The sequence below is a fragment of the Tachypleus tridentatus genome, chromosome 3, assembly GCF_004210375.1.
Source record: "Tachypleus tridentatus isolate NWPU-2018 chromosome 3, ASM421037v1, whole genome shotgun sequence".
NCBI classification, from domain to species: Eukaryota; Metazoa; Arthropoda; class Merostomata; order Xiphosura; family Limulidae; genus Tachypleus; species Tachypleus tridentatus.
Window position 1 is genome coordinate 2,884,625 of NC_134827.1, and position 144,179 is coordinate 3,028,803.

The 144,179-nt window shown below is 33.5% G+C and overlaps 1 protein-coding gene and 1 pseudogene across 14 annotated transcripts; one reads left to right on the top strand and one right to left on the bottom strand.

Moving 5' to 3' along the window:
• The first annotated feature begins 32,263 nt into the window (after positions 1-32,263).
• Positions 32,264-34,315, top strand: LOC143246217 (5-hydroxytryptamine receptor pseudogene; annotated as a pseudogene).
• Positions 34,316-38,564: 4,249 nt separating this feature from the next.
• On the bottom strand, positions 38,565-121,046 carry LOC143246216 (leucine-rich repeat flightless-interacting protein 2-like). 14 transcript variants are annotated; one of them, XM_076492491.1, is made up of 15 exons: positions 120,885-121,045; positions 119,421-119,468; positions 103,231-103,391; positions 98,131-98,202; positions 62,942-63,028; positions 62,485-62,553; positions 60,419-60,514; positions 57,884-58,054; positions 54,806-54,898; positions 51,890-52,061; positions 48,376-48,425; positions 45,968-46,088; positions 43,200-43,279; positions 42,287-42,391; positions 40,277-41,329 (listed from the first exon to the last, which is right to left on the bottom strand). In XM_076492491.1, exons 3-15 carry the CDS (start codon positions 103,315-103,317, stop codon positions 41,225-41,227), a joined length of 1,308 nt encoding a protein of 435 aa, XP_076348606.1. In that variant the 5' UTR covers positions 103,318-103,391; positions 119,421-119,468; positions 120,885-121,045; the 3' UTR covers positions 40,277-41,224. The 14 variants fall into 14 exon arrangements, with proteins under 14 accessions (XP_076348608.1, XP_076348606.1, XP_076348615.1 ...); XM_076492500.1 differs by lacking the exons at positions 119,421-119,468; positions 120,885-121,045 and adding exons at positions 99,340-99,396; positions 101,753-101,805 and having other exon boundaries at positions 103,231-103,368; XM_076492493.1 differs by lacking the exons at positions 40,277-41,329; positions 119,421-119,468 and adding an exon at positions 38,565-38,994.
• Positions 121,047-144,179: the final 23,133 nt, after the last annotated feature.

The window sequence follows — 144,179 nt, forward strand, 5'->3', positions numbered from 1 at the left end:
TGAAGAACTTAATCTCCTCTCGCAAATTCCAGAATCTCTTCAAAGTAGCAGCTCTACTAAGCCAACGTACAGCAGAGAAGTACAAAACATCTGAATACTCACTGTCCAGCTCATCTAAAAAAAGTTTTAAATTGTCGATGATTTAATCCTCGTGTTCGAATATAATTTACGCATTGGACGACATTTTTCATGACTTCTGCAAAATCCAGAACTTTGGTGCACAAGCTCTCTTGGTGAATAATGCAATGGCTTACAACTACGTCTTGTGCTCCAATTGCAGTTAGAAATTTCTTGGTGAATCCATTTGTCCTACCTGTCATGGAAGGAGCACCATCTGTTGTAACACCACATAATTTATAAGGATTCAGTTCAAACTTTTCTACAACCTTAAGCACTTGTTCACAAATATCCTGTCCTGTGGTTGTGGAGGAAAGGCTTGCCATATCTAAAACTCTTCGAAAACATCAAAGCCTGCAGTAACAGCTCTGATGAAAAGGACAAGTTGGGATGTGTCATTGATATCAGTGCTTTCATCCAAAGCCAGACTGAAAGCTTCACACGAATTCAATCTCTCTTTCAAAGTTTCTTTGATGTCCTCTGAAAGATCTTTTGTCCTGCGTGAGACAGTAAAGCGGGAAAGGCTAGTTTGCTCCACCAAATATTTTTCTCTGGACATGCATATTCTGTGAATATTGTTAAACAATTTTAATAAATTCTCCATCACTGAAAGGCTTTCCTTTTCTGCCATACATTCACAAAGCTTAAAACTCAGTTTTGTCACCAGTTCTGAATTTTTCTTGAAAGTGGTAAAACACCTTGTTGCTTTTCAATGGATGTTTTAAATGTTCAATTTTGTCCTTTCGTGCCTGACCAACAATTTCATCAAACTGGGAGGAGTGCTTAGTTGCGTAATGTCGCTTAATATTGTACTCTTTCATGACTGCAATTGTAGTTTGACAGACGAGGCAGACAACACCTTGATTATGTGGGACAACAAGATATTTTGTGCACCATTCACTGTTGAATAACCTTCCCTCATCATCAATTTTTCGTTTCTTAACTGCTGACATTTTACTAGCCCTGAAATCAAAACAAAAATTATTCTCACGAAAATAGCAAAGTAGAAAAAATATAGAATTTATTTACACATGGAACCTCTTATGGACAGAAACACATGTTTCTAAATTGGCATCCCGATCATAGCCTTCCGGTACTTAAATTAATTGAGAATAGCAAAATACAGTGTGACCTCGCCTATTCGCGGTTCGCCATTCGCGGGTTATGCGCGAACTGCGTTTTGTAGGTCACAGAGACTGAAAGGGCTTTTCGAGGAGATTTCTGTTGTATTTTCTCAATCAAGCCGTTTTATCAATTGTCGTCTTCACCAAACAAGATTGGACTGCTATTGGCTGACTGCCTCAGCTTCCCCAACAACGCAAACGGCAAAGCACAGCCCGGTAACGCACGGTACAATTTAGTGAAATACATAACAGTATGCAATATTGCTACATTATTACTGCATCAATGAGTATAAGTATCATTAGTGTTTGGGAAGCATTTCATATAGTATATAATCGCATACATATACGTTTTAAAACTGCGTCCAATATTCGCGGTTTTCGCTATTCGCGGGAGGGTAAAGAACGTAACCCCGCGAATAACGAGGTCACACTGTACATAGAATCAGATGCATCTGAAAGCAAAAATTTTAATAAATTCAGTAAAGTCACAACAATATGCTAAATAATAATCAATTTACCTTCAATCTCTTGTAGTAACTGTAAAAGGTAATAAAATTTTCACCAATAATGAATGACGGACAGCAGAGGTTAGGGAAAATTGTCGCCAGTGGGCGAAGGCGAGGTTCAGGACATGACGTTGAGTCGTAGACAATAGTGCTAGTGCACGTCACCTATTCATGCCCTAAGGAGGCCGACCAATCGAATTCGGCCTGCTCCTCTCTAGCAAAGATAATTTTAGAAGTTTGTCGAGTCGAAGCCTGGGAATCCCGTAGGATCGATGCTTTTAAAAATATTCCATTTGCGTTGGATTACAGATCAGGCCACATGGTTAGATTACAACAACTAGGGCCACACTAAATGGCTTGGCGGGCCGGGTTGTGGCCCGCGGGCCGCCTGTTGCACACCCCTGTTCTAGAGGGAAGACACCTAGTCATTACTACACACTGCCAACCCTTGGGCTACTCTTTTACCAACATAAGTGGGCTTGACCTTAACATTATAACACCCCCCACGGCTGAAAGGGCAAGCATGTTTAGTGTGACGGGGATTCGAACCCACGACCTTCGAATTACGAGTCGAATGCTTTAACCACTTGGCCATGCCGAGTAATAATGGAAAATAATTGTTCTGTTCTAGTTCTGTTGTAATGTTTGTTATATATGCATATACATATATCTAAGAACTGATGAAGTGTTAAAAATACGGGAAAATAGATATTGTATACGGGGATACCTGTCCCCCTAAACAGAAGTTATGTCAAGTCGTGATTAGTGAAGGATATCTTAGGATATGAAACCAAATGTTGCATGGACCCAACAAATCTTATAGCTAAATTTAATGACGAGCCAGGAAGAGGGAGCAATGTAGGTGTAACAAGTGCAAAATACCGATAAAAATGGAAAACTGCAAATTTTCATATATTTCTCAATGAATTTAACAAATCTGCATACCAATTTTTTGGGAAGATCCACTTAAAGAGGGTGAAGTAGTTACATGGACATAAAACAGACAGTACTACTATATTCATACAGACTAGAAAAACATGTCTCATTTACAATACAGCTTTACATAAACTATGTTATTTTCTAAACGTTTTGAATACATTTTCATTTTAAAATGTTTATAAATGTGTATTTTATATAAGATTAAAGTGAAAGATTATGTTTTAAAGAAATATAAGTTGTCTCGGTAAACGATTAAAATTCATAACTAAGGTTCTATGTTTTTACGTCCATAAAGAGCTTTGCTAAAACCATGAAACAGAGATTCTCTAATGGATAAGTATATGTATATATGTTTTTCAGAAATGGAGGATGTTTTTCCTTTGATTTTTTTATCGAACTTTCTTTCGGCATTATGTAGTTCGTTTTATTTTTCAAGTTTATTTCTTCGGCCTAGTTCAGTTCCAGTCTTTCCAAGAGTTGTTTTCATCATATTCTCTTCAGTTATCTTCAGAATATTTAGAAATACAGAATTCTGAGTAAACCGATTCGTCCAGGAATATGAAAACATCACAATAATACAACTAGTCTTTTAATATACCATCCTTATCTCACATAGAGGGAGTTTTTAGTTGATGCAGTACAGAATTTTTGTATTTGTAGTCTTCTTATAACTAACATGATAAAGGATCAATTGAGGACCTGAAATTTAGTTTAATATTTGTTATATTAAAACTAGTTCAAAAGACTAGATTATTTCGCAAAACGAAAAACAAGGGGGAATACGATTAAGTTTCGATAAAACAGTGATGATTAAACTGCTAGTTTTTATTATATTTATTGTTGGTTTGTTTGTTTTTCAATTTCGCGAAAAGCTACAACAGGGCTCTCTGCGGTAGCCCTCCCTCATTTAGCAGTGTGAGTCTAGAGGAAAGGCAGCTAGTCATCACCACCCACCGCCAACTCTTGGATTACTCTTTTACCAACGAATAGTGGGATTGACCGTCACATTATAACGCCCCCACGGCATGTTTGCTGTGACAGGGATTCGAATTCGCAACCCTCAGATTACGAGCCGAGCACCCCTAATCACCTGGCCATGTCGGGCCAACCAGATTTGAGAGAATTCCTCATCATATTAAAACTAATTCACACTTTTTAAGAAGCTCTCTGAAAGAAAAAGCAAAGTTATAATGCTATAATAACACGAATTATAAGATCTACAAACACGTCAACAAGAGAAATTCCCAATATTTTTTTCTTTAAATTAACCTCTGTCTTTAAAGGAAATCAAAATATTAATAAATTAGTTCTCATATGCATATATAGAATGGTGTGTATGTCTTGTCTTATAGTAAAGCCACATTGGGCTATTTGCGTAGTCCACAGAGAAGAATCGAACTCAGAATTTCAGCCTTGTAAATCCGACGACTTACCGCTGTATACCGCGGGGATGTATAGAATAGTAAAATGGTGTTACGGAAAAGCCTTTCTGTATTTCATCTCTTGATGACGAGAAACCTACTTGAAATAAAAATGTATCTCGGAATGGCTTGTATGGGAATTAATACTTTTATTGATAAGCAGGGAACAACGTTTCGACCTTCCTAGGTCATAATCAGGTTAATAAAGAGAGAGTTTGCAACTAATCGTTGCCGGGCACATGTCTTAAGGACGAAAGTATAACAGGGTATGGGATTGTAGGGGGCGTTGCAGGTGGATGTTAGGTTATTAATTAGTATAGATATAAAGATGTTCCTTTCTATAGGTTTAATTTTGGCTTTAGTTGTTGTGTAAGTAGGGCTTCTTTGATTTTGCGTTTGTTTATATTTATTTCCCTACTTAATATCTGGGTGTTTTCTAGTGTGTAAGTCCGCAGACATACCACTGTGCCACTGTGGGGCGTACAAATGATAATACAATTGATATTGACAGTTATTACAAATGTTAATTAAATATACGAGAGCTTTACAAACTATACCAAGTCTTCTATCTGGGGTAAAACTGAATATTTTATCGATGGTTCAGGTCCACGACAAGCAGATTAATCGTGAATTGATATTATTACACCCAATGCTGTATTTTCTGGGCTGGCCTCTCACCGGTTAAAAAATGACTTTTTCTGACGAAGATATTTAATGTCTTCGTAGAATGAATAACGTTCGAAGTAGCTCACTGAAGTCAAACGGTGTGTAATGTTCGAAATCTATAAATGTTCCTGTTCAAATTCTGTATTTTTTCTCGATTATTAAGTGTTAATCACAGTTATAGCTTCCAAGGCTTGTAGTTTACTAACTGTAGCTGACCAATAATAATCTGTCTCTTGGCGCGTTGGTTTATATAATTTAAGGCGAGATTCTCGAATGTTCCACAATGTTCGAAAACACGTTACCATTTTCGCAAAACAAATATTTTTGCATCTTGCTTTCAAAAATCTTTTACAGATTTAGAAAACAGGCAAAACTTGTGGAATACACATCCGACAATATACGTCACATGCATCAAAATGAAACACACTTAGGTATTAAAATAAACGTATAGCGGTAAAATCGTTAACGCCGTGAAGTAAAGCCTGATAAACGCCTGGTTATTAAATATCCTTTAGTAAAATAGATATCTACAGCTCTCACAAGTTCAGACTGGAATTGCAAACATACACAAAGTATGTGACACACAAAATAACAAAAACTAATGAAACCATTAGATATACAGTGTAAGTCACAAAATAATAAACAAATACAAGAGAAATCTCTATTTCTTCTGTGCTGTTAGTTTAATTATTAATTCTATAAATGTATATATTAAAATGGATTAAACTTACCATTTATAACATTTACTTAAATATGTTAATGTGATAAAGCTGTTAAAAATTTCTTATAAGGAGTGGTTCACTATATAGATCAATATATATAGATTAGCGGCACGTTTATGGATTTATATCTCGAAAATCCAGAGTTGAGGACAAAAGTTGGATAGCTTATTGTGAAACTTTGCGCTAACGCTAAACAATCAACTATAAAAATCAGTCTTGAGTAAATTAATAACATCATTTATGTTAATTAAGAACAATAGGCTTAACAAATAACTTAATACTGCAAATTAATAAACCAGAAAGCTAAAACCTATTGTGGTTAGGTTGCATTGAATCATCTTAATTTAGCTAGTCAATTTAGTAAACTCGGCTGTGGGGTTGAAAGGCCCTCCCTTACGATCCACAGAGGCTCCAATCTACTGATCTTCTATTATCCTAAAGTATTTCGTAGTTACCCAAAGAGTGTTCTGTGCCAAAAAAACAAACCACGTTATTTAAGGCACCCACGCGTGGTACCAAAGTACCATGTTTGGTTTCAATTGCTTATGAGTGAGGTATGAATATAGTTTCAAATATGGTGCGTCGGGATTCATAATGGGTCCAGGAACAGAAACTCAGATTCCGGATTATCGAGCAACGACCCTTAAAGCCTACTCAGTTATGCAAGGGTAACATTTTGTGCACGTGCTAGACCTTTCTTCATATCCTACGAGTGAAAGGTCTACACTATATAGATAAGGATACGTGCTGGGTCATCCCGACTCCACTTAGTAAGTTCCATTTAAGTAGTTCGGGTACAAATAAATAATTCGACCATGACTAACAGTATCGTACGAGATTCGGCTGACAATGGAAAATAATCTTTATACGGGTAGTTATATTTCAGAAGACTATTGAATAGTTATAATCAATAATATTTTAAGAAACAACTATAAAGAAAATTTTAACCCATAATTTTTATGAAACACGTAAATATAGCAATCGTTTTCTGTTTATATCCACACAATCTGAAGACAACTTGAATGGGTAGTGAAATAAACTTTATTGGAAATGTTCAGGTTCCTGCTGATGACAAAAGTTGTTGAAACATTGTAAATTTGTAATAAAGTTGTTTTTTTTTAATAAAATGACCAGCAAAACTGTAATGATGCAATGCAACCTAACCATAATAGGCTATAGGTCTCTGGTAACTGATGATGAAAGAATTTGTAATAGAATTATTCCACTACCCATTTAAGCCGTATTCAGACTTTATCTTGATTCCACACTATTTACTCGTATACAAAACACGTGTTTGAAGACTTCTGCTTGCCTTTACAACAGTACACACTAGACATAGACACTTAAGGAATTGTTTGAATCATGCAAGCTGTTGTATATTAATAGTTTCGTTTTCAGTTTAGTTTTGAATATAAGTATTATTGCATAATAACTATTTTATTTGCTTATCTATTTCAAGTCAAATATGATATAGATAACAATATATACGTTTGATTTAGCTGCTGAAGACATGATTGTAAAGTAATTGAGGAATGTCGTACTTTTTTATAACTCGTTGAAGAAATTACTCGCTTAGGTGTTCTTAAATATCTGAATGTATGCATTTTATGTATATACTTTAGAAATGGTTCCCCAGTTTGAGAACTCCAAAGACGAAAACAATAATTCTTTCAAAGACAAAGGTTTTTTAAAGAAATAACATTTTGGTGTGTGTAATTCATCAGTTCCTAAACCACAAATCTGTATTAATCCAGTAGAAACTCGGATAACTTTCATTCTAAATATTTAAAGTAAATTTAGTTAAGACTGCCATAAAATTAGAATTAAATTCATGCTTGTGCAACTGCTAAATACAGATCTGTGTCTTCGTCTCCAAGTGGATGTCGGTATTTCCTGTATATAATTAAGTCGTCTAGTTGTATTTTGAGGTTAATTAAGTTTATTTAACAGAAAGCTTTAAAATCTCTGGTGAGATGAAATATGAGTTTAATTTAACTCAACTGGGAATAAACAGATTAACAGCGATCACCTACATCCATTTTGTTTCAAACATGAATGGGAAATTATTTTGTCATAATGAGGCTTAAATGAACGTGTAGACAAAGAGTTGGGTAATTGGGTATATAGTAACAGCGAAACAGATTAATTTTATTTAATCAAGTTCTTCAAAGGAAACCGCATATATTTGTACATTATCAAGCAATAGCAATAACAGGTTTATCAAATTTATTTTCTGTACCAAATAATATCAAATGTTATTCGCTTTTATATAATAACCATTCATCCTTTTTACATAGTGAACAATTATATATATATATATTAATCAACTTGAGACCGAATACATTATGATAAATTGTTGTCTTAATTCGTAGGAAGGACGACTAAACAGGCAAATGAATTCATAGATATTCATTTATTTAGGTAAAAACGGACTACATAATATACTTCGATACTCTTAATATCAAAACTGACCATTTTTTAGTTTAATTTCAAAAAATCATAACGCGTGTATGTTATTTTCTCGACTACTAAACTTCTTCTATATGAATAATATCTTACCCATATCTGAAGTTGAGGATGTACAAAGCTCTCTAGCTGTCTTTGTGTACTCACGAATCTATTAAATCTCAGTGATGTCACTGACTCAATATTATTGTAGGAATCGAAAAGTATCGATGCTTATTATGACGGATACGACTTGGAAAGGTACTCCTATGTTGATTCATGTTGTATATGAATTTATTGGTGAACTTCTCCAACAGTTTGGAGTTGGCAGGAGAAAACTTAGCAGGAGAGTCGGTGTGATCCGAAGTTGGGGGGGGGGGGTTATGCATGTGGAGTAGCTTCATAACGAAGGAGTTTAAACATGCTCAAAAGGTCACTCAGTTATGACGACATCCTAAGAATACGTTTTCCAAGCCGCGTAATATGAAACAGGCATAGGATTTTGTTTATTGTTCTGATTGAGATTCTAAAGGCGCCATAATTGAAATCGTGTTCATATCTCAAATCACAAGTCAGCAGGACCAAACAAAGCACATGTGCTTAAACACCAAGAGCGATCCTTAGCGGACCTTTATTCTTGAATGTTTTTTAGCCACTTTTAGTCAGTTCTTCACTCATCATTCTATAACGTTATTATCGAAGTTTTCTTTTCTGGATCTGTAAATAGCATGTTAACGAAATTTGATCGAGCTTCTATATTTTGCTGTACTAACCCAAATTTTCATCTTCGCGAAAACTTGTTTTTGCTTTAGTCCCCGCTGGACAGCAGTAAGTCTTCGGATTTACAACAATAAAATCAGGATTTCCATGTACTGCATTTGAGCTTATCCTCTTTAATTCTTGTAATTTCAAACACTTACTGCTTCCCTTTAATTAACAGAACTCTCTCATTAACAGCCAATTAGTACTTAGCCGAATATTATAAATGTTAAATGTTACTAGTTCGGCCGTTATATGAATTTACGTGAAATATGTTTAATTGTGATTTTTTTTTGTTAAGTATTACCAATTACATACTACTACACTGGAAAAGCGATCGAGGCTGCTTAGCGCTTACTGTATTTGTGTTACTGTGGCTCGAATTTTGTGTTACTGGCCTTCCTTGGAATCCCGGAAGGTTAAGTTTGAAACTATGATCATACCCCCACTCACAATAAAACGAGACGAAATGTGAAATACAGTCTTAGGTACCACAGGTTACTGACCAAACTAAGCTTATCATCGGGTACGTGCCTCTTTGAGGTCATTATAAAAGTAACTAGAAATAATCGAGAAGCTTGACCTATATACTAGTGTAGAAGTAATTGGGGATAATAGCGACGTTTAATCAATACATTAGGGCCTATGTGAATCATAAAGGAGCCTTGGAACCCCGCATCACAGCACGGGTATTTTATGTTAATCACTGTATTGTTTCTCAAAATTTATAAGCAAATTGGAGACATTTTGAGAGTTCAACTCGAACGTGCCACTTAACGTTATGTTTTGTTAGATGAAGCAATCATACGCCATAGAGTTACTGACTGTTGGAGGACAAAGCATTTATTATTCACGATATCCATATGGCGTATTTCTCTGTAACCAGATTCATTAGAAAAGTAACTGATATGCTAGTACAGGCAAGTATCCATTAGAAGACTATAATTATCATAAACTTAGCTGAGTTGATGTAAACTAATGCCTTTAGTGATTTGAAAACATGTTAACAAAGTAGTTGCTCATTACAAAATCGATACCATACGCTACGGGACAGTAGCGCTTAACAACAGCAACGCAAAGTCATACGAAGCTCCCTGAGGAATTAATAACTTTGATAACTTACCTGGACTGATGCAATTTAATGTATTACTGGCGCTTCTTAAACATGAGCCCTCCAGTGGTTCAGCGGCAAGTCTAGTGCTTATAATGTAAAAATAAAAAAATCTGGTTTTGATATCCGTGAGCACAGCTACCATTATGCTTAATAATCAAGAAACAATTTTAAATATCAAATATCAACTGACAAAGAGGTCCATTTTAGGGAAAACCATAGGTTTAAGTTCAATTTCATTTGCTTTGTTTGTTTCTGAGATAGCCGTTTTTAACTCAGCAATGTAAGACTAGAGGGAAGGCAGCTAGTCATTACCACCCACCGCCAGCCCTTGGGCTACTCTTTTACAAACGAATAGTGGGATTCACTGTCACTTATAACGCCTGATTAAATCGCGTTACCGAAAATATACAAACAGTCAGTGACGCCATGATATATGATTTTTTACATGATAGAAAGTGACATTAAGCAGGGCACTTGAAATGAACTGTTGATAATAATTTTTTACGTCTCATGGAATTGCATATTATTGTCCGTGCAAGGAAAAAAATGTATTTCTTATACAGAATTTTAATAGGGTAATAATACTGTGAATGTTTATTTTAAAATTGCGGAAGAGTCCATTGAACAGATGGGAGGGAATTATTATCCAGCCTAACTATGGCGTTTATCCGGCCATCATAATCTTGTACATGACCATATTTCACTTTTGTGTGCTTGTTGGTAAACACAAAGCTACACAATTAGCTCTATGTTCTGCGCTCAACATGGGTAATGAAATTCAGTTTTTAGCTTTATAGGTCCCCAGTCTCAACTGCTGTACCACAGAATTGGTATATTTTGCCCGCAACTATCTTTGGATAGAAAAATCACAACATACAAATAATAAATTATGGCACTCAAAAATTGTATATAAGAAGGTTTGATAAAGTTTTAACATTATATACATAAGGGGAGATTGTAAATGTTCTGAATTATCTGAAATAAACATATATAACGTTTATTTACTTTAATGAATGACTGATTTATGATTAGTTGTTCATTTAACAGTCTGGTAATAACCAGCGGCCAGGTTACATCATAGTTATTTTCTTTATGTTAACGATGTAGCTATTCATTCCAGAGTCATTCACTACACTGTCCCAGCATGACTACGGTGTTCGACCGCAGTTTGCGGGTTCGAATCGCTATCCCACCATACTTGCATACCTTTAGAGCAGTGAGGCCGTTATATTGTTATGGTCAATCCCACTATTAGTCAGTAAAAGAGTAGGCCAAGAAATGGCTCTTTGTGTTAATGACTAGCTGCCTTCCCTCTTTAGTTTTACTGCTAAATTCGGGATGGCTAACGCAGATAACATTTGTTTAATTTTACTTGAAATTCAAAACAAGCCAAACCAATCCATTTGTAACAATAATAAAGGGCAATTAATTTTATTGACTCCATTTATTTGATTCAGTTCAGTTTGTGAGTCAGTTCAAAAGATTCGTTCGTTTGATTCACTGAAACGAAACCGACTGAAGCACCTGGCTACGAGTAGTTATTTGAGTGGAAAATGACTAGATATCACATGCAATTTGTTGGTTTGGTAGTAAATGAAAAAAAGATTGACCAAAGATTACATTTTATTACAAACTCCGGAAGAGACATCAGAACATGAACTACTTAACATGGTTTAACCAAATGTTTAACAACCTTCTTGTATACTTGTCGAAGTACTGTAGAAAACGTAATAGTACCAGTAGTAATAATTGTAATACTTATTATTTTTGCTATTATTGTTTGTTGTTGTTATAAATATGAATATTGTTATGATGTGGATTTTTTGTGTACGTTTTATTTTGAAAATCCACAATGATTATCTTACCGGATTCAAGAATTTATGAATTATTTCATGAACTTGTATCTTTATTGTGGAAACTTCTCTTGTCTTGTAGTTTGTTGATTGAAGAGCCGAGAGAAGAAATTCAGACGGGTTTCTCACTCAGTTCCTGTTATTCATCGTAATGTGTTATGTAAAAAAGAAGGAATCGTTAACGAATGCACAGTTATATGCAACAGTGTTTAATTTGGAACCTTCCTATGAAGTGCTACATGAATAAAGAAAGAATTTCATTATACTTTAAACTTGAAACACCATTCGACTGGTAAGAAAAGTTCTATTGTTGGTCTATAATTGCTAACGTAGTCACACGTTAGGGTAATTCAATAGCGTATTTGAGTGGGCTTCTTTCCTGGGCACACATGCATACACTGCTTTTTATTTTTTAACAACATTACGCAGTATGTTCTCAGTAAAAGGTATCAACTTTTAAATCTTCATTATCAAATTTCTGTTAAAATATTGTTTTGCAGTTAATATTTCTTTGAAAATCTATATATATATGTGTGTGTGTGTGAGAGAGAGAGAATTTTTTTCTCGATATCGTGTAATATTTCTTTAATACCTTCTCTGAAGTCTCTACTTGGCCAGACCACACATGTGCTTATGTTGTTCGAAGTCATACAATATGACTATTTGAATCAGACTCTGCTTATTCTTCCCTGACGTAATTCAGGATACAACATTGAAATTTTTACCACTATGATTACGGGTGTCTGGAGTTTGTAGAGTGCGTATCGTTAGCTTCGTTACGTGTGTTTTTTTTTATTTCGCGCAAAGCTATACAAAGGCTATTTGCACTAATCGTTCCTAATTTAGCAATGTAAGAATTGAGTGAAGGCAGCTAATCATTACCACCCACCGCCTACTCCTGGGCTACTCTTTTACTAACTAATAGTGGTATTGACCTTCACGTTATAACGCCCGAAACGGCTGAAATAACGGGCATGTTTGGTGTGACTGGCATTCGAACCCGCGGCCTTCAAATTATGAGTCGAGCGCTAAGGCCTGGCCGAAATTGTTGCAGCAACCCATGTCTTGTAGCCGTTAGAATGTGTGTATGTACATAGTAACCATCAAATCTTTAAATCTGAGTGTGTAACGCTTATCAACCATTGGTAAGTATGGATTGCATATATGGTGGAAGCATTGGCATATGAATACTAAATGTTTCTTTTACTTTTCATTCTGCAATTTGAGCTATAGTATTAGTAAACGGCTGTCAATATAAGCGATGAACATGTTAACAAGTATTGTTAGTGTATTATTGGTTGTTTTTGAGTATCCAATTGCCTTTTGTACGTAACTGACTGAAATGTAAATTACTTGTTTTTTGGTTACTGCAATTCTACGAGTAGTTATCGGTAATATGTGATATGATGTTATTTATAAATATGATTTACCCTATCTTGCTTATACTGAAACAAAAATATTTTAAGCCTTAGAATATTCAAGATCCAGTTCCCTTTTGTTTGTTTCTAAAAATAACCATACAAAATAAATCGTTTCATGCCAACAGAACATTATTCTATTACAGTGATTTTCAACTTGTGTGCCGCGAGAGATTGGCAGATGTGCCTCGGTGTTTTTCAAACACATTCAACTTTCTTGGTATTTTACAAACAAGTCGAACACATCAGTTAATAAAAGCTACTATAGAGACATTTTGAAACATTCGATGGTTTTCATTGAACTCGAGCACTGAGAGTTCACACTTAAATTTCATTCTCGACTGCAACGGTTCGACTGTTAGTTTAATTGTGGCGCAACAAGCGCTTCGTTCGCCATAAGTAATGCATCAAACAATCAAACTGCTTTCTGGAACACGTTATCATTCTGCGGTAAGCTACAGCTACTACGCTGTAGGTAGGAATTTTATATCAACTGCAGAACTTTATCCATAGAAAAATATTTAAGTAAGTCTGATGTTGCAATACGGTTTTATCGCTTTGGAATCGGAACATTCTCAATTACCATTCTGCCTACTCTGCAATGCAGCTTTATCGAACGAATCGCCTGTTCCTAGCAAACTCAAGAGACACTTGTAAACAAAACATTCAGCTGTGAAGGATAAATTAAAAGAATACGTGACTCAACAACATGAACAATCAAGGAAGCTTGTGAACTACATGAAGCTACCCGAGAAAGGATTGATTGCAAGTTATAAGGTTGCTCAATTGTTGGCAAAACGCAAGAAAGCGCATACGGAGGCCGAATCATTCATTGCGCCAGCGTTAGCAATTATCGTTGAAATTATGCTTGGAATGGATGCCGCCAAAAAGGTTAAGCAAGTTTTACTGTCCAATGACACAATTTTGCGCAGAATTGTAGACTTTTCGTCGCATTTGAAGGATCAAGTTTGTGAACACTTCGAAGCGCCTGAAAATGAATTGTCTCTGCTATGGTCTCTTCAAGTTGATGAATCTACTGACGTTAGTGAAAAAGCTCAAGTTCTGGCTTTTGTTTGATTCATAAAAGATGGAAAAATCGTAAACGAATACTTATTTTGCAAAAATTTGAAAAGTACAGCGAAAGGCCAAGACATTTGCAAGTTGGTGAATGAAAACATTTTGCTCTTCAAAATTACATTGGAATAACTGTGTCAGCGTTTGCACCGATGGCTGTCCTTCAATGCAAGGAAAAAAGAAGGGATTCGTCACTCTGGTGCGCCAACAAAATCTAAACATTAGAATTGTTCATTGCATGATTTACAGAGAGGCGTTCGCCTCCAAATATTTGCCGAAACATTTGCAGTCTGTCATGCCTCAAGTTATTCAAGTGGTGAATTTCTTCAAATCTCGACCACTTCAATCTCGACTTTTCTCTCTTCTCTGCGAGGCGATGGATTCAGACTACAAAAAGCTACTGTGTCACACTGAAGTTCGATGGCTTTCGAAAGGAAAGGTGTTAAAGCGTCTTGTCCAACTAAAAACTGAAGTAATTTCTTTCTTGGAGGTTGAAAAAGCAGGTTTTGAATTTTCTTTTCATGATGAGATTTGGTGGCTGAAGGTTTAGTTTCTCTCCGACTTGTTTGACAAATTAAATTCTTTGAACTTAAGTCTCCAATGACCATCTGAAAACATTATTACTGCAACGTCCAAACTGTAGGCCTTCGATGAAAAGGTGACGCTGTGGAAGAATAAGACCTCGAAAGAAGTCCTTGATTGTTTTCCTTCTGTTAACGAATGTCCGTGAAAGAAGAAAATTGTCCCTCAAATTTTGAACACATTAAGCGACCTACAGTCTGCACTAAAACATTACTTCTCGTCATTTGCTGTCGACTAATATAACTGGGTGACCTATCCATTTGTAATCAACTAGACAACAAAGCTTACAACTGAGGATGAAGAACTGAGGAGGAACTGAGCTCATTTATTTACGAAACGACAAATTTTATCAGTCATTATTTCCCGAAAAGAGCTTGGATGAATTTTGGATCTCTATTAAAAATTCATATCCTACAATTAGTTCAAAAGCAGTTGAAGTTTTGCTTTCATTTGCATCTTCGTGGTTTTGCGAAATTGGATTTTCAGCATTGACTGAAATTAAAGCCAGAAAGAGAGAGAGGCTTCTTACAGTCGATGATAAAATGAGAGCTTGTTTGTCTACGTTAGAGCCTCGCTTGAATTTGATATGCTCTCGGAAGCAGGCACAAGGGTCACATTGAAAACATATATAAAATTAAAAAGTTTTGATTCTTCTGCTATACCACAATGTCGTTAAAAAGCCTTAGAACGACACTTATGGCCAAAGCAAGCGATAGAATTGTCAATGTGCAGATGACATTAATATTGCTTGCTTTGGCCGTGATATTCGTTTTAAGGCTTTTTAAGTTAACTCTTCTGTGTTACGTGTATCTAAACGTGATGCACAATGACATTATTATTGCTTGCTTTGGCCGTGATTTTCGTTCTAAGGCTTTTAACGCTTGCCATATAACGTGTACCTAAAAAAATAGTTAAGGCTTTCCAGGTGTGCCGCGAAATTTTTCAGATTGTCCTAGTGTGTCGCAAGTCAGAAAAGGTTAAGAACCACTGTTCTATTAAGTACATAATTACCTTTATAAACGAGTTCTAGATGTGTTTGTTATTTGTTGTTGTTGTTTTGAAAGGGCTATAATGGGCTATCTGTGTTCTGCCTCCCACTGATATCGAAACACGATTTTTAGCGTTGTAAGTCCGCAAACATATCGCTGTGTCACTGGGAGAGCTTATAATTTAATGGTAACGTATATAATTGATATTATATTTGTAGAAAAACGTGATATATTGTTATTTTACCATACAAAACTCCAACAGTTGTAGATGGTCTCACTACTTTGTAATATGAAACTTTAGAAGCTCTTACAAATACACTGAAACCGGACTAACGTGTGGCTTTGATCAATGTTGAGTAAATGAAAGATTTTGCCACTTCAATTTGAGGTAACGATAAGTTGTCATCTGCATCTTTGTGAGAAACAAAGTATGAAATATTGGAATGATGAAGATGAATTGTTATTCGTGAAAGTATGTTAAAAACTCAATAAATAACAAATATAAGGTTCAAATCAAAATAAAAAATAACATTTGTTTAGGTTATTGTACAATATCGCAGAAAGGCAATTTTTTCGTTCTTGTTGCTTTAAACAGAATACACAACCAGAAGTATATTTATTCTATGTAGTTTTACTTGGATCTTACCCATTTGGTAGTTTGTATTATATTACCATTACATGGAAAGAGAAGACTTTGATTTATTGTACTGGATCAAAATATTCTTTATATGATTGTTTTATTTGGAATTAGCAGACTCGGTGTTGGTAGTTTTAAATATAATAAAAACTAGCAAACTTTGTAGTTTTTTTGTTGTTTTCCATCATATGTTGCAATTTTCAAATAGAATCAACTGCACTTCTTTGGGATTGCACTTTTTAGAAACATATCTGTAATTTGATAATGCAACACAAATTTCTGTCAAAATACAATATTTTAATAAACACTAAAGCATTAGAGACATGTAGAAAGTCAGGTATTTCCTGTATTTTACAAAAACCCTGCATCATTTACAGCAAGCTATATACGTGACATAATGAAACTATTACAGAAAATATTAAACCACCCTTCGCGATAATTCGCTTAATGTGAATAAATGTATGTTTTGTTTGTTTTGGTTTTTGAATTTCGCACAAAGCTATTCGAGGTCTATCTGTGCTAGCCTTCCCTAATTTAGTAGTGTAAGACTAGATGGAAGACAACTAGTCATCAACGCCCACCACCAATTCTTAGCTTATTTTTTGACCAACGAATAATTAGATTGACCGTCACATTATAAATCCCCCACGGCTGAAAGGGCGAGCATGTTTGTTGTGACGGGGATTCGAACCCACGACCTTCAGATTACCAATTTTGCACAGAATCCACATGCAACTTACTGTGGTGTTGTTATACAGAATAAACACAGTCCCGGCATAGCCAAGTGGGTTAAGGCGTTCGACGTTCCGTCGCACCAAATATGCTCGCCCTTTCAGCCGTGGGGGCGTTATAATGTCACCTTCAATCCCACTATTCGTTGGTAAAAGAGTAGTCCAAGAGTTGGCGGTAGGTGGTGAAGACTAGCTCCCTTCCACCTAGTCTTACACTGCTAAATTAGAGACGGTTAACGCAAATAGTCTTCGAGTAGCTTTGCGCGAATTTAAAAAAACAAAAAAAAACGAATAAACAGATTCTGTATTATCATTATATTATAGGGAACCAACAGAGTTTTTATAATTATATCATTATATAGAATCAGCAGACGATTCTTGTATTTTTTTACGAAAGCAACGCACTCTATGATTGTACAGTTACTAGGAGACAGGGCCACATAGAAATATGCCTAATTGTGCTAATTATTTTAGGCGCATTTTAATTTGATGATAAAATTTAACTCTTTTATCTGTTTGTCGATATTCTATCCTGTTGTTGTCACTAGGAGATGTAAATGTGGTTGTTGTTGTTATTTTTAGTTTCACTCAAAACTACTTTTTAAAACATTCAGTATGTTTATTGGATCTCGCGTAAAGATAGTAGTGAGTTATCCGCGCTAATCATCCTAGATAAGGCAGCTAATCATCAACATCCACCACCAACTCTTGGGCTATTCTTTACTAACGAATGGTGGGATTGACCATAAGTTTTAACGCCTCAACGGCTGAAATGGCAAGCATGTTTGATGAAATGAAACTTATAAAAACACAAGAACAATGGCTTCCTTCCAAGATGATGGTATATATATCCAGAGTTTAAGAATAAACTAAATAAATTTGTTACATGGTCGAACAATTTCTGATTTTTTTTAAATAATGGTTTATGTATCATTCAGAACTTCATTCTTGGTTTGTTTTATAGATATAACTACTTTAATTTTGAGTGCATAATCATATTTGTATATATGTTGAGTTTGAAGATTAAACAAATGAAGTTTGACGAATACGTGTTTATTTTGTTCAACGAACTCATTTATTGTGTTATCACAGTATTCGTATTTCATTTGCATTATGTTTTAAATGTTTTACTTAAATGTTCTTTAAAACCTCTGCTGTTTGTTTATTTGTATAAGTTATCTTATTTTTTATGTTTTGGCCACCCAGTGGCACAGCGGTATGTCTGCGGGCGGACGCAGGTAGAAACCTAGCTTCGACACTCGTGGTAGGCTGAGTACAAATAATTCATTCTGTAGCCTTGTTCTCAGTTCTAAACAATCACTCAGTTAATTCATGGTTTAAGGTCGGATATCTTTTATGTGTGTTTTTATGTCCATGGATCTCTTGTATTTGTTTATTGTCTTCTCAGTTTGCAACGTTTTATAATCATGCTTAAAATTTATTTATGAAGTTTCCATTATAAAATACAGAGAATAAAGATATTTTTGCTGTTTATGTTTTCCTCTCTCATCTGATTCACGATGTTTAATTTCTGGTTTATTCTAGGGTTAGTATAAACGCTTAAGCCTAAATTACGGATGCATTCCATAGTTGAAATATTTTTAGGATATTTCTTAGTTCTTAATGTAGAATATAGTTTTCATTAGAAGAATAAATCAAGATTATTATAAACTTTAATGTATTAGTTTGCCAAATTCAGACATTAGAAATCATGACTGCGTATTTACTATAAAATGGGCCCATGTGAACAAGAAATAACGCAACTCTTTTACCATTTCTTAGCTTAATTGCTATATCTCGTCACTTCCAATTCTCTTCCCCTGTCTTACAACAATTTTAGTAGAGCATGAACGCTACTGAAAACCCTCGCAGAGATTTTGCTCATTTTAGCACATCTTTGTGTGTTTTCTGTATTTTCAAAAAATGGAGTAGCGCAATCTCCTCAAAATAACCTCCAAAACGTTTCAGATAAAGTGCATTACAATAGCTTCGAAGAGAAATACCATTTTCAACTGAGATTTCACTCTATCTGTCGGGTTTTTACCAAGAGCAGAGCTGAATATACAATTTGCCATTCATAAATTTAGTCAAATTATGCATCTGCTTAATTTTTGTATATATTAAAATACTTCAGTATCACAATATCAAAATAACAGACTATTCATAATTTTTGAAGATTTGTATATGAATGGCCGAAAATTCTATACTATTGTCAGCCACGTCCGTAGATCAAGTTAACTTTCGACGAAAATTTAGTAGAAATGTATCACAAATCGTGGAGGTAAATGGTAGTTTTGTCTCCAACATGGTAACGTTTGTCTAATTTTCCCTGAGGGGGTCACCTGTTTTATATCCTCCTAATATTATACATAGTGTGTTGTTTGTCAGTCAGTAAATAGACACTAAAATTACGTTACATGAGGTACGCTTAAAACGTTCCAATTTGTACTTTTGTAAGGTCAGTAAAACGTGCTCATTCCATAAATCACGAGAAGAATTATGTAATACGTTGGCTACAACACAACATAACATATGAACTATAAAAGCAAGAAATAGAAATATGTGTTACTTTTAATCTTAATTTTACTTACTCTTGAAACAAAATACTTTCGAGGACTCTGCAGAAGAACATTTAGTGTAACTTATAAGTACGAGAATACGAACCTAAAGTTAGCATTTTATTTGTAATTTCAGTCTTGGATTATAGCCGTTTATTTCGCTTTATATTTCGCGCATAGCTGCACGAGATCTATTTGCACTAGTCGTCCATAATGTAGCAGTGTAAAGAGTTAGGGGTTTGTTTATTTTGAATTTCGCGCAAAGCTACACGAGGGCTATCTGCGATAGCCATTCCTAATTTAGCAGTGTAAGACTAGAGGAAAGGCAGCTAGTCATCACCACCCACCGCCAACTCTTGGGCTACTATTTTACCAATGAGCGGAGGGATTGGCTATCATAGTATAACGCCTCCAAGGCTAAAGAGGCGAGCATGTGACGGGAATTCAAACCCACGACTTTCAGATTACGAGCCAAGCTCCCTAACAACATATTATTATTAAATAAGAGAAGAAAATGCCAATAAATCAATTACTTATCGGGCATTATCATGTTTTAGTTAGGTATAGTGAACACTAAGAACTTCAATAAAGCAATCATGCCGTGGCATAGCTGACTGGTCATGGTTACTGCAGAAAAAAACCTTTAATTTCATGCCTTGGCACACCTTGTTGTAAGTGGTAAACATCAGAAATTTCACTGCCATTATAACACTTTTGCCTTAGCTGTAATGCATGAATTTTACGCTGATAAGTACACCCATGATTTTTTATATTTTTAACATGAAAAATAATATTTTCAGTTTCAATTTTTATCAAACAATGTTAAAACGTATCATTTATTTTATATTAACTTCTGATCAAAACAAGCTTCCTATATAGGTCGTAAGTAAATATATTTACCTAGTAATGTACACAGCTAATTAAATATAACGTTGAAATTATATTACGCTTTTTGTCCACAAAGCCTAGGAAGCTTAGCTTAGTCCTAAATAAGTATACCAAGCTAGTAATGAATAATAATCTCTATAATAAGTTAATAAAGCAAACATTCAATTGGAAATGATACAATAGTAAAACAAGATATATTGAATATTTGAACCTAAACAGTGTGTCCGAACTGTAATAAAAGTTTCACTTGCTCAGGCTGACATTTAAACAAGAACTTACACATTGTAGTAAGAATCATACTTGGCCATGTTTCTGCATATGTAATAGTAATAAACACTTTTAAACATTGACCATATTATTTTCAAATCTACAAATCTATCTATATACATTCTGTATACATGCTCGTCCTTTCAGCCGTGGGGGCGTTATAATGTGACGATCAATCACACTATTCGTTGGTAAAAAGAGTAGCCCAAAAGTTGGCGGTGGGTGGTGATGACTAGCTGTCCCTCTAGTCTTACACTGCTAAATTAGGGACGGCTAGCACAGATAGCCCTCTAGTAGCTTTGTGAGAAATTCAAAAACAAACAAACAAACAAACATACTGTCATTAAAGTTCCTTCGACTATGCAACTATATCTTTCATATTCATTAACTTGAAGTAAAGTAGTATCGATAGAATGGAAGAGGCGAGCAACTTATCATCATATTCTGTAGCTGCAGATTATTCCTACTGATTGTTTGATGCTCAGCATGTATTAGAATAATAGCTTCTTAGCTATCTTACGGCATTTTGTATGTGTTTGCACTTTGCTTATTTTTGGTGAAAGATAGGTTTGGTTGTCTGAATGGTTATATTTGAGCCTTTGACAATGTCCATAGACCTATAATAAGTCAGTACACTGTTTTCTGCGTTGTATATACATACCTACGACACGGCCGCGCCCGCGATAAGACAAATATGAATTTCTCTGTTTCTTACAAATTAATTGATCTGTCACAAGTTCAGCATTTACTTTATCAGTATTATTTCAGACAGGGATAAAAGTATTTTATTCCGGAGATAATTTTTTTGAAAAAGTTGTTAAAAAATAAAAAACATCAATAAACTCGTTTATTGATTTAAAAAGAAACTCTAGATATAATTTTTCATCTTTGCACTTATCACAACCTCTCCGTAGTTAGTCTCAACTGGTTCTTTTATAAAATTATGACGTATTTTCTTTCCTGCAGTACGTGGAAGAAGTTACGATTATTGAACAATGTTGTGCTTCTCCACTAACAGAAACTTTATTCTCAAGACGGCTTGGCAAAACTATCTTTGTTTAACTGAAGATGACTTAAGAAGGTTGAAACGTTGTTCTGTACTTTATTTTAATTAAGGTTTTAATACCAACTGTCTTGAGGATACATTTTTACTTTATGTGGGTTTCTCGTCATCACGAATAACAGAAATTTTATAGGATGTGCTCAACAATCGGAACCATTGGTTGAAGAACAATACTACTGACCTTATTCCTGATCTCTTGTATCTGGTCTATGCTGTCAAAAGTCAAGGTTATTGGAATGCGATACAAAATTGTAGCGAGTAATGCTATGTCTGACTGACCAGTAACTTTCAGTTAAAAACCTTTTATGATTTTGGAGACCAGTCTTACTGTACGGAAGACTTTCTTAGATCTGACTTAATTTCCAACAACATTATCTCAAATTCTGGCCATGATCCTTTGGTATTTTAAATTTAAGCTCAACAGTAATTTTAGTTTAGGACATTATATCAGCAGCACTAAAAGATTTTATATTTGTCACCAATATTTTGTCAATCATTTCACGGGGACGGTACATATATTTTATTAAATATGTCACAATGTATATATATATATATTTAAAGGAGCGCGGAATGTGCTCTCTTGTCCTCTAATCAAAGTATGTTTTTTATTGCTTTCTCATTGCAAATTGATTTTTCTTTCTGCCTCGCATAATCCCTGTAGCATTAACTGCCACCAGCTCACGATATGTAATTGCAAGTACGTTTTTGTCTTTTTTCCGTCACTTTTCTCACAGTTTAGTGTGATGTTTTGGTTTGGGCAAAGAAGTGTACAAATCTTTAACTTCAGCTGATGGATGTGGTTTCTCAATATCACATTTTAACAACATTTTAAGATAATCTGTAAGAACAGATTTAGATATTCAATGACTGGTATAATGTATTAGGTTATCTTGTCAGGAAATATACATACTTTTATATACTCTCTTCATGTTGATACTCCAAGTTGTTTCTTGATCTGTTTCAATCAGGACCCAAATAATAACGTGAACAAGACAGTCCTAACTCTTCTTTTTTTAGATCCTTAAACGTTCTTTCATTGCGTGCATAATTTTCTGCATGCTATAAGAAAAAAAAAAAGAATGTCTGTTGCATCTCTATGTTGCATAAGAGCATCACACTTCTGAATTTTGGTAACCTCACTGAGAATCCCATTGATCTAATGACAAAAACTAAGAACATAGAACCATGGAATCCTCAATATCACAAACCACACACAACATTTTAAGTCATTCTATTTTGTTTTACTTCTAAATCAGAATCTATATCTATGGTCTTTCAATTTGTATCCAGGTCTAAAAAATAGAGAGACAAACCACGAGCAACCACGATTCCGTGTTATTTTTTCATATCTGCTTTTCACTATATTTTCACTGGATTTTTTTTTTGTTCTGTAAAGGGGAAGATAATTTTGTAAAAACAAAATACAGAGTTGAGGAAACTGTTTTCACACTTAATTACTAAAATATCAATGTTCTAACAGGTTCAGAAGAAAATATTTAATGATTTTAAAGTAACGGAGTGGAAGTGCAGTGAATGAAAGAACAAATACAGAGGAACGAAAGGATAGACGCGCGCACTAGGTGATTAATAGACGCTTCCGACAAGTTTTTGACTGTACCATAAGTTTTTAGCTAGATTTATTATGTTTATTCTCCTATATATATGCAATGGAAAACACATGCCATTAAAAATGGCTAAATGGCTTTGTGTTTTAATGAGGTATTGTTACTATGGAAACCTGTCTGCTTTAGCCATGAACCTATAACAAAGAGAGCTCTACCGATATTTTTGCAATGTAACATACATAACTCTATACAAATTACTTTAGTAATTGGCCTCCCAAAGATGGTTGCACGTTTTGCAATTTTAGACATTCCCTCTCTAACCCTGTCTTGTTAACAAGTCAAAATCCTGGAACACAAAGGTATATGGCAAAAAAGTTGTTAATTTGCACTAGGCAATAATATACAAAGTAAAGAAGGTGGAAAAGTGATTTAACCACATCTACACACGTTGCTTCCACAACATCCTTGTTCAACTGTTACATACCTCATCATTATAAAAAAAAAAATGTATTCATGCTGATCCACTTGAAGCCATACCACTCAACCAGCCAGACTCAAGGAGTATGGGTTTCTGTCGAAAATGGCACTGGAAAACTGTTGTTCTCGTACATTAGATAACTTAGGGAAAATATGCAGAAGAAAGGGGTGGGGTTTAGACATGATAGCCTTTCTTCAGTGAAATCTACGCTGACGGGCTATTCTCAAGATTCATGATTGTTACTTAAAACAGCATCAGGCGTAGCGACATGGGCTATAATTTTTTTTTTAATATAACGTACTCAACTTCTTTTTCTACTGCATTAGGACAGTGGTAACTCTACAGATTGGCAGCTCTAAAATCAGGAGCTCGATTTCCCTCCGTAGACACAATAGATAGACCGATGTGGCTTTACTATCAGAAAAACACCTAAACGCAATATTGCACAGATACTTGCTTATTAATTATTCTTGGCAATAGTAATGCACTGAAAGAAAATTAATGAGAAATATAGTTAAGCAATCGTATCGGATCGGAATACGTGGTATAAGCTGTCTAAGTTTAAGCCTTTCGTTCAGACTCTCTTCAAATTTCGTCAATATAATGTTGAAGTGTGTGACATAAGCAAATCGGGTAACAGAGATTATACACGTTTTCGTCCGGTTTTGCTGTATATGAGAGTTTAAGAAAACGCAATGGTTATTCGTAAATGCATGACATCTGAGCTTTCGCTTAACTTAAACTGGTGTTATACTGTCACAGCTCAACGTTAAATCATAATTATTCAAAAGTACAGGGAGTGCAATACAGTCCTGTAGCATAAATATTTATACAGCTATGCATCGATAAGAATTATATGAGATAGTATATAATTTTTAATGAATAATAAAACAACCAAATCCAAATTACGGAACTACTTTTTGGGTTCTTTGTATGATTTCCAGTATATTCATTTTCAGTTTATGTAATTTCTAATACACTTACGTTCTGTTTGCATAGTTTCCAATACATTTATTTCCAGTTTGTATGAGCCTTCCAGTGACATAATTGTATGTTTGAGAACTTATACTGCTAGAAACTGGGTTTCGATACCCGTGGTGGACTTTGCCCAAATAATTCTTTGTGTAGCTTTGTGCTTAATAACAAACAAACAGTAGATTTGTTTTCTGTTTTATGATATCCAGTATATTTAATTTCAGTTTGGGTTATTTCACTAGATTTATTTTTATTTTGCATAATTTCCAATATATCTATTTTTAGTTTATGAGACTTCAAGTATATTCAATTTCAGTTTGGACGATTTACAACATATCTGTTTTATGTCTGTATGATTTGATTTCCAATACATCTATTTTATGTTTATATGATCTCTAATATGTCTACTTACCCTTTGTGTGATTTTCAATATATTTATTTTCTGTTCATAAAATTTTCGATTATCTATTTTTAGATTGTTTGATTTCTGGTGTATTAATTTTCAGTTTATGTTATTTCAGTTTTATCTATTTTAAATTTGTGTAATTTCAACATATCTATTTTCAGTTTGAGTGATTTCCAATAAACTTATTTTCAGTTTGAGAAATTTTCAGTAGATTTATTTTTAGTTTGAATAATTTCCAGTAGACTTCGTTATCGGAAAACGCGGATGACTTCCAGTCTCATCCTGAACATTGGTATTAAAACTCTAATTAACAATATTTGTATGTTACTAGGAAACAAATCATTCTTAGATAACAAGAAGCTTTTAGGCCAAAGCAACTGTTGCACGTTTTTTTTCAAGATATCAAAGAAGGACAACACATATCTGATGTCTGCGATTTATTAGAACTCCTATTCAATGACGTCTGTTCCTGCTGGATAAGAAAACGACGGCATGCGGAGAGTTCGTGAGTTCCTTTTCAAATTTAATAATACATTTCACATTTACAAAGCCAATAATTCATTCTTCACTGTTTTCCTCAGAAATGTTATCATGAAAGCAATCATTATGCCTCCAGTGGCTAAGCGGTATGTCTGAGGATTTACAACGCTAAAATCCGCGTTCGATACCCGTGGTGGGCAGAGCATAGATCGCCCATTGTGTAGCTTTGTGCTTAATTCAACAACAACAAGCAATCATTAATTTGAACAGATATAACTCATAAAACTTATATGATTGGAGAAGAGTAGTGACAATTATAATATACGACATGCACAAGGAGGATGGAAAGCACAAAAGTTATTTTAAAATTAGAAATGCATCAATATATTTCACTAAAGTATAACAAAAACGCTAACAGCCAGGTTCGATATGTTGTTAGTAGACATAGAATAAAAGCTTTCTACTGAAACAGTGAGTACAATGCAATAAGATATACTGTCATTCAAAAGTTTCTATTCGAAACACACAAATATGCCAAATCAATAAATCATTCGAAATTGCTTAACTTGGGAGCTTAATACCCATTTGCAAACTAAGCCTTAACTGTCACTAAAAATCACCAACAGCAAACACAAGCAGTAGCCATTCAAATGGTTTGAAAGCATTAAAAGGGTTGACGAAATCCTAGTAAAATGTTCTGTATGACTTAGATATAAAAAAGCTTTAAATTCGCAGTTTAATTAATTCTCAGAAAAAAAGAAAGAATGAAACAAACGCTTTTGTATACGACGTGTCTCCAACAAAATAACTATTAATGATTTGCAGAATAATTATATTTTTGTTGTTTTTTTATTCATACAGTTTTTGTAAAAACCAAAAATGAAACCAAGAAGGAATTATTAAACTAGTGCACAAATTATGTAAACCATGAGTGAACAGTTATAGCAAGATGTTTCGAAATAAAACTTTGAAGTTATTTTATGAAAACAAAATTCAAATTTCGTTTTGTATAATACCACTATCTGTAGACGGGCATAAAATATAATAAAAAGAAAAACAGACATAACTGAAATGTAATGGATAATTTAACTACATCCTACTTTCAGGAACGCAAGTTCAATAAAAATGCACTATCAAAAGTAACACCAACCAGGCCTTAAAACCTCAGTTCAAGAACTTTGAAGGTAAATAAAATAACAAAATCTTTTTAAAAAATAACTTAAAGAAATAGCCATAATGTTTTATATATTTTTTTGTGATATTTTACTTCGATATTGTCATCCAATATAACGAACGTGTTAACATTGCCCTTTGATTTTTACTAATAATTTGTTATTTCAAACATAATGTATTTGTGATTGATACAAGTTTAATTTTTATTTATATGAAATAGTTCATGTTCATAATCGTATAGAGTATAAATACATTAATACAAAGCAGTATTCACATCAAATCCTAACTGGATAAGAATAACATTATGAGAACATCTTACTTTCTTTATTTTGTACGAAATATTCAGTATCTATTACGTTAAATGTTCCTAAGTGGCTTAGCGATAAAACTGAAGGCTTATAAGTAGGCATCGGTACCAATCCCTGCGGTAAATATAGGAAAGAGAGTCAGCTCATTTAGTATCCCTGGACAACAAAATAAGCAAACCATAACCTTATTACTAAGATATAAGTCAAAAGTGTCATCCGTGTGTGAGCTTTCACTCTTAATCTTTCCTGATCGATCCTAGCTAAACTCTTAGGAACCTCCAAGGAAAGAATTATAGTAGGTACAGTGTTCTGTTTAACATCACCCTACCTCACAGCCACTTATACAGAGATCAAATGTGTCTGTTGTGGGTTGGTTTGTTTTGAATTTCGCGCAAAGCTATATGAGGGCTGTCTGCGCTAGCTGTCCCTCATTTAGCAGTGTAAGGCTAGAGGGAAGGCAGCTCGTCATCATCAATCATCGCCAACTCCTGGGCTACACTTTTACCAACGAATAGTGGGATTGACCGCAACATTATAACGCCCCCACAGCTGAAACGGCGGACATGTTTGATGTGCCGGGGATTCGAACCCGCAACCCTACGATTAGAGTGTTTTCAAAGCAGACTAACTTTAAAGCAAAATTGATTTTTACATTTTAATCTATTTCCTTCGGAAATGCATGCAAAACTATTTAAAACAGTGTGATAAAATGTCAAAGAAAATTTTATATTTTGAAAGAGTCCCCTAGTGTCACAGCGGAATGTCTGCAGATTTACAATGTTAAAAATCAGGTTTCGTTACAGTGATAAGCAGAGCACAGATAGCCCATTGTGTAGCTTTGTGCTTAATTACAAAGAAAGTCTTTTGTTTGTTGTTTTTTTTTAATTTCGCGCAAAGCTACTCAAAGCCATTCCCTAATTTATTAGTGTAAGACTAGAGGAAAGGCAGCTAGTCATCACCACCCACCGCCAACTCTTGGCTACTCTTTGACAAACGAATAGTGGGATTGATCATCACATTATAACGCCCCAACGGCTGAAAGGGCGAGCATGTTTGTTGCGACTGGGTTTCGAACCCGCAACCCTATTATTACGAGTCGAACGCCTTAACAGACTTGGGGATGCCGGGCCAGAAAGTCTTTTGAAATAAGAGTTTTGGATTAATATAATAAATATAAACATGATATGCACATTGTACTAGTTGTTTTTATACAGTTTCGTATAGACGGATAATATTTTTTCAAACACATGGTAAAATTTGAGAGCTTATAAATCTGAAATCTAAGAGTTCAATCCCAGTTGTGAGCAGAGTGCACTAAATGCACATAGCCAATTTTACAACTTTGGCTTAATATCAAAGAAAATTTATCTTGAGACAGATAGCAATTAAAACCAAAAGAATGGCATTTGAATGGTTGTTGCCTCCCACGGGCTCAGCGGTAAGTCTGAAGGCTTATAACGTTATAAATCGGATTTCGATCCCCGTAGTGGAAACAGCACAGACAATTCATTGTATAGTTTTGTGCTTAACAACGACCAAAATGAACAGTAGCTTCCAGGTTACACACCGGCTTTTCTGAAACGAATTTATTTAATGAGATAGCGTAACATTACATATGTACAAAATTGTTTGAGAACACCATATCTAGCTGTGACTAAATTCCAACACCTTTCAGTTAAAACTTTACAGTAGAATGTTTGAACTTTTCTTACAAATGAGTTATCTTAAAATGTTTATATTTAAGTATGTTTATGTCCAAAAGTAAAAAATCTCGAAGTCGAGATTGAAACTTTGTTTCTTTAGTGAGTTTTAACATTTATATAAAACAGTAAATTTTACTTCAAAACTAAACAATATGAATGAAAGATAACTTATTTTTGTTCTCGAATTTCACGCAAAGCTACACGAGAGCTATCTGTGTTAACCGTCCCTAATTTAACAGTGTAAGACTAGAGGGAAGGTTAGTTATCACTTGGACTATTCTTTTATCAACGAATAGTGGGATTGACCGTCAAATTATAGCAATCCCCTGGCTAAAAGAGCGTGCATATTTGAGGCAAAGAAGATTCGTACCTGCGACCCTCAGATTACGAGACGAGCGCCCTAACCACCTGGCCATGTCGGATCTAAAAATAACTCAATAAAAAATTATCTGTCATGCAAGCCATCTGAAGAAGTGAGGTAAGATTTTAAAGACACAGAATCGTGAAATTTCAAAAAATTAAATTATTTATTCCTTCATTTTGTATAGCTCCAGGTAGCAGATCAGTGATAAACTTTATGGGGCTTAAAACGTAAGTATCGCGAGCAGCATATGGCGACAAAACGCAGATTCTGTTTAGTTGGGTTTTTTTTTTGTATTGTTTTTTAAGTGTAAAAATATACAATTATCTATTCCTGCAGTGAGAGGTTTTTACTAGCATCCTATACTTTATAAATAAAAAACAAAATAAAAATTATCAAAAGTTAGAAAAATATTCGAATAACACTGAAGAAGTAACCATCTATAAACTAATTCAGCTTGTGTTATCGTACAGACAACAATCTGCCTTAAAGACCACTTTTTTCCAGAATAATCGTGCAACTTTTCTCTTAAATGTCGATATGTCTTTATCAACTTCTTGTTAAAAGTAACTACGTTATTCACGCGGATTTAGTAAATTCGATAAATAAGATTAATAATACCACTGATTTTAAGCAAATTTAGTTTTAGGTATTAGCATCAACAATAATATATAATATATTGCATTTAAGTGCTATTTATAAAACCATAACATTCAAAAAACGTTTATTTGATCTTTAGAATATCTTAAGAAATTCATTGGGAAACATCCACGACACATTTAGTTCGATAAAGTTGTGTTTAATGATTCTACTTATTTATTGTCAAAGAGCAAATGTTTCGTGCACTTGAGCATCCTTTTAATACAATTAAACATTTCATCTGATAACAAACGCTACGTACAATAAAAGTATAGGAAAACATTTCTCCTATTGTTTGTTTGTCATTAAGCACCAAAGTTACACAATAGACTATTTTCGTTCTGCCAACCACGGGTATCGAAACCCGGTTTTTAGCGTTGGAAGTTCGAAGACATACCGCTGGTCAATTGAGGGAAGCTTTTCCTACTATTAATATTTCTAACAGTAGTATTTGATCCAATACAACAACTGTTGGTAATCACAGGGTTGAAAACCTAAATCAAACTCAAAAGGAATTTAAATAATTAAATACATATATTTTTTATTCAGTTGAATTATAAGAAATGGAATAATCTACAAATTCAACTCATTATTTTAGCGTTAAAACATGGATTTCAACAGCAATCATAAATAATTTGCGTAAAAATCGAAATCAAGATTGGTCATAATAATTTCTTGGGTCAGGTCGAATTCAATATTTTTAAATTGAAAATTTTATCTTTCACTAACTAACAGTTCATTGCTTTTTCTACCATACGTTTGAGAGGAAAGTAGCATAGCATATTAAACCAGCTTAGCGAAGCTAACACTTCTATACGTAAAAGTACATTTTAATACTATTTAAATTATTACCTCATTTATGTCGTACGTAAGGTTAGCTATCATTTTACACTACGCTGCCTTAATTTTTGATCAACACATGTCACGATACATAACATACATAAATAATAAATACACTTATATATTTGTGTTGAAAATGTACTGTAAAGTGAATCACTTCATGAAGTTACTGAAGTATAGAATCAGTCATTTCGCCTTATGATTGATGTTACAATACACGTGTAAAATATTTATTTTTATATGATTTATTATTTTACTGCACAGATATGAAGCTAGTATTACTTTTTAAAATATTTCAGTACTTCTAGAAATAAAACATCTCTAATAAGTCAAAAATGATTTCGAATTCAGTACTATTTATCAGGCAACCAGAATTTTGTATCTGATATATTCCCACATGATATTTAGTATATAAAACAAAACTTTAGTGTTCACGTATATAACAACTTTGCTCGTTAACTATTATTCAGAATTAAATTGTTTTTTACATTTTCATTTGTTTTTATTGTGATAGTTGACTCTCTACCAATTAAATAGTTGATTGTTATATTTTTTACCATATCGTAATGTTTCATCGATTTTACTAGCACCTCATTAAGGTTTACCTTCAGAGTTAGTCAAGTGGTTAGAGCGTTCGCTTCGCAGTTTGAGGATCGCGGATTCGAATCCCCTTAACACCAACCGTGTTCGTCCTTTCAGCCGTGAGAACGTTATAATGTTACAGTCAATCCCACTATTCATCGGTAAAAGATTAGCCCAAGAGTTGGTGGTGACTAGTGATGATCAGCTGCCTTACGTCTGGTATTACACTGCTAAATTGTGAACATATAGCGCAAATAGCCCTCGTGTAGCTTTGCGCGAAATTCTAAACAAACACACAAACCTTCAGAGCTAATTATTACTGATTTACACTAATAGATGGCACAAATGCATAATGATTTATTATTTTTAGATCATTCTATTTACCAATCTCGAAAAACACATATGGAACATTCTTTCAATGCCTGTATAAAGGTGAAAAAAAACCTTAACTCAAGGATTTGTTGTCTTTGTAACTAGCACATTGTTTTCTTATAATGCTTGATTGTTGTGACAACAAGTTGTTCTCTCGTGATTTTTTTATGAAAAGCATTTTTTTTTCATGTTATAGTGTTTTTATTATTTCGGCCTGGCATGGCCGAGCGCGTTAAGGTGTGCGCTTCGTAATCTGAGGGTCGCGGAGTCGCGCCAAACATGCTCGCCTTCCCAGCCGTGGGGGCGTTATAATGTGACGGTCAATCCCACTTTTCGTTGGTAAAAGAGTAGCCCAAGAGTTGGCGGTGGGTGGTGATGACTAGCTGCCTTCCCTCTAGTCTTACACTGCTAAATTAGGGACGGCTAGCACAGATAGCCCTCGAGTAGCTTTGTGCGAAATTCCAAAAACAAACAAAAGTTTTTATTATTACTATAACTACACTGTTGTTACATTATAATGTTTGATTACTATGAAAAATTACTATGCTTGTTAAAATGCTCACTTTCTTGTTACATTATAATACTTGACTGTTACCAAAGGCACATTTTTGTAACATTATAGACCTTGATTTTTATTATAAGCCCACTATCGTCATATTATAATGTTTGCTTGGTAAAATAAACACATTGTGGTCACATTATGAAAAGAACATTCAAACACTTGTATTCCCTTTTCATTTTATCCTGAAGAGTGAAGTATACATCCCTTCAAACAGCTCTTTCAATTAGGCTGTTACCTTTTATACATATATATATGTGTGTAAAATATCTGTTGTATTTCTACTATTTCTAGGTTTACGAACAAGCATGGGTGATCATAGGGAATGGAGTTTTGCCGAACTACAAATGTTTGTAACAGATAACAACCTAGAAGAGACTGAGTACATTCTAAACTTCACAAACTGGACATCAGATGACCTCTGTTGTTGGGATCTAGTTAACTATTCTATAAATAATACTTTAGCAGCGAATTCCAGTAATTATATCGCTTCTGAGATTCCATGGATCGTCTTTGTTTCCATGATCCTCACGGTGTTAATTTTGGCTACTGTTGTTGGCAACATTCTAGTCATCGCAGCCATTTTGATGGAAAAGAACCTTCATACCGTAGGAAATTATCTCGTGCTATCTTTAGCCCTAACCGATCTAACAGTAGCTTGTTTAGTCATGCCTCTAGGTGCCGTGTACGAGGTAAAACAAGAATGGATATTTGGTCTCGTACTGTGCGATGTGTGGACCTCATGTGACGTCTTGTGTTGCACAGCTTCCATACTTCATCTATTAGCCATCGCTGTCGATCGTTACTGGGCTGTAACGAACGTAGATTACGTTCACCAAAGAAGTGTCCGTCATATCGGAATAATGATATTGCTTGTGTGGGGTGTATCGGGTATTGTGTCGCTTGGACCAGTTCTAGGATGGAAAGATCCAAAATACGAGGAACGCGTTGAAATGCACAAAATCTGCTTGGTTAGTCAAGACATAGGCTATCAAGTGTTTGCCACATTCGCATCCTTCTACATTCCTTTAATTTTGGTACTCTTTCTGTACTGGAGAATATACAAAGAAGCTCAGAAGAGAATTCGTCGGAGGAGTGGAACGCTCGGATACCATTCACTCCAAAGACATCATGTTCCACCTCCAATTTATTCTGTGACAGAAATGACAACATTCGTGACTCACTCGTCATGTAATCCAAGCAGTGAGACAACAGTAACATCTAAGAACGGAAATATGGCAGCTTATAATAGTTGTGACAAATATCATACTCGTTCTAAAATAAAAAAGATAAAATGTTCAAGAGATGCAATGGCAGAATCCAATAGGGAAAGTAGAGCAGCAAAAACACTATCAATAATAACTGGTGTTTTTGTTATATGTTGGCTGCCGTTCTTTGTTGTAGTTTTAGTTATGCCTATTTGTAGTAGCTGTAGTCTTCCGACTTATTTGTTCAGTTTGTTTGTATGGCTTGGGTATTCAAATTCAATGTTAAATCCTGTTATCTACACTATATTTAGTCCTGATTTCCGTTATGCCTTCAAACGTATGATGTTTCACTCTAAGAACTGAGTTTTTCTTCACTCGTACATTAAGGTAACTTCGAATTTATCTGTAAAATAATAACGATTTAGCAATTCATTTATGGAACGCACGTCTCGGTAAGAAGTTTTTAATACGTTGAAATGGATAAACTGTGAAGAAAAGTAAAAAAATATAAACAATAAATCACACTTTTAGATCAAAACATTAACACAAAGACATTCGGAAACAAGTTACGATACTTTTATATTACTCTTCAGACCTATGCAGTCTTTTGAGAAATCATTATTCACTATTAGCATATTATAAAAAAAAGGGAACTAATGAAATATGCATCCTTGCTTTTCACCATAACATAAACTTCTAGACCATTATCACTACTATTATAAATAATGTTAACGCCAGTTTAAGACAGAAAACACTTTTCACAAAAGACAATAACCTGCGGACAATCGTAGCGCGCATTCAGTGGCTGCATGCTGTAAAAAATAGATTTTTTTAGCAATTGGATATAATAAAGAAATATACAGGCATCATCGACCAGAACTAAGGAAACAAACGATAGCGAATGAGGAAAGTTGAGGTCCAGTGTACACCTAATTCTCTCAGTTCTCTTGACCAAACAACAACCAGAGAGAAACGTGGCGTAATGTGCATGTGTGTGTATGCCTATAACTATTTTACAGAAATTACCATTCGAGATCTCTTTCCGAGCTTCAATGAGGTTTGTTTGTTTGTTTTGGAATTTCGCACAAAACTACTCGAGGGCTATCTGTGCTAGCCGCCCCTGATTTTGCAGTGTAAGACGAGAGGGAAGGCAGCTAGTCATCACCACCCACCGCCAACTCTTGGGCTACTCTTTTACCAACGAATAGTGGGATTGACCGTTACATTATAACGCCCCCACGGCTGGGAGGGCGAGCATGTTTGGCGCGACTCGGGCGCGAACCCGCGACCCTCAGATTACGAAGCGCACGCGCTAGGCCATGCCAGGCCTTCGATGAGGACATTGCCCCTATTGCAAAAGCAATATGAAAATAGGACTTTTTGTGCCCCCATGTGACACAGCGGTGTGTCTGCGATCTTACAACTCTAGAAACCAGGTTATTATGTAGCTTTTGTTTAATTACAAACAAACAATTATGTTGGAATATTAAGTGTAATTTCAAAAAAAAAATTATGAATACAACATTTTAGAAGTTTTATGTTCGAGCAAAATGCCTTCATTATATTAAATTAGCACTTTTCGTGTTTGAAATTGAAAATTTCCAAACAGGTTAAAACAATTTGAATGCATGGTTAATTACTTTCACAAATGCCGAGTTACAAACGCTCAAAATAAGAGCTCAGATACAATAAAATTGTTTATTATAGCTTTCACACGGTGAAACTTAAAGACAGAGGTTCAGGAAGCTCTCAGTTTTCAAATAATGTATTTTTGATTAAAAAAGTAATTTTCATAAAAATAGTAGGTATACATTTTTGTAAAATGTTTTACACTTTAGAAGGTGATTTGGATGTTTTAAAATGATGTAAGTTGTATATAAAGTTAAAAAGTGGTGAAATTGTCACACGGATAATGTTTGCAAATTATATTTATTTAACTATTTTGAAACTGACTACAAAAACATAACAAAAGTTAAAATGATAAGTTTGGTGTATTATGAAACTACACTGAATATCTTAAAACATGCAAAAATTAATGGACTATATAGAACGAATTACAAAGTTGTAGTACTTTTACACTCACTTTTTGAAAGCAAAGACTAAATCATGATAACAACTCCAAAGATATGATACGGTACAATACTATTATTTCTAAACGATAAATGTAATTAACATTAAAACTGAATGTACAGAGGTGTCAAAATTAATAAAAAAAAAGGATCCGAAACTTTATTACATATATATACTTATAGCCTCTCTCACCCGGAATGGTCAAGTGGTTAGGGCGCTCGACTCGTAATCTGAAAGTGACAGATTCGAATCCCTGTGACATCAAACATGCTCGCCATTTCAGCCGTGGAAGCGTTATGACGTGAGAGTCAATTCCACTATTTGTTGGTTAAAAGTAGCCCAAGAGTTGACGGTGGGTGGTAATGATTAGCTGCCTTTCCTCTAGTCTTTTACTGTGAAATTAGGGACAGATAGCGCAGATAGTCCTGAAGTAGTTTTGCGCAAAATCCAAAATTAACTAAACATACAAATTATTAACTGTATGGTTCAAAGTTTTGTAAATATCATGCTAGTCATCATTCTTTGATCATTGTAGACAATCCCTTATGGTACGGTAGCTGTGGCAAGCGGATAACAATCATTGTTATGGTTAACAGCCTAAACACTCACCTTAGTTTTATAAGTAGTTAGTTACTCTATTTTAATTGCCAGTATCTAGTAACTAGAAAATTTAAACTAGTTAATAATAAGATCTAAGTAATGGTGTAGGCTAATAACAATGAACCCATAATTAAATATAAGTGATAGTACAGGGTAATAACAATGAACCCCTACATTAAGTCTGTTTAATTTGACCGTGTTTTTTTCACAACTCTACTTGACCACTTTATTTCGATCTGATGCACCTAATATTATAGGGCTAAAAGGCTTTCCGCGGTCATACTATCCTGGATTCGACGTGACATAGATTATAAACGATGCATAAAGGTCTCTTATTTTATATTATAGCACACTCTTCGAGCATTATGGTCTAAGCCAATATTTTCTCTGCAGATGTGACTAGAGCATTACTGAGAAAAATAGGACTTTAAATTTCATACTATAGATGTTTGAATAAAGTCAATGACATGTTATTGAACAAATAAAAAATGAAATAATTTTACGCCGTCACCTCAGAAGAGAACCTTTGTGTTACGTGTAAACATAGCATTGTGGAGTAGAAGAGATCGACAATGTTCGAGCACAGGCTGGAAGTTATTCACTCTTTCAAATACATCATTCCCCATCCCTAGCAAAAGAGCATTACCCACACCATTACACCACCTCATTTAGTTTGCACTACTGAAATAATACAAGAAATGTAATGCAAATGTTGTTATTGTTGTTTTTGCCTTCTGTATTAATAAGAGTTAAACACCACTTAGTGAGCCTCATTGTATAGTTTCAATCATTTACCGTGAGTGGTTTGTGCTCTAATCACCACTTAAACAGTATATTTTATCTTTCCTATAATACGAACAACTTTTGAGTTTTTTTTACAGTTTGAGATAGCCAAACCTTGACCACTGTTGATAAACTTGATAAATTGTTACACACTTTGACCTCTACTATGTCTCACAAGTCTGTCTAATTCTATTTTCCATTTATATAAAATTAGCAGTCGACAACTACCGAGTGGCAGGCGCATTTCCTTTTGACTAGTGGAGTCTGGTAATAGATGTGTTTAAACAAAAAATCAAAAAAAGATATTTAACAATGACACTCATGCCACACGGGCATCTACTATCAAGGCTTTTCTTAAGGTTGAGAACATCCTCGCAGAGATCCCTGTTTATAACCATTGTATTGCATACTATAATGCGACTCAAGGCTGCGGGCATTCTAACCATTATCTTACACACTAATTATGATACGACTGAAGATTGCATACATTCTATCTATTAACTGTTATCTTACAGGCTAACCATAATATGACTACAACTCTGCATTTTAGGGCTGCCACGTTACGAGATCAGTTTATATTTGCATACGCAGGAACGTTAATAAAGCTGCCAGTCAGTATTCTATTAAATTTAATACATATTGCTACAAGATTACAATGACAAGTTTTAAATCAAAATTTTATGACTTTTCAGTGTTTAGTTTATTTTTATTAAATAATGTACTGTCATATTGTAGTAACGCTACTGTGGCTTTTAGAAAATAAATACAAATATTTTGCAAGTGAAAATGCAAACAGTGGCTTTGGTTATAAAAACTAATTAATTCTTGTTATTTGTTGTAGCATATAACTGAGGTTAATAAAATAACGTTTAAAACATATCTTCAAATATTACCTTTTGGCCATGTTCACAGAATACAAATAATCCAACCATGAATAATGCATATGCATTGTATCATCTCGTGATGAACATATTAAATTTTGTCTGACGTTGAGAAATGTTTATAAATTTCAGGTAGCTATTTTAAAATGGATGATGTATCAAGTGTTTGATCTAAAATGAAGAGAAATCAACACCTAAACACACAATAAAACTGGTATTTCAACAACTACATGTAAATTCTCTGGTGACTCGGCTGTATTTCTGAATATTTATAACGCTACAAATAAGGTTTCAATATCTGTGGTGTGTAGAAAACAGATATACTTTTGTTAAATTCCGTGCTTAATACATTATAAACAAACCAAAAAACTAATTTTAGAGGATACTATAAAGCGTTACACAATAAATAAAAGTCTGATACAATGCGTACTTTTATTATCTAGAATGAGTTGCAAAGTGAACGAAAAAAAAAATCTTTATTCATTTGGAAAATCCAAGATCTAAATATTTTCGATTTTTTTTACACCCACACTTGTCGTCATCTACTGGTCTTTGCAGCAGCTATTCAAGGTTTTCAGTACATCGAATTTCAAACGTCGTAGAATATTTAATCTCAAATTTTTATCGTCTCCAAAGTGTACATAAGACGTAGTATGAACAAAGAAAAGCACATACGTTATATTTTCTTTAGGCTCATTTAATAGGTTGTTTTTCTTTTTTTTTGCATTTCTCGATGAATTTACCGTTTCAACGAGAGTGGTATAGATAAAAACTCTTAATTAATTATTTTATACAAAAGCTATTATTACTGTTTCGTCATGTGCATATAATTATAAAAACCAATCTGACAAGATAGAAAATTCTACTTCGCATGCAAGGAAAACATTTATAAGAGTCAACCACATTATCTTTTATGGAAACAACAACATACATTTCAGACGAAGATAAAAACGTATCAACATAAACTTATCAAAACGGCCCGGCATGGCCAGGTGGGTTAAGGCGGTCGACTCGTAATATGAAGGTCGCGCATTCGAATCCCGGTTGCATCAAAAATGCTCGCCCTTTCACCCGAGACATACGTTTCCTACATGAGCCACTGTTAAAGTCTGACATGACTTTGCTTGAGTGTTCTGGACTGAAAACAAGAATAATAAGCTGCATAATTTACCTTTGAATTGTTTCCAAACTATGTACAACCTACTGACATCGAAGGTTATACTTAAAGTACAAATATGGCTTTCAAAAAACAACACAAGAGAAAAGGATAAAATCTTAAATATCTTTGTCCCACCAAAGAGATCATTACTGTAAGAATATAGATAAGATTAGAAAGCAATGACAAAAATACAAAACAAGCTTTTGCCAAAGGATGAAACTGAAACTACATCAAATATATCAGAATAAGCCAGGAAATGTCAAGAGATAGCTTTAAGAAAAACTATGAGAAAATTAGGAATAAAGTCCAGTTACTCTCGAGACTTAGAACCAAAAACCACTAACAGACAATTGAGAAAAATTAAATAAAAAATTAGGATGGAGAAATTGAAGCACCATTGACAAACTTGAACTGAATTCTATCAGTATCTAATTCTTTCTAAATACCCAACAACTTAAAAATTTCAAAAATCAGCAGTTTTGAAACTATTCTTTTGGCCCACCCCATATCAGTCGGATAGCTATAATGTCTCCCATAAGTAAAGTATGACTATTGGAGCTTCCTGTTTCACTACCCACATCAAACAACTCCCTTATACAATGCCGTACATTTCATTATGGCCATGTAATTTGATTACGTACATATATCTGTATTGGGTTGCTGAAATAAAATTTACAACAGAGAAGTTCAACTATAAAAGTTGACACATGGGTGTTTATTTACTGTAGACAGGTCTACAGTCAAAATTATTATTTTATATTTTAAAATATATACAGATACTATAACAGGAAAGAAAGACTAAATTTCACCAAACAATCAAACAGTGCTTTTACATAATAAAAAATCTGGCATTATTTATCTCCAAAATCAGTGATGACGAGAAACCCACTTGTTGAGAAATTTATATGCAAAAACGGCTCGTTTGGGCTGAGAAAACACTTTACATCGTCAGGTTCACAAACCTTTGAACCTGACGATGACCGAAGAAGGTCGAAACGTTGTTCGCTCTTCTATGTAAAGTGTTTTCTCAGCCCAAACGAGCCGTTTTTGCATATAAATTATCTCCAAAATATTAATTTGTAGTTTAACCACAGGTTTAATTAAAGGCAAATTTCAATATAATATTTACTGCTGTGTCTATATAAACCCACATTTGTAAAATAACAAACTAGAACAAGTAGTTGTGTAATTAAATCCATCTATGCATCAGGTGTATTTATGTCAATACATGCTCACTTTGAGTATTGAAAAAACACTGTCCTTTATAAGCTTTAAAAATGTTTAATTTATGCATGAGCTTTTAAACAAACAGGTCTACAGTTCCATGATTACATTTTTTTTTCTATTGGGTTGAGGAATAATTCGTGAGCGTTTTTTCAAGTTAAAAAAATATATTCATAAATGAAACGCTTTCGCAAAATATCTCATGTCATTTGGTAGATAATTTTTTGCTCTAATAGATGGTGTGTTTGATTTTCATGTCTTTAATTTTTGCTTTCATTTTCAGCTCATTAAATGTAATGTCAAGTGGACAAAATCGAGCATTTTCGACATTATCTGCTTTTCGTATTTAATTTCTTGCAATTTTGTTTAAAACAATGCATACTATATACCTAGGTATTACATGAAATAAAGTATCATAATAAATGTTTTGGGTGTAATGTGTTCATGCATTGAAGTATTGTATAGTCTTGCATGTAATGCTTGAATGAAATTATTTAAAAACGCTCACGAATTATTCCTCAACCTAATAAATATACTCAATAGAAAATGCTGGATTTAATTAAGGTTTCTTAAATATAATTCAGAAGAACTTTATTTTTGCATTTCATAGAAACACAAATACACATATACATTTATACAATTAATTGCCCTTGATTTGATACGAGTACACAGCTTTCTTTCCCTTCACGTTTCAATTTTAAGATGCATTCCCACAATGAAAGCTTTGATCATTTTGAGTTTACTGTCATGAACAAAAAAAATTAAGATTTATATATATGTTGCAGAACATAACCTACACATACTTCCAAGATTACAAAACTGACAGAAAGAGGGTTGTCATGTCAGACAAATATAGTTATCAAGTAAATTTTCACCAGGTCAAAAGCAAACAAACAAAAACCAGTAATTTTTATTTAATCTATACATTCGTTTTTGAACTCATTTACAAACAACTATCACTTCAATTTTTAAACATTATAAAGGTTTATTTAACAAGGGCATTTCTTGCAGACTTTAGTTTATCTATTCTCTTCTGAATATGAGCATTTGCAGTTTCAAGTTCTTCAATTTTGGCCTGAGCTTCTCGAACCTACGTGAATAACATAAAATACGCTTATACGTGTGTAGCTCAGTTACTACTTCATGGGTGTATACTGAAATAACACATCTGTTTAAAAAACACAGTATGAATTATTATACTGTTACAATTCGTACATCACTAATATTGTTCCTCTTGCTACAAGTTTTATTTCAGTCATTATAAAATATGAGAATGACTGAATGACATAAGGTTTTAGTGTCATACATTAAAAATTTTATTAAGCTCATCTTTGTTTATGTTATACCAATTATAAAACCTTGGCTAATAATCCATATTTTAATTGTTAAAAGTTTTAAATTCTTAATTTTACCAAGCAATATTAAAAAAACATCATGAAATTTTCCATTTTGTGACACACATGGCATTTTCTATAGGTATCTTGTTTTCTCTATTTTAAACACCACTCTTTGGACGAGTATGAAATTAAATGCAAATTACTCACTACAAAAATGGTCATTATTCTAATAAAACATATTTTTGATACTTTTCAATTCTGTTTCATGAAAGAGTTGTTGAATAGAAAATCAAACCCATTCTGCCACACCCGAGACACATTCTCTCTTTCAGAATTTAACAGTTTTCTCTTATGTTTAATTACATATTACCTATAACCAATATAGGAAGTCAATGTTTTCATCTATCAAATGACATATTGTATAAAATTATATTCTGAACGATTAAATGTCAATTTCACTCAGAGTATCAACTTATAATGGTGCAAATATGATTTTGTGGTGTTAATACTTTACTTTTTCATACTCTACTAGAGTTTCATAAGTTAAGAAAATATTTTCTTTTGCACATAAAGTTTGGGGTGGTTCACCTTATCTCAGTAGTGAAAGGGTTAAGACAGAGCAAAGATCAAATCTATAATATCATACTTCATAATATCAAGTAATTAGTATATAATCTTTAAACATTTCTAAAATAATCCAAAGTTCTCACCTCCCTTTGCAATTTTCTTTTTTCGGCTTTCAGTTCATCCTCTACTTTCTCAGCATTTTCTGCAGCTGTTTTATACCTTATTACTTGGCTTTCCAGTCGAGAAACCTATCAGAATGTTAACCATAATGTTTGAAAATGGTAAGAATAATCCATAAAATACCCCTCAAGACTTCATACCCTAACTTTTAATACACTGTATGCTTTGGCTGTTTTTTCTTTAGACGGTGGTTATTTGGAAGAAGAAAACTTATGTCAAACAAAAACATATACACAATATGGAAAAAACAACCATGTAAGCAAAAATTATAATTTCTTCAATATATGAAAACAATAAAGTATTTTTACTAAATACATAAGAACATAAAAATAACAGATAAAAACTTCATCAAAATCTTCTGTGCACTTTTAAGAAATCAAATATAGCACTTAATCTTAACTAAACAATGAATTTGCAAAACTAACACAAATATGATTTGTAATACATTAGCATTTGTTTTTTTTTCCCAATTTGATATGTTTATAATTGAAACAAAATTGTGGTGTAACTTCATTAAATAAACTATAATGATATTATTTATATGTATATTTACTAAGTATTGAAATATATATATATTTTTTTGATACATTAGATGCTTGAACATAAATATAACCATTTACAGACTTTACATGTAATCTAAATCCCACAGCATATTTACTATGCTAAATAACATACTTGTATGTACATAACAGTTTATGAAATATAAGAAACATCTAAGTGACTACATCTTTTATTTGAATAAAAGTCAGATTACTTCCAATTTTAGAAAAGATTCAAAAGTTTTCACTAAATTACAAAAGTTGTGTTGTAAAAATTAAACTAAAAATAAAATAATCTCAGCATTATTTCCTTTATAACCAAGAGTTAGATACTTACACTGCTTTGTAATGCTGAACTTTCTTGCTCTGCTTTTTTCAGCTTAAACTTATAGTCACTGACTTGTTTATTTGCTTCTCCTGTTTGGAGAACAAAAATCATTTAAAAAATACCCAGCTATATTTGTGTCAATGATAAGATATCACAAAATATTTACCAATAATAAGAACATACTTTGAACGTTCTTGTAGATAGATACACATATCAATGTTGTTTATTTTATTATTACGTCAAATCAGAATATTATTTCATGAAATGAAATAATTCTGTAGTAATCATTTTTATTATACCTATGAAATTTACATAAAACAATAAGATATAAAAATGTACACAAACACATTTTAAACAAAGTATAATATGGACCTACTTGTTCTCTATAAACGTGAACACAATGACAAATGAATTTCCAAGCTTCCTGAAAAAGATCATACCTTCATTTTGAAAAGGAACACTGCCCAGAGTTAACTGTAAAGATGAAGTTATAGGTGGGTCACTAAGGCTAAATGATAGATTAGTATGTAAAGATGAGCAGATTTGGCTGGTTGGACTTGAGAGATCAGTTCAATGGAAGAAAGAAACTTTCAGGAATGGATGGTTTACATTTAACAGAGTAGGGGTTGGCTTGTTTGCTAAGGCTATTAACTCAGCTGTAAGGAAAGTTTTAAACTAGGACTAAAGAGAGGTAGGGGCAAAATAAAACAACTAAATGCAAAAAGAATACGAGGGAGAGAAAAGTTTAGCGTAAGAAATAAATACAGAAGTATCATAAAAATAGGCTTAATTGTTAATATTGTAATGCTAGAAGTATAAGAAATAAAATAGTTGACTTTACAGCACATTAGTAGCAATGGAGGATTTTGATACAATGGGAATAACTGAAACATGGTTAAACATCAATGATTTTGGTGACAGAAGTTTCTTTAAAATACTTGGTTACAGGAGAGAGTAGTGGCTTTATATGTAAAATGTGAATTACATCCTGATGAAGTTGAGAATATCAAAGGCAACAGAAAAAAGATTGAATCCATTTGGGTTTCTTTTAGTGGATATAAAAGAAAAAAAGCTTTTAGTGAGAAATGTTTATAGACCACCAGATGATACTGTTAAAATTAGTGAGAAGCTTTACAATGAGATTAATATTTCACCTGTTAATTAATTCATAATTATGAGTGATTTTCACTTCAGGCATATAGATTTGAAAATGCTAGAGCACTTGAGAAATGATTATACAAGTGATCGAAATGTCATACCTGTAATAAAATAATATTTTCAAAAGTATTCTCTAAAAGTAAAATTACTCAAAAAATTTGTGGGAAGGACAAAAAGACTAGAGGATAGTTTTATATGATTGGATACCTTAATGAGAGTGAACATGTATTGCAACTATGCAAGTTGTGTAATGTTAACCAGGTACCACTGGAAGGTCAATATAATAAAAATTAATAAAAATATAATGTAATGAGTCTTAAACCACTTAGACTAAACACTTGTATTTCCATATTATAATATGTTGTCATTCTAGCATGAAAAAAGCATAATTTATTACTTATTTCCTAATTTGTTTACAATATTTACAAGATTGGTCAAGTGACAGAACCCATATAGTTAGAGTATAAAAAATGATAAAATATGGTCTTACTCACAAAATTATTTGAAATGTATTTAGAAGATTTTAGTAATTACAGAAACAATATTTGAAATTTTTGGTATGAAGAATAATTTGTTTTTTTTAATCATAACATGAAATCACTTTGCACTCAAGACTAGTAATGAAACACTATTTTTACAAACACATCTTTAGTAAAATATTTCATTAAAAAATCTGTTTGTTTGTAAACAAAATACTTGTAATCTTTACTAAAAGTCCACCAGGTTTTGTAAGATACAAATGCTGTATCAAAATTTATAGTGCAAATACTTAAAGTCTGTAAATATGTAGACAAACTTGTGTATCTTATACAGAGCCTGTTGTGAAAATGTTAGAAAGTAAGAAAAAAAAAGTTAATTTAATTTTATTTCCTTAACATTAGATTTTATTCCTGATTACTCAAACAAATGTAACATGCTCACTCACAAAGTAAATACTAGTTATTTAAATTATGTAACAAAAAAAAAAGGTTATGTGAGAGAAATTTCTCAAACTAAATTAACTTTATACATGGGCCCTCTACATAGCCTTGGGCCCAACGTTACATTGCAGTCATCTGGTGCTATATCACCCGAGCATTTAAAATCAAGAAAGAATAACATAAATTACAAAGCAGGAAGAACAGTAAATACAAAATACTTTATCTCAACATAACCACAGTCATTGTTTTACATCATTCTGTGATTAACAAACTTAGATATGACTGATGAAGACTGAACCAATGACAGTCATAAAAAAAATTCTTGAAGAATACTTAGTTTGTGTCTACTAAATACATAATGTGTCCTAGATGTCACAACATGTTGAAAAACTGTTCTTACTTTGAAAACTAAGATCAAAAGGAATGGATCTGAGCGGAACTAATCTTGTATTGAGAAGAGTTTTTATTAATATCACAACAATATTTAGGAAGTATCTTTACATTTTTTTTAAGAAAGAGATCAAAGAGATTATGCAAAGTTCTATATGTACAATTAGCTTATTAGATTTTCCTTTCTTTAAAGTTAGAAACAAAATATGGAAATTTCTGTATGAGTGACTCACAATTTTAAGATAGTTCATCAAATGCATGTGACTAACTGGTACATATTTAAATTAAGGACAGCATTAATTTACTAACTTTGAACTTCTAGAAGTTTCATTTCAGGGCCATTGGACTGGGGACCATGTACTAGTGTTAACTGTTCCATTTTGGCAGTCTTCTGTTTTTCTTCTTCCAACTCAAATTTTAACCTATAAATCTGAAGAAAAATACAAGACCCTTTAATCTTAGGTACTAATTATTAAGTTTTTTAGACAAGAAGTAACTTGTCTAAAAAGCTTTAAAGATAAACAGCTAAGGAAAAAACCAACGAAAACAGCTGGCAAATAGCAAACACAATTTCATATTCTATAGATACCCATGTTCTTTCATTTTCAGATGGCTAAAATATATACACTAGAAATGAACAAATCTGCAAGTTACATCTACAATTGCAAATCTATAACATGATGTCGAAAGAAAAATGACTCAAAGTCATAACACAGAGAAGACACTGAAAACATAGCATGAAAGTGATTTATACATTGATTTCATATAAGGTGTACTCGTACACTAAAATCTGGAACAACTATTTTGAGGTCTTTCTAAGCCATAATAATAAAAGCAAAAGAAATTCTCCTCCTAAGATTAAAGTGTAAATGTGGCTCAAAAGATGGTCTAAATAAAAATATCTTAAAAAAATTAAATGTCTTCTCACCAGAGTCTGGAGAATCTCACGTGCATACAATAAGGACAAAAAAATTGGGAAACTGTATTCACAGTAAGAAACTTGACAAGTTTGTTGAAATAGGTAATTAGTAGAACAATTTGAGATATATAGGCTCTTAAGTAACTACCACTGTGTTTTAAAACATCATGTATAGATTTTGATATGTATCTGGATCATACATTTTTAACACCTGCAAAATGTTTACTTAATAAAATTCATTAAATTCCTTGCATGAGAATTTGTATTATAAACTACAAAGAATAAGTAACAAACAATAAAGCACGCCCAGCAGCAATATCGATTAACCAGAAAATAAGTTGAACTGATGCCTTTCACAAACATTTTCATTTAATTTTAAGTGCTTGAATTATCATGCTTAAAGATTTTGCCTAAGTGAAAAAATTCATAAATTGAAATATGCACAGGCTCAATCCATTGGACTGCTCTGTATAGAGAAGGAATTCTCTTTGTGTAGCTATGTAAAAATGTAGCAAGCTTTTAGTAAATAACACACGTTTGTTGTACACAAAAAAATTAAGTTTGTTACAAAAGTATCTGCATTTCAGTTATGCCTGCAGTACACTCTGAATGGTTAGAATGTGTGGTAATGTTCATGTAAAAAATAAAAGTACTTATATCCACTGTACAGGTTGCACATTGTATTAACTTTTGTAAACCACTCACTCACCCATGCAACCCATTACATTTGGTTGTTTTTACAAAAATCAGTGGAAGGTTACCTACATAATTATATTTCTACTTCATTTTTTATACAACAAGCTCTTTAATAAGACTGATTTTGTCATTAATTATAGAGAGAAAACTTGCAGATGGTTTTGATGAAAGAAAATTGTAAAACAAAACATTTTCAAAAAGGGAAGAAAATGTAGGAATGGCTAATATTAATACTTCAAAAACAATGTAAACAAGATACAAGAGAAGGCATCTGCTATTATTCAGGGATGATACAAATACCATCTGAACTACCTTACTTGCATCCTGTACTTAAAGTTTAAAAAATTACAAACATTTGTAAAACAGCTAACTTCAAGGGGTAATGATACCATCACTTAAACAAGAGTTTTTTTGTTCTTTCTTTTAATGTCACTACTAGTTCACATTATTTAAAAGCAGACACTGCTTTGAGCTGTCTTGGTTTTGACTAAATACATTATAAAAACAAAGCAGCTAAAGTAACAAAAAATTAAAATACTTTGCTATAATGTTTACAAACATTGCCAGAACTTGTGACTCAGTCATTATACATATATTGTTATAAAAGGAAACACTTTATATTACTGTAAAATTCTAATAACCTACTGGGAGGATATTTAAAATACCATTTCAACGAACAATCCAGGCCATCCCTACTTATGCAATTCTACCACCTGTCTGATAGTTTTCTTGATCTGTTATACACTTTTAAACCATTCATGCAACAAAACAACAAGATATTGAAGGGTTAAGATGCTATAAAGTTGAAACAGAGCTCAAGACCCAGTTCACCTAATCAAAGGTCAAAAACAGAAATGCCCCAGAAAACAAATAATTAAAAACTTAATCTCAAATCTGGACACTGTTCTTTCTGGTCAATTTACATCCATACTGAAATATTACACAACCAAGAGCATTGTTAAGGGCTAAATTAATCACTTGCTTAGAATAACTAACTCTGGAATTAAAGAAATGGAAAACTAATACAATTTTAAAAAATAAAATTTGATTAAAAAATAAGTTTAAAAATGGGCAGAGTCATTCACACAACTGTAAAACTTACTTCATTTAAAAGCTCTTGTTTCTCCTCTGCAAATTTCTTTAACCGTACATCTGTAAGAACAAATAAACCTTATTTTCACACAACTGTTACAATCATGTGAAAAAGTTAGGACACCCTATGAAAGCCTGTGTATTTTTGTAACATTTTTGGATATATAGATATTTAATCTCAATTTTAACAATACTGACAGATTATAGGAATATAACTAAACAATTAAAACTGAAGAAAAGACTTTTCAAGATCTTCTGTAAATGCAATTCTACAAAAATGCATATTTTAACTGAGGAAAAAATTAGAACACCCCCACATTTGTTCCCACTTAAAATGGCTCAACTCACACACAGGTGTATCACACCAGATGCACATGATTAGAAGATCGTTACTCAGCATTTTGAATTAGGCTTGCCATATTTAAACCTCAGACACTTAGTTTGGTGTGCTCCTGACTGTTGAAGTGAGAGTGTGAGCACCATGGTGAGAGCAAAAGAGTTGTCTGAGGCCTTCAGAAAGAAAATTGTAGCACCTTATGAGTTTGGTAAGGGATTTAAAAAGATCCCAAAAGATTTTGAAATCAGTCATTCCACTGTCCAAAAAATAGTCAACAAGTGGAGGGCTTTCAAAACAACTGCCAACATGACCAGGTCTGGTCATCCAAGCAAGTTCACCCCGAGAGCAGACTGCAAGATGCTAAAAAAGGTCTTCAAACACCCTAACATGTCATCACGAGACCTACAGCAGGCTCTGGCTACTGCTGATGTGAAAGTGCATGCCTCTACAAACAGAAAGAGACTGCACAAGTTTAACTTGCATGGGAGGTGTGCTAGGAGGAAACCTTTGCTCTCTATGAGAAACATCAAGGCCAGACTGAAGTTTGCCAGAGAGAATGTAGACAAGACCAGGACTTCTGGAATAATGTTCTTTGGATAGATGAGTCCAAATTTGAATTATTTGGACACCAGAACAGAGGACATGTTTGGCATAAACCAAATACAGCATTCCAGGAAAAGAACCTCATACCAACTGTGAAGCATGGAGGTGGAAGTGTCATGGTTTGGGGCTGCTTTGCTGCAGCAGAACCTGGACAGCTCACAATCATAGAATCCACCATGAATTCTACTGTGTATCAGAGGGTTCTTGAGGATCATATGAGACCATCTGTAAGAAAATTAAAGCTGAAGAGGAACTGGACCCTGCAACACGACAATGACCCAAAACATACCAGTAAATCCACCAAGGACTGGCTGAAAACTAAGAAATGGAGAGTCCTGGAATGGCCAAGTCAAAGCCCAGATCTTAATCCAATTGAAATGCTGTGGGGTGACTTGAAACAGGTTGTACATGCAAGAAACCCCTCAAACATCTCACAGCTGAAAAAATTCTGCATTGAGTAGTGGAGCAAACTTTCTTCAGACCGATGTCAGACACTGGTAGATGGCTACAAGAAGTGGCTTACTGCAGTTATTTCAGCCAAAGGGGGTAACACCAGTTATTAGGGGGTAGGGTATCCTAACTTTTTCCTCAGTTAGAATATGCATTTTTGTAAAATTACATTTACAGAATATCTTGAAAAGTATTTTCTTCAGTTTTAATTGTTTAGTTATATTCCTATAATCTCTCAGTATTGTTGAAATTGAGATTAAATATCTATATATCCAAAAATGTTACAAAAATACACAGGCTTTCATAGGGTGTCCTAACTTTTCCACATGACTGTATACTTGAACTACTTACTGTGAAAGCTTAAGTAAAGTAAACATTTTACTCATCAACACTTAAGTTATTGAGGGTAAATAAAACACTGTTCAGTTTTTCTGAAACCTTTAAACAAGTTAAAAATCATTACAGTGGAACAATTACAGCAACAGAAAGGAACAAAACAATTTACATTTTTGAAATCTGAGAACATAAGCATGTACAGAGTTCCAGACTTCTGTAAGCCATGTTGTGTTACTCTTGGAATTCTGTCTTTCCAATCCCAATATTTCAAATATACCTTCTAGTATTTTACACTAAGATATTAATATGCATGATTATTGTTACTTTGTTATTTTTTTTTTATCCTTTATTTTATGCATGTAGATCTATGTGTGGAAAAGTACAGCAGTATGGTACATAAAGTAGATTCATTTCATCATAACCTATGGAACTGGAAAAAAAAAAAAGAACTGAAAGCTCGATAAGAAATTAGCTTTAATGCAGCTTAAAGTTCCTTTATGTATTTTATTATACTACTTGAGAAATAAATCAGTTAACATGCAAAATTCAGCTCTGATTTCTGAAGAATGAAAACCACAGTCTTATGTACACAAACATAATTAAACAATGTCTTATTTTCATTCATTAAATACACAATAGAAAAACATTCTTTAATGATACAATTTGTGGATAAGAATAATTGTAATAAACTGAATGAGATCCATATATAAACACAAATTCATAAATATTCAATAAAATTTAAATAGGTATATGCTTAATGATACTTGAGTCAACTTTGGAGAACTTTATATTTTAATATGTTTATCTAAGTAAATTCCTATCCTGATAAAGTTATATAAAATTGTCTAGTTAAAACTAACTATCCAATTAAAATAAATTACCCTGACTCATGCATTGTTTGGGAAGTTTAATAAAAGTAGACAGTTATAAAAATTGAGAAATTTTTTAAACATATTTTAACCCTATATGCCACAGTTACAGTTAACACAGCTTATTCCTAAAACACCAGCATAAGGTCATAATGACCCCATACCATCTGGTGTTTAAGACTGAAACTTTGACACTGACGTTCTAGAGTTAAATAGTTAAAACTCTTAAAAACTTTTGCAACTTGATTTTATGGGCTTTATAGGAAAAAAAATCAAAGTATCCTTAAATTTATACTAATTTAAGTTGTTTTTTTAAAAAAGCTAGTACTATACTAACAAGCTATACAATACTATGTAAACATTTAAAATCAAGATGAAAATACTGTTCAATATATTATCTACAAATGGACAAAAAAAATGATGTATCAATATCTGCATTTTCCATTAACTAATCAATCAGAAAGCCAGACATATCTGGGAGTGGAGACAACATTTATTGAACTTACAAATATTAACAGCATTATTCAATAATTCTTCTGACTGTTTTGTAATATTCTGAACATAGAATAAAATCTACCCAGCTTTAAAAACAGTGGGGGGATCAAGATAAAACTTGAAAAGTTTTCTTTTTGCCAAAGAGCAATGGTGTATTAACAATTATATTGTATAGTGTCAAACTGGAAATGAACATCTCTATAGCAAGGTTTATCAGAATTTGGAATGTTTCTGTCCTTGTAAAAATAACATTTGATTTTTAAGTAAAATCTTCATCCAGTGACAAATGTTTAATGTGCAGTATGCACTTAGTTTTTTTTTTTTTAAGTTTCATGAGTCAAAACTTGTGATACTATCCATATTCATATACATAAGACTGATCAGTGCATTAATGCAACAGAACAGATGAAAGATTACTGAATTCAAAAGCTTGCCTAATGAGCCTTCTCCAGCTTGTTCTAATAACTGGGCAGCTTCTTGGGAAACTAATGCAGCTCTGCCAACAGTTTTAGGACATGAACTGTCTGGAGTGCTTCTCAAACTATTGCAATCAGCACCCCCATTCACTATAATTTCTTCTTCACCAACTAAAACCAGTCCATGTTCCTGTAAATATCAGAAATTTGCAGTAAAATTGCCTTCTGTAATAAACATGTTTGTTTCATGTTCTTAAAAATTTGTGTTAATGATTGAAAATTTAATGCTGACATTTTGTGATTAAGGAAGTCTAATTACATATTCCTGTAAATGTCAAATATTTACAATAAAATTAATTTCTATATAAACAAAAAGCACTTTATTTACATAAAAGTTAAGTGTTTAGAGGATGTTTGTCCGAAATCACCACTGGTTTCAAATGAAACATTAACAGCTTAAGATTAAAATTTAATAGTTTGTTTTTAAAGTAAAACCACACTGGCCTATCTGCTGTGTCCACTGCACAGAAATGAACCCAATAATTTAGCATTGTAAGTCCAACTGGGGGACTAAAAAGTAACATAAGAGAAACTTACTAAATAAGAAATTCACATATAAGATATCTATGTCAATTTTGTGTGTTATTAGAAACAAAACTATGCACATGCAACACTTCCATTTTATAAGACAAGACATAAGGTAATGTACAGCATGCTTAAAATTGAATAAACAGTTACACTGTAACATTTCTATATGTTTCTTTGTTTTGTAACATATTTACTGTTATACATTTATTTTAATAACTATGTATGTTTCAGTTTAATGCATGTGACATATATTTGATGGTAAAAAGTCAGCTTGTAAGTGGTGTGAGGCCAGTCAAGAAAAGTCAGCTAGCTAGCTAGGTTAACTGATATGTAACGATATCAGCTTCTAATAAACTTACTTGTCATGGACCTAGACTGTTGACAAAATGTTCAGTTCGAGATCAGACAGAAGACTCAGTACAGTATGTAAAACTCTTTTAAATAAACCAATATTTTTAATAACCATTATAATGAATTGTATTGTTGGTTGTATATTAAAATGTATTTGTATTAAGAAAGAAAACTGTGTGTATCAGTCTTGTTGGCAAATTTCAAAATTGATACATATTGAAAGTTAATTACCTTCTAACTTAAAATTAAAATTTCCAGCTATTTGATATTAAATCATAATACATAACATGCATAACATAATAAACAAGAGACTCGTCTAAGATAAATTATAATACAACAACAACTTGTGTAACTATCATTGGCCCTTAATCTTACCAGCATGACACTAAGTGACACTTATACATGAATTAACAGATAATGCTCATAAAAAACAAATTTTAAAAAAATACGTTTAACTAAGTAACTTTTTTTAGCTTCCCGAGTCAGTTAAATATGTTATCAATGGTTTCAGAACAAACTACAGGATATGTTTAACATTTAAATTACATCTTTAACTTTTTCCTTCATATTCATCAAGCAGTACTTGCATATTTTTGTTAAATTATCAGAGTTTAACATAATCTTTTGTACAAAATTTAAAACTGGGTTTAACAAAGTCCAATGCTATTACTATAGCAATACAGCTGACAAATAAAATTTTATTTTTCTCTACCACACAAGTAAACCTTTTAACTTCTTGAACCTCATTGGCAAGTTTTTGAAGTTCCCAAATGAGATTATTCCAATTAATTTTGTTTACTGCTACACGTCATACTGGACATATACTTACACTTAACTCACATTAACCCTAGTGGCTCTAGATATCTCACTAAAAACGTTCTCTACAGCATTAATACAACTTAAATGTTTACAACTGAAGAAACAAATGGCTCTCAAAAGAATGTAAATACGCATACTTAATCATCTTTATAACTTTTATATGTGTCCTTTCAGACAGATATCTTCATGCTCCTTACTATTTGTTCAAATAAATTGTCTACATTAATTTCATAAATGTAAGATCTTTCATTGTAACAAATTCTACAGAAATTCAACTGAAGTTCACAAGTGTTCCAAAAATACTTTCCAAATTTCTAACCCATTGGATGAATCAAAAAAAATATTATAAATATGGAAAAGACCCTATAAGTCTGCATTCTACTAAAAGCAATAAATTACTATGAACTTGGCTAGAGAACAAAATAACTGAAATAAATTTTAAATACATACTTTCTTTTATGGCTCTCAAATCAAACAGAAGCAACAAGATTTGGAACTTTTTTATGATTTAAAATCACAAGCATTCTAAGCTGATATCTGGAATGCTAAAGTATAACTGTAACAACAACAAAAGACTACAATTTTAATATTAAGGATATTTTCTAAGTAATTATAAATAAACAATATAAATGTGATTGAAGCTAGAAATACCACACTGAAGTGAAACTACACCTGGGTAACTATGGTGTAAGCTTTCAAAATCTTTGGGAAGCAAGAAAAATATTGTTTACATTAAATGTTCACTGCACAGCAATCAAGTTCTTGAAGAAATATCATCCAAACTAAGCATTCAAAATTGTTTACTATATAGTTCCTCTTTAATACTGAAAATGATTTCCCATATCATGCCAAGTAATCTACAAACCCTTCTAAAAATTTGCAAAATTTCTCTCCATTTATATATATTTGGTTACAGAGTAATAACCTACTCCCCTCACACACACCTACAACTGTAAATTTATTTGAAAAAAATAGTATGTCATAAACAAAATTAATGACCAGTAGTTCTATTTATCATACTTCTTCCAATTTTTTTTTTTCAATAAAGAATCTTCAACACATTTATAAACAAAACAGCAATTAAGAACTATATAGAGTAGATCTACATTTGTTATATTGAATTAACTTATGGTATTAATGCTTGAAGAAAATGGTAAACTGTTCCAATACACTCACCTCTATTAATTCATCTCTCTGACTTAAACTCTCTCTTAGAAATCCTATTTCTTCTTTAATTTCCTTAAAATCCCTATTTAGCTCATCATATGCCTGATAAAAGAGTTTTACCAATAAATCAAATTAATTAATTCACATTCAAATAAGTCAAGCCAGTTGATTAAGGATTAATAATGGCTTATATGCAACAGACAATTTACATGAAAGTATAATGGGTATGTATCACCTGAATATCATTAATACTGAAGAGACCTTTCCAGCACTACAAAATTTATAATGCACACATATCAAGACATAAAAGCAACATTTTCCTCTTCCATATTGAATATATTTACTTCACAAGTTACCAATTACAATATCAGCAACAATCTTAACCCTTTTGCAAGAGGTACTCCTTTAAACCAGTTTTTGAGCAAGCGACTGTATTAAACTCAAAACTTAATTCACCAATGTAGGTGAATTTTTCATCTGGACAAAAGTCAACAGTGCCTCAAGATACATCACAGTTTCTTTGGGAGGCATGCACAACCCTTTATCAAAATTTTCATTCACCTCTAGGCCTTAAGAACAGATTGAAAATACGATGTACGTAGTGCAATAGTCAATCAAGCAGCAAACAATACTACAATCAGTTACATTTACTCTATGACAATAATTGAATGCCAATTTCAAGATAACTATTGTTAGATTATAATGTGAAATGAGCTCTTTGTAATAACCCTCTAATAAATGCACGAGTCAAAAGGTTATATGAGCATCTTAGAGTCTACGCATACCTCTATGGAACTACCATTGTATTACTGATGAAACGGAGTGCTAAAGTAGAGAATTTTCAGAGCTAGTTAATCCCATAACACTACATTTCAAGTGTTAAGTTATTTTTAAAAGGTTTCTTTTCAAATAAAGGACTTATTACTCAGACAAAATAAAACTTTGAATCATTACACACATTATAATGTTAATCTGATTCATATAAATTGATAACAAATATGTTTATTTAAATTTTGAACACTACACAGTGACTTGCACAAAAAAGTGTTTAAATGGTTACCCCATGGTTAAAGAATTAAGCTGCTTTTGTCTATGGACAAACTGACAATTACAAATTTTTGAATTCTTAGAACAAGCAGAATACTGCCTCAGCTTTGCAACAACTGCTACCATTACATCAATATATTATGTACTTTGAGTAGCAAAATTTAAAATATTATGTCACTGGTGGACAATTTTGACATTATTGAAAACTTTGAGTATAAAATAAAACAATATATAAAATACAGTTATTCATCAGTACAGTCTATATATTATTAAGTTAACTTCTAACATGACCTTTATTTTGGGCCTTTATTAAAAGACACTTTAATGTTAAAATAAAAATATTTTGTCAATATTCCTCTTTTGGTAATCACTGACTGATACAAGTATTACAGTGTCTTCCCACATGACCTAAAACTTGAATATTATATAAGAAAATATATACCACCAGAAAACATGATCTGCTGAAACATTTTACTTGTCTTGTCTTTTACTTGTTTCAATGTGTTGATATGTATGCTGTTTGTTTGTTTTTATCATATGTTCTTTTTACACAAAAACTAAATTTCTTTTTTTTTAATGTTGACCAAATAATCCATCAGGATTCTTCTCCATCCCCAAGGGTAGTGATCATCATGAAGTTTAATTAAATCTATTATTTAGAACTGTAGTCATCCTGTCAAAACTAAATATCTGAAAAAGAATAAGCATACAGATAGCTAATGTTGCTGCTTTACCCCAAAACTATTTCATTTCAGGGGATAAAATACAAACAAAATAGATGCAAAACCCTTGCACATTTAACTTAACCTTAGAATTAACTTCTTTACAATTTTTGCACTGAACTGCTTGCTTGTGGGTCTAATAACTTTGTTGTTGGTTACAGAATTTCCAGTTTCATGACTCACATATGAAAAAGATTTCAATAACAATATAATTAATACTGAAATTAATTTCACTAATTAGTGCTTAGGCCCTAAAGTATGTTCACAGAAAAACCAACAATTTCACTAAATTTATTTTCTTACATTAAGTGCTGTAACTGGCAAAAACATAAATGTCACTCAATATAATGTTATATGTGAAGTCACTGATAACGAATACATATTTTCTCATAAACTTACATGAGAATCCTAATTTTCCAACAGCTAAAGTAAATAACTAATTAGATAATTCATAATTCATGGTCAAATTCAGTACTCTTTGTAGCACTTTCAGACATTTGACTCATTACTAAAAATAATTATGATTATAGATATCTATATTATAAAGAAGCTGGTGTCCATATGTCTATCAGTGATGAAAATTTTCTGACTTTCCATGATCCAATCACCAAGAAACTTTTGGATTTTTTGAGTAAAATCCAGATTAACAGGCCACTTCAAAATACATGTTACATAATATACTGAAAATTATTAAATTATTATGAAGAAGCTGATCATACTGGAAAATTTACGAAAACATTTATGCTAGTATTGAGTAGATTTATAAGATGAAGCCAATTACACAAGTACACAATTGGCATAAGAATATCTGACAGTCTGTCCAACAGGTTTAGGCAGGTTTACAATTCAGTTTAATTTTTATTGTAAAAGTGTTTGAAAATACTCTACAGTTCATATGATTTATGAAGACCTTTTTTAGGTGAGAGAAATTTATTATTTCAAAATATAATACACAATTTCTCTTATAATCTGGAAGTTCTTGTAGGAGCTGTTTATTCTAAAAATGGATTTCTTCTACTTTCTTTTTTATTTCAGTAATTTTAATGAGATGTGTTGATATTGTAGCCACTATATATAAATATCCATGTGTATTTCATTATGTTACTAACATAATGATTGTAATGGGGATAAAGAAATGTGGATTTAGTTGCACAGTGAAGAGACCTGTATCCAAATAGACCAAAGACATGAAAAATCTTGAAACATTAATAATAATGTTTGATAAGTTGTTTTATTGAAACACAGTATCAGATATTCACTATGGTGAATCTCTTAGGTATTTTGACAAATAATTCAATAATTAATCCAAATATCCTACCCTTGACTTGTCTTTGTGTTCTTTCTGTATCTGTATAAACTTTTCTTCCAATTCTTCTATTTCATCTTTTAGAGTGTCTACATTATAAGTGAGGGTAGATTTCTCATTGTCTAATTGGGCATTACTAACCATAGCCATTTTGAACTTTTCTTCTAGGTCTTGTAACTGATGCTAAACAAAGTAAAAATTACTAATTTGTCAGTTAAAAAAAAAAGAAAAAAAGAGTACTAGTACAATCATATGATTCTTTTCAAAATGAAAGACCAGGTTAATGTCTAATTTATAAAAACTAAACATATGAATGAATTTTCAATAACAGTTTAACTTTTTATAAATTACGATCTTTTATGAGATATATATTTATAGATTTGAGTATCCCTATTTGTAAACAATACACACACTATATCCAAATATACAAGTTAAACTTTAAATGTTAAATAATATTATAGTCTGAATCAACTTAAATTGTGTTGTTTTTTGATACAACACTAATAACGGCTACTGGTTGTTTCAATGCATTTCATAAAGATAAATTTTATTTTTTCAATCATGAAACCTCTTATCTTTGTTGAGAGTTTCATTTTAAAAATTAAAACATACAAATCATATTAAAGTGAAAACATAAGTAATTTATACTAATCAATTATAAGCACTTCTGAGATATTTTACATAGAACTAATTTCATTATACACATCACTTTTTACATTATTTTAGTTTACATCTATCAACCAACATACTTTTAAGTAAAAAGTTCTAAATAAAGGACTTGACAACAAATACAACTAAAAGAATTTCCAAATGTTATTCTGAGAAAAGTACATATAATTTAAGCTATTTTGTTGAAGTCATACATAATTAAAACACTAATTTAGAGTAATTATTTCTTTACAGCTTTTGTCACTTGAATGAAAAACTATACAATTATAAATCTAAGTGAAAAATATATCTGCATATATTGAATTAAAACACAAGGTATAACATGATTTTCATTACAGCAAGAGTGAACTTAAGCTTCTTAATACATACTTTTAATCCTAAAATCATGAATCTATCATACAGAAACTGTTACTCTTTGGTATCAACTTTGAAGAAGAGGAAATCTGCTAGATGAATTTTTCAAATAAAACTTTGCATAATTTTATGCTCTGATCTCTTGCTTTGCTAAATGCAATAAAAGTCTCAACATGTTGTTTTGATGTTGATGAAAAGTCCTCCCAAAGTAAGAATATCTCTGCTTAGGTTCATTCCACTGTGATTGCACTATAAGAATGGTTTTAACATTTTCACAAGTATGCAAACATCACATCTTTCAATCTTGCACTCAAACCTGAAACTAGAGTAAACACGACTTCCCGAAATTCTTTCAGTTTAACAATAAAAATACGTCTTTTATAGATAGAATACTTTATTGTTTTATTGTTTGAAAGCTTTAATACTGAATTATTCTAGAAAAGCCTTTTCAGTGCTTTTTTATCATTTGCTAAATATTATGATGACTGAAATGTAAACTAATTTTGATATAACTATTTCCAGATTTTATGGTTAAATTAATCCTACCTATTAACTGTTGAAAATAAACTTGTAACACCTAGATCAAACACTACTGTAAATAATACCTCCCAAAAATTACTTATAGCAGGTTTCGTATATGAAGAAGATTGTATTTAAGCTACAGTGAATATCCATTCCATCTAATAACTTAATACTAATTCAACAACTACATCTGATAGGAACCCTCAAAGTAGCCATTAAAATTTGAAAAAAATATCCACTCAATCAATATCTTAAATGACATAAAATAAAATTTTTAATTTCATCTACTGTCAACTCTTATATAAACACTTTATAAGACTGTTTTCTAATGCACATGTGGTTTGAATTAAAAACTTGTCACATTTTAATGCTCTACATATACTCAACTCTCATATCAGAGAAGAAAAAAACTCTCTCTCAGACTCTCCAGTCAGTCTATAATTTATAAAGCTATTCAATTCCTTTAGGACTAAGTTAATGGAAAAATTAACAAAAAGATATGTTACACAGATATGCGTTAAGTAAACACACGCATATTTTGTATCTGGTATCAGATGCTAAACATTTTAGTACAAGTAATTACAAAAATAAATCTCAAGTGCCATTGTATAGCATACATATATATAGCATTCATATTTGACACTTGAAACAAAAGCTCTTTACATCATACTATATGTTTAAGTAAGGAATGTACTACATTATGTTCAGTTAAATTATCCATTACTCCTACTCAAGTAAGCAGGACTGTTTTAAGACCACTAATTTTATGAATTTAAAAAAATAATCTTGCAAATGAAACAAAAGTTGAATTAAACTTCTTAAATGTTACCAACAGGTAAGTTATAAAAGTTAAAGTAAAAAAAAGTATTTCAAACCTTAATGACTTCGATGTTCTTTTTTTATACTGGTTTAGTCTCAAACATTATACTTACTCAATAAATTCCACTTATGTCTCATGTTTAGCTGTAAGTTTAAAAAAAACAAACAAACTTATAAACTTACCTTTAATTCTCTAGAATTGTCAACAGCTTCTGTGGAGTCTTCACTGTTCCGTCTTGAACTTGTATAAGAAGGTGTTCCAGACATCAACGACCTTCCCTATTTGGTAGAAAATATAACTTACGAGATGATGCAAGTTTAACAATATTATTAGATAATAAAGTAGGTAGTCTGATTTGGATTTTTCTTAAAATGTAGCCATGAGACATGTTGTTTTAAAATAATAACCCATTTTAATCTTCTGTAAATTACACATCACTGAGTATACATGATATAATGTAACTACACTTTAAACAATTCAGTCCACCTCCAACTGGTTTCATATTGCAATATGAAGAGTTAATAGTTAATATAAATTTTTTATTTTATACATTCACAGAAAAGTCAAAATAGTAGAGGAGTTTCTTTCAACTTGGAAGTCTGTTTATATTGTTAGGCTACCACTTTGGATAATCAAAACATATTTTAAATCTCATCACTCCATAGAAATAACCTACCTTTTATATAAAATTTCAAACTACTAAAGAATTAGGTAGTTTATGAGAATTCCTTTTATTCTGTTATAAATGTACATGTTTGTTACATTTTATTAACTGAATAAGATTCTTTAAAATAAAAACTTTCAAACTTTGTAGGATATATTTTCACAAAATTACAGTTCAGAAATGCAGCTTACTTATTACTGAGTAGTAGGTAGTACAATAACATCTTGTTTATAAATCAATTTCTTGAGTGATTTCACATATCTAGAAAATGTGCTTATATATAAGACATAGCACATCAGATATTTCTTGTATCATTAGCCATCATTAAACAGTTGCCTTTTAATATTTTTGAGTATTGAAAAATCAGTTAAACCAAACTTAAAAAATGTAGTGCCTGTGAAACAGATCTAGGTTTTAAGACACATCATGCTGTATTTAAATAGTAAGTAATATAAAACAACTATTTTGAAATCCAAAGAATAATAAAAATTCAGGCTTCAATTTTATATACATAAAATATTTCGTGTCAAGTATAGGTTTATTTCAACCAGAATAAACCACTGTACACGTAGACAAGTAAACAGAAGACTCCAATAGGAGCCTTACATGAACTAAGCTCTTCACACTGTTGCATTTAATCACCAGCTCTTTCAGTCTTTCATAAACATTGTCCATAAACTTATCTATAATAAATATTGCTATGTACTTAATTATAAATATATAATCAACACTGACATAATGACTCATTTTGGAGACTGGATTAATTTTGCTATACACATATACACTCCCTGTACATTCTAATTAATGTATTTGTACTAATACAATAGTTTAAAATCACATACAAAAATTAACACATTCATTCATATACAAGTAAAAATAGCATCTTGTATGTTCTATAATGTGTTATAATAATGCATTTAAGTGCATCAAATTACTCTATTTTTATCTTTTGTAGGTGAATGGAGTTGATTTTAGTTTCATTTACATTATACATCTTTCTAACCAAGCATATTCATTATCTATAACTAATCAAGGGTTAGGTCTATATTCACAGACACGTTAACCTGAAATATACTTTTAAAGGATAAATGTAAAGTTGATAGTAAATGAAAAATTGGTAATGCACATGTAAGCTTCCATGTGGCAATTTTAATTTCACAGTTTTTACTCATCTTTGTATACTCTTTCTGCCACATAAAGTACAGATAAGTCTTAAAAGTTAGTTCTAAGTATTGTGTTTATTTTTGAAGTAGTATGAAATAAAATTACACTTTAAAGTGCTTTCTAAACTTACTAAACTAAATGAATATCTTCTTAGTTAAAAGTACATATACAAGTACAATTTGAGTTTTGAACAAACCTTTCTTTAGGTATATTTCTATCATTAAAAACACAAAGTCAGTACAAGATTCTTGCTTCTTTGTGTAATTTAAATAAAAGTTAATAACCTTAACACAACAATAAACCCTGAGAATCTCTAATCATATGAGACATATTATAAGTTTAATTTGTTCATATTTACTTATATTTACATACAATATACAGAAATATTATCAGTCTGAACTGTTCATTTTTTGTGCTAACCTCTCGACTAGACCTCCCTCGCACTGGGTCACTGAGTAGTTCATAATGTCTCTCACTCTGTTGATCAGCCTAAAATGTGAAGAACTCAAACATTAAACTTTTGGCAGCATAGAACAAATAATTAGAGAAGTTTTGCTTTTACAAAATCTGAAGGTTGACATTGACATGCGCACACACACATTATACACATACACAATTTCATGTCAGAACAAAGTTATTTTTTATTTCACATGATAATTCACTTTACTGTTACCCTTAAAAATATCAGTACTAGTAAATGTAATTTATTGGACAAGCCATCCATTTACAAAGTCATTAAGAGTCACTTTTTTAAAACTGGTGTACTTTTACTTTTTTATTCTAGTCCTAAGCTAGTGTTGTCATAATAATTTATTACAGTGAAACAGTGCATCCTTTATTCATTCAAACTGATTTGTTTTAGTGTTCTTTCCATTACCTCTTTTTGTTGTTTCTCCAATTCTCGCATTCGGATTTCTCGAGCTTCAGCACGAGCCTGCCTTCGCGCTGCTAGTCTAGCCTCAGCCTGCAAGTAGAAGATTCAACTGATTAGTTTTAATATGACTATGAACAACCTTAAAATCATTTTCCTTGGAACAGTATTGAAAAAGATCTAGTTCCTGGTACTACAGAACTTGGTAGTGTTGAGAAATTCATTACAAATATATAATTAGATGTCACCACTTCCATCTAATACCATAAGTAGAAGGTTCAATACCATAAATGAAAATATTTAAGAGTACTCAAGAAATTGTATACTTGAATTATGATTCCCCCCCTTTATAAGTTTCTTCAACATCACTATGAAAACAAGAAACTGTCAAAAGTGCCCATATAGATAGCTACACTTCACTTGTAGACTTTCAACTTTTGAGATTCTGATACTATATGTAGTTTTTATTTTGATACACATTGTGAATATAAATATATACTTTTCCACACATATTAAATTACAAGTCATTCATTTTGAAGGTTTCAAAGAATAATTTCATTGTATTTTTTAAATTGAAAATATACATCATTTAAAAACATTTTAGAATTATTAAAAAATAATGAAAATTACAACACCAGTATTTATTTCATACTCACATTATACATTTTCATAGCTTGGTAATTATTTACAGCTTCATTGCTAAAACATTTATGCTTAGTAAAAAACATTATCCATTTCTCCTTGTCACAAGTCTCTTGTTGTGCAGTTTGTACTCATTGACTCAAATTATTGCTTAAAGCAAATTAAGTCTATAACTGTTTACCTTCTTTCAAGAAGCATGTATTAAACACACTAACTCCCCCCCACATCTAGTCAAGTAAACTTCAAAGTTTTGTATCACAGTTAGAACTGACCTAAAACAATTAAATAAATTAAGGTTTGCTATGGTTTTACAATAAATTATAACATTGAAGCTTTTTGTTAAGGGCTTAATCAGAACTTCTTACAATATAAACATCATAAGTCACTTAAACTGCACGTAAAATATGTATAGACCTCGTCAAGGATGACAGGCCATCTAAACATCATCAGCCAGTTGTTTAGATTTCCCCACTGATGATTCAGAACTAGGGATCACGTTTGGCTGTGGAGCAAAAGGACGCCACTGAATTCGTAAGCCGTTGACATTATTTCATCTGAAGGTTAGGTTGCTTCTTTGACATGGCTCATCGGCTACCGCATATGGTAAAGCCAGGAGTCCCTCCAAGCAGTAATGTAGTTATTTGACGTAGTTACTGCAACGAATTTGGAGTGTATTTAAATACAATATTTGAAGCTATTTTCAGTTTTCACAGCTCTGACGAATGATCCACATAACTTCGCAATTCTACTGTAAACAAAATCTTGTCGTAAGTCGGAAGTTCAAATAAATATATAATTCTTTTCAGGACAAAAATATCAATAAGTACATCACATTCGTGTAATACTACATTACGTAGCTAATGATACGGGCTACCGATGCTGTTATTTGTTAATCTACTTGCTGTCACGAAGCTATAAGGTGCAATAACACGTTTACATTTACATGCTGTTCTAAAATTATGAAAAACGATAGGATCTTTTTCTCATTTACAGTTACAACTAACTTCCCACAAGTTTTAAGATACGGTGCTAGTATCCGCAGATATGGCCCGTGCGTCTTGACTAATCATAACTAACAAGGGCCTAAAAAATTTCAAATAAATAAAAAACACAGCATTATAGAAAAATGAACCATCGCCCAAATACTTCAATTTCAAACAATGAATTAAGGCCACTTTTTACCAGTGCTAAAGAAATGACCGTAAATAAATTAATATTCAAAAATCCACTTTACAGCACGATAGGGTATTGCTAATAGGGTACATTTCGAAATGCGTTAACACCGCAATCACTACCAGAAACTGAGTATCAAAAAAGCTCGGAGAACAAACAACTCAAAAGATTTGAGTGCTGGAAAAAAATAGCTTCCTCGTAAAAGAAAGAGCAAAACCACTCCAGTTCAAACTTAATTTGTGAACTCTTATCAAACGAAAAGTAGTTTATAAAGTTATTAAGACTATGCATTAACATCTACAGGTAAATTTTCTAAAACATGGGTATATCAAGTTGAGTAGATTTTTCTTATAAATAACGGCTGATAACGAAGATTGCCCAACAGAGACGAAAAATATTTATTTATAAAAAATGTTTGAAAGTTAGTAAGTAGGATTCCGTTGATAATTAATGTTGTATGGGATAAAAATGTCCGTGTGTAAAGAGCTATTGTGCAAGATTAAGTGTGTGTGCATTCTCTTACAGCAAAGCCACATCAAACTATCTGCTCTGTCCACTGAAGGAAATCGAACCTCTGATTTTAGCATTGCAAATCCGAAGTATTACAGCTGTCCCACCGGGGAACTTAAGATTAAGGGAGACAACGTGCAAAAATAAATTCTTTCACATCGCAGGTAACAATAACTTACAAAAGTAAAGGATTGAGTGCACTATACTAAAGTCACATGACAACTATAGCCAGTACAAAACCTGTATCAGAACAACATTTTTACATTACTTAGCAATCAGTAGTTTTAATTAATCATTTCTTAAAAAGGCCTTTTCTAATGCAAAATACTGATACCATTATACAAAAAATGTGTTCAGACTGATATGGAATTTTCAAGATGGAAATATTCCTTAAAATTAATGGCATTGGAAAACAGAAATATGGATCAATTTGGGATTTAGGGATTTTCCATAAAGAAACCTGAAACAAGTCGTATCCTTAACCGTGGTAAATAAAGTGCAGTATCTTGTAATATACGAGAATTCAAGAATTTCACAAGCAAAACAAAGAAGAATTTCTGTGTGAAAAGCAACACAAGTAACAGGTATACAAACTGCTTCCACAACATATGTGTTCCACAAGTACATACCTAAAATAGATGGAGAATGAAAGTGGTATTTCTGTTATTCCAAACGAAGAAGTAGCTATCAAGTCACCGAACGTACAACCTATACATTTCTGTGGGATTCAATGGTTGAACTGGACGCTGAGAAACCATTGTCTTCATATACTAGATAGCTTATGAAAAGGAAATTGGTGGTTTACAATGGATATTACTACCTTACGATGAAGTCTTTTACAATGTAAAATACGCTGCAGGAATACTACCAAAATATACAATTCATAAATAGCGTGTCCGAACGTGGCGAAATGGACTGTAAAGTCGTGGTAAGGCTCTAAAGTTGTTTTAATATTACGTACCCATAACATGGCTTTATCTATTTTAGCTTGTATTTTTAACCTTCTGACTTTACGACCGCAGCGAATTTATCAAGTTATCGTTAAACAGGAAATAAAATTTAATTTCTAGAAAGAACATAGTCTAATGTATCTCAACAGCATTTATTTTCCATATCTTGAAAAGCAGTTACTGTCAGTTAGTTACTTACCCAATTTATTTGGCTTACTTAAAAAAAAATATAAAAAACCCACGCAATCCTGATCTATTCAAATTTCACATAATTAAAACTTAGTCGCCAATCTTATACGTTCTGTGTATCTACTTCGTCTACATTACACTCCAATTAAAAAACTGTTTATAATTATGTGAAACAGTGTATCTTTGTACAGCGTTCTCAAATCTGCCTTTAGTCGAAAAGTTTAATTGATCTGTTGCTTAAAACGTTTGACATAATAAGCAAGTATGGAGTACTAATTTGTCGGACACTTTTGAGTAGTTTGCATGTTTGCTCTACGTTCTCCTGCCTCAGTTATTGCACAGTGCATTTAACAAGATAATAAGACCAGTAAGTGTTAATTACTGTGCAAGAGTTACGTGTAACCGCAAAATTTCTAACACAAATGGAAATTTTTCTCAACTCTAGAACTACCAATGTATGTGGGCACCATCGGCTTACAGAACAACTCTTGTACACAAAATATCAAAAAAATGCCATCAATATTGTAATTAATCCCACTAATTACTGCTGGGATCTCCAATGTACTATAAATAGAAAACAAGTGATTTGGTCAATTATGTACAGACAGACTTTTAATATGCGAAAGGGGAAAAAAGCGTTAAACATAATTCAGTGTATGGACCCTACTGGTACTGAAGAGTATAAAAAAGTAGCAATTTTAGGGTTAAACTAGAGGGAGAAAATTGCATACACTCCACATTTCTATAAGAAAAAAAAATATTCAGGGCTTTTAAAACTTATTTAACACTGCACTTTTCAAGGCTATGTAATTCTAAGGAGTGCTGACATAATCAGTAAAAAGTAATAGGTCGAAACATCATGGTGTCTTGCACCCTTATAGAACACGTTCTTCGAAGGATGACGATACACGATAACGACAACGATCTACACTGCAATGGGGTCAGCCACACAGCACACAAACAGATTTCACATGTAACGACGTAATTTCATTACTCTAAAAATCAATATTGCAATCAAATTAAACTACAATGTAACTAGAAGGCCATCATATCACTGCTGAGCTTTTAACATTACATAAAATAATTACAAAAATATATTACAATTTCAATAAAGCGTCATAATTCTCAGAATATCTATTTCGGTCTAGCTTCCACATCATTTGATTTTGTGGCGTTGTGTTGCTGCATCATTAGTGTGTTGCGTATTTTGGAATATTTACCAATTTGTCAAAGACATACGCAAATTAAATTGCATTAAAAAAGTGAAAGATATTTGTAAGTATGTCGAAATGTTAGTATTTCAAATAAAGAGTAAAAGTGACTTTTACACGTACACTCTGTTTTAAATAAAGCACTAAAAATAGTATCCGCCTTAAGATGTACCACAGCCGAAACTAAATAATGTTTACTCAAAAGCCATGATTATGATTATTTAAGCAAGCATCCAAACCTAATTTATAGCATTATAAGCTCTGATACGTACCGCTTTTATGCAAGTACAAAAAATCATGTTTTAGCAATTACCTGATAGTTCGAGTCCTCACACTTATCGCTTTTAAATAAGTAAAATAAAAATATAATGTATTAGCAATTATTATTCAGTTGAAGCCTTACACTTACTGCTCTTATATAAATTTTAAATTCATGTATTAGCAGTTATTACGCAGTTCATAACAACAAAAAATGTCTCCTATTACACTGTGCAACACTCAAAAAAGTACAAGAGATCTGTGGCCATTTTTATATGCAAAATGACATGGGAAATCCATTTCTGGCCTTCTTTTTATTGAATTAGGCATGGTTTTTGCAGAATTGTCACTGTATACCCTTTTTGTCATTATTATTAAATAAAATTCTCTACCGCATTGTAAAATGGTTTTCAACCCAGGGCTAGAGACCAATCTTAGTAACACCTACAATGTGATATGATAAATAGCACAGTACAGTTTAAAATCATATTTTCTGGTTTATTATTGTGTACTTATATTTAATTGAGTTTATCACTTAATACTTTATACGTCAAAGTTTGTGTTTAATGTTATTTATTTTTTTCTTTCAGATCTTATTTGTTTTCAACAATGAGTGCAAGACAGTGCAAAAATGATCCAAACAGATTCTGTTACATATGTGGGGAATTAACTTTTGCTAAAGAAAAGCGCAGCATTACACGCCATATCAAGAAAATGTACAAGGCGTACTTCGTTTGTGACTTAGGAGACCAGGACAAGTCATGGGCTCCTCATGTGTGTTGCCTCACATGTGTGAAGACATTGAGTGCCTGGTATGCAGGAAAAAATGTTCACATGAAGTTTGGTGTGCCAATGATTTGGCATGAGCAAAAAGATCACTCTAATGATTGCTATTTCTGTCAGCAAGACTTTACAGGCTGTACTACAGCAAAGAAAAAGAAACACATTGTTTACCCAAATTTGCAATCAGCAATGCGCCCAGTAGAGCACTCAGAAAATTTGTCTATGCCCAAACCTCCAGATCAAGAAATGCAGAGTCCCAGCAGTGCAGATGAACATTCCAGTGGTGAATATGTGGAGCCCAATCATCCAGAAAGCGAGAATAAACCAATACCATTTTCTCAAGAGGCGCTAAATGACTTGTGCAGGGATCTCTATTTAACCAAAGACAAAAGTGAGTTTCTGGCATCAAGGCTTCAAGAACGTAATCTTCTTGAGAAAGGAGTGAAGATAACACTGTACAGGAAATGTACAGGGGATCTGCTTGCATTATTCACCATGAAGGATGACTTATGCTTTTGTAATGACATCACTGAACTTTTTGAGCAACTGGAAATACCGTATGATAACACCAACTGGCGACTTTGCATAGATGCATCCAAGGACAGCATCAAAGCTGTTCTGCTACACAATGGTAACACTCTGCCTTCTGTTCCCATAACTTATAGCACAACCATGAAAAAATCATATGAAAATTTGAAAGCAATTCTAACAAGTGTACAGTATGATGACCATAACTGGCATATTTGTGCAGATTTCAAGGTTGTGGCCATGCTTACTGGCCTTTAGCTTGGCTATACTAAATTTTGCTGCTTCCTGTGCTTATGGAACTCCAAATCAAGAACTGAACATTATGTATGCAAGGATTTGCCGATCCGAGATGAAATTGAGCAAGGAAAACACAACATCATGCACAAACCACTTGTGAAAAGTGATAGAATTCTTTTTACCACCGTTGCATATTAAATTTGGTTTGTTTATGCAATTTGTAAAAGCCTTGGACAAGGAATCCTCCACATGTGCATATCTTGCAAAGAAGTTCCCTTCCCTGAGTAAAGCTAAATTTAAAGAAGATATCTTCATAGGTCCCCAAATTCGAAAAATTGTATTTGATGAAACCTTCATCACACATCTCGAGAGAAAAGAGAAGCTTGCCTTTAAGTCATTCAAGAAAGTTTGTGATAACTTTATATGCAAAAACGGCTCGTTTGGGTTGAGAAAATATTTTACATAGAAGAGCGAACAACGATGACCGAAGAAGGTCGAAACGTTGTTCGCTCTTCTATGTAAAATATTTTCTCAACCCAAACGAGCCGTTTTTGCATATAAAGTTATCAACAAGTGGGTTTCTCTACATCACTGATTGTGATAACTTCCTGGGGAACCATCGTTCAGAAGACTATGTGCAAGTTCTGAATGATCTGCTGAGTCATTATCATGATATTGGATGTAACATGTCTCTAAAAGTTCATGTGCTCCACTCTCATTTGGATTTTTTGCGTAAAATCTTGGTGATGTGAGTGATGAACATGGCAAGAGATTCCATCAGGATATTTCAGTGATGGAGCGACGATTTAAAGGAAAATGGAACCCTGGCATGTTGGCAGACTACTGCTGAGGTATAAAAAAAGAAGATCACACTCCACACAAGAGGCTTAAGTTGTTTAGACTGACAGGTGTGTGTTTTTTAATTCATAACCAATAAGTGTTTTGTTATACCAACTAAATTTTTGTTTTGTTTCTTGTAACTTTCAGTATTTGCAATGTTGTGTTCAATACGCGATATTTTGCAGTATATTATAAAACATATGGTTCATGGTACAGAAAAACGGTGCCTAATCTGGAGGAATAAAGGTCAGATTCAGAGTCAGGACAATTTTTTGACCCAGAAACAAGTCTTACTTAACTTGTACTTTTTTTGAACCTGAAATTTGTTGCACAGTGTTATCGAAGTCCACAAGTAAGAAAGAGAAACCTAGAGTATGACAATATAATAAAGATGCAGATTATCACAACGACATCGAATAATAATGAGGAGAGTTTTTCCCCAAACAAAACATTTTAAACGAAGTGCTCTCTTTGGTAGGATTAATTAATATAAACTATTTTAATACAAAATAACAATGAGGTAAGACTGTGAAAAGAAAATGTGGGTGGACGAAGAGAATAAGCAAAACAGTGACAACATTAATGGACAATCCGAAGCGATCAAGTTGTACCGAAAATCAAACTGTGAGATGAACTTGTACCAAAAACAAACACAAGACGGTTAAAATCAAGACGAATTATGAATAAAAATCAAACTATATTAAGAACAAACACCACACTGTGAAGTCATGTTATATCAAGAACAACCACAATGTAATAACCAAGTTGCATCAAAAAAAAACTATCAGACACTGTGCTCAAGCAATATCAAGAACAAACACCAGACTGTATGACCAAGTTTCAAAATATATAATGACTTGACCTATGACAAAGATGTGTCTTATTTTTAAATATATATTAAATACGCACACTGTTTAAATTACACGATAAAAACACTAACTTCCAGGGATGTGTCATAATTTCTCCAATAGCTTTATACAGATGAACAACAACAATAACAAAAATGTTCTCTACACTTTTCCAAGTAAAGTTCCAAGAAAATAAAGTAACTCCATTTTCTATGTACGGACGAATAAAGATCAATAAATATGCAGCTGTTCCCCCACCAAGACATTTGTACTTTCTCCCGGTTTTCCACATTCGCATGTAAACCTCTCGAGGTGCGTGTTTTTCGCTTATTTCATCTGTACATCAAATTCCATATTTTTATTGCTACCCTTTTGTTTGGTTCGTTTTTCGCACACAATAATCCTTAACTTTCACGTTAGCGCCTCGAGTTGCTGGCATACGACACTGAAGCACGAGTGTGTGAAAATGTACAAAGGATAATCATTTGTTAAGACTATATCAATGATAGCATATATATCACTGAGCGGTCAGTACATACAGGGAAGAGAATTCCTTCAAATGTCGTCCTTGTTTTTCTAGTATTGTTAAAGCTGATTGCATTCTTACAAAAGTCCTCCATATTAAGTATAAAAAGAATGATCTGCTCCTCCATGTTAAGTCTAAAAAGATAAAACTACTGGTCTTTGACAGCAATACGAAAAAAAAAAAGTATTATTATTATTACAAATATAAGAAAGTGTTAATTTTTACGTCCCAAAATGTTAAAAACCCTTCCGAACCCTAATCCCTCGCCGTAATATGGCAGTACCCACTTCCCAGATAAACTTGTATCATCAGGGAAGGGATGTTCCTCGCTTTACACAATAAGTATGAATGATGGAGGGAAGGAGAGGTATCATCTACAATTAATGCTGATCGCGAGCAACAATGTAAAAAACACACTCATGTCAACTCGTTGCGACAAAACCGAAACGTTCTTCAAAATAGAAAGGTACGTGAGACTGTCCAATCAAATTACACGACCTGCATTTTTTTACACGTGTCTTAGAGAAAACAAATACTGCAATTTTCCATCAAGGTTTGCCTCAATTATAAATACTGCAAAAAACTGAATGTTATCGTGAAACCATAACGATATGCTGACACCAACAGTTCGAACCAATACACACATACATAGATAGCTTGTCTGGACGAGTAAACGGCGTTCAGTATAGTGTATGTATAAATAATCCAGTAAAACGGCACAACTTTAAATTTCATAAGAAAAATTATTGTATATTTAATACTCACAAAATCCCATAGTGACGAATAAATACTCCAAACTTTTCATTTTTTTCTCCCACGACCTTCGATAGCTGTACTTGAAATTACGTTGCGTGAGTGGTGAATTAATAAATTCCACGCAGAAAAGTTTTAGTACAGGTTAGCACTAATCTTCAAAATAAAAATGTTATTAAAGCACAGAAGTACACATGGGCACTATACGATGGTACATTCTGAAGAACTTGCGAAGTGTTGTTATTTGTTTTTTAAGCACTATGCTTTGAGACGATGCAAAGTCCAACAAACAAGTCGCCCTCCTACGCTATTATACAGTGGTATCGCCACACACTTGCGTAATACCCCCATGTACCATCTTGATAGCTATGTGTGACTGAACACAACAGTTACCTGACAGTAGTTCGTTTTATTGTATAATATATTGGAACAAAGGTGACGTACCAAAAAGTCTCATATCCATTGAACATTTCCTACCCACTTCCCTCCCATACGCAAAGCACACTACGAATCAATTCTAATACTCACATCTCCTTCGGATAAATGGTCAAAGTTACATTTCGACTGGCAACATTTTTCTTCACATTCATTTCTTACATCACGAATAATAAAAATAAATAATTCCTTAACAAGAATAATAAATAAAATGCTTAACCTTCGTCTCATCTCATTATAGTTTATCCCAAACCTCGAGTATTATTGTTTATGTAATTATTCAAATAAAATAACGTAATTTGAAGTCCAAGTTCTGTCCCACCATTCAATGACTTAGGCACCAACTAACAAATTTGATATTTCCGTCAAAACACCTTGTGTACAGTTACATGTTTTGCTGCTATTTACAAATAAAAGAATGAAAGCAAACAGCTTTCCTCATACGCCTACTTTGCAAATACACAGCTGGTTTATTGTTTGTTTGTTTTTTGAATTTCGCACAAAGCTACTCGAGGGCTATCTGCGCTAGCCGTCCCTAATTTAGCAGTGTAAGATTAGAGGGAAAGCAGCTAGTCATCACCACCCACCGGCAGCTCTTGGGCTACTCTTTTACCAACGAATAGTGGGATTGATCGTTATCATTATAACGCCCCCACGGCTGAAAGGGCGAGCATGTTTGGTGCGACCGGGATTCGAACCCGCGACCCTCGGATCACGAGTTGAACTCCTTAACACACTTGGCCATGCCGGGCCAGCTGGTTTATTATACAAGTGTTCGAAAACTATGTTAATAATCTGATACTTGCAACACAATTTTGTCAGCATAATTTCCGTACACCCCGCATTCCGACCTGTCTAGAACACGACGAGATTGTGAGTTGCACGCCTGTGTATGCATACAGTAAAATATGAGAAAGTTTTTGTTTTTTTCTTTTATCTGTAAGTCAATGTGAAAATCTACTGTTGGTGTGCTTTGTAGTCAGTGACGGTCTAATGTTGGTGTGCTTTGTAGTCACCATGGAAAAAGACTACACGCTGGATAGTTGAAGTGAATAAAAAGTGGCTACTATTAAGTTCTTCACATCATCTAGTCGCACAGTAGTAGGCATAATAAATAAACTTAGTGTTCCAAAAATTGTTTAATCTCTAAGTTCAAGGAAGGTCCAATAAGATGCACACTATTAAGATCTTGTTGTATGAGATGATTTATGTAACTACTGTCTTTGTTATATCCCAGACAGCTCAGAATTAAGCAAAACGCGTTGTCAGCAATAGATGTGATAAAATATGTTGTTACTGGTTTATCTGTTTGTTGGTAATTAAGCACAAAGTTACACAAGTTGACGTACACCAGTCTGGATTTTATTATTCATCAGGACTACCCTCAAATTGAAATTCGTTTAGACATGATTATACAAATTACTCTATAAGGGCTTGAGCGTAGTGAAATACATCAATGGTAAAAGTTTGACCGCATCAGTCCAAAATTGTAATTAGATCTCAAATCATTCAAGAAATGACGGAGCTACGAGTTTGTACTTGGGGTAAAAAAAGAAAAAGAAAAAAGAAACTCAGAGCCGTTTTGTGGCGCTCATCCACAGCAAAAAAATCGTACACTTTGCCAGAAAATAGAAAAGGTTTAATTTTTAAAGCAACATTTTGACGATAATAGCCCCACAATCTTGGGAATGTCCTATCTATATTAGGCATAACCCAAAGAACGCAAATGAAGACACCTAGCAAGGACGATCAAAAGTGGGCTAGGTATTGAGTGCTACACCCCATAACGTCCCAGAATATACCACTAATAACACACTAATAGAGTAACTATTGTATCACTCCAAAACCATTAAAAAGACGTTAAAGATAGAATTATAGTAGAAAATTATTTTTTATTTAAAAACACTTTTAATCTCTATATTGAAATTTCTACTACATGTATAAATATATATATATATACACACATATGCACACAAAATTACTGAAATACTCTTTACCAACAAAGAGTGGGATTGCCGTCATATAGTAACGCACTCACGGCTGAAAGAGCGAGCATGTTTGGTGGGACGAAAATTGCGAGTCAAGTGCTCTAACCATATGGCCATGCCAAGCCAAACACTTATTGATAACGAACCAAATACCTAATTAATACGCACACGACCAATGTTTAAAATATACAATCTGTAATTTGTACAAGTAAACATTGATTGTGTGTGTATTTTAATTAAGGTGTCACATGAGCACTTTGAATTTTATTTAACCTTACGAATCTAGCAACCTGTACTTTATACAAATGTGCAACTTACATGCACGCACGTACGAGAGGGTTCAAGACGGGTTTAGACGAACTCCCTATATTTATGATGTAAATATATTATGTTTATATAATTATGGCGCAGCTACTTATGGTATTTAACGTTTTCTACATAGTCTATATTCGCCTACTGAAGCATTAGCATTTTAGCTTGAAATAGTCGAATGCAATGGTTTCTGTTAACACTATAACTGGAAGATTGAAGCTCTATTGCTACTGTCAAGTTTTGAGTGCCGAACTCTTTACAACAGGTTATCCGTGACTCGTTAGCGATAAATTTCAACAATAAACAGAGCAACATAACTCACCGACTTTATTATTATATATTAAAACAAGTCAAACATATATCCACTGTTGGTTTTCATAGTCATATCCAGAACTTCAAATAGTTGCCACACAGTCTGGTTCCATTACTTTAGAATACAGCTGACAAAAAGAATTGTTCTTCTATGTTTTGTTATTATAATACAGTCTGTAACAATTCCACTTTCAAAATCGCCCCTACATCTTTGTCGCTAAACTCACACTCACAGTTTAGATCTAAATAATAATTTTTCGACAGGTATTTACACCCGACAGAAGTCCAGAACATTTCACGCAGTACTAGATATTCTGATGCAACAATACTCAATTAAAATATCAATAAAAATTTCTAACTCATAATAACTGAAAGTACACGCATGCAATTTGTAAACAATTGCGTACACAAACTTGATATAAATTTTCACTTCTAAAAATAACTAATTATGACACCAGATTGTTACTCACAGTGTCCTTCAATCATGTATAACCCAGAATAAACATTTTTCATCAAATTGTTCATGCCATTTTGTTTTTAGGAAAACAAGGCTTGAAAAAAAACAACCTACATATTTATCTACCCGCTCACAAAATGACATCGTCAATGTCACAGAATATGACGAAATTCGAGAAAAAAATTATTGATGAAGTAACGAAAGTTGAATTCTACTCTGTTCTTGCTGATAAACTATCTTCTCATAACGTAGAACATTTATCAATATGCCTCCGCTTTACATAAGACAACTGTGAAATTAGGGAAGAATTTACTGGCTTTATTAAGCTACAGAGGGTAATAGCAACGTATACTGTATGTGCAATTACAAAGACATTGACTGATACTGGATTATCTCTAAGTAAACTGCGTGGTAATAGAGCATCCACTATGGCTGGCGAAAGATCTGTTATCCAAAATCAAATTCGAGGTATGCAAAGCAAGGCCTTGTACATTCTTTGCACGAGTCACTTAATATTGGTACTATAAATTAATGCTCAGTTAGATCAACACACAATTGTTTCAATCAAGCTTCAGGAATAGCTACTTGGATTTAATCCTCACCTAAACGTAGGGAACTATTAAAGGCAATCTACCAAAAGGACATCCAGCATACAGCTGCTTCATCACATCTTCCATTACTCAACATGTGCATTACATATTGGGTTGAGAATACTGAAGGTTCTGTTTATGTCATCCACTACTACTTCACGTTTAAGGACAATTCAAGACATTGTTTCAGGTGTTTCCTTAATAGAACAATACTGTAAAGAACTGAGTTCAGTAGGAGTGAATGTAGGTGATTATTCACATCGTATATTCAACCACAGCAGCAATATTGTAAAGACATCTAATATTAATGTTAGAATGCCATAAATTAGTCATCAACAAGCCCAACGTGCAAATGCAGAATACAGTTCCATGGAGGATTACTTTAAGGAAACAGTAAGCATTCTTTTCTTTACCACGTTAAGAGTAATTTTTCCTTCATATATTTATGCCACAAAAACTCACACAAGGGTTTTCTATCTCTGATATCAGACAGGCTATACATTTTTAATAGAAGATTTGCCAAATCTTGACATTTCTGAAGAAAGACTTCATCAGTGGAGTACAAGATGGTTTCTATACCTTTCCAGGACAGTCCCCAGATTGAAAAAAACGTGCTTCAGTGTACCGAATATCTTTATGTTACTAAAACTCTTTGTTACTAAGTTCAAGTGAACGCTTAGCATCTGCTATTCGCCTTAAGTGTATACAAACTGAAGAAAGACCGATTGTTCTAGTTTTAGTACATAATCATTATGGCATTGAAACTACACGTGAGTTATTTATGTAATAGCACCCCAGAAGAATGGAGCATGCTTACATGTTATTTCAGTGATGCACTCATGTACGTATATGATAGTCAATGACTCGAATAGCTAATACACCATTAATGTACATATAATTTAATAATTAATACCTACTCTGCACTTAGATAATGCAGTACTTTATTATTTTAAAACATACGTATATGTGCTAATTTAAGTCTTGCTCCTCATGCATGTTCCAACAGAATGACTGATTTGTGGACTTTTCATTGGATGCTTACGGGTATTATACGAACAGCCATGTAATTGTTTAAGCTAAATTTCATGCAAACTTGCTTCCAGATTTAATATCATACCACCTATATTTTTTAATATATTTTCTGGGTGGTATGCCCCAGACCCCACAGCATTATCATACTTTGCAGATGATTGTGGTTCGCACAATGAGTGTTGGCTTTTGATCTTATGAATTCGAACCACCCCTTCTAAACAGTCTGTGTACGGGTCTGGCATGAACAATTACTATAAATTTTCTAGTAAAATATTACACCGAAATTTTAACAAAGAATTTACACCAGTGCCTCATATTTTAGCTTTAACTTAATACCTCTATCAGGCTAATTACAGCTAAACAGTATAGTCATAAGAACTGAAGGTGATAACATTGTTCTATTCAATTGAAGGACGAAAATAACATAACCGTCACATGCGACGTATAGAAGCTAAGGCTGTGTAAGTAGATAGATGGCCATTCAATACATCCGGTGTACGTGATGAAGTTACTCCCATATAAACAGTGTCAATTGTTAAACTTAAGGTAAATCTAATACACGAATATCATATACTGCCTCAAAAATATCTAAACATGTGAATACTGAAATAGATTTGTATTTCAGTTCATACAGTGAACAGGATTCTGTAAAACAAAAGTGGTCGATATTTTCGTCCAGATGTGTTGCTCACTGTAAAGAGAAATATCTCTAACTAATAAAATCAGTTTATGAGTTGAAAAACTGGTAAACCTGTCAAGTAAATATGCGACAGTTGAGACAGAGAGATATAAAGTTATACCAATAAATTAGAACCAATGGAATTGAAAAAATAGTTTTGTTACCAGTAAATTCACGTCAAGATTCCAAATGACAAACTACAGAACTTGTAAAACACTCAACAAGAGCATACGTGTAGTAACATGTACAATCATTATAAACACCGTATGTCATCTCAACAATTGTTTGTTTTGAATTTCGCGCAAAGCTACAACTAGTGCAATATTGTTCAATGGATTACAACCTGTAGAAATACCGTGGAATTAACTTGTTTAACCAAAGATAACCCCCTGTACGTGTAATGGTAAAAGAAAATTGGCTAGGCTAAAAATAAGTTACGGTTAGTACTACTGGTATCACACTATGTCATCTCAATAAACTTTTAACAGTTGGGCATCTTGATGATAAAACTAGCGTGTTTGTTTTTTGTAAATTTCATTCTTTAAGTTATTTTAAACTGACTGGTTTCGGTAGAAAGTGCTAAACTTTTCCCTTCTCCTCGTCCTGATTTTTAATGATGCTTTTGTTCTTACATTAGTGTTCATTGAACCTTGAAAGAGACATGCATACAGTTTCACCATACTTTATAATTCAATAAGGCTGTTTTTTTCACTTAAATTATGCTTTTACTTATTTGGTACAATAATTATCTGTAAGGAGTTCTACAACAGTTCTGAAACCAACTTTTAAACTCATACCACAACCTTATGAAATACCCTAACAGCAGCTTTAACATTACATATCGTTTTTAATGCAATGCCATCCCTTAATTCTTGATAAATTAGACGTCTTTCACAAGTATCTGTTATTTCTTAATACAAAGTAAAATATTATAATATACAATCCGATTAAACTTTTAAGTATACCAATAAAATATACAGGTCAAACACTAAAGCTGTAGATACATTATCTCACTTTCCTACATCTAATCTTAAATTATTTAAGAAAGTCTAACACTGATATGTATTAACTCATACAAGTTCCAGTATCGAAGATTTACGGTTAGAAGACGAATCCTGTAAACTATTTTAATTTATGAAAAAATATATACAATGCGTCTTAACTTACTTCATATAAGTTAAATATATTTCCAGCACTTTGGGGGCTTAAGAATCCCCCAAACCAAATTAAATACCAATCTAAAGACACCTTTAGTATTTATACAACACTAGCTGCTAAGAGCTTAATATTATAATATTTATGTCAAAATATCGTAATTTAGTTTTTATTCTTTCAAGAAAATAAAAGTTCAAAACCAGTTCCACTCAATCAATATTCACGTCAGTTAGACAAGTACAAAACGTCTTAATTTTGGCCATACTCAGTCAGAAGAATTTTTATTTAAATATTAACCAAACAGTCGTGTATTTGTATCATAAACTATCCAACAGTGGGGAACTATGTGACTATCAAAAACTGATTAACAAAGTTCTTCCACCAATCACATCTTTCAAGTTATGAGACTTGTTTCACTGCTAGCAGAAGCTTTTTTATTTCTTTCCAATCACATAATGTTGAGTAACTATGAATTTTATACGTGATATTATTAAGCACATTATTTAATACCTTCTATACCTCTATACAGCAAAATAAAGAATTTCAAGATCAAACTATTTCAACGAATAGAAACATTAAAGTTGCTTTTGGTCAAACAATGGCTCGATAGGTTAATTCATATATTAATGTGGCTTTTTATTCTACTTCTCATTTTACTTAGTACACAATAATAACAAAAATAAAAAAGGTGTCGTTGTTGGTTGAAAAAGAACATTAATTCTGAAACATTACTGTGTAATAATTACAAACTTAAGTCGTGGAAATGGTGAACTTTAAAATTATAAATCTACATAGAACTAAAATAATTGTGTAAATGGCGAACTTTAATATTCCAAATCTATATAGTACAAGAAATAATTGTGGAAATGGAGATGACAACAAAAATGTTTAAAAATTGAGAATTCTTGCTTTGTTTCGTTGAATTTCTCGCAAAGCTACTCAAGCCGTCTTTGAAATAACATTCTAGATGGAAGGCAGTTAGTCAACGCCACCAACCGTTACTTTTGGGCTGCCATTTACCACGAAAAATGAGATTGACGTCACACTTATAGTCGAAAGGTCGAGCACCTTCTGTGACTAACATCTAAGATCGTTCAGAATGTTGATGATGTTTAGAAAATAAACACAAGGGATTCTTAGAGTAAAAAAAAAAAATGTTTCCACACTCTGTTAGAGCCCCGGTATGGCCAGGTGGTTTGGGCGCTCGGCTTGTAATCTCAGGATCCCAGGTTCAAATCCCCGTTACACCAAAATGCCCGCCCGTTCAGCTGAGGGGGCATTACAATGTTACGGTCAGTCCCACTATTCGTTAATAAAAGAGGAGCCTCAAGAGTTGGCAGTGGGTGGTGATGACTAGCTGCTTTTCCTCCACAAAGTGAAAGTACTTTGGAATGACTAAAAAGGAAAATCGAAAATTCTAAATATTACTATTCCTTAGTTTTCTTTTATCAATGTATAGTAAAAATCATTATTAGAACTATTAAATTAAGATAAGTTCATTAATGAGGCATATATTTATAATCTGTATATGTAGATATACGTAAATATATTTGTTGTTATTAACTGTGGCGTTAAGGTCTAGCTAATTAACCGAGTATAAATATATAATATTTATTTAAACACACACTCGTTTGTTTGTTTAGAAGCAAAAGTTACTCAATGGGTTATCAAGGCTCTACATCCCATTGATATTAAAACTCAGTTTTTAGCGGTGCGAGTCCACAGACATGCCGCTGTGCTATATGGGAGCATATATACTCGTTCACATACACTTGTGATAGTTAAAATGATAACACTTATTACTGAGAACCTGTGGATCCATGGATGCGATCAAACCAGTAAAACATGTAGTTGTTCCCATGGATTAGTATTATGGTTCGTTCACTCTTAACCTTATTGATATCGAACAAGAGCTATTAGAACACCTTCAGTTGATAATACGTTCTTATAAGAAGCTCTCTTTTCCTTAGAGAAAAATAATAATGAAAGTGTTTTAAGTGTATAAAATATCATAAGCATTTTAAAGGCAACCATAAAGATTAAAAAGTAAAAAAAAAATAATAATTAAATTTCTATTAATTATATAGTTATCCACTTTACAGGTATAATTATTTTGAAACAGGAACTGTAAAGAATTATTCTGCAGGACAGTATTTCTTCATATGTTTATATTTAAGAAGCAGTGTAATTAAAAAAAATCAATTTATGATCGTACACTGAACTATGATAACCACCTCCAAATACGAACGTAAAATAAGCAGTCAAAAATTAATAAACTACGATCATGTTTCTATGTTTTGTTTTCTAGATTAATTCTGAATAATCACCACGACGAAATACTTACTGTATTTAAGTTTTCAATTTTTACTGCAATAACAAAATTTACTGGGGCTATTTTAATTTATGTTGCACCAACTTTTTTTAAAAATGCAAACCGGCCCAGCTAGGCCTAACAAGTGGATCACTTTTATTATACACGCCCAAATACTTTGTACTTTGTCAATACTCCAAAATTATATATTCAGTACAAAAGAGAGTGGGTAGAATTAATTTCAGAAAAGTATGCATACGTGAGTAAATTATGAACTGTAATTATGAAAAGATGACCAAACATAACATGCATTTTGGTGGTCGAATCAACGAGATGCTAGAATGTATTAAAGTACTGTCTGATCTAATAGTAACAATTTCTAATAATAATTGTTTTAACATACGCAGTTTTCATTGCTAAGGGCAATGCTAAAATTACTTTCAACAATTAGCGAGAATTTAACAATAAGAAGAAGACAAGCCATTCTTCCTGAGTTACGAAAATCACTTGATATTCCTCTGGACATTATTTTTCCTCTCTCTCGACCACCACGTTTTTTTTTCTTCTTAATTTGTTGAATTTGACAAAAAATGTTTATCGTAGTATTTCAAATATATTATACAAAATTCTGACATCTCTACAACTACGACACACACAAGACATTGAACATTTTTTTTATCTCATTAGCCGCGTCCTCTGGAAAAGTGTTTTTATAATTTTTAATTTCGCGCAAAGCTACACGAGAGCTATCTGCGCTAACCGTCCATAATGTATTAGTGTAAGACTAGAGGGAAGGTAGCTAGTCATCATCAACCACCGCCAACTCTTGGGCTACTCTTTTATGAACGAATAGTTGGATTTACCGTCACATTATAACGCCCTCATGGCTGAAAGGGCGAGCATGTTTGGTGTGACTGGGATTCGAAACCGTGACCCTAAGATTACGAGTCGAGTGCCTTAACCACTTGGCCATGCCGGGTCTTTGAGAAAGTAAAGGTAAAATAAATGTTTAATGTTTAAGTGATAATAATATACAATTTTAACTATGGTTTTGTTTGTTTTGGTGTCAAATACTGAAAGCAAAATTTCTCATTAGAATCAACACACAAGGAAGAATTCGAATCACTTCATGTGTGTGGATGTTAAAATCCATTAATCAATATCTCTTGTGTGACTGGGATTCGAAACCGCGAGCCTCAGATTACGAGTCCAGCGCTCTAAACACCTCGCCATGACAAGCCCTATGGAAAAGGAAACCGTCGGAAAGAAACACTACTTAGAATTCGTATATTTCACTACAGTTGCGTAAACAGAATACTAGATACGATCGGAATCTCATTACTTCTTAAATTTTCACTTTCGTACGCAATTAAAACACCAACAGCCCAATAAAAATTTGTTTAAACACTCCCTTGAAATAAACAATATGTCTAATAAACCTCCTGTATACGTGCGTGTGCATGGAACAATAGATTGAGATTCAATGAACTTCAAATTTGCTTGTTTTTCTGAAAGTATTGTAATCATTTTCAAATAGTGTACATCTTGTAATATTAAAATCAACATATATTCCATGTAACATTAAATCATAACACATACACACGCACACACCCTAAGGCTAAGCTTCGTCTGTGCAATATACAAGACAAAACTAAATCGTTTCCGAAAGAATACCAGTAGCACAATTTTACCAGATATTTTACTTTTTAAACACTCTTATACGTATCTACATTGACAGAACTGTCACTTCAATTTGTTTCAATATACTAAAGTTTAAATATATCATTTTTTGTTTTTCCTAAACTTTGAATCATTCCAAAATTTAGGCCAAGCTGTTCCAAATATTTAACTGCTGAATCGAAGATGGGTGAGGTAGGGTGCAGTCACTGACCGGTATTTCCTGTTCATACAGATATTTTTTAAATTCAGAATGTAGACAGTGACTTGATGCGGGTTTGAACCTTGACTGTTCTAATGTTCAACTCAACATGCTAACTTGCAGGGCACACTCATTCATACAAATAAACAGGTTTGAAGATGCATATTTACAAGTACTTTGTGATTTATTGTACCCGATGTGTATACTTGACAGAGACCATTTGTCCTCACAATAGCACTAAAGTTCTCTCATAGACAGAATTACACCCGTTTAACTATTCCTATTGTTACAATCCATCTTAATGACTTCATGAAGCAAACAGTTCAGTGAAAAAGTGAGTACCAGTCATCAAACTTTAAACATCAAACGTAAACATAGCCACTGGCCGACTTCTATTTGTTAGTGCAACTACACGTTATTAGCAAAAGACAGTGAGGCTCACGTGATTTCAAAATCTGTATAACACATCAACAGTTTCACGCATAAAATATAGTTGGCAATGACATATCACGTTAACGTATTTTAGAGATTGGTCCTAAACGTAATCAAATAAACAAACATAAAATAACCGAATTTTCACAATGATTGCTAAACACTTTTCAAGAAGTGTTTGTTCCACAAACGCTATTGAATTTCAGTACTTATCAAAGGGCTGAATTTATTCTTATTACGTATCCACAGCTTAAAGTGCGTGGAATATTTTTTGGTATTTCATGGATTCGAACCTGGTTTGTCAGCTCCAAAATCAAGAGTTCTACCACAAGAACAATCCGCGCCCTTGTATATCACAATAACAAAAACAACAAAAATAAACGAACTTATTCAAAACAAAGTATTTCAGTTGTTTCTTACAAATAACAGACTGTTTTCAGCATCTTTCATCATCCAATTCATACATACATTAATTATTGATTGTATATGTGTGTGTTAAAGTCGTCTTTTCATTTATCACCTGAAGTGAAACTGAAAAGAGAATCTGTTGAGCCAAGATATACTGATAAAAGCTGAACAGGCGAAACTCAATCCGTAGCATTAGGTATCTACGTCACAGATTCTTTTTCAATTTCATTTATGGTGAAACCTAAGATATTTTAACACCTGCATGCAATAATTAAAATGTTGCCACGCTGTATAATATCTAGTAATGAATACAACGAAATGCCAAAACATTATTCGTATATTTAAGTTAATTTAGGTTACTCTATTGTGAGGTAAAAACGAACTCAAAACCACGTACGTATTAAGTATTAGTTATCTTAGTTTTTATGCTTGTTTTACGCTTGATAAAATATCCATATCTGGGTTCATAACATTTATATTTTTTTTAGATCACCGTTCACTTAACTTGAAGAATAGGTAATAGCCAAACAACGAAAATAAAAAAAAAAGAGAGGTTTTCCATCTTAGTGTAGCTTGGCAGCAATTTACGCACAAAAACTGAATTTTTCTCACCATCGAAAAAATACTGACTCTTAACGCAAAGATAATCTCAAATATACCTGCTACTCTATGTTCGTAAAACACGAAATATACACAAGTAACATAAAACAGGTTACGTAGCTCCACCATAGATGGGGCAAGTAGGTTCTATGGTTTCAAATCGATGAGAAAAGTTAAAAAGAAAAGTAATTTCTGTGTCACTTTGAAGTTTGATCTAACTACGGACCATTTGTATCTTAGAACGGCTGGTATGGGTATTAACACTTTTATTAATAAGGAGAAAACAACGTTTCGACCTTCTAGGTCATCTTCAGGTTAAGAAAGAGAGTTTGAATGTGACCATTAACGGACTCGTCTTAGGAACGAGAGTATAAATGGGTACGGGATTGTAGGGGACGTTGCAAGTGGATGTTAAGTTATTAATTAGTATAGGTATAAAGGTCTTCCTTTATATTGATTTAATTTTGGTTTTAGTTGCCGTATAAGTAGGGCTTCTTTGATCTTGCGTTTGTTTATATTTGTTTTGCTGCTTCACATCTGTGTGTTTTCTATGGTTATGTTGTGTTTATTTGATTTGCAGTGTTTAAAACGTGTGAAGGTGTTTTTTGTGTTCTTTAAATTTAGTTTCCATTTTTACTGAAATGTTGTGTTTTCTTACAAGTTTTTTTTTTTCCTTTCTTAACCTGAAGATGACCTAGGAAAGTCGAAACATTGTTTTCTCCTTATCAATAAGTGTTAATACCCACACCAGCCGTTCTGAGATACATTTTTATTTCAAATGGGTTTCTCGTCATCAAGAATTACGGGTCACTTTGACATCACTCTTATGGTGCCTTTTCAAAGGTTGAGATTTGATACAAAGTAACAATGGGTCACTTTAACGTCATTTTTACGGTGATTTTTTGAAGCTTGAGGTTGGAATCAGCAGTAAATATGCAATATTTTCGTAAAATTCCTAGTGGATGTTAAAGGTATTATTTCCTTTTCACCTCTTTATATATGAGTGTCAACACGACTAAGTTATCCAATGATTTTCTTGAGGTTAAGGCATATACCTAAGCAAAACATTATATTAGAACCAAATAGTTTTACCAAACACCATCATTAACACAACTGAAATAGTTTTCACTTGATGAATAACTTTTTAAATTATGAATGGTTACTTTATTTCTCCGATAAAAATAATTCTTCTGTATGATAGTTATGTAGTGTGCGCACACTGAAATCTTTTAACATCTGGGGAGTTTTCACACGTAACTATTGGCTCAATCAAAAAAATCGTAAACTAACCAATCCTGTTGTTTTTAATATTTCAGAAAAAGAAAGCGTTGCTAAGAAACAACAGGAGTATTACACAAGAACAACAAATTACATAACTTAGGAGTTCCTTATTTCTTTTTTATCCATAAGATATAATTACAAATTACGGATTCCACAGGTGGCGGAACAAATTTGAAATTTGGGCATTGGCTACGTAAACTTTGACCATTGAACTCAAAGTTGAAGCAGTGGCTCTCCCCTGATACTTATACACAACTCTTCCTTCCCCATTTAAAGCACTTCGTTACCAGCTCAAAAAATTAGGAAAACGTCTCCCCAGTGCTCCTTCTAAGTTCCGCAGTCTATAACGAATTTCACTGCATTATTGATGGTGGCTTCGGGTTTAGAGTGTGTTTTCTTACAGCAAAAGCCACATCAGGCTATCTGCTGTGTTCACCGAGGGGGAACGAACCCCTGATTTTGGCATTGTAAATCCATAAACTTACCGCTGTCCCAGCGTAGGAGGTTGGGTTTAGAAGCAGCAAACCTTATTACAAAAATTTATCGCGCATATCATTGTTTATAATGATATTCGCTAAGAACCATTTTCCTACAATACTTTAGGAAATTTTGAAGTTATAAGAAATTACACTTTTGATTGTATTTTCCTTAAGCTTGCCATATGTAAATACTATATGTACCACTCACGTATTGAAAAATTATGACATAAAAACCCAATATTTAGGCTTCCAAGTGAAAAAGCTATCATGTAACAACAAACCAACTTCTATACGAAGCAGTCAGTAAAAACGTTCCATAACATGGTAAACTAGCTAAAGGGGCACTCAGCAGAACGCATATATTTTTGTGTTTTCTCATAGCAAAGGCACATTAGACTATCTGCTGAGCCCACCAAGGGGTATCGAATCCCTGATTTTAGCGTTGAAAATCCGTTGTACTCGCGTCGAGCTGGCAGAACGCACACCTTCGCTATGCAGCACTGATCATATTCGAATTTTGAAAAACATAAAAAAGGTGTCCGTATGCCTGTTGGTATGAACAAACACCGTCCATTTTTGGAAGTATCATTCTACCCATGTCCACTAAGTTCCATCAAAATCTGATAACCTTTGGATTAAGTTACAGAGCAAGAATAGCCTGAAAAATTGGTTCCTTTTTTAACAGATAGAAAGTTTTTGAACTTTAGCGACCTTGCTGTGACCTTGACCATCCAAAGACTAACCATTTCTAAGTTGGGTCATAGTCTCAATTTATATTCGTCCACATCCATTCAGCCGTTTTCGACAAATCTTGCTGGCAAACACACAAAGGTGAAAACAACCTACGTCTCTTTCGACGGCAGATATAACGAACAACTCTAGAAAGAACAATAAACTCTGTTCGTCCACACACTATGCCTAAAATAATACGCAGACTTTCGTACTCGACCATTAGATTGTCGCATACCGTATGTCATTCATCCTTACCTGTTTCTACATGAACCTATCAATTACTGCTATAGACTTGCCACATGTGAAAAGACTATAAATGTCTAATGGCGTTGTTTGCAATCCTGGTAAATTAAATAAAAGGTTCAAACGAGCTGTGCTTTCTGAGCCTTGAGATGTACTGATGAAATATCTTCTTTACCATTTGCCTACTGATGGTCAATCTAGTTATTGCTTTGACCTCCAGCATGTGACGTCACCACACAATTATGCAATAAACAAAACTGGAACAACCAGAAACCAGTGAATAATCAAGTCAACAGATAAAAGGTAAGTACCGTGTTAACGGGGTGAGAAGTAACTAGAAAACGCACGAAAACACATAACGGCAGGTTAAATATGAATAAAACATACTGAATTTTTAACTACGTTCTGGTGCATCTTTTAAACATATTTAAATACTTACCCCCTTTACATTTTGTGTGTAACATTTGTCTTTAAGATATATCACAATTTCAAAGTTTTAACACAACTAGCTGGGATACCCTTACCCTGGATGAAAGTTATGTAAATTCACGATGAATTAAAAATTATCTTGAAACGTGAAAAGTTATTTCCTTTATATCTAATTATAAAACAAAAACGCCTATAAAAACATTAAAACAAAATGTGAAACCGTAAGTTTTCATGTACGAGGGCTGTTCAAAAAATACGCGGACTGTTTGAATTGCGCGACTCCAGTTGGTTCCAGGGGAATCCGCTTGGTGTCGCTAGGTTTGCACAGATCAGCTGATTACGACGCCATTTCTCGATTGCAGATATCTTCATTTGTGTATTAGCTACGCGGTTTTAAGTGAAGTGCGATTTTTTTCGTTTGGCGGATTTCAGAATGAATGACCTGAAGAAGCAACGACTTGCTGTGAAATTTTGTGTTAAACTTGGAAAATCTGCGACTGAAACTTTTGCTATGCTTAACACGGCTTACAGTGATGTTGCTATGAAGCGTACGGCATGTTTCAAGTGGCATGAACGTTTTAAGAATGGTCGACAGTCCATTGAAGATGATGAGCGTCCTGGACGTCCTTCCACGTCAACTGACGACCCACACGTCGACAAAATCAACACCCTGGTGCGGGCAAATCGACGTCTGACTGTCAGGGAGCTTGCTGAAGAGTGTAGGATATCAGTTGGATCTCGTTACGAGATTTTGACCGAAAAATTGAAGATGCACCGCGTTGCTGCGAAATTCGGCCCTCAGAACTCGTGAGTTTTTGGCCAAACACTCGATCACTGTTCTTCCCCACCCCCTACTCACCTGACCTTGCTCCTTGCGATTTTTTTCTTGTTCCCCAAACTCAAAAGACCCTTGAAAGGAAGAAGATTTGAGACGATTCCCGAGATTAAGGCAAATGCGACGAAGGAGCTGGAGGACATTACAAAAGAAGCGTACCAGAACTGTTTCAACAAGTGGAAACACCGTTGGGATACGTGTGTGCGTTGGGGAGGAGAGTACTTTGAAGGGTTCCCAGACCTGTAACTTCTAAATAAAGTACATTTTGTTTTATGACGTCAGTCCGCGTATTTTTTGAACAGACCTCGTATCTCCTCATGGGCCCTACAAATCTTCACGCCGAATTTGGTGAAGATCCATCAAGAGACTAAGTAATGTTAAAACAAACAACACAAAATTACTCATTAAAACCTCAAACTGCAAAACTGAAAATTTGTATGCATTTCCCCATGGACCTAATAAATCTCCATATTAATTTTGTGAAGATCCATGCAGATCTTACGAAGTATTTATATAGACATACAACAGAGAATACGATTATGTTTATAAAGATGGCGCCAGTGAATCAGATCCGCGTGTGAGGTATCATGACGTCATATCTGCACCCTGAGAATGGAGAAATGTAAAGTTCTCCGTGATGAGAAACGGAGGCAAAATGGGGAAAAGGTGACCCCTATTGCAAATCTACATGAGCACAGGATACAAAATTCACGAAGTTGGGAATTGCAAATAGAGTAATAAAAAAGGTTTTCCAGTATCATATAAGCAAGAGTTCCATTATAGTATGATTAGTTATTCGCACAACTACAAGTTAAAAACTTATAATACCGTACTTGGGTATTAAAAGTACTTATTCAGTACTGCTTTTTTTAAGAGATGTGTGCTTTCCCATACCTGTTGTGATTAAAACACAGTTTAAAAATATATATACAAAGCATCAAGTCTAATTATGACTTCCTATTATTTTTCACATCATGTTGAACGTTACTTCCTTCTGAAGGCAGTCAGAAGTCCACTGGAGGGGGGATTATGGCCTAAAGTGCCTTTGCTATTTGCTGTGTTCACCGAGGGTACTCGAACTCCTTATTTTAGCATTGTAAGTCCTCTGTGGGACACGCTGACGACATAATCAAAAGCCTAGGGATGAGAAGAAAGGATAAGATAGACAATTGTATCATTGTAAAAATATATTTTGCTATTTATAAGCACTTTTTTCTACCCATGAATCTCGACTTTTTTTGTATACTCAATCTTAAAATCAACATTACGTATTACTAGCATTTCTCTGTGAAACAATAACGGCAATATTTTTATTGAAAATATTCTATATTAGAAACAAAAATATCTCTACATATCTGAAACACATATCAAGTGGCGTTTTTTTCAATAAAGTTCGGAAATATTTGTGCCTGTCTCTCCCTCTTCAGTCATTGGGCCAATCTCAACCATACTTTGTGGAATAATAGCCTGGAACATTGGGCATATTAATGAGAGGGGTTAACAACCATTTCCCTTTATTGGTGTCATTAAGCATTTATTGTATCTGACGTAAGTTTATGTTAACTACATTAATAGACGGTGCCACGTTCTCATAACAAAAAAAAATCATTTGATATAAACAAATTGATATATACATATCGAAAGCACAAAAATCTATTTGTCCCTCATCTAACTACTTCTAGATTGCTAGGTCAACCTCGACCAAACTTTGTTGGATGATAATTTGAAATAAGAATATGTTAATGTCGTTTAAAATGCATTATCTTTGACGTGAGTTAACTTTAACTACATCCGTTCTTACACTAGAGCAAACAGAACTTTATTCAAGTTTTCATATTTACAGTGTATAATAAGGGATTCGATTTCCATCGCCAGACAGAATAAATAGCTCGATATGGTTTTGCTATAAGAAAATACACAGGAGCCACTACGATATTGATATGCAGAGTTGATTTTTAAGTTATACCAATTTCCTACATTTACCCATGATCTTAGGACTTCATCCCATAAGACACTTCCGCGGCCAATGACAGTCAATTAATTAATCACGTGAAACACTGTGGAAGGATATTAAAAGCTTGATACTGAAAGTGGATAACACAAAGTAGCCCTATCGCCACAATTTTTTTCGATACCTCTTCGTACAAATTTACCCTCAACATCGCACAGTGTATACAGTTTTTTAATTTCGCGCAAAGCTACACGAGGGCTATCTGTGCTAGCTAGCCCTAATTTAGCAGTATCATCTAGTCATCAACACTCACCGCCAACTTTTGGACTACTTTTTTACCAACGGGTAGTGAGATTGACCGCAAATTTTAGGGCCCCCACAGCTGAAAGGGCGAGCATGTTTGATGCGACGGGGATTCGAACCCGCGAAACTCAGATTACGAGTCGAACACCTTAATCCATCTGGCCATGCCAGGCACCAGCGTATACTATGCTTCAAGTACATACATAATGAATTCTTAAAGTTTATATAGATCTTTTAGTGAGATAGTAATGAATACTGCAGTAATAAATGTGTGAAAGTTAAGATTTTTGCTTTATTTACCATAGCATCATCCCCACAATTTTTGTAAAGTTCATAACCCGGACAAGGGACGGATAACTCAGCTTCTTATTCATATTTTGGGAGAAAAAACAAAGAAACTCAGTAAAACTTGAAACTGACGCCGCATTTGTTATTTTAAAGCTTCATAACAATCTAAAGTTCAAGCAAATTTATATGCGCGTGAAAAATAAATAATTTTAGATTACCAGGCTATAATCATGGCGAATTAACTGAAACCAGCGAGACAACAGGAAATCACGCATGACTGACAGGGTCAATCATTCATGACTGTAGAAAATTAAAAGGCTGTACAATATTTTACATTGTCCATTATTCACCAAAGGACTGGGAGATTAAGAAACATGTACAGTTCAATTCGTTGTAACCCGATTCAGCACACATTAAAACCAAGACAATTCCTTATCCATGCATGAGCTAGTGCAGCATATAGATACAGTTTCCAAGTAGATAAATAACAATGATTATTCCGAAAATACCACTGACGCTATATCACCTACTGAGCAAAAGAGAGAGGGGGGAGGCGACATGGTCTGGTGGTTAAAGGCACTCGACTCGTAATCCGAGGATCGAGGGTTCGATTCCCCGTCACACTAAACATGCTTGTCCTTTCAGCTGTGGGAGCGTTATAATGTGCCGGTCAATTCCACTATTCGTTGTAAAAGAGTAGCCCAAGAGTTGTCGGTAGGTGGTGATGACTAGCTGCCTTCCCTTTAATCTTACACTGCTAAATTCGGGACGGCTAGCGCAGATAGCCCTCGTGTAGCTTTGCGCGAAATTAAAAACGTGTGTTTCAATTATCGGCAATTCAACTGAAAACTCCAATATCAGTTGTTTTTTTTTTATTAATATTGTAACACCTGTATTTTAAAGAATAATACCATCAAATGTTTTTTTTTATTGATATGTGATTCTTTGTAGTTACCATCCTAAACACTGAGGTGTTCAGCTAGAGAGAATGCTATGGTTTGATTTGAATTTCGTGCAAAACTACACGAGGTCTATCTCAGCTACCTGTCCCTACTTTAGCAGTGATTAGCTAGAAGGAGAACATTTTATCACCACAGACCATCACATAATAACGCCCCCACAGCTGAAAGGGTGAGTATTTCGGTGAAACGGTGTTTCGAACCCGCGAGCCTCAGATTGGGAATCGTGCACCTTAACCGCCGAGCTATGCAAAGGCCAAAGAGTTTGTTACATTTGTATTTTGCGCAAAGCTACACGAGAGCTATCTGCGCTAGCCGTTCTTAATTTATCAGTCTAAAACTAGAGGGAAGGTAGCTAGTAATCACAACTCACCGCCAACTTTGTGCTTCTCTTTTACCAACAGATAGTGGGATTGACCGTGATATATAACACCCCCATATCGGAAAGGACGAGCATGTTTAATACGGATGGGATTCGAACCCGGGCCACATATAAATGTAGACTCCTTTAAGGGACTTAACCTTACTCCTCTGATTCGTATGACTGTTTTCATTACCGAAACTCACAATATAGAAACTTTACTTAGCAAACTGCAGGCTATTTAAAAAAAAAAAAAAAAGTAAGTGTGAACTACTAGAAATTTATAGTGTACAATCCTGACACCAGAAAACGATTGTTTCAGTAACTATACTTGAATACTAGATTGAGAGTGGGTAGTTTTGTTAAAATCAAATTGCATGAAACATCAATATCATCTTATTTCGTGTTACACGTATAATTCTTTTTCCCCTTGTGTTTGTGTGTATGAAATATTCTACACAATGTGTCCGTTTTATTTCAACAAAATACTTTCTAGTATAGAACACGAATATTATAAAAATAAGAAATAAAGAGAGTATCACAAAGTGCTGAGAAGGAAACCAAACACCAATGAAATGATTTTTATTGTTAGGAATGGCCAGACCGGCCTACTGTTTCAATACTGCATAAGCAATTAGCCAAGGACGTAAGTTTCAAAATTCAAGAAAATGGGGAGAAGACGGACAAAAATAACAAACCTTTTTGGTGTCAGATTTCTTACGTCAAAATAACAAACAAAAAAGTTGTTTCTGTCGGTTATAACATGTATTATAATATATAAATCTATAAATGATATAATGCTACGCAACGTGTCAGCGTGGTGTATTTTATGTAATAATACACAAATACATACTTATTTAATATGGCCACATTTACCACTTTTTGGTTATTTGTAGAAAACAATGGAATTAATGTGTGGAAATGTAGAAAAATGGTAAAAAATTTAAAATCTTCCCACAGAAATACTTACGACAATAGTGAAAATAATCGAGGATTCAGGGCGTTTGCTTTTACATTTTAAAGTCGCACTAAGAATATCGTGTAGGACAACGGACATCTTTGTTGCTAGCATTTCATGGTAGATAAAAGAACGAGTTTCTATGCAGATTGGAGAAACTGCGTTTACGCTCGCTACCACACCAGAGTAAAAACCAACACACTTTCCAGTCTAACCCATGGTTAACAATATAATCATTACAACATCAGATAACCGCTTTAGCATACGATTGAAGTTCAAAGTAAGTTTTTTAATATCATAGTTTTTTTTCATATCATACGTACATCAAGCTGAAGTGCGTATTATTTCTAAAACCGTATTTGTTGCAAAAACTTATCCTCAGTATCTTCATACATTTCCTCTACTCTCTTGGTCACTGTATTATTTGATAAAAGTATCGAATTATTTTTTTCCGTCGTTGAATCGCCAGACAGTTCGAGGCAAACGTCTTTTATACAAGTCTGAATTAATTCCTCGCCAACTGTAAATAGATTTAAGTCTTTGCAATGCGTAGCGACACTCCAGGAGATGCTTTTAATGCCACTCTATTTGTATTTCTGACAATATGAATGATTTTTTCTTGTCCTTTTAATTCGGAAAGTTTTCTATCTTAATATTCTTTAGGTTGACTTTTTTGGATTGCTGTCCTTCATATTCAAGTGCTTTTTTTCAAGTTCTGATTGTTCCATAGCATCATAACGAAGTACCTCCCACATATCATGCACTACGGTCTACCATTTTCACTATCATTCATTTCAATAAATTCGAATTCAATATACGAGCAGTCATATTTTTAGATAAAAGTGTACTGTTTCGTTTCGGTGGGCTCTATCATTTTATTTCCGTGAAACTACCAATGACACAATTCACATCACCTCTACTGTCACATTTTTAGAAAAATAACTCTCACTAAAGTTTGTTTTGACATTTTTAGTATAGGGTAGTTGTAGCACAACTCTACAGCAACTACTCATACACAACGGATTGATAATATACGAGCTAGATATGAGCGGCATAAAAAAGCGAGGTTACAGGGGTACCAAAATTAAAAAGGAGAAGACTGAAATAAGTAGCAGAATGACATTATGTTCTTACGTGAAGAAACTTTCGTAATCATAACACTGGTAAATGTCATTTCTCAAGCATAACTCAGCCTGGCGCGTGACTTATTCCAACTGCAAGATAAAATGGTAAATAATAATGTATACAAGACAAAAACATATATATATATATATATATAACGCGAACTACCAACTCAAGTCTTGTAGGAAGAAACCTTTCAACTGATTTTCAGGGCTGCCAGTACATATGGGACATATAATTTTTTTAAATCTTTTTAATTGTACATATATTGCAAGGTATATGTGGTTGAAATACATCGTAAAATAATCTAAGATATATCCAAAAGAGAAAAAGTACACTTAGGCAACTTTTGATCAGCAAATACTGAAAAAAAACTTAAATATGTAAGTACTTCCATGCGTTGTGCCACCACGAGCATGAAACAGTTTTAGCGTTATAGGCTTTCAGACATTCCGATGAGCCACTAGGATGGAAACACTATAACAGAAACAACACCACTAAATAAATAAAAAAACTTGTCAATATGAAAAGAACAATACGTCAGAGTATAAATAGCAACTTTCTGTTAACAAAGTAACAAAAAGATACGTTATTGTTTGTTACATAACAGACAAAATTCTAATAAACTCACCAGTAATTTCACACATCAGAAGACGAAATCATAAAAGTTTTTAATCTCAAACAATAATTTTCCATTTAAAATTGTGTGCTATAATACTTTTGAAAAAGCAGCATGCTGGCTTATATTTGGTGATAAAACACGCAGTTATGGCCTTTTTAGAACTACAATTTGGGTAACATGGACATTAGTCGTTTGTTGCTATCATGATTTGCAATTTGTAAACTTTTTTTTTGTAAAGCGAATCATTATATGTGATGCTTAATTTCTATAACGGGATCGAGTTTGACCCCGTGATTAATGTGTTAGGCTGGTGACACGAGGATCCACGGTTGAGTTCTTACATTGCTGAACACGCTCTGTACTTTTCAGCTTTAGGTAAGTGATAAGCATTTTGTTTTCTGATTCACAGCCATGGCGGTGGCAGATGCTGCTAGCTGGCTGACTTTTTTTTATGCGTATCAAAATTAGGGGCGTTTAGCATAAGGTGCATATAGGATAACATTCAGATTGAAATTTAAAAATTCTAATTTTCGTTTTAACAATGCGAAGGTGGCGGCATCTATTAAAGATGTGTGTCATTACATCAATAAAAATGTTTGTTTTGGAGGAATCAGGACCGACACATATTATTTTGAAAATGATAGATTGGCTCTATAAGCTTTATATATTGTTCAATTATTTTTAATAGTGGGTATATTCATGGGTTTCTTACAAGCAATAAAAAAGGCGCCTACTAATGCCCTGATAACGTTTTAACTGTTTTATTTTCACATCTGTTGAGCTAAATACACATGTATATAAGTACAAAATAATGTGAAAAGACTTCGATTTTACGCAATGCTACACAAGGCTATTTGCGTTAGCTATACCTAATTTTTAACTTGCATAACCGTCACGTAGTCCTAGCGGTTTGAATTTTGAACAAAATTACAAGAGAGCTAACACTAGACATTCCTAATTTAGCATTGATAAACTTCAAACATAACGCTTAGGTAACCTCACCCACTGCCAACTCTTGGGCTAATCTATTACAAGCGAATAGTGTTAGCCTTCATATTATAACGCCTTCATGGAAAACCATGTACGGTGACGGGGATTGGAGCCCACGTCTAGTAAATTGAAAGTCGCGTGCCCGAAAAGTCATACGGTTATAATTTTGTATCTGTGTGTGTGTGTGCCTGTGTATATATGAACAAACAGGAAATTATTACACTCCCATATAATTTAGCTTTTCCCATAATACTAAAATAATTCGGCCAAATGTAGCACAAAATATATTAGGTTGTTGTTGTTTTCAGTTTAGCACAAACCTACAGAATGAGCCATTTGTGCTCTGCACACCACGAGTATCGAAACCCGGTTTGTAGCAATGTGAGTCGCCAGACATACCTCTGTAATAATTTAGGTTAACGTTCCTATGCAGATATGTGCTGCTAAATCTGTCGATCCATTCATCTTGTTGTTTGTTTATAAGTATAAAGCTACATAATGGGCTATCTGTACTCTACCGCTATCGAAACCTGGTTTCTAGCGTTGCAATTCTGTAGACATGCCGCTGTACTACTTGTTGGAGGGGTACTTTTATTCTTATGAATTTATATGTATCAGTTATTAAAACAATCAAATTGATTTCAAGTTCTAAACTTATAAGTATCAAGCAATCACAGCTGTAAGTCTGATGGATAATAACGTTAAAAATTTGGTTTCGATATCTAAGTTGGACACAGCACAGAAAACCCATTGTGCAGATTTGTGCTTTGTAACAAACAAAAAAGTTTGGTTTGGTTTGTTTTGAATTTCGCGCAAAGCTATTCGAGAGCTATTTGCGCTAGACGTCCCTAATTTAGCAGGGGAAAGGCAGCTAGTCATCACCACCCATCGCCAACTCTTGGATTAGTCTTTTACCAACAAATAGTGGGACTGATCGTCACATTGTAACGCCCCCACGGCTGAAAAGGCGAGCATGTTTGGTGTGACGGGAATTCGAACCAGCGGCCCTCAGATTACGAGTCGAGTGCCTTAACCACCTGGCCATGAGGGCCAAACAAAAAGTATGAAACATAACAATAACAATTACCAAAAAATTCCAGATGTCGCTCCAACTTTTACACGATGACCAGTAAATATAAACCGTAAGCATAAAAACATACGTCTGGTCGAAACGTTGTGCCACCTTTTTTGATAAACAATAAAAAAAAAGGTTTACTTATTTTAAGCTGTTTTCTGACTTAATAGATTTTTGTGTTTGGATTCTCTCAAGTATTTTATTTATGATACAAATTACTTTTTTCACTGCAGGTACATTTTTCTCCTCGAACACCAGATCACTGTTTTCTATATTTCAGTCACAGTTGGGTCAATGTCATTAAAACTACATCATGTGAACCAGTTACTGTGCTTTTCAATAATCATTATCCACCCTTTCTGTGGTATTACTCTTTGTTGGATAAAAAATTTTAAAGTCTACAATCAATACAAAAAAGATTAAACTTTCATTTCAGGTACTAGTCCCACATTGTTTTGTTAAGCATACAACTTCAATTAGATTATTAAATGTTCTTCGTTAAAAAAAAAGCAATTACATATGATCTTACCTTAAAAATCCGGTAATTCCGGAAGTAAGGAACAGCAAGTTGTTCCATTGCTTCCTGTTGTTCCATTCCTGTCTAAAATATTTTAACCATAGTCCCATTTATTGAATTATAAAAAAAATGTCCAAAATGCACTCATTAAATTTTGTTTAAATCCTACCATTCTCCTACATGAATAGTGGTATACAATCGGTACAGAAAAAGTATCATATTAACAGCTACAGTGTCGTAGAAAGGTTAGCAATAATTCATGTAATAACTTTAAGTTACTACTACACGAAAACAAGGTAGCGTGAACTTCAAAACGTTTCCTCTTTATGTGCTACTCAATTGATGTACGTCCAAAGAAATGGTTCCCGCACATCACAATAGTCTTAATTTCATCAGCTGCTGACAAAAGTTAGCATTTAAACTCGACAAACAAAGTGGTAGTTCATCCCCAATGAAACCAGTTACATTTCTTGAAATTTTTACAAGCAAAAAAACGATGCATGCTATAAGTATTTTTTGTGCAACTGAAATTAAATGTCTTGCCAACCTTCTAAGAAAATGTATTAAAGCATCATTGAATTTATACTTTCGTAGTTATGCGACTATAGTAAGCAAAAGAGAATGCTTGTTTGCTGTTGAAAAACGAAAATGTTACAAGAGTGCAAACCAGATTTCGTACCAAAACTCTGATTCACAGTCACAAGGGAATACTGTAATACACCAATCAGGATCGTTTCTACCAAGACGTTTTAGTAACGTGTAAACTTCTAACAGATGATTTTCATGATGAAAAGTTATGAAATGTCACGGATAACTATGTTTTAGAGATAAAGAAGCAAGCCATGTCTGCCATGTAATGATCTAAAGGAAGTATTCTTCATTCACAATCTTAGGGAGAAACCCTTGCAAACAAACTGATGATCCTAATTATTTTGTTTTAAGCTAACTAACAAAAACATAGACATAAACAAATCTCTAAACAGAAATGACTAGATAACTTTCTTAGATACATTTAGAAGAGGCTGACAACCAGAATAACACAATTTTTTTTATCTGTTTTTGAAATTCTATATATACATTTATTTTCCAAAAACAGAAAACTTCAACTTCTATGAAATTAAATTAAACCACAATAAAGTGATTCAATTAGAATATTTGTATAACCATGTTTTCTAAAATATTTTGTTAGCTGGTAGTTCAGAGGTAAAAGGTAAAGCTTACAATGCTAAAATTCAGTTCTGATCCTTCCTGTGCACAGAGTACAGATAATCTGTTGAGCTGCATTGCACAACAAACACAAACAAATTAACATATAGGACTAACAGGTGCACACTGCAAAACATGAAAAACTATCAAATAAACTTACTTATATACAGCAGTATTCACACAGTAATATACTATAGATACTTGAATACTGTTACATTTTAAATAAAACTTTTCCAAAAATATACATTCAAAACATTTACCTACATATTAATAAATCAATACTACCCCAATAGTATCTAATAATTTCATCAGAACTTCTTTTTCTATAATCACTTTTAAATGCAAGTGTCTTGAGGCATCCAAAATTTGGAGATTACTAGACAACAAGTTTCCAATTATACTGCTTCTATAGTCAAGCTTACTTTTAATAAAAACTAAGCTTTAAGTAGTTTTCATGGCATATTATATTCTAGATTCCAGATGTAATAATAAAATGGACACGTTTTAACAAGATTTAAACCACATTAAAATAACCACTAATCTTTCACTCTTCTTCTTTATATATCTATTTTATCTAATCTTAGAATCTTGGGTTGTTTTCAACTAGAAAAAAAAATACATACTGTATTGTTTTACAATTTCTAAATCTACATTGTTATCTTACATATCTTTTAGTTCAGTTTTTCATATACCTTAAACCACCTCAGAATTCAATAAACCTTTTGTATGAATAAAAAGTAAAATATGAAATGCAATTTCCACACAACTTGAAAAATCTCTAAAGGGCTACTAACTTGTACAAAGGATTTCCTCGAATGTCACATACTGAGTTTTATGCATTATTCTTGGTCTCTAAAATTGTATACTTTGCAATATTAATCAAAATAATACTTTCACAATACAAAGCTTCTAATTGCATTCTTTTTTCAATAGAATAATAACAGATTACTTAAAAACACAAAAACTGCAGGAAATCAAATGGAAAAAGGCCCAATCATTTCTATTTGTAATATTTGGGAAAATATTTTACAAAATAAGAATCAACAACAACTGCAGTAAATATCTGGTTAAGTTCTTTGTTGAAGTAGTAACTCTAACTATCAAGTTTTGTGCTACTATATTTGAAACTGTTAGAGAATATAATACAAATACCACAAAAGATCTGTGAAGTAATACCACCTTTCCTTTAGAAAAGATAAGTCCTACAATATCTCAAAATAAACCTAGTTCACAGTACTTTAAGAAAAAAAGAGTAAAAATGCTGGTATCAATCTTAGCCATAACTAATTTTAGTTCTAAGTTTAAAATAATTACTTGGGATTCATTACATAGTTAAGTCTTGTAGTAACCATAACCAAATATTCACTCACAGAATAGTTATAAATAAATATACATAATGCATCATCTACATTTAAATTTACACAATATTTTTATCACAAAGTATAATTTTTCTTTTTCTGAGCTTATTCTTAGTGTATTCAATAGTCATAAATTATAGAAAAAAATCAAAATATCTTGATTTTATTTTTAATAGTCCATCATTTCCATACTACTGTTTAAAAATGGTTATAACTAACATTTGCCTGCTATTTATGGACTAAGCCATAAAACAAAATAGCTATGCTAATCTTTACTTATTGTAATGGAAGGTCTACTTATATATTAGTTTACTCCAGCACAAGATGCTGAAGACATAATTTTTGGTATGGGAACTTTTATTATAAAAATTCTGTAAACTTAAAGAAAGCATAGCCAAGCTCCACTTATTATTTTGTCAATTCCTATTTACTTTTTTTAATGTTACTATCATTTTTTATTAAAAAAAATTGAGCCTTAATACAAAATGCTTTTTTTTTTCCCTTCAAAATGATAAATCCTTATCTACACTACCTATCATTCTTGGATAGCATAAAGTAACTTCGACACTGTGGTAATGATGCAACTTTCAGAAAACATTATAATTTATTATAAACATATTTCTGCCCTCAAATTAATTATTTGTTTTACATTGTTTACCACTGGTAAAGCTCATATTTTACATTTTTGAAAAAATAAAAATTGAGATTAATAGCGATAATAACAGTATTTTATTTTTGAATATTTGGTGCGTGTATATTGTACATTATTACAGACAACAAGTATCCCAACAGCAGTCAATAATTTAGTAATTATAACAAAAAAATTTACAATTCTGGAAATATATACCAGCAACATGGTTTCTAATAGCCAGGTTAATTATTCTGATTTAACTGCTACAGGGAAAGTTATTGTAGCCATTTCTACTTTATTTTACAAGATACAAATTATTTTCTAACCACCTTTTATTTTTTTTACATGTGGCACATTTAAAAGTATTTTATCAAGTTTCAATACAGAGAATACCATATACAAATATACTAAACAGCAAACTACCTTATTTTTTCTTTACCTTTCTGTGCTTAATATTTGAGCTGCAATGATTTACCCTGGTAAAAACAGCTCCTGGCAAAAAGAAAACAGCATGTGTTTTCAATATACATAATCCTGATAAACAACAAGTAGGAGTAATGCCACCCACTCAAGAACTTACAAAGAAAACCAGTTTGAATAATAACTACAATGGTCATGACCTAGAAAAAATTCCAGTTAAGCTGTGGATGACTGTTTTATGGAAAGGACTAGCAGTCATCTTATGTATACAAAACTACCTGTATAATTGACTATGTCTAATGCCCCAGTGCTAATTATGTTAAGTACATTTATGTCCATCAAAGGAAACTTTAGGATGAAAGTAACTCTAATCAGATCATTGAAAGTCTACAAATCTTCACATGTATCTTTCTTAGAATGTCTACTGATAACAATTTTAATAATTTTAAATAAAATCAATAATTCTAAAGTTTCTATGTGTATACATTTTACATAATTTTAAAGCACTTAAACACATTAATTCATTCACAACAACGTACATTATACAAATATGTTTCTTGAACTATCCTGTAGGCCAAAGCTCTACAGGTCACAATGTACAGATAGAAGAACTGAAAAAAAAGATACTGTACAAAAGATAGTTAATATCTAGATATAATGGGAAATATCACAGTAACTACCTATAGTCCACTTAATATAATATTACTTTTTGAAAGTGTTGACCAAAGAAAATAGTATAACTCAAAATAACAAAGAACTTTAACTTGAGTAAAAATAAAAATATTGATTATGCATAACCTACTTAATGCTGACAGATTCATAACAACAAACACCACTTATATTCTCACAAAATTCATAATTTTATGTCATACTTTGTTCTTTATGCTCGTATAATATTTCTTATAACTAGTAGATTCTTTTACTAGATGTTGATGACCTTAGTTAGATCTGAAACATACAATTTGTTTCACACCCATATACCTCTTGTTGATGTAAAAAAAATGTTTCATCACCTCATTTACATGAAACTATGAGAATAATGCATTTAAACCTGTTTCAATAACAATCTACAAAAACTCAACATTGGTATGATATCTGAAATAATTGAAATTTACAGTAATATTTATATGAAGCAAAATATTAATACCATAATATTACAAGAAAACTTTAGAAATATGACACAATTATATCAAAATTACAATAACATTTATAGATAATCTACCACACATTTTAGAATGTGGATCCACAAATAAAGTTCTAAACATCAAAGTCCTTTAGGTTATTATGTTAAACATTTTAATTTATGGAGAGCAATTTAGCATTAAAGTCTAACAAATTCAAAAACTATCAATAAAATATGTAAAAAATTTGTAACAATAAAGAACTATAATACACATAGAAATACAACACAAAGCTCCTGTAACTCAGCTATGTTAACCTAACAAAATAAAGTTAAAAAAAGTATTTGAACAAAACAAGTATCATTAGTTTGAATACCTCACGAGCAATCTGATCTAAGGCTTGATCCTCTGCAGAATACAATTTTGTAGTAACTCTCTTACGACCACTTCCAACAATTGCCATGACTTAATACTTGTTTCTGACCAGAAGAAGACACAATTCTTTCTCCTATTATGGTACCATCATTGAACAAACAACTGTAACAAAGGAAAGTATGTTTACCACATGTTCACACATGTATACCATTTAACTGCAAATTGTAGTTCTTTTCAGCTCCTATGTTATCTGAAGTATTACTTAAAAGGTTAAAGAACTGTCCTTTAAGAAAGCTAAATTTGTACACCTTGGCAGAGGGCCAAACAACCTCTTGTATTCACCCACAAAACAATAACCTAAATTCAATACAGCTTATATATATCTATTTAATGGATATTTGGAAGATGAGTCCACAAAAGATGTTTTAGGTTACAGGAAAGCATTTTGTTTTCAATTACATTAGGAACTGAATAGGATAATTTTCAAAAGTAATATATACAAATATAAAATTAGCAACAAAATTTATGTGTATAAGATCTGAAATCATAAGTTTGTTCTTAGGAGAATTTTTCTCTCATAACATTTCATATTTAACTGTTTGTCTAATAATAGGAGAAAGTAGGAACAGTTTGCATTCTTTCAAGTTTTGTTGAATATATACAAAAAGACAACACTGTTTAATATAACTTTTGTAGATATTAAATTATTCATGAAATGAATGACTTTGCTTTTTCACATGTACATCCAGCAATAATTAATATGCAAGATTTTCATTCAGAAAAAAAAGTGTGTACATAACCAAGAAGAATCTGCTTTAAGATGGTTTACTTTTCTGTTCATCTTACAAGTTATTGCATTTCTCAATGTCAAGAATAAATGCAACATTAATTTTGTCATTGTTTATCTTACCAATCAAAATTCTTATGGTTAAAAATTATTATTTTATAACATTGTATGATCGTACTGCAGTAAAAGCCACTTTCTATGAATTGTAGTCTAAAATATATGATAAGAATACCTTGTAAAAGTAAAACAAACAGCATCAGAAAATACAAGTTGACAGAAAAGCATCTGGTCTATCCATCTCACCCCTTCTCTCACAAAATCATCACAAATAAATGTATCTTTTCACATATATATTGTTCTCCTATCTAACAACAGTTCAGAAGTATTCAAACCAATAATACAGATTAAATTATTTGATAGTTAACTATGCAGTCTATACATATACCTCAAGCAAAAGACTTGTTTTGTCAAAGAACAATAGAATGTCTCAGCTTTTCACATTTAAAGCTATTTATAACTGAACTTTTCTTTCAACTCTTTAAAGAGACCATCCTGAACAATTCTGATAACTGAATCTAGCTTCCTCTAATTTGTTTTCTTTAGTGATAAAAGTTCAAAATATTAATCTTCTTTTAGCAGCTTAAATGTCTTAAATGAAACAGCTGGCAAAAAATCCTTTAAATATGGTAAGTGAAAGGTAGTACATTTGGGTGATAATAATTTGAATTCTTACACTTAGTATAAAGTACACCCAGCCAACAGCCTGACTGAAGAAGAGGATCTTGTCAGAGTGGTGAAGTGCTTTATTTTTCTAAATGGATAATAAGCTTATGTAATAAATTGCTATCAAAAGTAGTGGAGGATGGATCATAGAAGAGTTTAAGAAGAGAATAAGTTATGTCTTGAAAGGTAAAAGGTAGATTTTAATTTTTTTACTTTCACTAAGGTGTAAAATTTTTAGGGCAGCCTTGAAGGACCAAACTGTCCCTTAAAGTCTGTAATGTTGTGTAGGCACATGTACCTCTTGCTGCACAACTTTTAAAATGTCAATATGTATACATTCTGTAGCGAGAGTCCAAAACTATAGGCAGTACTTCTACAGATTCATAATCACTCTTTATACAACACAGAAGTTTAGATATGTTCACTTATGATTACAGAGCCATGCACTAGTAAACAGAATAAGTAAAAAAAAATTGAGTTTTGAATATAAATGTATAAATTTTAGTTTGTACTAGTTTGTTTCTAAAACAGTTATTTTTACCAAAGGAATAAACTGCACCATCTTGTAATTGCTGTACTACAAAAAAAAATAACTCACTTAACTAAAAAAAAAAGATTATATTTATCTTACCAAAAATTGTAAGTCTGACAAACCAACAGAGATACAAACATGCAAAATGTAACTAATCCATTATGTTACTATCTTTTTTTTTTATATATATAAAATTTAATTGATTTCATCTATTTAGTTGAAACAACAGCTAAGGTCCGCAATTCTTGCTGGAAGTATTCTCTCATAAAGAGGAAAAAAGCTGAACAACACTTCTTCATAAATGATGCAACATTAAAGAAAGACATCATGATACTCATTCCTTATATTAATATAGCAACTGGTTGTTAGGAATACAGCAAAAATGTAGTAATTCATATAGTTTATACATGTAGTTAAATGTTTGGTTCACAATGATAATTGTTACTACAACAATATTTTGTGATATAGATTACAAAACCACCTAAAAATACTTTCAATAACCTCATCAACACCTACATATTTTCTATAATTTCTACTGATAAACATTATAGAATTTAATCAATCAAGTTAACATTTTCCTTTCTTGAAAATGTGTTTCAGATACTCAACTCTTTTCTCTGCATCACAAAGAGCTATTACTTTCTGCATACTGCTGGCAGAACCCACAGTCACCTGATTTGGAAACATCCATATAAATTGCAATGGAAAAATTGTTCAAAAGATGTTCAGTAAATAAAAGATGGTACTTCCAATTGGGAGTATCTGCTTTTCTCAGATGACTTAAAGAAAGGTCACATTTCGGGACTGTAATAAGCCATGGTGGGATGGGCTGATCAGTGGATTCTGCAATCCACTGTCCAAGGACAGACCCAATTCATCCAATTGCGCTTAGACACGAAGACCAAAAGGAGCAATGGCAGATTGTCTGTTCTGAAAAAGTATGGCCCACCAAGGCAGGAAAACACAACCCCAGGTGGGATGCTTTGGTAAGGAACAAAGTTTCAAAGAATATAGTAAAGACAGTTGCAAACAGCAAAGGTGCAAAGAAGGTTCATGAGATTCTATGTATAAGCTCTGAACTGGGGAGGTGAGGAAATCCCCAGTGCAGAGTCGAAGTCTTTGATGATGAATAGGGTCCAGCATCTTTAAGGCCAATGGTCTGGCAGAGCCATAGACCACTGATCCACAGTCAGGTTTCAATCGAATAAGAGCACGATACATCTTTAACATAGAACATCGATCCGCTACCCAACTGGTGGTAGAGAGGACACGGAGGATGTTCAGTGCTCTTGTGCATTTTACCCATAGCTGCTTTAAGTGTGGTATAAAGGTCAGCTTATGGTCAAAGATAAGCCCCAAGAACTTGGTCTGCAGCAAAACTTTACCGATACGGAGTTCAGGATCAGAATGAATACCCTGTTGGCAGCAAAAGTGCATCCAAACTGTTTTAGAGAAAGAGAAATTAAAGCCATTTACTTCAGTACATGATCGAGGGCAGTTTGTAGTTGCCACTCAATATATCTCATGTTCATCAACTGACACGAGATGTGAAAGTCGTCGATATAGAGCCCATTTGCAACAGTAAGAGAGAGTTGTTCAGTGATGGCATTAATCTTTATACTAAAAAGTGTGACACTCAAAGCACAGCCCTGAGGGACCCCAAGTTCCTGTAGAAAAGAACGAGAAAGTGTCGAACCCACACGAACTTGGAATCTTCTGTCCGTTAAAAATTTTTTAATAAATATGGGTAAATGGCCACGTAACCCATATATATGGAGGTCTTGCAGAATGCCATATCTCCATATTGTGTCATAAGCCTTCTCAATGTCAAAGAATATTGATACAAGATGTTGTCATTTGAGAAAGGCTTCTCTGATTGACGTTTCAAGTCCAATTAGGTAGTCCATGGTGGAGTGCTGTCGTCGGAACCCACACTGGGTGGGCTAAAGGAGGTTGTTAGATTCAAAGAACCAAACAAGACGAGCATTAACCATCCTCTCTAAGGTCTTACAGAGACAGCTAGTCAAAGCAATTGGACAGTAGTTTGAAGGAATCTTGGGATCTTTCCCAGGCTTAGAGAAAGGTAAGATAATAGCTTGGTGGCAAGCATGAGGAAAAACATTCTCCTGCCAGATCTGGTTAAAAACAATTAAAAGAATATCAAGAGAAGCAGGAGATAGATGGCACAGCATGTCATAGTGTACATCATCTGGTCCAAGATCTGTATTGGATGACTTGTCCAAGGAAGCACGGATGGCTATGACCTCCAAGGGTGTGTTGAGTGACAAAGACAGGGAGGACACATGCTGATCAACCAACAGTGCCACCCCTCCATGTACTCGTCCATCACACAGCCTGTCATTTCTGTACAGAGAAAACTGCCAAAAGGTGACAGTAATGGCAGGTTTCAGAAATATTTCTTGTAAGGAAAGACATACAGGATGGTCGGAAGCAATCAGTGTTTTCATGTCCTTGATGTCATCCAGATTAGAACGTAAACCTTGACAGCTCCATTGTATCAAGGTGGCCATTATTAATGACATGTAGGCGAAGTGGCTGGAGAACCCTTCTGTTTACAACCACATGGTTTTTCCTTACTGTCCTTAGTTGGAGGAGGTCTATCAACCTCCATGGATCCTGCCCTGGGTCGATTGGGCAGGTCTTTGTTGTTGGAAGGGGATTCCAGTGATTGAGGATGTGAACGAATGATTGTTTTGCATCTTGGGGTGGGAAAAGATGTATCTGAAGAAATGCCTGTATTTGGAACCAAAGGATGTGGATTTTGGGGTTTGTTGGAATGTATGGGAGGAACAGAGATGAGTGTAGAAGTTGATTCATCAACTTTTTTAACCATGGAGGTCAAAAGGCTTTTCATTTGTTTTGAGAACGATTCTCTTGGAGGCATAGAGAGATCTGTCAGCACTCCCACTGTAGTTGTGAAACAAATTGCAGCACCATATGTCCGAGATAAAGTGGTGGACAGCAATTTCCAAGCCTCAGGATAACTAATGTTATGAGTCATTCTCAAATGCTGCACCTCCTTTTCCTCCAACCATTTAGGGCAAGAACGAAAGTAGGAATGGTGAAAACCATTGCATTTGACACAATGTGGGTCCGTGTCACACTCATAGGCATCGTGGTCCTTCCCACCACAACAAGCACATGTCAGGTAACCACGACATTACATCTTTGAGTGGCCAAACCTCTGACATTGGAAACATTGGAGAGGGTTTGGAATGCATGGCTGTACCTTGCAATTTAGATAACCTGCCTTGATGGTGGCAGGTGCACGTGGTGATGTAAATGTCAAAACAAGGATATTTGTCAGCAGTGTAACTCCATCTTTGCGAATGGAGATGCATCTTACTGCAGAAACTCCTTGAATGGAAAAACCAGTGAAAATATCCGACTTGGGGACATTCTTCAAATCCCTCTCAACAATAACACCTTGTGATGAATTCAAGGTAGCATGAGGGGTAACCTCAATAGGTACATCCCCAATTGCCTTTGAATTCAAGAGGAGTTCACTGTGTTGGGATGTGGATGTTTCAACCAATATGTCTCCAGATCAAAGTTTCTTTACTGACTTTGGAGAGCCAGCAAGTCCCTCCAGTCCCTTCTGAATAAAAAAGGGGGACATTTGCCCTAATGGTTTTTCTCAAAAAAAATGTAGGATGAGAAAATGAGGTACAACTGGTGGTACAGACATTGAAGATTGCTGATCAGAGTCTTCAAGACGTGGTCGTTTACCTGTTGACTTTTTCTTCAATATTTTATTTACATTTTTATTAGAAGAATCCATAGGAAAAAAAAAATTTCAGTAACCACTGACCCCACCCGCCATGGAGCCCTACAAGGGGACGCACTACAACGTCAAGCAAGGACACTGTGGCAACGCCAGGATTTCGTGAGCACTATTCCCAAACACCAGCATCAGACACAATGTCCACAACACCCACTGAGAACTTCTAACACTGGTACTTGGTTGACTCTAGCCCAAGTGGACCAGCCGACTGACCCAAGGGGGGCCACCCAAAGGCCGCCCGTCTACAAAAATTCAAGGCCAAAGTGGTGTGTTAGGGTTGGACCCCTCAACCACCAGGATCCTCTCCTCCCCTTCATGGGTCGCCACGCACAGCAAACACGTGGGTCAATGTTTAGATCCCAGAGGAGGTAACCTGAAAGAATAGAACCTTCCCTGGGAGGTCCCCCTCACCACGTACAGGAATCCATACCAAGGGGGTGTTAATATGTAATATACCATCTTATGATGTAATCATTATTAGGCTTTATCCCTCCACCAACAGGAAGGAGATGTGTCTTTCATGTGTTCTTGCAGGTAAACATAGGTTCACTCTTGACAAGGCAAACAAAATACACCACAAGTGGGGAGAAAATGTGGGGAGTGGTACAGAGAAAAAGATAGTATCTATCTAAAATACAATTTCAGGGAAGAAAAATGTTAACTTTAAAAATGCTATTAACCTCTCTGCACCACAGTGATAAAAACCCACACTAAAGATAGTAGAGGATCTAGTGCAGAAAAATTATAAAAATGAGCTTTTTTCTATAAACTGGTTTAGAAACATAGATAATCTAGAAGAACAGCACTCAGTAGAAGACCACAGCCAACTCAAACAGGAAATACTCTTCACTCAGTAGAGGTGGTAGAACAGAATATATTGTTATAAGAATCTTTTGCTCGGTGCTAACTTGTCACTAAGGTGGGTGGAATGTCAGTTTGTCCAACTGCCCATATATACCACCAAAGCAGTCTTGCAATAAAACTCATTTCAACAATGGATACTAAGCAGGAGTAAATGGGCTTAATGTTTCCCATACTCCTTTGTTATACACACATTTTAGGTAAGTACTCCCTGTGAGGCAAAACTGGATACTCAGAGGATTCCACTTTGCCATAATATGGAAATATATTCATGTAGGGTTAGAATAAGATGGTTGAGAGACCTGAGAAAGAAAGGCAAAAAATTAACAACACAAACCATCAGAACCACCACAAGGAAAGAAAAATAGTAAATGAAAGGAAACAAAGGCCAGGATAGTTGAAACCTCCTTGTGGTGTAAATATTGTGATACTAATGTGTTGGGGCTGTCCACATCCCCTCCTGCAAGATTTCATATAGGGAACATCAATGGCTAATGGCAAGAGAAGCTATGAAACAACAAGCATAATAGGAGCAAATATGAAAAATAACAAGAAAGAGAGACATTATTCATGGAATAAGAAACTAACCAAAAGAAGCATTTAACCCACCAGATAAAGTGAAAGAAAATGAATAAAGGAAGAGGAACCCCACAGCAAGAAACTACACTGGAAGAGTCCTTATAAACTTCAGTACCAATGAGATAACCACAAATAACCTAAAAAGAACAAACAAAATAAGCTGGGTTGGGAAAAAGACAAAAAAAGGAATAGAAGATGAATGGAAAAAAAAACATTTAAACATCCTCCCAAGCCACCTCAAGATTTGATCAGTCAATGAAGATGAGCCTGTTCCTGTGGCAAATGTTGTAAAAGAAGGCCAATACAAAAGTAACTGACAGCTCCAATAACAGAAAAGGGTAAGAAATATGTCCAAAACATATTTAAAAAAAGAACTAAACAATATCAGAAACAGAACATCCTCAACCAGAGCTGTAGAGTCTGGGATTGGATAACAAATGAGTGGTAGGAAGGTGGAAACTCAGTGATGGCAGAGTGTCCAAAGTATGGGCAACTCCACTGAAAATCCAGAGGATGGAAAAGACACTCAATCAGAAGAGTCTACACTTATGTGTGACAGTTGATCTGCTACCAGAGCCTGATCACCTAAGATATGACAGATCAACAAGTAAATGTGGAAAGATCATGGGCCCAAAAGTCTAGAGACAGAAAAACAGAAACCCTTGGTGTGAGTGTCTCTCTGTTAGGGAAAGAATGAAACAGCAGAGGCATCTGAATGTTTCATGATAAGAAGACCAGACAGATAAGAGAAAAGTAGATGGCAAGTCTGTGAAGAAGCAAGAACCTCATCCCTGGTGACTGGATGTTGGAAATAGATCAAATGCCCAGACACCCCTTTGGATCAAAGGTAGTAGAAAGGTATGGTTATAGGACTGCTTCTTTCTCATTAAGCTCAAAGCCAAAACAAAGTACAGCTTTCCTGTAAAACCCATAAATGTAAGGCAGATAGAGCTCACTGACCTATGAGCCTTGGAAAAATTAACAAAGATGCAAATCTGGGTAATGTGGAGAAAGAAAGGCTTCAGGAACATGTGGAAATTAATAAGATACCACAACCATGAAAATGAATAAAAGACTATTTTTGGAGATATCTGCACTGATATGCTAAAAACTACTGAAGAGTTGTATGGGCATATCCAAGAAAGAACATAAATAAACATGTAGTTCTTTTTTCAATCATGATTTATAATAATGCATTTACATTGTTACTACAAAATAGGCATGTTCCCAAGAAGAAGAAAAACAAATAAGTAACAAATAAAAAACAAAAGAGCAAATAAGGGATAAATATCTTAAGTTTGAAAACTTTAAACTGAAAGATATTTTATGTTGAAGGTTTATAAAACACTAAAGGAATGATAAATTTTGTTAAAATGAAATTAGAAAATTCAAAAGGGCATAGGGAAACAGCTGCCTGATTAATGTTCATGCCAACAGCAAGGATTCATTTTAAGTATTAAAGTTATGCAAAATGTTAAAATGAGGATTAGGTCTGTAAAGCATATTAACAGCAAAATTTTAATGAATAATAATAAACAGTTGCATATAAATGTTAATATTTTCTGACACTGAAAATATGTATTTTCAATTCCTATGTACCTCTTCCCATAGTTATAATTATTCGTAATTAGACTGCCCTCTAGCATGCAACTTTTAATTTGCCACTAGCCTCAAATTTCAATCTCATTCCATGTGTATACCAAATAAATAAGTTGCATTAAAGTATGCAAGTTAGCATGCAACAACTTTTCACCAATATGAGTGTCACATACCCTCCTACTGCAACTGACTACATATATACAGTTGAATTCAATCTTCACTTCAAAATTAAGCACAAGAAACAAAACCAAAAGAGGGAAGGACAAGTGGGTAGGGAGTGTGAGATAAGAATATATTGGAAATATATTTCAGTGTAAGCAAATATTAACTTCTGATACAATTACTTACCTCCTCTACAGTTACATTGAGCAGATGAAAGGACCAGTGTAAAATTCCCCAGATAAGCACCCATCAAATGCATCTGAAGAGCACCCATGGAGTGTGCCACCTTTATGTAGAGGAAACACCAGTTGGAAGCCACACCACATCTGAATCAGGTATACTCTTTACCTAGGTGAAGCCAACTGGTGTTGCATTGCAATAAAGGGTGGAACAAGTGATTCATCCCATTATCCAAAAGGAAAAGGAATGGAGATAGAATGACTAGGGTGCATCAGATCATAATCAGGAAGTCAGCTGCAGTTCAGACAAAAGCCATCAGAGAAACTCAAATGGCCCCTGGCAGGAGGAAGGTCTTCAACCATTCCTCTCAGGTGTTGGAACTAGAAAGGAAGTTAAGTCTCCATTTTAAGAGCCTAAACTAGCATGCACACATATCCAACACACCCTGAAACAATAAACTCCAGGAACATACATCTAGACAAAATCAGAAAGGTGGAAATGCCATTTCAGAACCAATAAGTATTGGGAATGTAACAATTTGTAGTAGGAACACATCCCCCTCTCAATCTCATGTGAGTACTTAAATTGGCTAGTCCAGCTCCAACAAAAACCCATTCCCCCATGAACCAACATCCAGGGGGCAGTAGAAGGAAGGTTCCCAACTGAAGAGACAAACTGAGAAATAGTCAGAAAATCCAAACTGGTGGCACCTATAATAAAACATCAAACCTACAGCAGCAGGATAATCAGGCCTTCAAAGCAGGCAGAATGAGTGGAATTGTGTACACTCAAGTAGATTCTCCATCATCCCTCAACCTCACCAGACAGAAGGTGGAAAGCAGTAAGAACTCCTGTACTCCACTGGAAGAAAAAAAAGAAGAAATATGTTTGAGTGTCTGGAAAAATGCATCATCAGAAAAGTGCAAAGGGTAACCATGAAACCCTAATCTGAAAAGCAGAATGTTCCAAATTCTGGCAATCTAAGAAATATGAGTTAAGCAGTGATTTTTTTTCTGCTTTACTCATGTTAGTACAGTCCAGTACAAATATAGTTATGATGCAGTATACTTTGAGAAGAAGCCTGCAAATGATCATTTCAAATGCCCCATATCAATAGTGATGTAATAGACCTTATATATCTTGTGGTGTAAATTTTAGATATCAGTATACCCGGACAGGCACTACTCATCACAGAGCAGGATCCATAACATGTTAATTAGTACACTGACAAAAAAAGAAAATGAAAATAACTTACCCACTAAGAGCTGTACCAGTTTTTGGAGAACAGTTACTTGGGAGGACAACAGCCAGCTGAGCAGGAAACTGCCAGATGGTGGAAGCACAACACCAAGATGTGGGGAATGGTCCACATATCAGCCTCGATAATCTCATCCAGAGAATAACAGAAATGTGTAGCCAAGGACATTGAAAAGTGTTGGATCAGATAAGACAATATACCAAACAACTGGCAAGATTCAGAAGAAAGGGAGGAATATACAATACAGATAACCTAATGAATCCAATCAGTAAGGTTCCCAGGAGAAATATCACAAGAAACAGATAAATTTCAATGGGTAAACTAGGGAAGCAAGAGCCACAGAAGGGTGCAGTGCACAACACATCATAAAGCATGGACCAGATACAGATGATGATCCATATCACAGCAGAAATAAATATGAGATATGGGAAGAAAGGAAATAACTAGAGAGATAAATACACAGCAAAAATTGGAAAAACAAAAATGAGAAGACAGCGCTGTCCCATAGCCTTGACTAGTCGAAAAGCACAAACCGTCGTCAAACAACCATGTAAAAATACATATCTGAGGAAGTGAAGGAAAGGGATAATTCATACCGGATAGACTAACAATTGAATATTCCCCACTTAAGTTAATATACAGATACAGATAATGAACAGGCAGTGTGAGACAACAGGGATGCTACACATGCAGATAGTCCCGAACCTCTCACAAGGAACCAAACAAATGTTATGTATGAAACTGGAGTGTGGGAATGAAGCATCCCTGAGTGAACTTTCAGTGGAGGGATTGGGAGAGGTAAATGGTGGTTGTTCCTGGAGAAGGAATGAGGATAGAAAACTGCAGTTGAGCCATCAAACAAATTTGATAGATGTGAGCCCAGATAAGGAGATATAGAGACAACTGTTAATTTGATGGAATGAATCATAACAGTCTTACTCTGCAGAGATGACAGGAAATAAACCATTGCTCAATAAACAGCAGGGAGTACCAAAAGGTTGATATGAAGACCTAACTCCTCCTGAGACCAACAGCCCAAAATCACCTATGTAATGCAGCACATACCCATGCCTGACAATGAGTTATCTGTAAAAATATGGATATACAAAGGAGTAGAAGGAATATGTATTCCCAGTGTTGTGTTATCTATGTTTAACCACCAAAGGAAAATGGTCTGAAGGGAAACAGGAAAGCATATCTGTAAATTCAGAGGGTTCCCAATGAGGTAGCAATGAACATGTAGTACTACTTCAAGGAATACACGTGAGCATGATCCAGAGGAATAAGTGCCTCCAGAAACAGAAACTCTCAGATAGAGAAAGGAAATGCTAAACTAAAACCTCCATGGATCACAGAAAAAGAGAAAGGCTGGGTTGAACTGTGATGCAAGCTGAGATAAACACCCCCAATTGAAAAAGATATTGAGTGGGGTGAGTATTGGGCTTCTCATTCTTGATAAAACCCACCCAATCAGATTCTTTTAGAAGTTGAGAGTGTGAGAATGACTCTGTGAAAAATGAAGCCAGAAGGAGCCAGTTATCTATAAAATGATGGAATTAGTAAATATGATCCTCATGGACAAAATGCATAAAATGATGTGAAGCTCAAACAATAAGCATGTAAAAATAATCACTGGACACAATGAAACTTATCCAAAATCCTGGAGAAAAGGCCCACATGAGAGGCAGTTATAATTTCATGGTGAACTGAGGTATGTTGAGGAGGCAATTCAAATAGAAGAGATCAATTGCAAGATGCCAATTCTCAGTTTTCTTGGGGACAACAAAATATTATGAAAAGAACCATGAAAACAAAGAAAAATCTACTCAATGGCATCACTGATGAGCAGAACTTGAACTGCTTCTGCAAAATGCTACAAGGAAATGGGATCTTAAGCAGGAGAGGAACTGGGACAAAGGATAAGGTGGAAGACTCCTTCTGATAAAATTCAAATGACCCAAAGATAAGTAGTAAAAGTCTTCCAAACTTCAGAGAAACAAGCAAGCCTGGCTCCCACCAGACCTAAATACACAAATTAGTCACATGTAATGTTCACATCATACAGGGCATCTGTGAATAATGGTACAATATAGAGAGTGGCCAGGAAAGAAGGGCAGGAATCATACAGTGGAAGGAGTTTGTGACAACAGCAAGTTAGGGAAGTGTGCAATATAGCAGATTCAAAATGAAACTACAAGTTGCTTAGAAGCCCATCAAATATCATAAATCTAAGAAAAGAAAAGCATCCTGACAAAAAATGCCTCAGCAACACAGAAGCCAAGGGTAAAAAGAAAGAGCAAACAAAGAAAATATGGACAAATTAGTGAGGAGGATGGTATGGGCTTCAACTGAAAAACACTTGGGAGAATGACAAAGTCTTGGACAATAGATGAATGGACATGAAATAATAAAGGAGTGTTGTGAGGAAAAAAATTGTGGTAAGCAATTATGTTTGAGAAAAACACCCTGGAGTATCAAGGTCCAATTCCCAAGGGGAAAAAATGAACCCAATAATTGTCTATCAAGAAAGAATTTGCTGAACAATAACATGTAAGTGCATGAGATACTATGGTATGTGGGAAGCACGGCATATTAAATCCCACATGTAATTACTCTGCAAAAATGTTCAGCATGGACCCCAATATCAGGAAAAGAAGGGAAATCAAACCTCACAACTAGATAATGCAGCTAAAAAGGAGGGAAGAGATCAAATGACATGTGATACCAAGTTGAAAAATGGTTAATGAGGTCTAAGTGCTGCAATGGCACAAGAACCTGACCGCACAGCAAAAGAATGGGGATGAGGAAAGGAGTTCAGCATGGACCCCAATATCAGGAAAAGGAGGAAAATCAAAACTCACAACTAGATACTGCAGCTAAGAAAAGAATAGGGATGAGGAAAGCAGTTCACATCTACATTATCCTGATTGAAACCCTCAGGTAATGGCTGAATTGCTTTAAGATTGGGAAACCCTTCAGTCCACATGAAAGAAGCTATTTCCCAAAAAACTAACACCAACACTTCCTCCACCAATAATGCCATACTTGTAGCTGTTGTTACAGGCTGTTCAACACCAGTACCATGAGTTGCCATTGTATCCATAGTAATAAATTGTGAATTAAAAAATGACTGACTAATGCTAATTTAATGAAAAACAAAATTCAAGATCAAATAAAGAAATCCAACTCAATAGTTGGTTATAAACATACTTTTAAATGCAGAAAAAAGTAATCAAATTTTCAAAATTCACACAAATAAAAAATGCCTGACATCAAGAACCAAGTGTTAACAAATCAATTAATGATGATTGGGTTCAATTGTATATGGCCAGCCAGCTATAATTGTAGTGTTTGTTACACTCGTATTTTGGCAGATTGTCACATGTTAATTTGCATACATAAACACAGAGGAACCACATGGAATCTAACTGGAGTTCAAGGCTAGTGGTGAGTGAATATTTGCTCCCTAGAGGGCAGTCAAATTGAGACTAGCTGTAACTCTGAGTGGAGGTAATAAATTGTATCAGAACTTATCTTTTCTTCTGTTTTTATGCAAAAGTAAACATTAGAAATATTCCTGATCCTAAGCATTCTAAATATTGAATTGAGCTCCATTAAGTACATATTAGTCCATGAGAGGTAAGTAGGATGATTCAGAAGTTACAAATAAATATAAACACCAAGACCAGACAAGATTATCCCAAGGGTTTTAAAGATCAAATATCAGATAAGCAACCCCACCTCTTTCATTTCTGATATTTCATACAATATGGACAAACACCTAACGATTAGCAAAAGTTGCTGTGTTACTTTTATTTTTAAAGAGGTGATAAGTGTTGCTTTGAAATCAAGGGTAAATTATTCTTACTTCCCTACTAAGAACAATTTTATAAACTAATAATTCTTCCCTCCTTCTAGATATTTTCTAAATAGACTATGATGCATAAATGCTAGGCACCTCAAAACTGAAACATTCTAACCATATTTGTAAATAACAAAAAAAGTGAATAGAATCAGGAAAAAAATTTGAAAAAAAAACAAACATACTCTTTACACCCTTAACTCATAATCAAACTATTTATTAAATTTAAAACAAGCATGACTACAAAAAAAAATTTGAGATATATAATCTTAAATGAATTTTCCTGTGAAATAGCATAATAAATTCAGGTATTATATAAAATAACAACTGATAAAGAATTAGAATATTTAATGATATAACCACCTCACGTTGTCTACTTTGAAACAACAGTTGCAACTATATTTAGTGAATTGGTGTAGCAAACCAATTTAAATGTGAAATTTGTTAAATATGTTGTTCTACCTTTGGAAGCTGTCAATTGACAGTTTTGTGCTACATATTGCCTGTAGTGTCAAATTAAGTCGATATCCAGGTTAGTTATTTCATGAAACTAGTTAAACCAAACATTTTTTTGCCTGGTTAGACAGTTCAGTATTTTAATGTATTGACAGCAGTAAAACCAAATTATAAATATGAAAAACATAGCTTGAAAATTAATTCTGCCAGAACATAAACTAAACATGGTTAATTTTAAGCTGTTCAACTAATGCACATTTTTAAAACTTCTTTTAATCCTTCCTATTTCTGTTCACTTGAATAAATGTAAATGTATTATATAGGCTTACTAGTGATTTTTTGCTAAATGCAGTATTTTGTTTGTCACCCATTTAATTTTTGTTGCAGTTTTGATTAACTTACTGTTACTATAGCAATATATTTTAGATACTTACTTACAAATAATGTAATTCTTTTATTTTGTTTAGATACTGTAGATAAAATTTGTTTTAATCCAAAACATTTATCTGTGTCCCTTTGTGTTATAAATAAACAAAATCATTTATCTTAAGTATCATTATAATTTTTATTGTGAAACTTCATTTTCCTCCAAACACTTTTTGTTTTATATTGGGTGAGGGAAACTGCTATTAACAATGCAAATATAAAGCATCACTACTTTAACCCTTTCGGCGAGGTTGACGACCTCAGTCGACTTGAAGGCTCAGCGTGGCAGGCGGCCTTCCTTTATTCCTGTTATTCTTATGTATTGAATTTAACATGTATAGTACTGGGTACAATCACTGAATATTTCAGGGACTTTTGTTGAGTTATTACTGAGATATCATGCCTTTAGTACTGATACTGTAATTAGTTGAAGTATCAAACATATATATTCAGCACAATGACGAACATTAAAAGTTGTTATTCAGTGCAAAAGGGTTAAGAAAACCTTTGACATAGTAATTTGCAAGAGATTATTTAACAAATAAAATAATTTTTGAAATCCTGAAATGGTAAGAGATGAACAGAAAGTCTGTAACTATTAGTAGAAATATGTTCCTGACTTGGAGGTTACATCTCATAGGTTCTCTTAGATATCTGTTTTGGGATTTTTGTCATCCATCACTAATGCTAGCAAACAAACTACAATAATACTAAAGAAAATGCTTATCTTATTTATAAAGAACTTGAACAGTCTTAACGATCTAGCCAGAATGTAAAACAATTTTTTAGACTGTATATAACCGGGATATGCAATTTTACAAATTTTTGTAAAAGAGAAACATTGATGTTTGAGAAAAAATAAGTAAGGTTTATTTATAATTGTTTATTTAAAAAAAAAAACCTTCTTCTAATTTGGTGATAAAATCAAGTAAGAATTTTTGGAGAAAAAAGTTATCATAACCTTGAATGGCCTCATTTGGAGTTCAGTATTACAGTCTTGGTAGCCTAACTGAAGGAAAGAGAATAGAAATTCTATTAAAATAATACATGTACTTGTTTGAAGCTATGAGGATGACTTAAAGATACAGAACCTTTTTTTTCTGGAGCTTAAAAAGTTATAAATGACTTGACACAATCATCCAGAATTACTAAACATTTGGACAACTTTCTGTAAGTAGTCTGTTAGAATGGTCAAATAAATAAAGCAATATCCAATATTACTATTATTAGGTTTAATCTTCTATAACCTATATGCAAAACTTGTTCTTTAATTGAAAAAAAATGTTATGTTTAGCTATACTATCCTTTGAAGTAGTCTACCTGGTGATGTTTTGAGTGCAGTTACTCTGAATCATTTTAAAACTTTATTTGATGGATTTAAGTTTGAGAAGGGCTTTGTAGTTTTGGTTCCTTATTTTTGTAAGAAGTAAATTTGAATTGGCAAATGTCTTTCTATTATCTTATCTTATGTTCTGATCTTATTGACAGTAATGTTAGTTTGATAATTGTCAATTTTTTGCCAGTTGTTATGATTTAAACTTTAATACAAGCCAATGATTTCACCCCTATACTCTATAATGTAAAACAAAATTTAATGGCTTTGATTCACAAGGTTATTAGCAAGTCAAACAGTAGCCAAAACGTTGTTTATAAGAATATCAAATTTTTATACTTAAGCAAAAATATCAGCTATGTTTAATATTTAAGAAGTTAAAAAATCAATTTTATTAACGATTAAATAAACAATGTCTTAAAAATATGCCTTCACCTTCTTTTTTTCTTATGTTCTGACCTTATGGATAATAAGATTAGTTTGGTAACATGGTTAGTTATGATCGCGAGAACAGAAAGCCCCTAATTACAGTAATAATTAAGAGTGAAAATTTCTGAAACCGCGTTTCACCAAATGAACTTGTTTTTAAAATGAATTATATACTATGTTTGTCATAACTTAAATAACGTAACTTATACTGTTGTAGTGCACTTTATTATTAGATGAGACTTACCATAAAACACAATTCACGAAGCAATAGGACCTATAACTTAAAACTATAATTATAACATAAAAATACAATTAATATCAGTAAAATAATACTTCACAAAACGAAATTACATGCAAACTTTCAATTTACATTCTCCATGCGATGTATTTATTGCTAATTATACAATACATTGTTGGACATGTACAATATAATTAGGATTTGAACTCGCCACCGTAACGCTAGTAAACCATATATCCAATACAATTAGCGACTGCTTATCACCGGCTATCGAAAATATATACAAGATTTACACTCTAAAAACTATATGATATACCATAATTTAATAGCCCGGTGAGGATTTGAAAGTTTATGCAACGAAGAACGTATATTCTACTAATATATTTTATCCACGTTGATAAGTTCTGTAATATTTGACTACTTACTTTTGACATTAAACTCGTTTTCCGGTGTTCTTAACTGTATAAATAAACATATAACTAAGAAAACAGAAAATCAAAACACCATTGAAAATTTATAAAGTTTAACAATGATAATCTCAGCCGATCTCCTGCGAAGTACGATTCCCGGATGTTCTTCACAACGGAAATGACGTAAGGAAGGCTTCTTCCTGGCTTGTTCTCAAACAAAGTTTGTCGGATTTTTTAAAACATATCAGAATAAAATAAAACATTTTAGAAAGTAAACAAGATAATTACGTCCGAAAATATTAAAATTAAAAATTAAACAAAAACACACATTTGATCAAAGATAAGTCTTTAAGTACATATTTTTATAGGAGGGGTCTACGATAGAAATAAAAAGGAGAGCTTGTTTTGTAATGAATCGTTTAATTACAATCTTGGTAAATACATAGCATGGTCATTCTCCAAATATGTAACATCAGCCAGCTCATTCATCGAAGACTCTTTTAATTTCAAGTCTAATCTAAATCAACTTAATCATAAAACCTTAATGGCCAGTTTTGATGTTATATCCCTCTTTACAGAAGTTCCAACCACTGAAGCCTGCAAGATAGCCTTAGAACTGTATATCCGAGACCCTAACCCATCTATAGACACTCCCAGCAACCAATTCGCAACCCTCATAGAATTCACCACGATGAAGACAAACTTCATGTTCAACAACCACAACTATATACAAACAAATGGCCTAAGCATGGGGAACCCAGTATCACCAGTTCTAGCCAATATTTTTATGACACAAGTTGAAACACAAGCAATTAACACAGCATTACATCCACCACTATACTGGTACAAATATGTAGATGACACGGTTGCGGGATTCAAATCGACAGAAAACACACTTAATTTTTTCAATCACATTAACTCTATACATCCCAACATTTACTTTACATGTGAACAGGAAGAAAACAATCAAATATTATTTCTTCATCTCAAAATTACAAGAACCGACACACAATTCAAAACAGATATCCACCGAAAAATCACCCATACTGGACTATACATTTCTTGGGACTCAGCACATGAAACAAAACAAAAACTCAACATACTAAGAAATCAAATAAACACAGCCATAAAACTATGCTCACCAGATAAAATTAACGATGAATTAGACAAAATAAAACAATACTTCATCAACATCAATAAGTTTTCTCCACAAACCGTAGAAAACATTATACGCACACACCTAGACATAAAGCAAAATCAACCAACAAAAGTAAATATATCTCACGAATCAAAAAATCACGAAACCATATACTGCTGCATACCATATATTCCCGACATCAGCCGAAAAATAACCAACATTTGGCAGAAAACTAGTAAAAAAAAATATAATATTACAGTTAATACCAAATTTATTCAAAAACCAGGCACAAAACTGAGGTGTATACTATACAAAAACTACACTGGCAAACACCACACCAACATTATTTATAAAATACAATGTGATAACTGCCACGACTTCTATATTGGAGAAACAAGTAGAAAAATGGAAACCAGATTCAGAGAACATAAAAAGTCACCTTCACACGTTTTCGAACACTGTAAGTCAAATAAACACAACATAACCATAGAAAACAGTCAAATACTAAATAAAGAAACAAACATAAACAAATGCAAAATTAAAGAAGCCTTACTTATACAGCAACTTAAACCCAAAATAAACCAATACAAAGGAACACCTTTATACCTGTATTAAAAATAATAAAATAAATAATATAAAATTATATATTCAAACATCTAACACCGCCCTCTATATTCTGACACTCAGTTACACAACCCCTTTCAAACATGTGGTCAGCTTCTGGTCAGTTACCTCTTTCTTTCTTTGTGAACCCGACGATGACCGAAGAAGGTCGAAACGTTGTTCGCTCCTCTACGTAAAATATTTTCTCAGCCCAAACGAGCAGTTTTTACATATATAAGACTTAACAGTGCTCTTAACTTAATGGTACCGACTTAGACGAATCACAACAATATCAGTGCCGGAAGGAAGAATAGGTCTGAATAACAACTGTCCTCCCAAATCCTCATCAGGATGAGTAGTAAATTCCAGTGGACACAACATGTTAAGCTAATGTAGCAATGGGCGAAAGAGCGAAACTTTCAATAATTATTTTCAGAGTCTTCTGTTGATTCAAACAAAAAAATATTTACGATGTTATATTTGCATGCGCCTCCTTGTGGCGAACAAATTTTCTGTTGTTTTATTTTTACTTTTTTCGCAAAGACTGAGATGTTGCTCAATATATTTAATTCTGGGATTCAAAATACGTGCATTATAAGTAATTTGGTAAGAAATGTAGAAAACAATCCCACTGATTCCAGAAGGTACTTGTAGGATGAAAACACAGACAGTCTTTAAGATAATGTGGAAAATAAAACAGTGAGAAGACATGAAAGCAGCTCTACTTAATTTAAAAGTTATATGTGAGAATTTAAAAAATACTCCACGGGTAATGATGAAAGTAAAACAATAAGGGAACAGTTCTACTCACTAAACAAAGGCGTTATTCATAGAAAATAAAGAAACTGATTCCATGGGTAATATAGAAAAATAGGAATATGAAGACAGCTCCACGTGCTTTAGTTGGAGCTCATAACATAGATCTTGTGGTTCTAAAACAGATCAACAAGAAAATAGCCACTCCTTTTACGAGACAACTTGAGGATGAAATCACAAATCTTTTGGGTAGTATAGAAAAAAGAATAGTGATACGACAATTCACTCCATCTATCGAATAGGTGTAGGATTAAAATGGATCCTGTGGCCAACGTACAAAATAGAAGAGTAATAAAAGAGTCTCACTTATTTTACAAGTTAGTTGAGAAATAAAAATTTAAGCTACTTCTGGATTTTGGATTTAATACTTTAAAATAATTTATGGTATTAACATGATTTATTCACATTATAAGCGCTGTATCGATAAAATAACTCTCTTCGAGAGCTACCCAGTAAGTATGGTTGTTTACAGTGCTAAAAATTGGGTTTCAATACCTGTGATTGTCAGAACTCAGATAGCTTATTGTGTAGATTTACGCTTAACAACAACCAAATTCTTCTCATGATGCTCCCTAGTAGTTTAACGTTAAATCTCAGGGCTCATACTGCTAAAAACAGCTTTTTATACTCTAAGTTGGCAAAGCACAGATAGTTTATTATGTAGCTTCGCACTTAACAAACAAACGAACAACATTTTTGTGATAAATTTACCTTCTACAATATCTAATTGATCAGGGTAGGGACATCTAGTGGTAATTACATTATTAGAAACCTGTGTATCATTTGGAAGTACAGCATGCACTAGCAGCGCTGAGAAATCTAACAAAACGTTTTTGCATTTATATGGGCCCGAGATTTCCAACAATTTCATGTTCTGAATGGTGCAGTAGTGAACCATACTTTATTGAGGAACAGAAGGAAAGTTAAATATTTAGCGTCAGAGATATTATTGGAACAAAAGATTTTTCTGGCCTAAAACTGAACTGTAGACCTACAACGAAACGTTATCCTTCTCAAAATTGCTTGTTAATACCTACTTTGTAATATTAGGTGACAAAATTCTGTAAAGTAACAAAGAAAATAATTCTAATAAAAAGTGGAAAATATAAACGATCGTATCTTACTTTCATGTGCCAAAAATGTTATCAAATAAATATTTTCTTGAATTCGAGGGGTCAAAAATAATAGAAAAAAGTTATCTTCCTTTTTTATTTCGAGAAAAATATAATAAAGAAAAAGGGACACTCAATCAATAAGCTATAATAAAAAATATGAAAAGTTAAAAACGATCCACTGAAAGAACTTTTATCTCAAACTTCATTTTTTAGATTAAAGAAATCACCTTCGCAAAAAGTTAAAATTAAAAAATGATTAGATTAACAACAAAACTAAGAAATCGTTAAATTTAAATTTTTAATCATGACGAAAAATATCGCAAGCTATACCTTAATATTTGTTTTACTATTATAGACAAAGCTACACAAATGGCTATCTTGTTCTGCGCACGATGGGTATCCTAACTAGATTGCTAGTAGTGTAAGCCTGCAAACATACCACTATGCAACTGGAGGAGGGGGGATACCATAATTAATAACAATGCTCTTTGTCAAACCTATTCTGTTTGGAATTGTTTTAGTTGCGTATTTAATTAGAATTCTTAAAAAGTGGTGAAATGTTTATTTATTGTAAATCACAAAGCTAAACAGTTATGTATCTGTGATCTGTCCACGACAGTGAATTGGAACCTTACTTTCAGCGTTTTTAAGCCAGACTTTTCTCTGAGTCATCGAAAAGTGGAGACAAAATCTGATATAAAACGAAAACAATAATGTATCATTTATAACATAAGTATACAATCTGAAGTTCAAAGTTACTTCTTTGTGCTATAATACTTAAATAACATACTAGTACCTTCTCACAATCTATAGTTGTTGCAAGTAATACTGATTGCTTACAAATCAACATTCTCACGTTCTTCTGGTGTTACACTTCAAATCGTGAAGTTAACTTCGAGCTCGTTATCCTAAAATTCTGCAGAACAGAGAAAGGTTTCCTTCACTATGTTTATAGACTTTCGTGTCTCTTCATACATATTTTTAAGCTCTGTTTTGAGCACTCTGATGAATAGAAGCTAATAAAACTCCCACCTTTAGGAACTTGACAATACTAAAAATGACTAAGGAATTTCTCGGGAAATTAATATAAAGGCTTATGCCGTATTAATTACTCAGACACAAAACGTGTTTATAAAATAAAGACGGGTTTTAATTTGTTCATTTTTATAAAGAACTATTTTATCAGGTTTAAGATATGACATTTTAGTGTATAGAGTGTAAATGATTGAGAATCCGTGTTGTTATTATTTCCTTTATCAGAACAATAATTACTAGCTATTGCTCGTTTAATAAATGTACTTAGTAAGAATCTATTTCAAAGAATAGCACGTGTTTAATCGTGTGTATGCATCATTCAATCTAATTCTTTGGTTACTTCCAGAATACAGCATATTTTTACTGTTAGTTATTGATATCTTGTACTTTTTAAGCAGATCTATTTATACGTTAAAATATTCAGAAATGTCATAATATATTCTATTCTGTTTTTTCTTATTATTCTTGAACGAAAAAACTAAATAAATATATATACCTTTCGTTTGAAAACAAAATTCAGGTTATCAACTTACAGCTATTTGAAAAAAGCATGGAACAGAGGTGCATAGATTTTATAAAACCTAGAACTTTATAATTGTTTGTTATTTAGTTGCAAAACACTGAATCACTGAAAAACATGTTTTCAGTTCCGATTTTATGATATAAATAAAATTCGATGTTTAGTTATTTGTGCTTCAAGCATAGGAATTTAAACTGTATTCGTGGTGGTTAACACAACCGCTGTTTGGCTGTAGAAAAGCACTCCGAAAGGTAATAGCTGAAGGATTAGAGAAGTTTAGTACATCGTCACCAGATGGCACTAGTGCACCAGGTCTTTGAATAGATCTGGAGTAATGATCGAAACGCACATATAAATTTGATGATTAACTGATTGTCTTTCTCAACCATCAAGTTAATGTTTCAGGGCACTAGCTCGTTATATTGGAACAAGTAGTGAAAGTGGGTTTTGTAGCGGTTTTCCTGTTTTATTCACATGAAGATCTTGGATCTACATATCATATCCCCCGCCCTGAAGGACCTAAAGTCCTACATTGGTTGTTGATTTTGTGCTCCTGTGGTGAAACTTATGCTTGGATTTTTCGCCTTCGCTTGCTCGGCCTAGCAAACATTTATCTCATCCCCGGCATTCAAATAATAAATTTTAGTTTTTTCGTGACAATTCGTAACACTAAGCACACTAAGACGTTCAAATCGCGAGTGGGGTGTAGAGAAAAAAATTTCTGAGCGCTCCCGGTTATATCTACTCCTATGCTTCAGCTTCAGGTCATATAACGTTAAATCGAAATACTTACCTACCACGTCCTCTGCTTTGCTCTGTCTTTCTCAACTTCATCTTCCTAGTCAATTTTCTAAATCAACATTGTCACTCATATTTATTGTATGAATCATTTACTAAGGAATAGTGGGTTTGACCATCACATTATAACGCCACCACGGCTGAAAGAAGGAGCATGTTTTGTGTGACGGGGATTCGAACCCGCGATCCTCGGATTACGAATCGAGTGTCTTAACTATTTGGTTTTGCTGGGCCTTGATCATTGGATATGTTTAAATGTAATGTCAATGTCTCTATAACTTTTCACTTCAGATCTGGATTTCTAGTAATTAATAGTTAGAACTGAAGTAAAGAAGTTATAGAGACATTGTCATTATATCACATACAATAATAAGAACTTGATTTCGTGCAATAGCAAAGGCGTAAGCATGATATTGTTGCAGTGCTTTCATGGACGTGAACTTTGCACAAACGAACACCATATCAAGTTCGTACTTAGTTGAAGTACATTTAAATATTCTTTACGGACCCTACTGGTAACGTCTCGGTACATCAGGAAATTTTCACAAAACTGTGTGTCTGTGTGAATGTATGTACGCTATACCACAGATGTTGTTGGTTTTTATAGCCATCGCTAATTATATTTATGTTACAAACGCAGCCAATATATCTTATATGAAGACGTTGAAGCCTGTATAGAAAAAAATCTTATTTTCATTTTTATGTAAACAATGTTAACTTAAATGTCTTTGGTTTACTTAGATAAAATTTGGTAAACCATGATCAATTTACTTTTGCGTTTAGAAAAGGTGTTCTATTAACAATAATCAAATTGTGCGTTAACATAAAACCTTTATAATTTTGAGTCATTTATCACAGTTAACTCTTTGAAAAGATATCACTACTCATGAAACAGTGCAATTTTAATTGGAATATATAATAAAAAGTAATTTGATGTGTGCCACAAGTTTAGACAGGTCTCACTTTTTACTGAGTTTCATTTTAAAAGGCCTCTTAAAAGCCAATGGGGGACAATTTTTTGTTGCGAAAAAAAAACCTACCAAATCTGGTTTCTCTTAATTTTCAGATAATTTTTGGAGATTTTTATTGTCTAAAAAGAAGGAATTTCCCGTACTGTTTTAGCGTTGAGGCTGTGAAAAGCATACAACGAGCTTAACAACGTAGGACAAAAAAACATGAAAGCCTCCAAACGACATGCAGAGGTATTCAGGAACCGTTTAGAACCACCTTGGCAGATATTGTGTAGCACCCCGAGTACAAATATTGTACCTGTAGCTGCTTTTAAAGTGTTGCTGTCTACTTATCCCACTGCTGACTTACGTGATGCTTCCTTCTTCCCTATCGAATCGTCAGTGAAATCGTTCGCATCTCAGTTGAATGTTAAACATAAACAATGTGACAGCAGAAGCAGTAAAGGTTGGCAGCTACTTAATTAATGGTGCTGAAAATGTGGCTGATATTATTGATATGTATTTTTATATGCAAAAACGGCTCGTTTGGGCTGAGAAAACACTTTACATAGAAGAGCGAACAACGTTTCGACCTTCTTCGGTCATCGTCAGGTTCACAAAGAAATGTATTGATATGTATTGAATTTACTCTCAGCAGATAGGTACTAGCTAGTATGCAGACTTGAGAATGCTATATTTCACTTAAAATATATCCATTCACAAACTAAAACTTATCTTAAAAAGATAGTGCAAAAAACATCCTCTTTTGGAGTTTCCGGATTTAAACTACTTTTAATATATAACAAACTGTATAGTAAAGACATCCCTTGGCTTTTAAGAGACGTCTTATTCTTAAGACACAGGCACATTTGTTTTGTAGATTGGTCCCGATGACGAAGGTCTTTGACCAAAATGCCGTCGATCCCCCAGTGGGACGAAAGTACGTTTACGGACTTAAAACGCTCAAATCCTGGGTTCAATTCCCTGCGGTAGAAAAAGCAGATAGCCAAACGTGGCCTTGCTCTAAACAAACAAACAGCCAAACCAAAATGCTGGGCAACTTGTTTTCTTTTTTTTTATCATGAAGAGTTAACAGTTCTTTGTCCATTTGTTTGTTGTTATTGTTTTTACTTCATTGCTAGCTTTTTGGATACTCAATAATAAAGTTCAAGATTTATATAACGTTAAAGTTCTGGATTCGATTTCTGCATATCACATAGCGTAGGCATCCTATTATATACCTTTGGGCTTAAACGAGCAGACAAATATTGTAAAAACTTCTATCAGAATAATTACTTCATCAGATGAAGGCACTATATACCCAACTAAAATTACTAAGTTTTAGTATTATTATATGTTATTAACAAAGAGTAGAAGATCCTTGCAGTGAAACTCAAAAAATATTGCAAGTATAATGGGAATAATTATGAAAACCTCATTAAGTGTAAAACTATTAAGAACTTTGTAATTGTTTATTTTTTCCTTACCATATTTACTAATAATAACATGACTTTAAAAAATCCAAAAGTAAGATTAAAGTAAGCAACTGTTGTATTTCTCAATGTCTACTCATTGCTTTGCTCTTAAAAACTTTATTGCTGTGGATAAAATATATAAAACAGCTGATTATGTAATAAAATTGTCAACGTTGGTGACGTTGTTGAGGCAATGTTGAATTTTAATGCGGTGTCATGTAACCTCTGAAACAAAATAGTTTAAAGTGTGATTTATTGAAATCAATTGCTTTTGGAGTATCTTAGCTTCTTTATTTCCACTACAGATGATGTGAAGTGTTATTCGTAATCTTCTAATAAAAGGGTAGTATTGGGAAGACATAGGGGCCCTTGTGAAGTTATAAAGATCTTGGAATCACCCTGTGTAACTTCTCCAGTAATAATAAAGTACACACCAGGTTCGAAAAAACGGTCTAATGGCTCGCAAATTATACACAAACACACAAGCATTTTTAAACAATGTTTTATTATGGAAATTGAAAAAAATGTTAGAATGTAAACGATCCGGTAGGTGTCCAAAAATTATCATAAGTCCTTACGCAATATTTAACGTGCGTATTTCGGCATTACTTTGGAAAAAAAAACCAACAAAACACTTACTTTCTGTGAAGTATAAGAAGGAAATCAAGTGTTAATGGCTAAAACCCCCAGTGGCATAGCGTATGTCTGTGGACGTATAGTGTTAGAAACCGGATTTCGATATGTGTGGTGGGAAGAGCACTGATAGCCTTTTGTGTAGTTTAGTGCGTAACAATGAAACAAGCAAACTAGAAGCAAAGCTAATTAAATCGTGGTATACACCACATACACAAAACACTATGTAACTACGTAGAAATAAAACACGATACGTTACAATAAACAGTACAATGGGCTATAATTAAAGAACGTATCTTAGTCACATGGATTGCAAATAATCACATGAGAAAAAATTCAGCACGAGAAGGTTTTAAATGAAGACATTTATTCCGCGTATTCTACCTCAGTACTTCAAGTTTTGGGCGAAAAATATGTTTTCATGATTGTTATTTGATGGTTAAAAATTGGTTACATTAGTTAACTTCAAAGCATATAATTTTTTTTTGTGTTTGACCCAGTACTGTTCGCGAACTTATTTTTAGCAATAAACTACACTGATGACAGACGAAACTTCATTAGAAGTTTACACGCATTAAATGTGGTTAAAGAACATATGAATATGTGTATAGTTACGAACTTGAAGCCTATTATTGTAAATGGTATATATCGCCGCCTTCGTTATCGTATGTTGAAACGCTAGGGGAACACGTAATATATAGCTTAGTGAAACATAGATACGTATATATCTACAACTATATATTTTAGCGATCCACTACGCTCCCACGTGGCCATGACAGAGAAAAAATAAAACGAATCCGATGAAGAGCTTTTTATATAACAAGCTATAGCTACACTTTGCTTCATATGCATCAGAAGTACACGTATATCACAAATTCTTTCCCGCCCAAGTATAGCCGAATTACTTTTCTTCTGCATTTTATATTAAGAAGGAGTTAATATATTTAGCTCGAATAACACGAGTGTAATACTTTCGTGTGTTTTTTTTCTATCTTTCTAGAACATATCAAGCAGGTAAAATATTTTTGTACCACAGAAGAGGCCAGGCCCGGCATAACCAGGTGGTTAAGGCACTCGATCGTAGCCTGAAGGTCGCGGGTTCGAATCTCCATCACACTAAACATGCTCGCCCTTTCAGCCGTGGGGGCGTTATAAAGTAACGCCCAATCCAATTATTCGTTGGTAAAAAGGTAAAAGAGTAGATTAAGAGTTGGCGGTGGGTGGTAATGACTAGCTGCCTTCCCTTTGGTCTTACACTGCAAAATTAAAGACGGCTAACGCAAACAGCTCTCGTGTTGCTTTGCGCGAATTTAAAAAATAAACAAACAAACCACAGAATAATGACTTTTATTATATCAGTAAATGACATAAAAATGCTTTTGAAAAGGTTCTGGGAGGGCACTCTAATCTAAAGCTTGTCGAATATTGTAGTCTCTTCAGGTATCGTGCTGGTTAATGTGACAAATATTCAACAACAATACACAAACAAACAAAAAAGCGCACCGCCATTATTAAAAATATAGCTTAGAAATTTTATAATATATGGCTTAAAGGTAACTACCCTAACAAAATTTAATTGTATAACATTTGTTTTTTTGTGTCTTTAAGCCGAAAGTTATGCAATAAACTATCTGCGTTTTTCCACCACGGAGAATCGAACTCTGTCCTTCAGCGTTCCGAGTCCTTAAACTACTGAGTCGCTGAGGGCCACATAATATTTAAGTTTCTGTATGGTTAATAAGTCCACTGTTAAGTTTGACATGTAACCAAACCATACTCTTGCTAACGTTTTATTTCGTACGAGTGTAATTATTCTTAATAGAACGTTGGTGAGTAGTTCGACTTCTATTCAGATTTTGTAAATAAGAACAGTAGTGAGGTTCATACAGTTTGTGATTTATCCCTTACGAACATGCGCGGAAAACGTTGCGTGCTTTCCTAGAAAATTAAAATATTTTCTACATTAAAATACGTGAGCTGTCGGAAAGTTGTACAATCCCACAGAGGCTTCTACTTTTCATCATCTCGACGATCTTGCTTTCATTGCCAGCTATTACTCATTAAATCGCAATTTTCATTACTATAGTGCTATATGATATTATACAAAAGACACAGTGGAAAAGGTAACGTATTATAACCACTCTGAAGGTTTTTTTATTTTTCCAAATGATCGCACGCTCTCATTGAATTCTACGAGTTGGAAACATTCTGTAGTGTCTTACACCTCCCATATGGTTTGAAATCAGAAAGTAATTAAACAAGATCAATACAGAAAACAAACAACAAAAAACACTGTTTTAGTCTAAATTATTTTTATCACTATAATAAATGTATTAAATTCTAGTTCTTTGTCAATTTTCGGCGTTTAAAACATAAACTTTGACATTTTTACATGGCGTATATAACAGTGTTTCGAATAAACATTGTTTATCTCTTATCCTCTAATCCAATTTGTAGAAAATAACCATAAATCTTCTACTGTAATTTTTATTCATCATTAGATTGAAATCCATATCAGGCATATTAAGATGGATTAAAAACCCGGGTCTTCAAACTCGATCCGATGTCGTATGATTAACTTAATTGCACTTTTTAATGATAAACTGATTGGCTATTTTATCTTAGATACAACACGCGATAGCAGGTTTAAGTAATAGTTTGGATTCGTCATGAGGTATTTTTTCGATTACAGTTAGTTTGTTTAAGGATGATGGTTTACAATTCGTTCACATATGTTTGGCAACAGACTACGATGAAGAACGCAAAGTTTATATTCATCCTAGGCCCGGTGTGGCCAGGTGGTTAAGATACTCGACTCGTAATCCAAGGAGCGCGGGTTCGAATCTACGTCACACCAAACATGTTCGCTATCTCAGCCGTGGGGCGTTACAATGTGATAGTCAATCCCACTATTCATTGGTAAAAGAGTAGCCAAATATTTAGCGGTGGGTGGTGATGACAAGCTGCCTTCCCTCTAGTCTTACACTGCTAAATAAGGGACGGCTAGAGCAAATAACCCTCTTGTGCTTTACGCGAAATTCAAAACAAACCAATATTCATCCTAAAAATTCTTAACGGCCCAGCATGGCCAAGTGGGTTAAGGCAGTCAACCCGTAATCTGAGGGTCGCCGGTTCGAATGCCGGTCGCACCAAACATTCTTGCCCTTTCAGCCTTGAGGGCGTTATTATGTGATAGTCAATCCCACTATTCGTTAGCAAAAAAGTAGCCCAAAAGTTGGCGTTGGGTGGTGATGATTAGCTGCCTTCTCTCTAGTCTTACACTGCTAAATTAGAGAGAGCTAGCGCAGATAGCCCTCGAGTAGCTTTGCGCGAAATCGAAAAACACAAACAAAGATTCTTAACGTGTTAAAAAGTACCTTCCCTATAAGTTAAACCATACTTTAGAATAAAATCAAACCTAACAAGAATATTTTTCAGTTCATTAACAGATGTATTTTTTATGTAATAATAGAACCTTGCTAAAACAATTTTAATTTTCTTGCCATTACTTTAATTTGTTCTTTCCGATTAAATCTGTAATCCATCATTATTCAAGATGTTTAACATATAATGATTTTTTGTAAAATGAAATTAATGTTTACAGCAGTTTTACTATTTAACAACATATGTTTATAGTTGATATAATATAGTAGATTGTTTTCATTTAATTCAAAGAAATATATGAACTGTTTTTCTAACATTTAAATAAATCAAATTTTCAAGATATCACTTTCTTATACATTTTCTCTCCTTAGTTGGCTACAAGGCTACACAATGGGCTATCTGTGCTCTGCCCAACACGGGTATCGAAACCCGGTTTTTAGCGTTTGAAGTCCGCATACATACCGCTGAGCCACTAGGGAGTTTTTCTCTCCTTAACATGAGCTAAACGGTTAACTTGTAGTTACGACGCTAAAATTTGTGTTTCAATTCCCGTTGTAAGCAGAGCAGAAACTGCCCATTGTGTAACTTTTTGCTTAAAAATAAAGAAACCTAATTTATATATTTGGAATTATTATTAATTTTTATAACATCATTATCAAAATTTACATTATAAATTAACACAAAATCATCTGCAAAACTAATTATTTTTCACTAATATTTATTCCTCAGAAACTGTTTAATTTAATTAAAAATAATTATGACCCAAAACTTGGAATGCTTGATAATTTTCTATCATAACCCTAACTCATTTATAATCGATAACCTTAATATGCAGAACATTTTTTCAAAGTATATGTTTTCGGTTTTACACTGTTTTATACACCTTATATCACGACATTAATTATTACAGCAAGTACTCGCTACTGGGTTCGGCACGGCCAGATAATTATGGCGCTTGACACATAATATGAGGGTGGCGGATTCGAATTCCCATCACACCTAATATGCTCACCCTTTTAGTTGTGGAGGCGATATAAAGTTACGGCCAATTCCACTCTTCGTTGGTAAAAGAGTAACCCAAGAATTGGCGGTGGATGCTTATGATTAGCTTCCTTCCCTCTAGTCTTAGGCCTGGCATGGCCTAGTGCGTTAAGGCGTGCGCTTCGTAATCTGAGGGTCGCGGGTTTGCGCCCGAATCGCGCCAAACATGCTCGCCCTCCCAGCCGTGGGGGCGTTATAACGTGACGGTCAATCTCACTTTTCGTTGGTAAAGAGTAGCCCAAGAGTTGGCGGTGGGTGGTGATGACTAGCTGCTTTCCCTCTAATCTTACACTGCTACATTAGGGACGGCTAGCACAGATAGCCCTCGAGTAGCTTTGTGCGAAATTCCAAAACAAACCCTCTGGTCTTAAACTGTTAAACTTGAGAAAAGCTAACACAGATAGTCCTCGTGTAGCTTTGCGCGAAATTCGAAACAGATAATCTTGGGTAGTACTGAATTATAATCATGAGTATGTAGTTTTGCTAGTAGACCCGTATGCGTTCAAAATTGGTTCTTATTTAATTTTCTATCAATGAAGACATATATATAACGAACGTACGTTTTAGGTGTTATCACTGTTTGTTCATCGAAATTGTGTTTTCGAGTTATTCTCTTTACCTCAGATGTGTTCTTACTTCAGTTTAACTCAGTATATTTTTATATCATTTTTTTATGCTTACTGTTTGGCTTTGAATTCTGTTCATTCAGTGAGCCCAGTTTTCATTTATTTAATTTTTATAAACGTGTATATCGTCTTTCACGTCTCCACCACTGGCCTACCAGTGCCCTTTTCATTTTTTGACTGAAACTTGTTGAGCTTGTTATATTTAAGATTATAGTTAAGATTATTCTAGATACAAATAATGTAGATTCTGCGAGTTTCAGCATTTCAAATCTACAGCTCAACTTAACATTAGTTAACACGATATATTTTAACATATTAAAAATACTATACAAAAATTAAGAGCTTGTTATATTCATTTTTATAATATTAAAGTTAAATCCAACGTTATGATAACATAAGATGCTTCATTAGCTAGATACAACTATTTCTGATGCTAATACCTTAACGCCCTAGCTAGAACTGTACATTATAGGGACATGAAACAGTTTATTAGCTGGGATTGATATAAAAAATGTAAACCATTATTTATGAAACTTTTCTATGTATATTCACTTATTACTGGCGAACTGCTGGACTGATTATCGCCAAAGCTGGCACTCTGCTCTTATGATCCTCCCAGGGGAGTAATACTAGAGGATTTGCATTCCGATCAAGCAGCCGTGTGCACAGATCCTGTGAAAATAAGAAAATAAGAAATTCATGACTTGAGAGTACTTATCTACAAATGAACGTAACAATTATTTTAAAAACATGTGACGTTTTAAATTTGTTTTACATCAAATGTAATATCCTGTTACTCAAACGTTCCAGTATCTTATATAATATTCATGTTCTCATATTAAAGAAATTACATTGTATTTGTTTATCCGTGATGACGAGAAAACCCACTTCTAAAGAAAAACATATATGTGAAAACGGCTGGTATGGATTGAGAAAGCTCTATGTAGAGGAGCGAACAACGTTTCGACTTCTTGTAAACCTTACGATGTTTTAGGCCTACAAAAAGGCTAAAATTATTATTCGCTTACATGCGAACGTTTTGTTACGTTTCGACTTCTTGTAAACCTGACGATGACCGGGTGGGTTTTCTCGTCATCATGGATAAACAAAAACAATATAATTTATTTTACATGAGAACATGAATATTATATAAGATACTGGAGTAACAGGATATTACATTTGATGTAAAATAAATTTAAAACGTTTTTGTTTGCTTGCTTGAAGTTAAGTACAAAGCTACACAATGGGCTGGGTGTGCTATGCTCACAACGAATATGGAAACCCGGTTACTCGCGTTGTAAGTCCTCAGACCTACCGCTGTGTCATTGGAAGAGGATTACAATGGTTTCACTATTCGAACACGTTGGTTCAGCTGATTGTGAGAGAATGGTTAAGGTTAAAAAGCTCTATTCTTGAAGACTTTAAGACAAGAACTACAATTTAAACCAGGCTTTAGTACCATTATAACTGAAAATGTGAGAAAAAAAAGTTTGTATTTGATCACACTAAATTGAATTAATTAACCTACCCAAAAAACCAAGCCAAAGTTTGGTGTACTTAAAGTAATTTATAACTAGCAATGGAATGTCTCTTATACACCAATATGTGCTACAGAAATTAAAAGAAGTTTAAATCGAATTGAACCACCGTTTTTGCAGGACAGTTATTATCCCAAAGCACAGCAAATGAATTCACCTGAGGAGCAATAAACCTACTGTTATATTCAATAACCTAACACAGCAGTTGACTTTACTAAACAATGATGCAACAGAAATAATTAGATTTCAACAATTACTGTTGATGAAGCGGGATGATTTTATCACATTTTTTCGGATAATATTGTACACACGAGAATTTCACAACGTCACTGTAAGATGAAATAAGTCATCACCGGCTACATTCTTCTCTTGCAATACAATTACAACGCCACCAAACATTCCACAAGCATCTGACTAGTTATTCTGTGATTAGAAGTTTCGAAAAGAGCAATTTTTATATTTCAGATATATATAAGACGTTTTGTTATTATTTTAACCAACATTTCGTTTTTGCGTTTTCAGGGTTAATATAGTAATATTATAATATATGTAAATATACATCTGGAGCATTAAGGTAGTTTTTTTTTCTAAACTTAACTGTTCTGTGGCTCACATTGAATAACATATACATAATCAATATCATTATTTGTTAGAAACTGAAGCATGGTCTTTGAACTGGAAACTTGATGGTTTAATACTAATCTTCCAATTACACTATGTAACATAAACTTTGTTCCTTGATAGTATGCGTTATTTCTTAATTGCTTATGCTGTAAAAGTACAGAAAATGGCCATTATTTCCTTCAAATTTTGCTTTTGTGACCTAGATAATGAATTTTAGAAATTAACTTATTTTTTATGTAAAAACAGGCAAATTTGCACATTTTCATTTATATAAGGTCTGAATAAAACAACATGTGAATCAAGATTTACATGTGCTTATAATAAAGTTATACAAAAATTTTAAAAGTGAGTAATTTTTCGAGGTTTGTGACTGTAATGTAAATCACTTTCACGTATCAGCCTCCAAATATAGTCTCCCATCATGTTTTCTTTATACGCTCCTTGTTGGCGGCGTTCAAAGTCCAGTATATGTTGGTGGAAGCGCTTGCCTTGTTCCTCTGAGTATGCTCCCATGTTATCCTTGAATTTATCAAGATGTGCGTCAAGGATAAGGACTTTCAGAGACATCCTGCAGTCCATTTTGCCGCAGTTCTTCACCAGAACCTCAACCAGCTCCACATGAGTTTCGGCCTTGTGATTGCCCAAGAACCTCCGAACCACTGCGGCAAAACTGCCCAAAGCTTTTTTTTCCTTCCTACTGAGCTTTTTGAGGAATTCTGTGAACTCCAGGATCTTCTTTATTTGTGGTCCAACAAAGACACCAGCTTTGACGTTTGCCTCAGACAACTTAGGGAAGAAGTCTCGAAGGTACTTGAAGGATGCAGACTTCTTATCAGGAGCTGTGACAAATTGTTCCATAAGACTCAATTTTATGTGCAATGGTTAGACCTTCTGACGCTTTCTCTGACTTGGGACTTGCACATTTTCATCTAACAAATTTCACTCCTTAAGCCTAGATGTCAAAAACTCGGCATTCGACTTTGTTAGACCAAGATCTCTGATCAAATCATTGAGGGCTCTTTGGTTGGGATTGTATGGGTTTCTCTCACCAGCTGCACTACTGAAGTTGTAATCCGGATCTTCAACGCCTACCTCCTCTTCTGATTTGCTGCTCTCTCTCTGGTGGAGTGGGCACAGGGAGCTCAGGGCAGTGTGACACTGAAGCGATGGATGATGGAAGGTCCGGATACATGATAGCAGATGTATTCTTGCCAGCCCAACGTTTGGAAGGGTCCACCATGCAGAAGTAGTAATTACTTGAGTGTTCAGTGGGTTCACGTCAAATTCTTAAAATAGCGAACTTCATGGCTCTTTTTTCCCCTCTTACCATCCTGCAAAAGTGCAAAATAAAATTGTTATTATGAAGAATAAATTTATTTCATTCATAACTAATTTGTAAAAGGTTCATACAAAATATTTTATATGTGATAATTTTTCTGCTCTATTGGAAATTAAAAAAAGATATTTAAATTTTAAAAGGTCTAAAATTTGTATAATATAAAATGTTACTATTCAAGCAAGCAAAAAGTGTCTCTCTTACCTTCTAGAGATTTTAGCAGTGCTCGCAGGTAAAATGAGGTGCCAGGGTTTGTCATGATTCCCAACAGGCATGCCGAAATATGTCTTGTAGGCTTCACACATTTTAGCAGATACTGTCATGAAGTACTTTTTCTCTCTTGTCTTGGTAAATTAATTGGCCACATACATGGTAGAATGCGTCTGGAGAATGCTTGCAACTTTTTGATGCCATCTCTGATAAAACAGATGGGTCTATGTGTTCACTTAGGCAGCTAGAACTAAACTGAAGTGATGAGCCCCTGTATATATATTATTATGGAAAGTTCTAGAAAATTCGTGTAAGTTCTACCACATTTTAGAAAGTTCTTGAAAATCCTTGTAAGTTCGAGAAAATCTTCTATCAGCTACTCAGCACTGAATCTACCTGGAATGTTCTGAAAAATGAGTAAGTTTGAAAATTTCATTACCCAGGTCACAAAAGCAAAGTTTGAAGAGAAAAATAGGTCTTTTCCATTTACTTTAGGCGTAAGCAATTGGGAAATAATACTTTCTGTCCAGGAACAAAGAAAAGTAAAAATTTTGTTACACAGTGTTTCCGACTTGTTATAATATTCTTTCCCAACGGGTTCCATATCTATTACATCCTACTGTTTATTTGTTTTTGAATTTCAAGCAAAGCTACTTGAGGGCTATCTGCGCTAGCCGTCCCTAATTTAGTTGTGTAAGACTAGAGGAAAGGCAGCTAGTCATCACTAACACTTGGGTTACTCTTTTACCAAGGAATAATGGGATTGACTGTCACATTATAACGCCCCTACAGCTAAGAGGGCGAGCATTACTGGTGTGTCTGGGATTCAATCCCGCGACTTTTGGATTACAAGTCGAGTACCTTAACCACCTGGCTATGCTGGGCTACATCTTAATGAGTAACCTAATATTATATGTCTATTATCAAATTCAAAATAAAGTGAAAAGTTTCATTTGCTATTCAAGTTACATTGCCTTCACATAGTTTTTGTTTTAGAGCAAAACTACACAATATGCTATCTACTTTCTATTCACTGCAGGGGATTGAACCTTGGATTTTAGTGTTATAATTTCGTAAATTTATCGCTGACTCGCAGGTGGAAATTTCGCATAGCGGTATTTAGTTACAGCTTGCAATAGATTGTTGGAAAACTTTTTACAATGTTTCGATCGCTTTTCTGATCACTGTTATTTAGTTGTATGTATTATCGATATATATTTTTCTATGTTTTACTTGAAATAATCACACTAGTATTCTAAACGTTCTACGTATTCTAGCACACGAAAATTTCCAATTATCCAGTAGTAGCTATAAATAAATCACATATATATATATAAATATTCATATATTTAGTCAAGCGGGCGAGGACGATAACATAATTATGTGTTCTCACCTCAAAAAAAGTACTGTGGAATCCAATCTCGACAACTGTAAAGTTTTCACTTGTTCAGAATTGAATTCTCTCAGATGATCACTGTCAAAAATTATGATTATATCTGTCAATTGTCTACATAAATATACATAACATATCCTTGGTAGTGTTTTGACAAGATATAAATTAAAGTTATTGTCAGATCTTATTAAGGAATACTGATTAGTTGCTTTTTCGCAGAGGCGGAGAACATAAACATCCCAACAACTGTGCTGAGATAGGATACAACAAGTTTCTTTTAGTTGATGAGGTTGACATACACTTATTAGTATTCTTGTCTCACTGCCTTGTGGACAAAGCGACTTTTTCATCCAGCAACTCTGTCAACTCTTTGGCTATTCTTATATGACTGTTACTCTTACATAACCCTCACGGATCCGAAATAAGGAGGGTAATTTTGCTGCAACAGAACGTGAGCCGTGAACCCTCGGATTAACAGTCCCACAACACTAACCACTTGTCCATGCCCAGTGCCACACATTAAGAACAAACATATTAACTCGGGACAATTGGAATGCACATAATCACTCAGCTTTGATATGAAAAATATTATCGTTGCATATAGTATCTTTCCTTGCTTGTTTATTATAACAGTCTTGTTATGTTCACCATAACAATATATGTGGTTATGGTTCCTTGTTTGTTTATTTCAAGAATCTATTGTTCATGGTGTATAGTTATGGATCTTTATTACAACAATCTGTTACTCATTGTATACAGCTATGGCTCCTTATTTGTTTATTATAACAACCTATATTGTTATGGTTAATTATTTATTTTGACAGTCTATATGGTTACAGTTCCTTTTTTGTTTATAATAACAATATTTTCTATTGCGCACTTTATAGTTGTTATTCTGTTTATTCCAGAGTTAATAGTAGCGAAAAACAAGGTTGAAGGAAGATAATATCATTTATGTTTTTTTTTATTCTGTCAATATAAGCATGCTTCAGTCATGCTTTATTAGCATCAACCGCTTTCCAGCAATTGGTTGATGACAATGAAAGTGGAGGGTGGATTTGATGTGAGATATTGTGGGTTATAACACTGTTGTAATAACACGTGAGACTGTAGATAGATTCTGTACTCTCACTGCTGCGTTGATCTCACTTCCACAAACACCTTCGCCCATTCTACGTTCTTCATAATTTGATTTATGATCTGGTTTAATCAACTTATTTATTATGGTTTTGAATCTAATCTACTCTTTATTCTAAATTTAAATTGATCCAATTAAGTAACGCATACTCTCTCTCTTTTCCATGTGAACCGTCAACGTGTTCTGTCTAATCTGAATGTTATTACATTACGTACGTGCAATTTTGACATGAGAAATAAAAGATTCATTAGCACTTTGTGGCAGTGGCATTCATGATGGGCCACTATTTCCATACGTTTCCTCCATAAACGCTTTACATTGGTGTTGCTCTCACTAGACATGCCAGTGTAGACATTGTTTCAAAGCATTTCGTTAAGTCACCCAGGAGAATCAGCGAAATTGTCTGATTAACATTTAGACCATTACACAGTTGAGGCTTCTGTATGTAAGTAGACTTCGATAAGCATCAGAATTCTAAAAACACAGCAAAGTTTCGTAATATATGTGTATAATTATAGTAATTAGGCCTATTATACGTGATCCATAAATTTCTGTTATAGTCAACGGCACAAAAAAAGGGTCTTTCTTAGTAATTACCTTACAAACTGTTATTTTACAAGCTTAAACGAGATTTGAGAAATTACTGCTTGTGTTCGAAACTTAAGCATGTTTCTATCTCCGAGCTCAGATTCACATTATAATAAATTATACTTCTGATAAGTTGAAATACAATATTTGTCATGGCTTGGTGGCTAGTAGGCTTGACTAGCAATTTGTGGGTCATGCGTTCGGATCCACGTTACCGAACATGTTCGCTATTTCTGCCGTATGTCAATTCTACTATTCCTTAATTACTAAGTAGCCCAAGAGCTGGCAGTTGGTGATGTTAACTAACTACATTCCATTTAGATTATAACTGCTAAATTAGTGTCGGCTAGTGCAGATATCCCACGTATAGCTTAGTGCGAAATTCAAAATAAACCAAAGTCAAATATTTGTATGCTTTAAAGGACAGAGACACACATTAAACTATCAGCGCTTTATCCATTACGTATAACGAATTCTATTTTTTTAGCGTTACAGGTCTCCAGGCTTACTGGAGGAAAAACGGGAGACGAACAAGTAAAATAATTGTATAGAAATTCTGTCTTAAAACTTTCTCATTAAATAGAAAACAATATCGAAAAGCAGTGATGATTGGTGACACATTTTTGTTAATACTTTACCTTGTACTTAAAGAGTACCTGGTCAATTTCAATGTGATTGCAGTGAAAGTCTCTGGAAGATGAGGTATAGAAATATTAACAAACAATACGAATATATATTAGTTCTTATCTGTTTGTTTGAAAACAGCACCATAATGGGCTATTTGCACTCTGCCCACCAAGAGTATCGAAACCCAGTTTCTAGTGTTGTAAGTCCAAAGACACTGCTGTACCATTACAGGGTGCAGTTCGTATCTTCATCACTTCATATAGTCGAAATTAATTAATCAAATTGTATAATTAAAATAAACATAAAATAAAATTACACTCATACACGTACACACAGAAATCACTAAACAAGAAGATAGTTGGAAATAATAATTTATAGTTATATTTCCTAGGGGGTTAAGGAATTGCTAATTCGCAAAGATATTTATTTATATATATCGTTTATGGGACCTTCTTTTTCTAATTTACTATTTAGTCTGTCCCGTTGAATGTTCTTCGTTCGTGAGTTACGTTTTTTCATACGCTGTTTGTAAATGACATTTCAAATTGTTCTTTATATGATAAATTAAACCGGTTGGTGAGAGAATAAATAGAACTACTGTATTTCCATGTCACTCATTTTAGTATATAAGTTTGTAATTTACAAGCAGAAAAACGTTTGTTGTATTGTGTTCGTCTGTAAAGAGTACATTGAAGGTTAGCGATGGGTGATAGTAACTATGTTTCTTCTAGTACATACTTCAAGAAGTGTCGGCAATCCATCTCCCGTTATCGTGAAACTTGCAAGCCGTGAAGACTTAGACTAAGTGTTAAAAAGAATTGAAAGGTTTCTGAGCGGAATAAAATGTATACAAAGTGTGAAAGATTTTACTTCTTTGTGAAGTATTTTTTGTTTTATAATTCTCGGATATTTGTGCAAAGTGTAACAGATTTGCTATTATACATTTACTTTATTGCCTACGCTTGTTTTTGTATAGTTTTCTTTATTGTATGTGACGTATATTCTTGACTGTGTATTGCGCAAGTTCAGCCTGTTCTCGAAATTTGTAGAAGATTCTTGTGCGTAAGAAACAACGATGTACTAGGTGTGTGTATATAATACTAATGATTGGCAGTACTGTTGCCAAGTGAACTTTCGAGAACGCCTGAAAACGTTTATAAATTGACGTGCCATACGATAAGAAGTAGAGTATTATTATTGGACAGCTATAGTGTGCTATAGGCCTAGAAAGCCGTAATTATGATTAACATTTAATGAGCAGAAAAATAAAAATTTGACCAAGAACATTTACAAATTTCGAACATTACAAATCGTTCAACTTCAGTGAATAACTTCAGATGTTAGTATTTCTACGAAGACATTAAACATCTTCATCAGCAATAAGTGAACTTGTAGTGGTGTGAGACCAATTAAGCCTAGCTAGCTTCAGCCAGGTGCAACAGTATCAACCCACAATTAATTTGTTCGTCGTGGGCCTAGATAGTCAATAAAATATTTAGTTCTAGACCGGATATAAGACTCAGTGTTGTCTGTAAGTTTGTAAAATTGTTGTATGTAAACCATAATTTTTAATAACTATTACTAATATCCGTTATTATAAATGGTAATGCTTTTATGTTTGTATATTAAAATACATTTGGGTTAAAAAAGGAAATTGCGTGCATCAATTTTGTTGGCAAATACCATAAAGTTAATACATGTTAACATTTAAATAACTTGTAA

Bases quoted from the DNA above. Each gene is read 5' to 3' on its own strand.
- LOC143246216 (XM_076492491.1), bottom strand. From the start codon at position 103,317: ATGGCAATTGTTGGAAGTGGTCGTAAGAGAGTTACTACAAAATTGTAT. The intron at 60,515-62,484 runs GTTAGCACAAAA...TCTACCAAATAG, and splicing joins GAGGGAGGTCTAGTCGAGAG to GGAAGGTCGTTGATGTCTGG. The intron at 41,330-42,286 runs GTGAGAACTTTG...TTATTCACGTAG, and splicing joins AAAGAAAATTGCAAAGGGAG to GTTCGAGAAGCTCAGGCCAA.